The 119,427-nt window shown below is 34.1% G+C and overlaps 12 protein-coding genes and 1 pseudogene across 32 annotated transcripts; 5 read left to right on the forward strand and 8 right to left on the reverse strand.

Moving 5' to 3' along the window:
* Positions 1-883: 883 nt before the first annotated feature.
* On the reverse strand, positions 884-24,060 carry DEX1 (defective in exine formation protein (DEX1)). The gene is made up of 13 exons (XM_022041648.2): positions 23,674-24,060; positions 23,330-23,440; positions 22,998-23,080; positions 22,602-22,719; positions 22,320-22,483; positions 20,669-21,243; positions 20,480-20,550; positions 6,301-6,557; positions 5,023-5,204; positions 2,145-2,428; positions 1,916-2,033; positions 1,638-1,820; positions 884-1,552 (listed from the first exon to the last, which is right to left on the reverse strand). The coding sequence occupies exons 1-13, from the start codon at positions 23,811-23,813 to the stop codon at positions 1,235-1,237; spliced, it is 2,604 nt and encodes an 867-aa protein (XP_021897340.2). The 5' UTR covers positions 23,814-24,060; the 3' UTR covers positions 884-1,234.
* Positions 24,061-25,005: 945 nt separating this feature from the next.
* LOC110814241 (mRNA capping enzyme family protein) lies at positions 25,006-43,776 on the reverse strand. Of its 6 annotated transcripts, none has more exons than XM_022041643.2 (19): positions 43,639-43,776; positions 43,345-43,557; positions 42,642-42,802; positions 41,689-41,815; positions 41,349-41,500; positions 40,917-41,000; positions 40,759-40,821; positions 40,479-40,610; positions 40,199-40,405; positions 39,575-39,694; positions 38,994-39,043; positions 32,729-32,891; positions 32,482-32,619; positions 28,779-28,901; positions 28,574-28,672; positions 28,264-28,353; positions 28,069-28,153; positions 25,752-25,882; positions 25,006-25,667 (listed from the first exon to the last, which is right to left on the reverse strand). In XM_022041643.2, the coding sequence occupies exons 3-19, from the start codon at positions 42,768-42,770 to the stop codon at positions 25,485-25,487; spliced, it is 2,076 nt and encodes a 691-aa protein (XP_021897335.1). In that variant the 5' UTR covers positions 42,771-42,802; positions 43,345-43,557; positions 43,639-43,776; the 3' UTR covers positions 25,006-25,484. The 6 variants fall into 6 exon arrangements, with proteins under 6 accessions (XP_021897335.1, XP_088066299.1, XP_021897337.1 ...); XM_088210173.1 differs by adding an exon at positions 43,163-43,249 and having other exon boundaries at positions 43,345-43,740; XM_022041645.2 differs by lacking the exon at positions 43,345-43,557 and having other exon boundaries at positions 43,639-43,761.
* A 3,430-nt stretch (positions 43,777-47,206) lies between these two features.
* On the forward strand, positions 47,207-48,321 carry DET2 (3-oxo-5-alpha-steroid 4-dehydrogenase family protein). The gene has a single exon (XM_022041681.2). The coding sequence runs from the start codon at positions 47,332-47,334 to the stop codon at positions 48,115-48,117; it is 786 nt and encodes a 261-aa protein (XP_021897373.1). The 5' UTR covers positions 47,207-47,331; the 3' UTR covers positions 48,118-48,321.
* Positions 48,322-49,069: 748 nt separating this feature from the next.
* On the reverse strand, positions 49,070-55,281 carry CAC3 (acetyl Co-enzyme a carboxylase carboxyltransferase alpha subunit). Of its 4 annotated transcripts, none has more exons than XM_022041639.2 (12): positions 54,982-55,280; positions 54,113-54,471; positions 53,951-54,025; positions 52,949-53,056; positions 52,617-52,777; positions 52,385-52,499; positions 52,093-52,247; positions 51,868-51,919; positions 51,716-51,784; positions 51,176-51,253; positions 49,907-51,096; positions 49,070-49,471 (listed from the first exon to the last, which is right to left on the reverse strand). In XM_022041639.2, the coding sequence occupies exons 2-11, from the start codon at positions 54,437-54,439 to the stop codon at positions 49,933-49,935; spliced, it is 2,304 nt and encodes a 767-aa protein (XP_021897331.2). In that variant the 5' UTR covers positions 54,440-54,471; positions 54,982-55,280; the 3' UTR covers positions 49,070-49,471; positions 49,907-49,932. The 4 variants fall into 4 exon arrangements, with proteins under 4 accessions (XP_021897331.2, XP_088065515.1, XP_088065516.1 ...); XM_088209389.1 differs by having other exon boundaries at positions 49,070-49,503; XM_088209390.1 differs by lacking the exons at positions 52,093-52,247; positions 52,385-52,499 and having other exon boundaries at positions 54,982-55,281.
* Positions 55,282-57,577: 2,296 nt separating this feature from the next.
* LOC110814295 (Cysteine proteinases superfamily protein) lies at positions 57,578-60,991 on the forward strand. 4 transcript variants are annotated; one of them, XM_088209825.1, is made up of 9 exons: positions 57,578-57,737; positions 57,866-58,019; positions 58,266-58,353; positions 58,680-58,743; positions 59,055-59,117; positions 59,399-59,504; positions 59,589-59,654; positions 60,333-60,386; positions 60,644-60,991. In XM_088209825.1, exons 1-9 carry the CDS (start codon positions 57,728-57,730, stop codon positions 60,711-60,713), a joined length of 675 nt encoding a protein of 224 aa, XP_088065951.1. In that variant the 5' UTR covers positions 57,578-57,727; the 3' UTR covers positions 60,714-60,991. The 4 variants fall into 4 exon arrangements, with proteins under 4 accessions (XP_088065951.1, XP_088065950.1, XP_088065952.1 ...); XM_088209824.1 differs by having other exon boundaries at positions 59,600-59,654; XM_088209826.1 differs by lacking the exon at positions 59,055-59,117.
* Positions 60,992-61,418: 427 nt separating this feature from the next.
* Positions 61,419-72,477, forward strand: LOC110814247 (Josephin family protein). Of its 6 annotated transcripts, none has more exons than XR_015813896.1 (4): positions 61,706-61,845; positions 61,945-62,015; positions 70,413-70,934; positions 71,733-71,870. XR_015813896.1 is itself a non-coding variant. In XM_022041654.2 (3 exons), the coding sequence occupies exons 1-3, from the start codon at positions 61,585-61,587 to the stop codon at positions 72,300-72,302; spliced, it is 846 nt and encodes a 281-aa protein (XP_021897346.1). In that variant the 5' UTR covers positions 61,423-61,584; the 3' UTR covers positions 72,303-72,477. The 6 variants fall into 6 exon arrangements, 2 of the variants coding, with proteins under 2 accessions (XP_021897347.1, XP_021897346.1); XR_015813898.1 differs by lacking the exon at positions 61,945-62,015 and adding an exon at positions 67,553-67,696 and having other exon boundaries at positions 61,709-61,845; XM_022041654.2 differs by lacking the exon at positions 70,413-70,934 and having other exon boundaries at positions 61,423-61,845; positions 62,001-62,015; positions 71,733-72,477.
* Positions 72,478-81,244: 8,767 nt separating this feature from the next.
* Positions 81,245-83,879, forward strand: LOC110814296 (Reticulon family protein). Its single transcript, XM_022041718.2, has 4 exons — positions 81,245-81,789; positions 82,076-82,256; positions 83,026-83,237; positions 83,362-83,879. Exons 1-4 carry the CDS (start codon positions 81,723-81,725, stop codon positions 83,529-83,531), a joined length of 630 nt encoding a protein of 209 aa, XP_021897410.1. The 5' UTR covers positions 81,245-81,722; the 3' UTR covers positions 83,532-83,879.
* Positions 83,880-84,861: 982 nt separating this feature from the next.
* Positions 84,862-89,057, reverse strand: PUMP1 (plant uncoupling mitochondrial protein 1). 3 transcript variants are annotated; one of them, XM_022041714.2, is made up of 10 exons: positions 88,901-89,057; positions 88,612-88,710; positions 87,553-87,771; positions 87,377-87,455; positions 87,027-87,160; positions 86,839-86,937; positions 86,646-86,750; positions 86,396-86,470; positions 85,748-85,834; positions 84,862-85,366 (listed from the first exon to the last, which is right to left on the reverse strand). In XM_022041714.2, exons 2-10 carry the CDS (start codon positions 88,693-88,695, stop codon positions 85,331-85,333), a joined length of 918 nt encoding a protein of 305 aa, XP_021897406.1. In that variant the 5' UTR covers positions 88,696-88,710; positions 88,901-89,057; the 3' UTR covers positions 84,862-85,330. The 3 variants fall into 3 exon arrangements, 2 of the variants coding, with proteins under 2 accessions (XP_021897406.1, XP_021897407.1); XM_022041715.2 differs by having other exon boundaries at positions 88,612-88,748; positions 88,901-89,010; XR_015814110.1 differs by lacking the exon at positions 84,862-85,366 and having other exon boundaries at positions 85,747-85,834; positions 86,560-86,750.
* A 1,329-nt stretch (positions 89,058-90,386) lies between these two features.
* Positions 90,387-93,748, reverse strand: LOC110814203 (putative sugar phosphate/phosphate translocator At3g11320; annotated as a pseudogene). The gene is made up of 6 exons (XR_015814111.1): positions 93,156-93,748; positions 92,284-92,340; positions 92,144-92,193; positions 91,701-91,804; positions 91,352-91,567; positions 90,387-90,839 (listed from the first exon to the last, which is right to left on the reverse strand). The product of XR_015814111.1 is annotated as a putative sugar phosphate/phosphate translocator At3g11320 (transcript).
* A 287-nt stretch (positions 93,749-94,035) lies between these two features.
* Positions 94,036-99,320, reverse strand: LOC110814202 (Neutral/alkaline non-lysosomal ceramidase). 2 transcript variants are annotated; one of them, XM_088209918.1, is made up of 11 exons: positions 98,976-99,320; positions 98,706-98,774; positions 98,397-98,603; positions 97,953-98,161; positions 97,192-97,542; positions 96,561-96,825; positions 96,195-96,465; positions 95,964-96,089; positions 95,293-95,356; positions 94,889-95,058; positions 94,036-94,732 (listed from the first exon to the last, which is right to left on the reverse strand). In XM_088209918.1, the coding sequence occupies exons 2-11, from the start codon at positions 98,729-98,731 to the stop codon at positions 94,184-94,186; spliced, it is 2,238 nt and encodes a 745-aa protein (XP_088066044.1). In that variant the 5' UTR covers positions 98,732-98,774; positions 98,976-99,320; the 3' UTR covers positions 94,036-94,183. The 2 variants fall into 2 exon arrangements, with proteins under 2 accessions (XP_088066044.1, XP_021897287.1); XM_022041595.2 differs by having other exon boundaries at positions 98,397-98,774.
* Positions 99,321-102,933: 3,613 nt separating this feature from the next.
* Positions 102,934-105,196, reverse strand: LOC110814204 (large ribosomal subunit protein eL33w). Its single transcript, XM_022041596.2, has 6 exons — positions 105,178-105,196; positions 104,581-104,661; positions 104,430-104,465; positions 104,119-104,347; positions 103,981-104,023; positions 102,934-103,244 (listed from the first exon to the last, which is right to left on the reverse strand). Exons 1-5 carry the CDS (start codon positions 105,180-105,182, stop codon positions 103,982-103,984), a joined length of 393 nt encoding a protein of 130 aa, XP_021897288.1. The 5' UTR covers positions 105,183-105,196; the 3' UTR covers positions 102,934-103,244; position 103,981.
* An 817-nt stretch (positions 105,197-106,013) lies between these two features.
* Positions 106,014-107,052, reverse strand: LOC110814233 (glucan endo-1,3-beta-glucosidase-like). The gene has a single exon (XM_022041632.2). The coding sequence runs from the start codon at positions 106,875-106,877 to the stop codon at positions 106,014-106,016; it is 864 nt and encodes a 287-aa protein (XP_021897324.2). The 5' UTR covers positions 106,878-107,052.
* A 7,153-nt stretch (positions 107,053-114,205) lies between these two features.
* Positions 114,206-119,166, forward strand: LOC110814281 (chaperone protein dnaJ-like protein). Its single transcript, XM_088209666.1, has 7 exons — positions 114,206-114,361; positions 114,476-114,679; positions 115,648-115,714; positions 116,746-117,077; positions 117,221-117,362; positions 117,768-117,893; positions 118,512-119,166. Exons 1-7 carry the CDS (start codon positions 114,334-114,336, stop codon positions 118,894-118,896), a joined length of 1,284 nt encoding a protein of 427 aa, XP_088065792.1. The 5' UTR covers positions 114,206-114,333; the 3' UTR covers positions 118,897-119,166.
* Positions 119,167-119,427: the final 261 nt, after the last annotated feature.

A 119,427-nucleotide genomic window follows, 5' to 3' on the forward strand; every position in this document is an offset into this window, starting at 1 on the left:
TATTTAATAAATTTATTTTCACCTCTAAAAATTTGATTGTTCTTTATAGTTTTTAAATCATGCACAAATTTTGGGCATTTGGGGGTAAAATTAATGAAGCGAAATAATATGTACTTGAAAAAGTTTGTGCGGTGTGAGAAAATTTGTTAAAACATCTTGCTAATCTGGAAATAACTTTTTAACATAAAAGAGAAATTGGATCTGTCTTTTAACATTTCACAAAAAATGTGATTTTTCATATAAATATTGCAAAAGATTTTATTTCACAAAAATTACATCTTGCATAATTAGTAAATTAATAATTGTTTTTAAATTATTAGTATTTAATTGTATTAGTTAATGATCTGATCGGTGAGTTTTTTTCTTGCGTGATCGAAAAAAATCTGATATGATAATTGTTTGAACTAAAGCAAATGGAATCTTGGTGTTCAAAACAAATAAATCTCTAAGCTTACATATAATTTAGGCTTAAAACGTCAATGAAAAATATAAGCTTACAAATAATTTTACATTCTTCGTTAAATTTATTTATTTTAAGCTTATATTAGACCACTCCTTCACCGTTGCTTGGTTTGTCATTCCCTCCTTCCAAAAGGAGTTCGTTACTTACAAGTCATCGAGCCACATGCTTATTTATAATGATCTTGGATCGAAGAAATAAATTATTGGAAGAAAAAGTTAATATACTATTTAGCACAAGTCAATGTAAAGATAATTGGGGCAGCACGCTGAATGTTCAATGGAGAAATGTGCAAACTTGGTGGATGACATGAGTAGAGATATCTATGACCAAAATTCTGCTGAATCAACCATGAATTGAGAGTAATGTTTGGTTGTTGAAATTTGCTGCATGACAAGTCCGTACGAATGCTCAACAACCTGCTCAACACACACAACAGCAGTCCGTATTATGATGATTAATAATCTCGATGGTTGTAAATACAATTCACACTTGCAGTTAGCATGTGCAGATGCCTCTGCTGGTGTTGGAGAATCAGGTCAGTTCATTTTCACTATCATTTGAACAGGACCAAGTCCAACCATGTTACAAAGTAACCCAAATCTGAAATTTCAGTTCAATCAGATGGCCTTCTAAATGGCTGGAAATCCACCCAGCGCCAGAGCATCAAAACTTTTTCTGTGATGATCTAATTTCCAAACCACTAACATTTTCGAGGGACAATTGAGGTTGTGTTATGACAAGGACAACATATATAGCCTAACAAAGAAGATCTCATAGTTCAGTGTTCCGTGAATATGATGGCAAAGGCATTGCCTCTTGTGGACGAAGGATGACAAGCACACCAAACATCCCGAGCATTGGGAGGACAAGAAGCCACTTTAGCAGTTTATAGTAATACATGTGGAATGTCAACGAGAACTCATCTGAGAAATAGAGTCCATTCTTGTCAACCATTTCCACCAAAACAGTCCCAGTGGTCCTCACTCCAACAGTCGGGAGTTTTATTTTATATTTCCCAGTACGTTCAAAGATCTGATTTTGCTTTATTCTCCTCTCTCCCTGGTAGTTGCCCGGAACTAATAAGGTTGTCTGTTCACATTGAAGAAACAACAAAGTTGATTTAATGGCAGGTCCAAGTAGCTAATTAGAATCTGTGCAGAGACAACCAACTTACAGTAACATTATAAGGTGCTTGGGACCCAGATGGGTATCTGTACTTATCAACAATCTCAATCTCCACCCAGAAGTTTCTGCCTTCCTCATCCCGGAATCCTCTTGTTGAATGTGTAACATAAATACCTTCGTGATTGTAGCGATTTGCCATATTGTTTCGTCCTTGATTAGTTGATCTCCATGCCTGATTCATATAAATTACATGCAAATATAATTTTTAAATACAGGAAGGTACATATACAAAAATCTATTCATAAATTTTGTTCGATTCTATCCTACCTTAAGCGGGTGATGTGGAGAGGGAGTTGAGAAGCAAAAGACATTTCCATTCATGGTTGTCACAATAAGATCAAGATCATCTCCACCATCAACATTGTCTGCGAGGACCATGCTATATCTGTCAAGGAGATATCCAAATTTTAGATAAAAGGTAGGGAGATATCCGAATTTTAGATAAAAGGTAGAGGTAAACTGAACAAGATAAATAATTTAGCATCCAAGGACTCACGAGGTTTCACCAATATCAACAACATCAGCACATGATGTAGGTCCATCTATAAGATACAAATAACCATCAAATGATGTTGTGACAATAGTCAGGCCTGTACTTTTCTCTCCCCTTTTGCTTAAATCAGCAAGAAGGACCTGGTTCATCACTCTCCCATGAGTTCTATATGGATAGGGGCGAACCATAGAACCATCTTTGCCACTAAGCACATATATGTTTCCTGATACCGTGGGAACCACAACATCAGTGTGACCATCTCCGTCAACATCACCAATAGCAGGACCCTGACAAAAAAGAGAATTTGTATCAGGTTATCTATTACCAAGGAAATGAAACCACTCTTGTGCATTAGGATTAGCCAATTAGAGAACAAAAAAATTTATTATCAGACAATATCTCTTACAGCCCTTTGGCTTTGATTCTCACTCCATTATTAGCTTTTTTTTACACTTCAAATCTTTAAAATCGTCTTAATGTCTAGAACTACAATATGATATTTATTGTTAAACTGTAATCATACTTTGAATTACTTGGGGATGAAAATTTCAGTTCTCACTTCTCTAAGTATGAACTAGAAATCTCATTCTCAAGAAATTCAAAGTGACAGAAGAAGGAGCTCAAACATAAAATTTATGTTTTAACTCTGCCTATCAAGACTAACATGAAAAAAATATTTGCACCAAACAGGACTATTTTGTGTCAAAATCTATAAAATTGGTTCTTAAAGACTCTTGAAAGAATGAAAATCATACTTTTTGGGAATGATGAACTAACATGCATGATGATGTTCCCAGAGGCAGTAAACATTTCCAGGTGAAGGAGGAATAACTACACCAAAAACTTTTCTACTCATGTCAGACAGTTCAATTATCTATAAGGTTTTTCAATGACATAAACTCTTGCAACAAACAAAAAGTAATGATATTTGTTGCAATATGAGTTGATCATAAGCCTGTCAAGTTTTCGTACATCCCAAAAAGACTTGTACAAATGTCATGAATGTCTCTGACAATGTGTAACAAAGACATTGACATAACACTAGCAAGCATTATCAATGAAACAATAACTTCAGAATTAGCATGTTGTAGGAAAAGTATAGCCCTGATACCAACTTATGCATGATAAGATAGTCTTGATGGAGATCATAGAAGATAAAAATTATAGCAGAGATAAAAGTGGGGGAAATAGGAAAAGAAAATAAGTTAGCGACAGCAAGTGGAAATATTCAGGGGGAGCATAATAAAGAAAAACAGAGCAAACATAAGAAAATATCAAGAGAGGAAAAACAATGTTATTTTTTCTCTCAAACTCAAGAGGAGAGAAAACTAGGGAGCATTTAGATCGTTAAATAGAATAAACGTGAAATGAAAAAGCTATCTAGTAGCCTCTGGAACTTGGTCCTGCTGCTGTAGTCCTAAGAGCTGACCGAGTTTCTTCAAAACTAGATTTTCAAAGTAAAAATTTTGTCCCGAAAAGACATGACCCAGAGAAAAACATGATTACTATTTCTCGCAAAATCAAACTGGGCGGAAATAGAAATAAGGTTAAAATGAAATAGAATAAGGGTAAAACTATGGGGAAACAGAATAAGGGTAAAATGAAAGCTCAGGTCCTACCGCACGAGACATGTATCTGTATAAAAAGCAAACAAGGCAGTGTATATATGCATTGAACTCAAACATAGATGAAACAAATTTTTTAAAATTATTAAAATAATATTATTTTTGATATTTTCAAACACGTCACATGTTCAATATAATTTTCTAAATATTGGCCTCATTTTCATTTGTGACACTTTTTATATAAATATATGACTTAAGAAAATCAAAACTGAAATATGTGCTTATATACCAAAAGATTTTGTTTGGTACATGAAAATGTTTTCGACTTTTTATTTTCTAGACTGACGTATTTCATTCAGAAAAACATACTAGTTACTTAACAAAAAGAAAACATAGTGAAACTGATGATTGAATTAGAATATTTTTTTGAGTACTTTCTAACAGACTATTTTATTTATACTTTTGATTATTCTACAAATATGCAACTTTTACATACTTTCATGATAAATACATGCATAAACACATATGAACCTAGAAAATGGAAAAAAAAATATGTAATAAGCAGGGTTCTAATTTTTTCGTCAAAACAGATCCGGACAATTAAGACTGCCCCTCGAATTGCCTTCTTTCCCTAGGAGGCAGTTCATGGAAGCATCTTAACATTGGAGAATCTAATAAGAAGGGAAAGGACCTTGGTTTATCGCTGTTTATTATACCTCAGCAAGTATTAATCGAACCCAATCTCCTTAGATGTTAATCCAAGGGGTTCTGGCATTTGACTTTTAGCATGCTCAATCTTACCTGGGTCATGTTTGGCCTTCTTAGTGAAGTATGGGCTATGACTCATTTCCCTCATCCCACTATATATTTGGGTCACTTAGACGAAGAGGAGAACTAGGAAAACTAACTTTTCTTTTGCTTCCGATAAGGATCATTGGTTTAGAAACCTTTCCATTTTTGTTTTACACCTTAATTCACAATGGAATTTATAGCTGATCTAGTCGATTCCTGACGTTTAGAGATATCTAATCATATAACTTACATGATTAACACTTCCTCGGAGCCCTTCTATTACATTGTCGTTATTTTTGTCTAAATAAAAGGTTAAAAGAGATACAAAGCTTGTGCATCAGCCACAGAACCTCTAAGACACTAGCATCCATGGCAAAATAAGGCTGATGCGCCAGTACCTGCGCCCCTTTGCATTACAACACAACTTGCACATAAGCCTTCTATTTTTCCCCTGTTTGTACGGCCAGGGTGAGGGAGGAGAGATTGTTCTTGTAAGTTTATATAAGAAGTCAGTTGCTGCTTACCTGGGGAACAAGACTCTTAACATGTGCTTCCCAAATTTCATCTCCTTTTGCAGTCCATGCAGCAACATTTCCATGTGTATCAGTAGTTACTAGTTCAATCTTGCCATCATCATTGATATCAGCTGCAACTACGGCTCCTTGAATTTCAGCCATTTCAAGAGGAAATTTTTCTCTGATTTTCCCTGAAAAAGAAAGAACAGAGAATTAAATAACATTCACAAGTGAAAGGAAGCTGGTCTGATGTTTAGAAATGGTTGGCTCTAATGAAGAAAAATAGCATTGGGAGGTCTTCATGGAAAGCCAACTTTATGGTGCTAAATCAATTTGTTCTCCTGAGACAGATCTTAAAAATTATTAATAAGCCCACTTCACACATTTTTTAAGAGTAATTATTATATATTTTATAGAGCTAAAGTATCCATATTTTTGGCATTGTTTTTGATATTTTTGGATTTTCACAGATTTTCCTGCAGAATCTGGAGGGTTTGCTTTCTTCTGCATCAATGGGATGAAGATGACTAGGGAGAATAAATCTCTTTGGCGTGAGGCTTTCTTTGCTGCCATGTGAATTTTTACAGTTCACCTTTTCTGATTCTTTGGAATAAAATTTGTTTTGTTTGGCTTCCATTTTTGTTAAAGCCAATGGATACAGTAAGGACACTTCTTTATCAGTTTCATACAGAGATTGGCTTGTTGCTCTTTCAAATGATTAGTTAGTCTTTCTTGTTTGTGACTATCTCTTTCTTTCGTGCGCAGAGGCTATGGAGCTATGGGATTTATCTTTGTCCTTCCCCAACCTCTCCTTGATGGCCAGTGACTCGATTGAGGATAAATTATGGGCCTGGGATAGTATTAGAGTGTGTCCCAGAAGAAACTTCTTCTCTCATTCCATTTCTTTTTCTCTTATTCCGTAGGTCATTCTTAGGGTTATCTGGAAAGAAAGGAACAAGAAGGCTTTCAAGACATTATGTCCCCTTTTGCTAGCATTAGAGATCATTAGATCCGGAATATGAATTTTTTGTTTAATGGTCAACCTCTTATTTTTAAAGAGGACTTGGAGAACATATACATATTTTACTTTCTCGTCACAATCTGTAAAACTTCTTATATGTATGGTTGGCACCTCCTTAGTGCTCCCTTAATACTATTTCCCTCAGATTATTTTGTTGACACTTACTGATTAAAAGATTATTACTTGATCGAGTTTTCACAGAAAAAAAATGCTTCAGTCACAAATTCATTATTAAAGAAAAAATAGATTTCTATTTTAAGTATTACCTTGGTGATCCATGACATAGAACAAGCCAAAAGAAGTTCCAACAAGAATGTCCAAGTTCCCATCACCATCCAAATCAACAACAGTTGGAGACGAATAAATATATGCCCGGAAAGTTGAAGTATCTGTACTTAAGTCTAGATCTCTGGTCCACTTAACTTGCTTGGTATCCAAATTGAAAACAACAATTGAACTAGCAACATATTTTCCAATGTCAATGTCACCCAATTCCTTCAAATGCTCTGGCTTGTCATAATACCTGTCAAATAGATTGTTGTTAATTATTATCACATCAGTTAAATCTGCATAGGTATAGGGAAACTCAACCTGATATCATGTACTCTTATATGCATCAGAAACAAGCTAATTGAGATCAATAATGACATAGAAAATAGAGGTCATTGTATATTCAACAGATATTAGAATTCTTCACAATCCAACAATTCTATCCAAAAGAAACTCAACTTGGGCCAAGAACCTTCAACCTTGGCATCTCCAGTAGGTTGGCAACAGCCATTTTGAAAGTCCTGCTACTAGGTACCCCAGGCTTCTGCAGCGGGTGAGGTACGTTTGTTTCGATTAAATTCATAAAACATTTTGTTGTTTACAGCTATAGCTTTTTTATACTGTAGCATGACATGGTAGAATTAGTAACGTTTTATTTTTTAAAAATAAAAAGTGTTAACATTAGTATTGCAGCACACCAAGAGGGTGCAACTCATGTACAAAATTATTTACACTCTAGTAATACTATCTATGACATGTCTCAAATCCTCCTCCTTATACATGTTGTACCCCAAAAAGTCTAAACCAAAATAATGTAACCACTGGTCCTTAATCTTTACAAAATCACTCTCCACCCTGTCAAAAGCCCTCCTATTCCTCTCTTTCCAGAGAATCCAAATAATAGTTAGCGGAATAAGGTTAAAGAAAAAATTAGTAAAGTTTTATTATTAAGTTTACAAAAGCTTTTTTAAAGGAAAAAAAATATAGAATTAAAAACCATTAAGGGGGAAAAACCTGTATACAAAAACATTTTTATGTATCTGTCAAAATATCAATCAGCTCCTCAAAATCCTCACAAGTGTAGAGAAGATGACTTTTAATAAACAACAAAGAGTCCAGAGCCAAATGTCTTTAATCCTATTAAAAGACAAATCTATGCTCTTAAGAGCTCTTCTATTTCTTATTTATAATGACCTATAAGGTAGCCAAAAGGATAAAGCCTAACTTCTTATTATCATGTTTATTCCAATGGATGCCTCTCCAAGCCTGTATCTCCTCGTTGACCAAGTCAGGAACAACCCATTTCCCAAAAGACAATAAGCCATAGCCCAAAGCTGATAGAAAAAAGGATACCACAGAAGGAAGTGATTTCTGGACTCTGTAGATCTCTTGCATAAGTAATATCTATTTACAATGAGCTTTCCCTGTTGAATTTTTTTTTTTTTAAATAAAAGTGTGAGGACTTTTCCCCGTTGAATTAGGTTGTCTATAGTTAAGATACGATCTCTTGCTGCTTCCCAAGGAAAAAAAGGCCACTTTGGGTGATGCATTGATCTCCTAAATCATTTTCTATAGGAAAAACTTTAATTAATCTTTTAAAAAAGAATGAAAAACTTTAATTGGTTTTTCAATCGATTTGACTCCCAATTTTGGAAACCAAAACCAAACCAACTAAGACATTAGTTTTTTGGTTCTTTACTATTTTAACCAGAAAACCAAATGAATCGAACCGGTCTCCTTGATCGATTTGATTGGTTCAATCTTTTCCATTTTGATTGCTTTTTGCTCACCCCTATTTGCTATCGAAACTCAATTCTATTTAACATATAGAATAAGAACCTCCGTGACACGTGATCATACATCGCCTCCATGTCTATCTTACAAATAATCACTTCTGCATTATTTCTCAATAAACCCTCTGCCAATGGATTTGCAATCATTACAGCGACTAGAATTTACCTGCCCTGTGTTGACAGTCTCCTAGAGCCCTTCCACAACTCCATCAAATCTTCTTGCCAGGACCTTTGTAATAAGTTTGTAAATGCAGCCCACAAAGATGATAGGTTCAAATTCCCTTATGTTTGAGGCCTTGACAACTTTTGGATTGAGAAATGGAAAAGGTGGAACTGAGGCTAGATAAAAAGGAATCATTTTCCTGGAATTCCTTGATTAGCAACACAAAGTCACCTTTCAGCACAGTCCAATTTTGTTGGATGAAACTCATGCTGAAACCATTTGGCCAAGGAGCCTCATCCCCTCTACAACTCATGAGGGCTTCGTGGACCTATTCATCAGTTAAAGGAGACTCCAACCATGTTCGTTTTTGATCCTCCAACATACTAAACTAAAACCTGTCCAAAATGGGTCACCAAGATGCATCATCTGAATGTAGCTCCTTAAAGTAGCCCTTGACTTTCTCCCACAACAATTTAAAAGTTAAGAGTATTAATTTAAGCAGATACGTTAAATGGAAGCCTAGTACAACAAAAAAGTTCCTATAACAAAATTTTGAAGAGAGAAAAAGAAATGAGATTAAAAAGTATCAAGAAAGTACCACCTGTATACAAAATTACAACGAGAAAAGATAAACAAGTTCGATAATATCTAAAATATTCACCGAGATGTCTTCTTTATATAAAAGACTAAGAGTTCTAAACCACTAAGAGTTCTAAACCAATTATCTCTTATGAATGCAAAAGAGGTCATAAGAGTGCAAAAAACCTCTTTGATTCTTCTTTTTCCAAGTGCTCAAAAGGTAAAAATTGGGATGAGTGAGAGAAATTTTTCTGATGCTTGGTAGAAGGGTACCACTCCATGCCTGTACTCCATCCTTGATTGAGGCATTGACGGTCCTTGAAAAGTTAAGGATGCTAAGAGCTTATTCCCAAAGCTTTCTAACTTCTGAATATCAAAGAAGGTAGTGTGGTAACGCACACTAACAGTAAGAAAGCACCAATTCACCCGGATTTACTCTTCTCCATAATGTTGTCAATGATTAAAATCTCGCCCCAACCAGCCTCCCATGAGAAATCCTAAGAGTGGCCTTTATTTTCCATATGTGCTTCTATAAGAAATTGCCTATTGAGCACCCAAATAATTTTGTAACACAATTTAGCTGGGAAAAAAATTTGTAAGTCTCCACATGGAGCTCTCACCCTACTCAAATGTGAAAGTAGATTCCAAAATAGAAAGGAGATTATGTCAGATGCTTTAGACATGGAACCTGATCTGAAGAAGAAAAGGAGAAGAAGAAAGGGGGAAAAGACGAGAAGAAGACCGAAGTCGAAGAAAATAGGAGATAAATTTTATTTCTTTTTTCGGATGATTACAGAATACAAAAATAGAACCTTTTATAGAATTTAAGCAAATAATTCAAGCAGCCTTAATGCCTGGAATTCCGCGGCCATTATGTGTGCAGCGGCAGCCGTGGAAAGGCAATGATCTCGGCCTCTCTTCTGGTTAGGGTTTAATGAGGTGAAACTGTAACCCTAAATGATACACCAAAAATACTAATTTGCCCTCTTTCTATTATTTTCCCTCTTTACCCCTAATATCCTAATAGATTCACCTATTCATCAATCTCCTAATCATTTAGATAGGAAAAGTCGGGAATATTCTATTGGGTTCCATCCCTGTACACCTTAAACAATCCCGGTCCCTTAGCCTCCTTGAATCTGGCAACTGAAAAATGAAGGGACAAGCATCTTTCTATAGATTTTGAAAGCACCAAATGTCATGCTACATTTTGATACTAGAGCCATTCCAACTTTTAACTAAATTGCACCAAGGACCAAATCCCAACTCTACCAATCTGCCTCAACAATCTGTAATCTAAAGCACCTCTATCCACCTTGCGATGCCAACTATCAACCTACATCCTGAACTTGGCATTCAAAAACTTCCACCAAAAAGTGCCTCTACCATAAAGAAATCCCCACTGCCAATTGGTGAGAAGAGCTCTATTAAATGAACCAAACACTCAATCCCCAAACTGCCACATCGTTGTGGTTGTTTCACACAACACTAAGTGGCCAAATGGAATTTTCTCTGCTCATCTGAGTCAGCACATAAGAGCCCATGAAAAATTGCTGTAATCCTTTTAGCAACAGTAGCAAATAAGGGGAATAGATAAAGGAAATAAATAAGGCAAGCCAAAAAACTTTTGATGAGCATAAGCCTGCCCCCTTTGACAATAATTTCTCTTCCATCTGACCAACCTTTTCTATTTCGCCAAAATAGGTCCCATATCAAACACATCTCGGGTAGCACCCAAATGGAACCAAAAGTATTAATAGGAAATCCACTAGATTTGCAAGCCAAACAAAACATTTCAACACCACCAATCCCATGGCCAACTGGAACAATCTCAACTTCACCTCAACTAACCTTTAGACCCATACATAACCTTTAAGCCCAACACTACCTGAAAACCCAATAGCAAGCACCTCATATTTCCCTACTCGCCATTAAAAACAACTAATGTGTCATCCGCAAACCTAAAATGAGTTGTTCTTCATTCCTCATGCACAATCCCTTAAGAGTTCAGCTCTTCAGCTTAAAGGAAGTCAATTTAAAGGTTCTATCACTAGAAGAAAGAGGAAGAAGAAAGACTTTTGCCTGAAGACAATATAAGATCTAGAAAGAAGAAGCGACACCATTTTTAAAAAAATAAAAACTGTAAAATGTATATTGATATAGGCACCAAGAGAGTGTCGTCCACATATAAAATTTATAAGCCAATCAAAGTATCAATAAGGTCCACTGACTCTTCCATAGGACAAAGATGATGACCCTGTAACAAAAAATCAAGGGTCTGAAACCTTCTATTCTTAAAGATATCAAAACCATCAACATCTTCAACCCCATCAAAGGACATTTTATTCCATTCCTCCTACACCACCCAAAAGATAGTTAGTAGAATAATCTTCATTGGTTTCCTTCAACCACTTATACTCTTCTAAGCCAAATTCCGTCCCTCACCCAACCTACCATCACCCAATTGATTCCAAGCAGCACATAAACTATAATCTATAGCTTGTAAACCACAGTACATGAAAGAAAAATATGGTTACAAGTCTCTGCCACCCTCTTACAAAGATAACAAGCATTGACCAGTATTCGGGCAACATTCCCTGCTGGCCTTTCAACCAAAAAAGCAGGTGGCACACCATTAATAGTGGCAGGGAAAGAAGGTGCGAAAATACAGTGGAATATCCACTAAACTAGTCTTTAATAAGAAAAATATCATTAAAGAAAGAGGGGAGAAATACAAAGACAGAGGATAACATAACTCCTAAAGCCTCCTAACTCCAAAGGCCAAAACACGAAAAAATATTCAATAGGGTGCCACCCTCAACTTCTATGTAACACAGAAACAGGAAACTATGTAAACCATGAGCCTCAGCCTAAAGGGGGGATAGAAAAGGCATCCTTCCCCACAACTGAAAAAGGAAGAATCAGTCATCTAAAATCCTATGATTCCTCTTCAACCACAGCACCCACAAACAATGCTTCTGTCTAGAGGATTTTAGCATCCTTTTGCACCCCACCCCCATATGATTTGACCTCATGAAGCACTCCAGTGAAAATGGAGCAACCCATATCAAGTAGCATATCGAGAACTTCCAAGTGAGATCACAAATACGAAAGAGGTAACCATGAGTATTCCCTTTACTGAAACATATAACATAAATATCTGGTCAGAGAGCACAATTAGCCCTACACATTTGCAACACAGATATCCATTTATACCATTTGCCACTACATCCCATTCTTTTAAGGATGTAGAGAAGAAAAGACCAAAAGACATTATCATTGGCTTTCTCAATGTCAAGTCTACACAATACATTGTTCATCCTTCCTCATGGCTGAAGCCACCATTATTGATAATCAAAGAAGCACCAAGGACCTACCTACGCCCAAAAAGATCTTGTTGAGTCTTCACAAATATGGACCTTGCTATTTTTCTTAGTTTCTTGGCTAATGCTTTAGCATGCAATTTACAGATACACCCCACAAATCCTCACTCAATGCTATGTTCCCTGTTTAAAGATTGAGTCATCAGGCGATTAACAACAAAGTCGTATTCTAATAAAGGGTTAACACATTTATTCTTATTGCGCGAGCGACCTATTTTGTGAAAATAAATTACAGTTCTTCAAAGGGAACTGTTACCTTAGATTTCATTAAATAAAGCTCCAATCTTATAGTTTAAAATAATATTCTAACTTATTTTTATTAATATCAAGCATACTCCTTTATATACAGATTACAATTCTTATTTAAGAATGTTATCTAATTTAAAATACTCCACTAAAATATTGAAAATCCTACACTATTTAAGAATCAAGTACTAATAGAAAATATATATATTATTTAGAAATCTAATACTAATTAAAATTCCAACTATTTAGAAATCTAATATTAATTAGGACTTCAACTATTTAGAAATCTAATACTAATTAGGATTCCAACTTTTTAGAAATAATACTAATTAGAATTTCACATTTAATTGAACGTCAATTTCCTATTCTTGTTGCACCTTCCACACTTGCATCCATGACATTACCTACCTTTGGTTTTCAAGCTTGTTCTCAAACTTGAATTGTGAATATAACTGCCTTATTGGTCTTTTTTTATTACTCAGGACAAGTGTCACGTTCAATCTCGAGCCAGAACAGTCATTTACATTAGTGACTCGAAACAAAAGACTCATCGCAATTATAACACAACCCCTTCAGTCTCTTTCTGTCATCTCTGCCTTTATTAGTTTCTTTATAAATGGAGAGTTAGCATTACCAGATTGTGTCGTGGCGTTGCTGCCCTATGGTGTTTTCTGAACTGAATTGTTAGCCTTCATAATAGACTGAAAATGGTCACTATAATTGTGTTCGGTCATATCCCACAACTGTTATTTCTTTTCAAAAATTCTGACCATTCTCATTGCGTGCATAAGAGTGGTGGGTGTCGTGTCTCGACTTCCAACCTGATTGCATCCACTAGATCCACAATAAACATGTCAACTTGTTAGTCTTGCCCGCACTTTATGGGTACGATACAAGAGTATCCGAAATTGCCGTATATAGTCCTCCACTGTGACTATTTGTTTTAGGTTGATTAGTTCTCCTAATAAATTATTCTGCAGGGGTGAACCAAACCGCAATGTGCAGAGTTCAACAAACTGGCCCCATGACATCCATATCTCCTCCTATTGCAGCTTGTAGTACCAAAGTTGAGCATCGCCTAACAAGTTCAAAGCTGTTCTTTAATTAATTAAAAATTGTTCGCAACAATGGAGCCAAGCCAACAGGTCATCTAATCCATCATAGGTGGAAAAATCAAGCTTTGTATAACGAGAAATCCATCCGTTATTATGGGAACTGATGTTTTGCACCCTGGTTTAGTGTGTCGGCTTTCCCCTCCCTGGTTCTAATTTGAACCGCCATTATCAGTTTCTACGTTATCAATTTCCTCTTTTTCTTGGATTTGGGCAGTTCGGTTGAGAAGAAGTTCTAATTGATTGTGATTTGGCGCAAACTCTTTTTTGTTGCAACTTCAGAAGCCATCATCCGAGATTCTAAATTCCGCAACTCTTCGCGTAAACTTTGGTCACTCATGGTGCCTTGCTTTGATACCAAATTGTTATATTCCATATTTAAGAATCGAGTCACCGATCGGTTAACAATAAAGTCATCTTGTAGTAAAGGATTAACACCCTTATTCTTAATGCGAGAGCAATCTGTTTTGTGAAAATAAATTATAATTCATCAAAGGGAGCTGCTACCTTGAATCTCGTTAAAAAGAGTTTCAATCTTATAATTTAAAATAATATTATGATTTATTTTTATTAATATCAAGCATATCCCTTTATATATAGATTACAATTCTTATTTATAAATGTTAATTTAATTTGAAATCTAAATTTAATTAGAAATACTCTACTAAAATATTGAAAATTCTACACTATTTAGAAATCAAAAACTACTGTAAAATATATATTATTTAGGAACCTAATACTAACTAAAATTTCAACTATTTAGCAATCTAATACTAATTAAAATTCAACTATTTAGAAATCTAATACTAATTATGATTGCATACTTAATTGAACGTCAATTTCCTATTCTTGTTGCGTCTTCCATACTTGCATTCATAACACTCAACCTTTAAGATCTCATTATTCTTTCTTTCTAGAACGATGAAGCTTAAGATGGTCGTGCGACTATGGATGACTTAATCATGATGAAAAGAATAAGCGAAAAAAGGAGGAAGGGTGAATAATATGGTGCAATATATGGTTAAGGGTAAGAATGAGGTTGTGCATGATTGTAACAGAGGAGAAGGCAAAGACTCTAAGGAGAAGAAAATTTATGCTAAATGGTTCTTTTTTTCTTTTTTTCTTTTCTAAGAAATAGGAATATGCATCCTGGAAGAGACTTATGGTTCCATACTTCTTTTTTCTTTTGTTGAAGTATTTTCTTTTTAGTTTTGTTGAAGACTTAAAGGACCTTTTTTAAAAAAATACAAGATGTAAAGTGCAATATTAATATCGGCACCAATGGGGTATCAACCCATGTACAAAAAAATTTACATGTCTAAGTACAAATAAGATCCCCTAAACCCTCCATTAAATAAACAAGATGACTCAATACAAAAATTCAATGGTCTAAAACCATCTATTCTTAAGTAAATCAAAATCATTCACGTTGTCAACCCAATCAAAAACTTTTTCATTCCTCGCCTTCTAGACTGTCCAAGAAATGGTTAGCAGTATTAAGTTTGCTTGTTTCCTCTATCCTCTAATACACTTCCACGCCCAAATGTCGTCTCTCACTGATCCTGCCACTACATAATTGATGCCTTAAAACCCACAAACTACAACTCAAAGTTTATACACCATCGGACACCAAAGCAGTAAGTGGTTAGAAGTCCCCTCTGTCCTCTACAAGCATTCATCAAAATCTTGCCCCATCTCCTCAGTTTGTCCATTGTCAAAATGAACTCTCTGTTATTTTCCTATGCATTAGAACTCTAACCTTCCAAATTTGTCTGACCAGGAATCCAGAACCATTGCTTTCATGCTTTATAGACTTGACAGTGAAAGACTTGTTCTTTGTAAGGCACCACTGAGAGTTGTCATCACTCCCATCCAAAGTCACAAGGGATGGAGTGCTTAACAATTTCTCATATTCGCCAACCTCCCAGTCATTAAGATTTCTCAATAGAAAAACTTCTCATTCCTTCTCGCTCCCACCCACTTCCACAAAAGAGTCACAAATCTTAATAGTTTTCTGTTGGGCAACTGCGAAAATCTGAGGTTACCGCCTTCCAGCCATTGATCCTCGTATAGTTTGACTCTATACCCCTTGCCAACCTTCCACCTAATGCATGCCTGGAACTTATGTCGGCCTAGGCCGAACTTTTTCCACAAGTCTTTCTCATGTGGTCTTGACTCCACTCTGGTGAACCACCCTCTCTTATCATTATCAAATTTTGTTGTTATCACCTTTCTCGAAAGCATACCTTCTTGTTTCATAAACTTCTACAACCACTTACCATGTAAAGCCTCATTCATCTCCACCAAGAACCGCAATCCCAAACTACCAAGGGATAGTGGCTTTGTTAACTTGTTCCATGCCACCAAATGAGACTTTTTCTACCCTCCGCATCATCTCATAAGAACCTGTTTTGAATAACTTTCAATTTCTTAATCACACTCACCGAGATTGTAAAAAGGGACATATATTAAATAGGTAAGTTACCCTGAGTGCTTTCAATGAGCATGAGCCAAAGGAGGGCTCTCTTTCACCCTACCAACGTCTATTCAAACCTATCCACAAAGGATCTTACGTCTTCACTTCTTTAAAATTAGCATCCAAAGATCACCCCAAATATTTGATTGACAAATTGATAGTCCTACAACCTAGCGGCCTTGCCAAACCAACCGAATCTGTCTCTGGACTTGGGGGACCTAATTAATGTTTAGACGTATCAGTAAAGGTTTTGGTAATTAAGTGATACCTCTTTCATGCATCATTAATAAGATAGATATATATAGGCCAAAAGCCTATATCAGCCCCTATACCTTTCAGAATTATGCAATTAAGCCCCTAAAAGTTTTTTGTGTTCAAATAAGTCATGAAATTTTGAGTTTGGTTCAAATAAATCGTTTCCATGAAAGAAACACAAACACACATTTATTCAGTGTTTAATTTGTCATGTATTTCTCTAAAATGCTAGATTACATGACATTTTTGCACCCATGACAGTGGCATGCCATGTTCATGTAATAATTATTTTTAAATAATCGTTCAATCCATCTTTTTTTTGCTAACATGCTAGATTATGTAACAACTTTTGCACCCATGACGGTGATGTTCCATTTGCATGTAATAATTATTTTTAATTTTTGACAAAAATGTTTTATATTAATAAAAATTCTATGTGCTAATCATTCAAATCCGCCAAACAAAAACTAAAAAAAAAAATAAACTTGGACTTTTGTCTTCAAAGTTATTAAAACCCGTCATTCAAAATCACTAACCCGATGAAAAACCAAAAAACAAGGAGGATAAAGTGAGAGTGTATGTTGAGTCTCCACTGTCTATTTTCAGATTTCTACTTGAAGGCATAGTTTGTTGGGGAAAAACCAAGAGCCCCTAAGGTTAAGTGGTTGCTTCCCCATCATAACAAATTGCATAATCTTGTCCTTGCTAAATTGTTGTTGATCACCCAAGAGGTAGACAGTAAGGATACCCTAAGATACACGTGATGGCACAGTTCATTTGCTTCAAATCCATTAATCCCACCTCCAACTTGGACAAACCCACCCCTTCTTCCATTGTGAAGTTCTGAATCTAGCAATATGGGTTTCAGCATGGAAGAGAGAGAATCAATAGGTGTTATGGAGGAATCACCAGTGACAGGAAGAAAGGACAATCGAGAAGCTTAGGCCATTTTGGCGAAACAAAAGGGATGAAGTACTGTACAAAGAAGATCAAGAGAAAAACATAAAGAGATTGTGTTGAAATAAGAATTGCGAAGATGATCAATTTGTTTTCTTTTTCTTTTTGTTTGTTCTATTTGTTATTGGAAAATGAACAAAAATTGTGCTAAATAAGATATATGATGAAAAGAGAGGGACTTAAGTAGAAGAAGAAGATTGGAGAAAGAGAGTATGATGAAAGGAGAATTTTTTCAGATGACGAACTTGTTTTTCTTCTTTTTCTTTTGATTCTTTTTGTTTGGTTAGTGGGGAAGTAAAAGTAAAGAAGGCATTAAATAAGTGTTTGAAATTTAAGTTAAAGTTTAAGATTCTTAGAGACAGTGTAAGCATATCTTTTTATTTTTTAATATTTTTAATATTAGACTTTTTGTCAAGACAACATCCATGTGAGTGCATGGGGGAGGCAAATTCTGAAAAAAAGTGGCCACACCAGATGCCATGTAGGCATAAGATAATGGATGTTGGGAAGGGTCAAACAGCCGTCCGATTTCCTTTTCTTTTTTGAGATAAAAGAGAGTAGTGGTATTAAAAAAGAAGCCAATGGCATGTAGCCCATTTACAAGAATGAAGGATTTACAGCTCTGTGAGAATATCTACAATAGAACCTAAATCCTCAAAAGAGTCAAGGTTGTGACCAAGTACAATAGTACCAAAAAAATGAAGCCACCTATCCTTGATAATGGTAAAGTTTGTGTCTTTACCATCAAAAATCCTACAATTTCTTTCTTTCCAAACAATCCATAAAATAGTTAGAGGAATTACTCTATGCCATCTATTCCTCGTCTTGAGTCCTTCCCAAGCAAGCAATTCGCCTTTAACAGACCTGGAAATGACCCAGGAAACGCCAAACAGCTTGTAAATCATTGACCAAAGTTCATAGGCAACAGAGCACCATAGGAGAAGGTGGTTGCAAGACTCTAAGTTCTTCCTGCACATTGTACACCAGTTAACCAAAACAGAACCTCTTTTCATGAGGTTATCTAAAGTAAGAATACAGCCCATAGTAGCTTCCCAATCAAACAGCTGTCTGATTTCCTGCCAACTGAAGGACTAATCTAAACAAATTTCAAACTACAGGACCTAACTAAAGACAAAATTCATGCTGGGGATTAATTGAATAATTCAAAACACATGGGTTTTTAGGACTTTTTCCTGTCATTGTGTGCAACTACTTTTTTCTCTGAAAAAAAAATGTCTTGGTAAGTCAAAAACTTGGTAACACTGTGACAAGAAGTGAAAGGACGTGAAGCTAGGAGAGGTATAGATGTGGATTTGGTGGTGCCAGAGAGGAGAGGATGAGAAGGAAAAGGAAGAAAGAAAAGAGTCAGTGTTGAGGCTTGGAAAAGAGTGTGATGAAGTGGTGACTGCATTATACAAGAGGCTGTTACGCTCTATGGTATTTCATCATTTTCTAATGGCGGATCAGCCTAGACAGTTTTCACTTGTGGCCTCATAGTGATCGTTTCAAGTTAGCTCAAACACAATAATTAGATGTATTTCTGCTACTCAAAATTAGTTTTACCTATGTCACTATCAAGTGAGATTTCCATCAGTGAGTTAATTTGTACAGTAATAGAAGGAGCGAATCAAGGAAAAAAAAAAGAAGTCAAGACCTAAAATTTAAGTTTAAAGGTCATAAACCATGTTAAAGAAAAATGAGTAAAATTCATTGACCAAATTTAAAAATAATCCATTCATTTGTCTGAACATGGATATTGGTATCACATCAATAAATGACATGGATCCCAAGTGACAGCCACACTGGATTTCCCTCAGAATTTAACAAAATGGACAGTACGAGAAACAGATTGCGAGAAGAAGTTGAGAGCTTAATTTTGAAGTTTTAAAGATCAAGGACCAGTTCAGTAAACATTTTAGAGAAATGTCAAAAGTTAGGACCAAAATTGTAAATAACCAAAAAAAAAGGTCATAGAATTCAGTTGACATGGGGCCATCTACTCCAGCAATCCAACTAAGAGTTCTCTTTTTATTTAAAAAAAGGTCCAAGAGTTCTTTTAGAATAATACATGCATACGCATTCTCATCAGTCGATGCATATGAGTGATTGGGAAAGGGGATAAGATCCGCTTCTAGCAGGACACTTGGTGTGGTCAAACAAGTTTTCAAAACCAATTTCCCCATATTTTTGCATTGCTAGAGAGAAAACTATGCTCATTGAAAATGCCTATGAGGTTACTACTTCTCGGACTTGGGATGTGGCTGTTATCAGAAACTTGAAAGATTGGGAAGTGGTGGAATATGAAAATCTACTTTGTCTACTGCCTACTGTAAAAATTGGCACCGGGTCTGATAAATTAACCTGGAATTTATGCAACAAAGGCTCCTTTTCTGTTAAATCTCTATACAGGAATTTGACAGACAGCAATGCTTCTACATCCATTTTCCCCCATAAAATTATTTGGACCTCTGTCGTTCCACCTAGGATTTCTGTTTTTGCTTGGGAAGCTGCTATGGGTGCTATTCTTACACTTGATAACCTCATGAAAAGAGGAATTGTTCTGGCTAACTGGTGAATTATGTGCAAACAGAATGCTGAATCGTGTAACCATCTTCTCCTTTGGACTATGATTTGCAAGTTGTTTGACATTTCCTGAGTTATTTCTGGTTCTGTTATAGTGAGCTGCTTGCTTGGGCAGGCATCAAATTGAACAAAAGATGGCATAGAGTTATTCCCCTTACAATTCTCTAGATTATTTGGAAAGAAAGAAACTATAAGATTTTTGAAAGTAAAGAAACTAATCTTGCTTCTATCAAGGATAAGTGGCTGCACTTTTTTGGCTCCATTGTTCTTGGCCACAATCTTGATTCTTTTGACGATTTTGGTTCTATTGTACATATTCTCACATATCTGTAAATCCTTTTATTGTATATGGGTTACACCCCCTTGGCGTCTCTCTTATATTGTTACTTACTTTTATCTCAAAAAAAAAACCAGTTGATGCATATACACATGCATGATCAGCCAATAATACTTGCTTAGGTATATCAAGAGCTTGAGTATAAAACACATGATTACCTTCTACTTGAGATACCACGGCAATCATCAAAGCTATGTCGAAAAACTAATTGCACCTGTCATAACCTAATTTTAAATCTTAAAATGGTGGCAAAACAAACAAGATATTTTTAGGAAATGTCGAGGAACTCACTCATGGTCAAAGAAATAGGAAACGGCAACAATCATCTCTGACACCCCATCATTATCAATATCTGCTATAACCTGACAAAATCAAGATAACCATATGCCATTTAGCTTTCACAAAAGCATCTCACCCGCATCAATTGAAAAGCTCAACAATTTAAAAAATGGCATTTAAATAATTGAAATTGAGACTCACAGGAGTGCACAAGATGTGTGAGTCAATATTCACATAATCCTCAATTTTCTCATGCTGTCCTTCACTCCACTCCTCATCTCCCCACATGGAATCATCAACATAGTCATCATAATCATAGCTATACTCATCAGCCAATTCATCACTATCACGGAACAGCTCAAAGGATGAATCTGCATCAGCTTCTAATGTTTCATCATTTTCAACAGTTGCCACATGAACATCCTCATGACCTTTATCCTTGGTCTTAGATTCACTTTCTTCAGAATCTTTTAAGTTCTTATCTTCCAAAAGTCGTCTCGCAGAACTTGTTCTGTTCTCTGCATTATTGGTAATAACTGATCCACCATCTACAGAAGTATTATTATCCATGTTCGAATTTGTTCCTTTCTCTGGATTAGTGATTCCAACTGTTCCAGCATTTGTTGAAAAGTTACCCATAGTTGTCGTGTTGGCTTGCACTTGACTCTGATTGCTTTTCCTTTCACCCCCTTGATTAGATTCATTTGTAATGCCAGGATGGTGTTCTTTTAATGTAGAAAATGAACTGTTTGATTCCGCAGTAGTTCTATTTGGTTCTAGAAACAAAACCAGTAATTGATGACAAAATCAGTTCTCACAAGTAGAGAAAACTATAGTTAGTGTTCAGTGTAAAATTAGAATAGAAAAACATAGAACAACATGGATGGGAATTGGATAAAACAAAAACTGCACATTTGGTATGCATAGGATTACACCACATAAACTTGTGCCATTGCACGTTTGCTAACCACTGAACAGAACAAGATATACTATACAATTATGCAAACATATTCGTGATGTATTTTGTTTAATTGTTACACTTTTCAAAGTTAAATAAAAAATTATATATTTTTAAATTGTAAAAGTAATTTAGATTAAACATTGTATGTGTTCAATAGTTAGCATAATAAATTTAAATTTAAAGCAAAAAAAGAATGACATAATAGATGCTAAACCATCCAAAAGAGGAAGTGGTAAAAAATTTTAAAAAATCAATTTGGGAGATTTATATTTATGTAAGGGGAGATTTAATTAAAAATTAATGTAAATTTGTCAGGGTAAACTTGGGTGGTTAAAAGATATGGTTTCTCAAAAGTTCAAGAACAACCAATCCTATGGTATTGGAAGAAACTAAATTGCTCCTCAAATACAAAGTTTTGTTCTGTCCTAATTTACTTTTGATGCCACCAAACATACAACTAGACTTTTTGTATTGTCTACCACCTCAATTAGATAGCACAAAATGTTCCCTTAGGAGTAAATAAATAGAGAAAACCTTGTAATCCCAGAGTATACAAATTATTTTGAGTTTTTTTTTTTTTGCAGGAGGAACAAATTATTTTGAATCAGAAGACAATACACAACATACAAAAGCATAAATAGAAATACAAGTTTCTCTAAAGATAATTAATGTTTCCCATCAAGATATGCAGTGGATATTCTTCCAATTTACATGGTTCTAAACCATTAGCATGCCATATTATACATGTAGCCAGAGAAAATAAGACAGCTGAGAATTTTTAATAAAAAAATTTATGCCAATAATGATACTGGAGTTCTTCAATGGAAAAATTAGATATTAAACACAAAAAGTGAGGTCAGAAGCAGCAGTAACAGTGCTGGCACCACCTACCAGTCAATGATGACCTCATATCAGCCGCCTCCTGGACAAGTTCATCATCATGAACATCAGGACGAGAACGATCAACAGGATCGGGATTCAAGCCCACATACCAATCTTTACGAACTTTCCTACGAGGCACCTCCAGTTTATCTGTCATCAAGTAGCCTGACACCCTGAAAATTTATTGTTGACTGGATTAGTAAGTCAGGACATGTATGCATACTAGTACCTAAGGGATGAGGACTGACAAGAACTCAAGGAACATGCAGTCTGATTATATTGAACAAATACCTGAAGAAAAGTACTTCACCATTGTATGTAGCTAAAGCAATCTCTCTCACACCATCTTTATCAATATCATATAGAAGGGGACTTGCATGCACATTTGACTGGTGAAAAGCAGGCCAACCTGATAAATTATTGAACAAATATGTTAAGGGTTTACTACACCAGACACATCTCCTTTAAGTCAAATGATTAAGACATATATGAGTACATCAAAGGTGTATTTTTTAATGTTCTTAATAGCTCAACTATTACGTATTATCCCCTTCCCTTTTCTTCTACTTTATCAGCGTATCATGGGAAACCAATCTATTTAATAACTATTTTTTAACATCATGGTACGCCCAGAAAATATGTGAATCAATAACTAGCATCTCTAGCAGAGGATAAAGCAGTCTGTACCCGGCATTTTGTCTCCATCAGAACCTTCAAGGACTTCAAGGTAGTGAACAAAAGAGGGAACCACTATATCAAGCTTCCCATCACTAAAGAACAACAAACACTAACATTGCAGTTAGGTAAGTTCAATCAACAAAACTCAATATGGATAGGGACAACTAATTAAAATCAAATCTTTGTGCTACTTCATGATTTGACTTCTGGAAGAAACTAATTGAAAGGAAAAAGAACTCAGATACAAACTGAAGCAATTTGGATAAAACGGTGAAAGCTAGGAGGAGATTGAAAAACATGAGAACATATATGGATGGCACCGAGGGGGATTAAAATTTTACCTGTTGATATCAGCGATTAAGGGGGTAGCATATATGCTAGAGCTGACTTCTGCTTGCCATCTGAGCTCCAAATTTTTAGGACACTGTGTGTTCAATAAAGCATCCTCGTCTCTGTACAACTCATACAGAAACCAAAATCACGTTTATTCAAATCAAATAAAACAAATTTCTACAACTCCTTAAAAGACCTTCGACGTGAAACAAGATAGTAAATCAATCTAACCACTCCTAACCCGATAGGAAAAATGAAAAAAAAAACCCGGCCAATTGAGACCAGATTGGAAGAATTAACATTCAATTGCTTGAACTGAAGGAACAGCGATGAGCATAAGAGAGGAACTCACACTTCGGCATAAGCAATCTCATCATCAGTAGCTTGTCGCTGCCGAAACTTGTTGCTTTTCGGTTCATCTCCATGAGAGCGATTTAAGCAAATGTCCAGAAGCAAACAAATTAACAGAACCGTAATCGCAGAGGATTTCATATGATCGTCTCCGTTTTTGCCGAAACGATAGAAAGAGGAAATGGTCGATCAGCTTAGCTTTATAAATTGAAGAAAATAAATGGGTTGTGAATTTGAGTAGGATGACTAAACCCCAGGTAGGGTTCCGAGGATCTGCTAGCGTTGTAAGAAGCGAACAAGCAGTACCCAGAGCCGAAGCGAGTCCGGAATACTGTTGTGATGTGGCCTCCAAAAACAGTCGTGAGAAGAAATTGGCTTTTCTGTGATATTTTTTCTTCAACTCTATTTTAAATAAATAAATTTGTGTGTAAAAAATGCATAAATAAATTTGCAAAAGTTTTCTACTAAGCATATAAGTCGCTGTCGAAATATTGATTAAAACTAAAAAATTTATATATTTTATTAATTAAATAATATGTACAAACTAATTTTAAGATAATATTATAATAAAAAAATAATTATGTTTAAATCTATAATTGCTGGTAAATTTAAAAAATAATAATGATTCAACTAAATAATAATTAATGTAGTAGAATTGTTAATTTAGTCTTAATTTATTTCTAAAATCAAGATGTATTAGATTTATCTATCACAGAACTTATTTCATATATACAGTTATTAAATTGTTTTTTTAGATACATTTTTAATTAAATAGTTAATACAATTTTGAACAAGTTTTAGGTTCAACATAATTTTTAGAAACAGTGATTAGTATAATTTTTACTTGAAGATTTTAATTTCAATTTGATTTTGGTGAAATCTGTAGTTAATGGAATTGCTACTTTTTATATACTTTAATAAAACTGTGACTTATGTTACTAATTCTATTAGGAAACCTCATGTTATGCTTAATGCTTTTGATAAATTTACTACAACACATACTTTATGGTTAAATATTAAAATTATCGTCCTCAAAAACATAAAGTTATTCTAAATGCTAATTTTCATTTGGAGATCAATTTATATAATTAATCGAGTGCATAAATTTATCAAATTAAATGCAATTATTATTTTAAAATTTGTTAATATGGTAATAATTCCATTAAATTTCTTAAAAAAATATTTCAAGTCATTAAAAGATACAAGTATATTTTAATTTATAAAGCGATAACATGAAACCACCATTAATCGAAGAGCTGGCGGAGCTGCAAAGCTAAGATTTGAAATGTTAATTCATTTCTGCAAATACGTTCGAACAATGCAAAGCCAATCATATCCTAAAACAAGGAGCATGTAATTCAGATGGTCCACCACTGCCATCTCAAAAGAGAAAAAAAATCTCAAAGCCATATTCACATGAAAGAGCATATAACAATCCTAATTGTGAAACAAGGTTTTGTACTAAAAAATAACTACCTTGTAATCAACTTAGCAATTACTACATTAAAAGGGACAAAATACTAATATACATTCTAACCTACTTCTCTCCATCTGAAAAAACTACCAGAAAAATCCTTTTTAACCTGATATCGATAACTATTAAGTGTACCAACTGGACCATACAGCTGACCAGAATAGCACATGCTATAGAAAGGGATAGCTAATTACACAAATATCTCTCTGTGAAGCCCTTCCGGTAATTTACCCTAAGTACAACCCACTTCTGCCAAGTAAAACCAGCAATGACCTGTGTGCAGATATTTTAAGGTACAACCTGTATCAGATTCGAACACATTGAATACCAGACACCTCTCATCTGCGTCGTGCTGAATTCACTTGCTGGTGAGATTTGCTATCATGGCGTGCTGAATTTACATGCTGGTGAGCTTTGCTATCATTGGATATCCTATCGGCATACATTGGCAGGCGAATAATCTCAAAAATCTCATTCAACAACACATCCTCTGTGATATTGTCTCTTATGCTCCGCATCACCTGTTCCCCTCATCAGCAAAGTAGATTTTGTTCAGTCCACAAGTTAACACAAAAATTAATATAATCGTATGTTATGAAACCAACCTTCTTATAGGTATTGAAATCATTTGGAGTTGACTTATCTGTCCGAATTCGCATGCATACCCACACCTGTTCATCTGAATCCCAAGAACACTCTATAATCTTCCCCGAGTATGAGGCAGGATCTGAACCATCTGCCAGTTTACATGTCTTAGGGGTGTCAATGTTCAGAATAAAAAATTATGAGACTCTTTACCCAGAAGAGAACAGTGGATCTCTCTCAAATAGCAGGAAGCCAGAAAGGAACCAAGACAAAGAATGCAAAATGCACTAAACATCAAAGAAGAAAAGATTCAGCTCAAAGCAGGAAGCAAACACATTCTCAAAAATTCAACTGCTAGCCTAATGGGGATGTGAGAAGCAATAATCTTAAAAATCTACAAAATAAAAGAATTTGAGAGAAGCACTTACCACTGAATTCTTGAAGGAAACCTAAAGAAGAAAAGTCCTAGGACAAAGGAGAAGCTAATTCCAGGCAGTCAGCCAAATAACAAAGAATTCAGGGGTGAAGAGAGAAGCACTGGGATAGTTACCATGATTTGACATACTTCACAAGTTTCTCCTCTCTGCTAGTTCCCATGTATTGTTAATTCAATATTTTTTTCGAACATTAAAAGGTTCGAAAATTCACAAGTTTCTCCTCTCTGCTAGTTCCCATGTATTTTTAATTCAATATTTTTGTCAAACATTAAAAGGTTCAAAAATTAAACATATCATCATTATAGTAGAAACTCCTAATCACACCTATTTCAGATCTTCCAAAGCTTAGTTCTACTGAACAATATTCCGAGCCTTAACCTTTCACAAGCAGATGTGGAACAGTTGAGAACACGTTTATGCATATGCATGCAAGTCCAAATATTTGCAAACTACAAAGATATTTCCTCACAATAAATGGCAAAACACCAGCATAAATTAAATTGCAGGAAACTGAAATAACAAGACTGTAACCAGATAATCCTGTTAGTCTCCACTTAATTCCGATGGGTAGTTTAATTCAAAAAAAAATTTCCAATGGGTAGAAAAGATCAGTTCCAGCAATAGCTGGAAGATTGTTTGTCTGAGACCTATCTGCAACAGCGAATCTTTTTTAAAAAAAATAAAAAGAATGAATAGTATTAAGTAAAGACACCAACGGGGTGCTACCTCTGTACAAAAGATTTACAAATCAAGTAGTATATCAATAACACTCCCAAAATCCTCGAACCTATAGATATCATGCCCAAAATAATAGATCCAAATATGTGCAACCACCAATCCCTAACCTTTGACATCAACTCCTCTCTGCCCTCAAAAACCTCTAGCATTTCTTTCCTTCCACGCCACCCAAAAAATAGTCAAAAGTATAATATTAAGGTACTTTTTCTTTTTACAAATCCTCCCCCCCATCTGCCACAGCCAATCTTTTGAGCACTATATTAATGCATTTATTGAATAGAAATATTATTCACCAGTAACTAGTATGCCCAAAAAGATTCTTTCATACAGAAACATTTTTTTGAAAGTATTTCTTTCATACAGAAATATTAGGGCCCTGTTTAGTTGTGAGGAACTGTTTTGAGTTTTCGTTTTGTGCCTTCATTTTGTCATGTATATTTGTACATAAACAAGAGATATAGTTGAAAAATGAAAACAAGGCTTGGGGAATGGTAGTGAAAATATAGAATGAGATTTTGTTTAATTGCGATTTTATTCTTACTACCATTTTTTAAAATTGGAAATACGTACGTTTTTGTTTAAAATAGCTTTCCAAATTAAGAAGGGCTTAGAACTGTTACTTTGGGAACAACTATAGACTTTGTACATAAATAGAAAAGCTAAGCTAAATAAAACATTTTCTAATTTTCATTTTTTAAATCATATCTGTTTGTGCATATTTTAATTTTATCATAAAAACATGTTAGAGTTGCCCATTTTTGAAGTAACCAAGGCACAAACAAAATAGTTTTCTTGAAAAAATCACAAAAAAGGTTTTAAAATTTCTAATTTCGCCATCGTTTTCACTATTGTTCTTTTCATTGTTAAAAACTAATTGGGCTTTGTAGATGAAATACTTATAAGTTTTGAGATTAAAAACAAGAAAACATTTTTATATACCACATGAAGCCTTAAATCTTCAACAAAGTATACATATTTCACCAGATTTTTCAAATTCTTTCCCGTGCAAACTTTACAAGCAGTCAGATACCATTGATTTACATGTCACGACAAGGTATTCACAAATTTTGCATATTCAAATTTGAGATCAAATTCAAGAAATGCATTAGCTAAGATATCAACAAACAACAAGAAGAAACTCCGGGAGAAAAATAATTCCAACCTCTGAACACAACAGTATTCCCTTCCATAAGTTTCCTCTTCCCTCGTTCATGAAGAATAAGCATCTGGCGGTCATCAGCATCCATCTGTCAAGACATGGAACTTTTTGCATTACAACAAAAAAGTATACAAATTTGGAAAGAAGCAACAGATAAATGAAGCCAACAATTAATCTGACAAATGTTTATAATATAACCTCAAAAAGAAAGTCAACTGAGTTCATTTCAGGATATTTCCACTTTAAGAGACCTTCATGTGTACGAGGAACATAAGGATCATCCCAACCCTGGAAAATAAGAATATCAGCAATTACTTTGTCCCAGCTTATATAAAGCATGATTCTATTTATGGTATTGCATGTGCGTGTACACATGGAAATAAAGAAATGCTAGAATACCAACAGGACAATGATGCAGTAGAGCATGATTCATGTAAAAAGTTTCTAGGTCACATTATCTTAAAAATGAAAAGAATTTCATATTCCAATTTGCTTTCTCCTTTATTACCTGAAAAATTAAGCCATCAGCATCATGTGAGAGCTTAGGAATAAACTCCCTTAGAAGTTTGATAACAGTTGAAAGAGGCCAAAAGTCCTTCCTTCGCACCTGATAATCAAGTTCAGTAAGTCAAAATTCAATCCCTCTAAAAATACAGGAAAAAGGACGAAGACACAAACAGTTGAAATCCCACAGCAAAGTTCTACACATATACCCTGAAAGGCTCAAGGTCATATCTGTAGTGAGGATTTCTGCTCTGAAAAATGTGATGGCGCTCATAATTCCGAGGTTCAATCACTTCCTTCTCAAGCATCTTCCATCGTTCGCAGAAAGGCCGCTGACCCATTTAGAATCATCAAGGCTTATGTGAGTAGATGCATCAAATTACATGAACGAAGATGATATTATATACAGTTACATGAATCCAGGAGCTCTGTTGATTGTAATTGCATTATTGACATTAAAGAACTGGCAACAAAAGTTAGAACATGTCCAATAAATAACAATTAGGGCAATCTACAGGTTTATCTTCTGTTGTTTGGCCTTATTACAATTCAAACATGCTGCTCCTGACAATTAGCCATTTGATATAAAATGGCAAAAAATAAACCATATGGATTGAACTATAACCAAAAAAGGAAAAAACCACAGGTATGAATTAGACTATGGCAGTAAAACTGCACTTTTCCTAATAATAAAACAAAGATGCTGGAAATGAGAGATTCAATAACTAAAGCAGAAGATTCAAACAATGAATTTCTTTCATAGCAGATGCACGACTATTAGAGTCCAGTCCACCATACTCGAAATATTAGTTCTTCTAGGAATTTCCACTTTCCTACACCGTTTTTTAAAAGACTTCTTTCCACAATTTGATAGAAAGCTGCCTTGACATCTGAAGCTCTAATCTCTTACAGTCTATTATTCCCTAGAATGAATCATCAAACTTTCCACAATCATTGATACAGTTGTGTAATATTTTTCAACACCAGGTTAAGAACCCAAGTAATTTTGTCCTTACATTCAGTTTCCAAACCTTCCAGAGAATGAAGTAAACTATTTCTTTACAGCATCAGTACACTACTTCTTTACTAACACAATTTAAAAAGAAGATATGCTTGAGGTAAAAAATAGGCAGGAAGATAAAAGAGAAAAATGATTCTCTATTATAATTTAATTTAATAGATTATTACAATGCTAATGCCCACCATTTACTACACTTGTCATAAACCAAATAGTATTAAAGCTAGAAGCTTCCAAACAACAATTTTTTATTTTTGAAATAAATAGTGTTCGAACAACAATACAACTATATAATACTACAAGCATAAGTTACACACCAATCCCTTGTGACTCTGTTCAAATCAAAGTCTTGTATTTGTTTTGTTATAGTTTACTATCTTGAGGTTCTCTATTAAACAAAAATGGTAACTCTGTTACTCTACAGAACATGATTCCACATGGTTCAATTATCACTCTTTGTTGAAAAGATAGTGTTACAATCATTGATAGATCAATAAAGTTCAAGCATAAGTTATGGAATTCAATATACTTCAAATGTTAATTTATGATTCAACCATGACACTGTAATAATGAATCATAATCTTTTAGGAAACTTCTACTTAGTCAAGCATCAATGGAGTTTGCATGAGTATGATTGTTGTGTGCCACATTTGATGGATTACCAAATAACTACTTTACACCCTTGCTCTCCTTTCCACTTCATATCTATCAAAAGATTACCAAGTTGCACATAGAAACTTCTCAATCATTTAAAAAATGTAAGGTAAGAACATCACAATAAGCATTCAGGTACAATCAATCTCATCTCTTCTCCGGCACCTCTCAGCATCAGACTGCAGACATTTTCACAATGTTGTTTGTCTTATGAATTTTGTGAACTTGTTACAATATAAGCAAACAAACCACAAATCACCAAACTCTAATGAGAAAATATACAACAAAAAGCAATTTATTCATAGCTTAGAGGGTTAGCCTGGTCAGCGATGGTTCAGTCAAAACATAAAGAACATTACTGTTAGAACTTTCTTACCAGGGTCAATTGTCAATAGGGGAAGCAGGCAAACCAAAACCTACATGCAGGTGGCGATGCATTTTTTGGTATTTAGGTGGATTTGATGTCTCTGCCAATGTAACACATCACTATGTGAACTTTCGGCTTTATTTCTGTTGTCAAAGGATCTTCTGCATGTGATTATATTCTATATTTTCTACAATATGAGCTACCTTAGCTTGTTTAAAGTTTGCATAAGATACTTGATAAGCATCTTTTCCCATGAATGTCTTCATAAAGCACTTGACAACCATATAATTCTAAATGAGTATAATTTTTAAAAGTCATCATATATTGGTGGTAAGTTCCTTATTTACATAAAAATTATCAAAACCTTCATCACTTCAAAACCTCCTTGCAAGTTCTCACGGGGTCAGTTAGTTTCTTGTACCAGTACTCAAGTTTCCAGTTTTGTACGTTCATGCAGCCACATGGTCTCAACAAGGTCTGTACATCTTTCAGATGTTGTTCCATCAATCCTTGCATATCCACCATCTCTTGGACTTCATTCAATTTCTAACTGCCATGACAACACTAAAATCGTTCTTCTGTTCTGAAGCAATTGATGCAGTAGTAGAAAAGAAATGTTTGAGAGAGAAATTTTTGAGAAAGGTGGCTAGAATAATCAAGCCAGGGCTTCCTTCATCTGGCAGGACAACCAGGAAGACAAGTTCTGCAGTGTATATTTTATTAATTCTAAAATACCGAACCATATATTATGAATGTTTTCCTTTTGACATATAGGCTAGCGCTAAGAATGGTACAAGTGCTAGAAAATCAAACATAACTAAAAAGAGAATAGAATCTTAAAAAGACCTAAACTTAAGTGGTTTCATAGTTAACAATGTATACTAGAATCAATAAATCTATACACATATTTACTTCAAAAAAAAATCTATACACATATCCAGATTATAAAGGAAACAAAATACTAGATAAATGTAAAATAAGGGCTCCTAGATCTTTAGGAAACTTTACATTGTCTTGCATCATTTACTCAAGTAAGAACGGATGCTTTCACTATAAAATATAAATCGCATTTTTACTACTTATAAAGGCATCAAATTCGGCCTGTAACAATTTTTTTTTTTTTTGAAATAAAAAGTATGAACTATATTATCATGGTACCATAAAACCGGGGGTACCGCCCCGATACATGAAGGTGGGAATTTTTAAGTCCAATAGAATTTCTCATTGTATATTCTTTCAATATACTTTAAACTTTCATCGGATTCTACTATTCAATTCAATTAGACAACTTAACACACTTTCCAAAGAAATTGTCAAAGAAAATCTACTTTTGAGTTTATTAGAGCATCTATTTGTCTGCAGGTCTTAGGCACGTAAATAGGTAGTAGGGATAAAAACAAGAAATAATTCAAACTGTAAACTTTTTTTCTGAAGGGAAAACTCACAGAATTACCTAATTGAAGTCAACAACTAATAGAACTTCAGAAAAGAAGTGCATCTTAGCTGTCAAAGATCACATCTGCCATAGGTTTGACATTAGATGCAGCCTTATATATTGCTAAGACGCTAACAAGGATTTGTACAAATTTCGTCGGGCAAAGATGACATGGGCATAAATATTGCAACATGTTTGCATGGACAACAACCAACCTAAAAATGAAGATGATCTCAAAGCAAAAACTATTCAGGACTAACTCCATAAAGCATTTTTTTATAGAAAACCAACTCTAGAAAACATGTAGTTAGAATACAAGCCATCACCTAAAAGTTCTTTAAAAGAAATCACCCCAAAAAATATTGCAAGAACATGCAATATAAAAATTAAAAGAATATCAAGAATGAAGAGGTTGGAAGATGTTAGTGCAAATCCAACCTCTATGACAGATACTTGGTTAATTGCCATCAGATCATAGATTAGGTATCTCCTCTCCTGCTTCTGGGAGTCTGGCAAAGTATCAATAATCATCTCCCCATCAAGCAACGTAAAATGGTGAGTTCTTTCACCTAAACCCTTGCATCCAAAAGCAATATTTTTGTTAAACTCGTAATCATCACATCTGTAAATAAGGAACCACATCCAAAGAATTCTTTTTAGAAGCAAGACGTGGAATACCACATACTTCAGAAGTCTGTCTACAAGGAAATCTCATCTGAACCCTTCTAAAATTAAAACTCCTGTCAATTAAATAACAGCCATCCATAGTTATTAGCATCATATATCTTGTTCCATCAGCTTTCCACGTGGCGTAATAATATCGCTGTCTTAAAAGCTGTAGATTGTCCCTGCAAGCCATAGATTCAAAGATTCAATGTTCAAAAATGGCAACCAGAAAAGGTAACATTTAATAGAAAATAGATCATGCAGTTCTGCAGTAAAAACTATATCATTATCAATATATCACAAAAGAGAATGCAAGGACTATATTAAAATTATCAAAGCTCCTTGTATCAGGAGCAAAATTTGTCTTAAGGCTTAGGTCTGTTGAAATGATAGGAACTGCAGAAGCTGTTAACAGCAATACTGCTTCACTTCTTCCAAAGAATAAGCTGGTTGAACATAACTTTCTCAATAAAAGATAGTAACTTCTCTCAGTGTCCCCTGGAAATACAATTGGCTGGTCTTCCACCGTAACCAAATATCCAATTTTAAATTCCCACTCTAATGAGAAGTGAATACTAGATAAAATAGCCTTCACCAAACTTCATATAATTTAGATGAAGAAAATCCTGGTGTTTAGTTTTCTACTCCTCTATTTCACACAAAACAATTCAAAGAAGTAGCATACATGTGCGCACGCCAAGGGTGATTTTTCACCCAACTGGAAGCAACAAGGTGACCAAAAGAGCATAGGGAAAATTTGAAGTGCCCGTCCATCTGCCACCAGTTCCAGGAAACCAGAGTATATTCCACAACTAATAATATCAAGAAAAGAGTAGATCTACTGACAAACAAATCCAAATTGTATCTCTCTCTTGGGTTGGGCAAATTCAAAAACATAGAAAATCCAATTTATCCCCCATCCCAAAAAATATATGCCATCCAAGCAAATAACTTTTAACGGTTCTGATATGCCATCCAGACGGATACGAGGCCGATGGGTGGTGACGTATCATGAAATCCATTTTCAAACTTGCAGAGATTTCTCTGGTAAACCCATTCAAGCAAAATGGAGAAATCATGAAGATCACAACCCCCCACAGTCGTCAAACGAAAAACCTGCCTTTGTTATTTTCTGCTGTCCAAAATGCAACTACTGCACACATGTTCCCCTCTTAACTTCAGAGAAAACATATGTTGTAGTGCTTGCTTCACCCACAGAGAACCCTACACAGGTGAAGATGAATCGGCCCGACTTCTGGGGAGAATGCTGGCAATGCTAAAAGAGATCCGACCAGGTTGAAGATCCAAAAACCCTTTATTAGGGAGACTATGGGGCAGACTAAAAAGCCCAGATACACTTGGGCTGAGAAAGGAAAATGGACAAATAATGCTGGGCTGAGCAAGGATACAAGCAAATGAACCAGCCCGAAGATTCAATGGGTCTGGAGAATAAAGAAAAAGCAGCAAACCCAACAAAGGGACATAATAAAGATGAAACAAAAATCACTGAACTGTGCTTTTGCCCTAGTCCAGATCACAAACCCGCTGCGGATGAGTTCAACGACATGGCTGCTTCAGCTTTCTGCTCCAACACATGGATTTCTTCTTCACTTCCAAACAGACCAGTCATGAACCTGGAAGAGGAACAATGATCAATCACAGGAGCTGAGATTGTGATACACCAATCTGACCTGGAACCACAAACTGGATAGTAATCTAAAACCCACAAGCGAAAGAACCCTAGCTGAGATACTACAAGCATTAGACAGCCTCATCCGAGATAATCCAAGGTCTGATTCTCAACTTTTCTCTGACTGGTTTCTCAATAACGTTTTCTGTATCAGTCAGTATCTCGGAGCTACTTTCCCAAATCAAGAAATGGACACAAAGTCGTTTTTTGTTGAACTGGAAAATGGAAAAGGAAACACCAGCACTGAGACATTGCTACTGGAACCCAATAAGAAGAAGCAGCATAATGGTGGCTCCCGAGAGCTCAAAAGACTTCATTCTTCTATTAATTACAAAGGGCATAGCAAGAGGAACAAGGAGGGAGGGGTTGATATCCAGATTTCCAAATAATAGACAAAATTCTATCTTGGAACGTACGGGGCATAAATGATCAAAGCAAACAAAGCAATCATTAAAGGCTGTCTCAACCGATGGAAACCATCTATCATTTGTTTGCAAGAAACCAAAATGGAAGCAATCAACAAGAAAGTTATTGGCAGTCTTTGGAGAATGGACGATGTTGTCTGGAATTTTCTGCCAGCCAAGGGCTCTGCTGGTGGCATCCTGATAATGTGGAGGAAATACCATGTCAACTGCCACGATGTAATATCAGGTGAGACCACACTGTCTCGTCTTTTCTCTAATTTACCTAATGGAGAATATTGCTATTTTTCTGAAGTTTATTGCGGAGGAAACAATGAAGAATGCAACCTGTTGGGAAATGAGATATCGAACATTAAAGAGCTCCTGGGGTGACAGAGGTATTGTAGGGAGAGACTTCAAAATGGTTCTAAAAAGTTCTGAATGATCAAGTGGTTATACAAACTCAAAAGACATTGAGGAATTCAGTACACTCATTGACAGCCTTGACCTCGATGATCTTCCTTTCATGGGGGAAAAATGGACCTGGAGCAACTTAAGGGAACACTCTTCTTCTTCAAGAATCGATAGATTCCTTATCACTACCAATGTTCTCTCAGTGCTCCACAATTTAAACCAGAAACTTCTCTCTAGGCCGACTTCTGATCACTTCCCCATTCTTGTATCGTCAGACGGGATCCAATGGGGCCCCATCCCCTTCCAGATCGACAACAAATGGCTAGTGCTGGACAGCTTCAGGAAGTTAGTTGCTGACCCTTGGTGTAATTCGGCTATTAAGGGTACTATTACAGAATCGCCACAAAATTTAAATTACTCAAAGTTGAAATCAAATCTTGGGCCAAGGAGACTGGCAGAAAAGAAGAAGAGTGAATTAATGACATCCTCGTGGAAATAGATGACGTGGCCAGAAAAGAAGTAAACTTGCTGCTATCCACAAAAGACAGAAAAAAAAAAAGAAAGAACTTGAAACTCATGCTGGCCAACAAACTTCACATGGCAGCCATATCACGGAAACAAAAAGCTAGTGAAAAATGAATTAAAGAGGGGGACAAGAACTCAAAATATTTTCATATGCTTGCTAATCACAGAACAAGAATCAACTTTGTGGAAGAGCTTACCATTGGGAACAATTGTATTAAAGGTAATGAAGCTCTCTAGGAAGGAGCAAGAATCATTTGCAGAACTTGTACACCGAACAGCATGTTCACAGGCCAAAATTGGATAATTTATCTTTTAACAGTAATACTGAGAGGAATAGGGAGCAATTAGCGGATAAATTCACAGAAAAAGAAATTTTGGATTGCCTTCGGGAAAGTGATGGTGATAAAGCCCCCGGTCCAGACGGTTTCAACTTCAAATTCCTTCAAACTTTTTGGGATTTAATCAAAGGTAATGTCACTGAAATTTTTAACGACTTTCACAGCCACAACACTTTTGTGAGATCTCTAAACTTTACATTTCTGGTTATGATTCCGAAAAGAGACAACCCAAAGAGCATTAATGATTTTCGGCCAATTAGCCTCATTGGGTGTATCTACAAATTGCTTTACAAAGTTCTTGCTAGGCGGTTCTCTAAAGTACTTGACAAAATTATTAGTCACTTTTGTTTTAGGGCGACAAATTTCCAATGTCATTTTGATTGCAAATGAAATAGTTAATGAAGCCACAAGACACAATAAGAAGGGAGTTCTATGTAAGCTTGACATGGAAAAAGCATTTGATCATGTAAATTAGGACTTTATAGATTATATGCTTCAGAGAATGGGTTTTGGCCTAAAACGGAGAAGCTGGATCAGATTTTGCATCGCAACTTCTAGTTTTGCGATTATGGTTAACGGTGGACCTTCCTCTTTTTGACCTACTTCCAGAGGCTTGAGATAGGGGGACCCACTCTCCCCTCTTCTATTTATCATTGTAATGGAAGCTCTTCACAAGCTTATTGAGAAAGCAAAGGAGCTACAAATGCTTAATGGTATCTCTGTTGGTAACAGAAACAGAATGATTGAGATCTCTCACTTATTCTTCACCGATGATACCCTTATCTTTTGCCAACTGGATACTCGTTGCCTTACACTTTTGAGATGCATTTTATCTTGTCTCCAAGCTGTCTCTGGTTTAAAAATCAACCTCCATAAGTCTGAGCTTCTTGTTTTGGGTGCTGGTGATGCTGATGTTGGTTCCCTAAATATTGCTCTGGGTTGCAGAAATTCACAACTGCCTATCACCTACCTTGGTGTACCGTTGGGAGCTAAACACAATGACTGCAAGAATTGGGACCCTGTTGTAGATGTGGTACAAAACAGATTGCCCACTTGGAAGAAGAAATTTTTATCTGAAAGGGGAAGGCTTACTCTCATCAAGAGCACACTCTCCAACTTGATAATTTATTATCTTCCCGTGTTCAATATCCTGGCCTATCACCTACCTTGGTGTACCGTTGGGAGCTAAACACAATGACTGCAAGAATTGGGACCCTGTTGTAGATGTGGTACAAAACAGATTGCCCGCTTGGAAGAAGAAATTTTTATCTGAAAGGGGAAGGCTTACTCTCATCAAGAGCACACTCTCCAACTTGCCAATTTATTATCTTCCCGTGTTCAATATCCTGGCCAAGGTTGCGAAAAAATTAGAAAACATTCAGTGCAACTTCTTATAGGGAGATGTTGATAATGAAAGGAAAAATATCACCTTGCTAGACTGAAGTTAAAAAACCAGTGAGGAGTGCCGGTTTGGGTTTGAGAACTCTTGTCAAATTAAACAAAGCACTCCTTGGGAAATGGATTTGGAGATACTGGAACGAAAAAGAATGTCTATGGAAAAGGGTCATTTGCAAATGGTTTGATGGTGATTAAAAGAATTTTTCACATATTAGAAATTACAGCTATGGCATAAGTCTCTGGAGGAACATCATGAATATCAGCGCGGCTATTATTAATTGCTCTGAATGGATAATTGGGAATAGTAGCAAAGTCCAATTTTGGAAAGATATTTGGTGCCGAACAGCTTCTCTCAAGGATAGATTTCCACGAATATACACCATCTCTAGCTTCAAATGTGCCTTTGTTAAAGATGTTGTCGATCCTGGTAATCTTGACAACACGAATATTACTGTAATGAGAAATCTACAAGATTGGGAAATTGAAGAATATGAATCCTTGCTTCTCACTCTGTCTCACATTAAGCTTAAGCATCATGAAGATGAGCTTCGCTGGAAACATAAGAAAAATGGCCATTTCACTGTCAGCTCGATTTATGACTCTCTGGATGGCCGGATTAACTGCAACCACACGAAATTCCCAGCTAAAATCATCTAGAAATCTGGAGCTCCTCCTCCCAGAATATCTTTTTTCGCATAGAAAGCTGCCAAAGAAAAATTCTCACCCGGATAATCTTATGAAAAGAGGACTAACCATTGCAAACAGATGCTACCTTTGTAAAATGGGACCGGAATCATGCAATCATCTTCTTCTGTGGTACCCAATCTTTCACAATCTTTGGGCAATGGTGCTTGGCTTATTGGGGTTATCTTGGGTCATGACCAACACAATCTTTGGTGAATTATTTGCTTGGAAAGGTCTTAGCAAAAGAAATAAGCCTTTCAAACTCATTCCTCATATTATATTTTGGGTCATTTGGAAGGAAAGAAACAAGTGTGCTTTTGATGGAAAAGAATTAGACTTCAATACCTTAAAAGACAATTCGTTTCACTGTTTTGGCTCTACTACACTAGGGCATGACATTGATAGTAACGTAGATTTTACTTCCATTGTAGATATACTTACTGACATGTAAATTCCATTGTAGATTTTGCTTCCATTTGTATATGGGCAGTGCCCCCTTGGCACCTACCTTCAATACACTTCTATAATTTTCTTTCAAAAATAAAAATAACAAAAAAGGTTCTGATATCTTTTTTTGAGATAATTAATGGTTCTGATATCAGGAACATCAACTTAACAGTTAAATGCTCTCAGCCAACAGGATTTCTGAATCACGGCAAGAAAATTCCAGTCTGCAAGAATGGTACTTCATGACTTTCTATACATCCTGAGATGCTATCAGCCTAGTACAGCAAAGTATAGAACCAAAGCTCCATCCTTAAGATATGTTTCAGCCACTTAACTAACAAAAATTATGCCATCATTATCATAAAAAGTATGCAGGGAACATCATACCTGTTTAGAGAAACTGGGTGTGAACCTGGAAATTGCGAGTATCCTCTTCCCTGAATTGAAAGAAAAACTCAACATATTAAAGTTTCTGTTAAATCAATGAACAAGAAAATACATATTAGTCAATGTCTTTTGGCTCATTGATACTTTTCTATGTCTCCATTACTTGGAGGTCAGAGTTCTGGAGTCCCCAGGCTGTGTGCCCTTTGTTTGATGGGCTATGAAGCAAAAAGGAAAACATACATATCAAGCAAAAGAACATGACAGAACACAATTAGGTGTTAAAACCATTTTTTCTCACTTCCATTGCATATAGGTAAATCAAAAAAACAGCAAAAGATGAGGAAAATCAGCTTAACTACCTGCCAAAATAATCACAACAAAAGGGACTCCAACAACATCCGTGTACTTACACCAAAATGAAACTAGGGCCGAATAAGTATAAGATCAGACTAGGCTAACTGCCAAGAAAATAAACATGAGTTCCACTGTATACACCCTCTAAACTAAGATTCACTTAGTTAGAAGTAGAAAACATATAAAAAAAAAAAAAAAAAAAAAACAGGAATTTTCAAATTGCCTACCCCAACATTCAACTTAAGAGTTTGGTAGCAGAATTGTCGCAGTGCATCCAGCTGGTCATTAGGTATTTCATCACCCAAGATGTCATCATTTGTCATTATTACATCCATCTGATGATTATCCTGGAAATGAAAGAGGGTAGTAAAAATTAGTAGGAAAGATAAAAGTATTCATGTATTCTGTCCAAATATTCAAACTAAACCAGAAATATCAGAACTTCTACTTCTTAAGGCGTTTAACAAACATGGATTAAAGACAATCACGTGGAGATATAACTATAAGGATATTGAATAGCAGATATCAACAAAAGAATCAAAGAAGATAAATGAATGTACATCCCCCATTAAGAAGCACATGCCTGACTTATCAGCATAGAATTTAACAGACAGTAATGGTTTAGAGGCCAATGACCAAACTAAAAGGAATTGAAACAGAAAGAGGTTGCTCTCCAGAAAAACTGATAGTTGTAAGACCAATTGTCATGTATAAAGGTAACATCAACGTGTCATATATAAAGTAATCAAACACACAGAGACTACTTTTGTCATCAACTCCTCATCCCTGTATGTCTATAAAATAACGACAAAAACAAAGAACTAAAACCATACTTCAAAAACTACACATACATGCAAAGGAGCAGCTGAGCCTCTTTCATCATCATCCTCTGGTACTGCTTCACCATTAAGATCAAGTTCAGAAGACCTTTTCCACTCTGGGGTTGACGGGCAAGTGACCATTTCTGGCTTTCTTTCATGATAAAATGTATACAGAGCGTCAATATAGTCTTTTTTGTATATTCCCGGGGGACGCGCTTCAGCAAATATTTTTATTGCCTATCAAAGAAGAAACCAGTAAATAACTGGTTTTTTACAGTATGCACATGAAACAAGATAATGAATGACTAACCTGAGTGACAGACATCGACAAAGAGCGCATAAGATGGTGAACAATCATGAATCCCGTGCGATTATGGCCATGCGTACAATGGACAAGAATATACTTCTTTGAGTGTTTCTGACGGGAAAGGAACTGAGTGACCTGAATGGAGTAAATCAACAAACAAAACCAGACACCATATCTGAGTTTTTTATACAAGTATTAAAACAGTATATTTCCACCATCTAAAAAATTCAGAAGTAGAGCGAATAAGGAACATATTCCATAAAAATTCTCAAAACGAGAATACCTCATAAACGAAGTTATTTACAGATGCATTATCAGGCACAGCATCACGCCCCCTGCACGCAATCTAGAGCAAAAGCCAATTTTTTCAATATTTTAAGAACTTACACGGTAAATGAAGCAGCACGAATCAGAAAACTAAAATATTAAGCTAGTATTCACCTTAACATGCTTAATGCCATCTTTCTTCAACTCCAATGCTGAATAGTACCGACTAGTATTCGTCAAATCAATCACGAGACCAAGCTTGAATGACAGAATGGGGGAAATAAACAACAATCAATACTAATTCAAATGAAAAACCTGACCTACTAGAATCAAAATGAAAAGAATGCATCTGCATTTTTCTCTATCTTGATAAAATTTATATACAAATTACTTTTATTGAGAGAATTTATACACAAATGCACGTCTCCAAATATGCTGAAAGTCAAATTTTGACTCTTGCTAAGATGGCAAGGACTCTAGCACGTTCTCACATGCTAGAAGCCCTCATCTTCCTTCTTAGCAGTAAGACCTAGCTGCTTTACATTTTATAGAAGAAAATTCTTATGGTCCACAAAAGTAAGTAAAAATAATATACTTTATACTTACTTTTCTTCCTAACACTCTCTGTTGATGAATGACTTGTTTAAAAGAGTATCTTTTACCAGGAGGAACATTGTCATTGTAGTATTCCCCAAGTGGAACCTTAGAAGGAATAATACATCCTATTTCCTGACCAAACGAAGGGCAATCCAACCAACCTGCAAGATAAACAATTGGTAAGAAAATAAGCAGATCCATTCACGTTGACACATTAATTATAAGAAAATAATCTGGGATTTCAGTTATTCAGCTCATCATTTTCCAGTCTTGCACTTTTACTTAAGCTCTGAAACACAATTCAATTACATGAAAAGGAGCAAGAACACTTTTTGGCAAAAATTATTACCTGAGGGTATCTTACTTTTGTCATGAACCTTAGCGTTTTTATTTTGATAAAATCGATCTTGCACAGGTGGCTGAGATAGTTGTGCTGGTCTGTCACTTCTCAAACGCTTCTTTCTTTCTTCACGCTCCTAAAATAAGCAACAAACTTATATATGAAGACCAAGATATGAAGAAAAAAAATATTTCTCTCTACAGCTAGAGAAAGAAATTTCAGCATGATACACAAATTAATACTCAAATCCATCAAAGTATTAATGTTTATAGGAGGCACAATGAACTAAACAACTTATCTCTCATGCTGTTTAGAGGCTCCACAAAGATCATCATAGAATTGTTCTTTACAAAATTATGGAGTGTTGTTTTTAGTGCTAGTCAAACAACATGCTTCCACCACCACATCCAATATTTGATGGCCTAGAGGTCCAGACCTTCCTCAACGACAATAAGCTATGTAGAACATTTGATTTAGTTTTTTGAGGAAAAAATTCATTTTGTTGGTCAAGGGAGAAGTGAGCAAGAAGAAAATCATTCACTTTGCAAAAGATATTGAACCAAATTCTACACAATACAGAGCACAAAACTGGAACTCAGTTGCAAAGTAGATATAGTTTGTATTATGGAATTGCGGATCAGAGATGGCAATGTTCAATCGAATGCTTCAAATGGCAATAAAGGCCACTCAGCTCTAGCGATGATGCAGTCCACATGCTTATTAACCACATCAATACAAAACTATCTCGCGTTGACAAATAGAGAAAATGTCAATTAGTTTGAGCCATGTCAAACCTCATTAAGGTGATTTCTTTAAAATGAAAAAATTTACCCTAAGGAGGTTTGACATGTCAGTGTCATTGGATGACTTCAGTTTATTGAAGGCTCCACTTCTAAAATACACACTGCCTGACATACTAGGAAAAAGCATGAAACAAATCAAAGTATGAAGTTCAATAGTACCCGGCGAGAAATTTCAACCGCGGACTCTGTTCGGTCTTCTTGCGCTGCGTATTCTTCTATATGCCCTTCAAATGTCTCTTCATCTTCTTCTGGCAAAGGAGATGCATTCAAGTCCATGTTAACAACCATTCAATTCCGGATGAGCAACATGGACCCTGTCCCTGCCCAGATAAATAACAAGTGAATGAACAGGCATTACGAATCATGACGGAGCAAAAATTAGCACTGTAAAATCCAGACTTCCAAATTGTTGGATAACAATCCCTTATTACTTATTCAACGGCAGTAGAAAGTGAAAGAAATGAGAGACAGAAACAAACAGCACATTGCAACTGTAATTATAATGGCTAAAAGATTTTACACCCTCACGCTCACAAGACAGGACATGGAAGAATAGTTTATCAGGCATAAAAGGAATGTCAAGCTTCTAGTATCTAATTTCCTCTGCGACGAGATAGAGGCAGGCTCTTTTTGCGGGTTTAAGGGAGTATGCGTTTGCGAATCGTACTTAAGTCGCTGACCTTTCCCCAAAAGAAAAAGCAAAATTCAACCCAAATATTGTAACAATGGTGTTCAGAATTCGACGACTTCAACCCTAAACAGTAAAACTGCAAAGAAATATCTAAATTGGAGATCAGGTTTGCTCGAACCCGCAGAAGGGAATCATTGAAAGCAATCGAACACGAAAGAGCGCAAAACTCACCAAAGACATGCAATCAACGAATACACTAATCGCTAAAAACACCGTCTCCGCGAAGAGCCGAGAGAAGCCGGCTCTTGCTTGGCAGAGAAATTGAAGCTCTCGCGATTCAAAAACCCTAACAGAGTTCTCCTGTCAGGAAAAGAAGCTCAAAAAAACTCTCTGATTATAGTTACCGGCTCTCTGTTCTCGCCACTGTTAAGTTGTGTTGAAACCCTAGAGAGAAAAAAAGAGAGAGACGGGGAAGTAAGCAGCTATTTTGGAGGGAGTAATACGAGTTTTTCTAGTAATCCATACCGAAGGAAAGAGAGAGAAGAGAAGACGGAGGAGGAGACGAGGAATTCACGACTTGAGAAATTTGGAGAGGAAATAAATATGAGAGAGAGAATTAAAATTATAGGCCTGAGAAAATAAAGTTCTTTCTGAATTCTAAGAACTCATCACAAATGTATTTAATTTTGCAAAAAAAAAATATATATATATATATATTATAGATGAGGTTAAAATAAATTTGTAATTAATTATAAATAATTAAAATATTTTCTATTTATTTAATTCTAATTATATTTTAATGTAATTTTAAAATTATAATTAATAAATAATAAACACACACATTAAAATTTTCTACTATTACATAAAATTTTAAATAATTTCGATACAAAATTAAACTTGTTTTAAATATAATGTGAAATTTAATCTTAACAAATTATCAATTTTCAGTTCCTAATATATAAAATTTATAGATATTAAAATTGTAGTACATATTTTAAAATGTGTGTGTGTGTATACACATAGTATTAGTTTCCTATGTTTTGTCATTTGGTAAGATAGATATACATTAGATATCAAGTAATATAAATTGATAATATAATTGACTAAAGAGATAATAGTTTAAAAGATGTTGTATTTCTTATTTATTACATATAAACATCAATCACAATTATAATTCTATTAAAATTACAATTAAATACAAAAAATATGGACATGGCAATACAAGTGTCCAATTTTTACATAAATACCTTTAAATATTAGATACTCAAAATTTTCAAAGTTATATATAATTAATTACTTTACTTAATAATTTAAAATTAAATACTAGTTATATCACATGAGCATGTAAATAAAATTTTAAATATATATTATTTTTTCACTTAGTTAACAACATAATTATGAACAAAGAAAATAATTAAAGTATTCATCACTCAAATTTAAAACAAACAACGTGTATTTTAAAGTTTACAATTACTAAATGATAAAGAAAAACCAATAAATTTACAATTGTCATTTTCTTTGAATAAAAAATCTTCAATTAAATATTTTGTCATATGTGTATCGTGCAAATTTTATAATATGTTTTGAAAATTTAGAATTACCACTCAATAAAAAGATAAATAGTTTTGCAATTGTATCATTTTCTTTATATAGTCCATGTCCTCAATCGAATCTTTTATCTCTCAATGTTTTTTATGATGTCATTTTGTTGTAGACTCGTTTTGTTTTTGAGAGGCTTGTGAATATATTTTTTACATTTTAAATTACCAGTTGATGAAGAAAAATTAATAAATTTGATTCTTACACAATGTTTTCTATAAAACATTTATTTCATATTATTTCTTATAGTTTTATTTCATTGCAAACACTTATTCTTTTGTCTCAAATAACCCCATATATATACATATATATATATCTGTCTATCTTTCTCTCTCTATATATGTATATATCTATCTATTCATCTATTTATATTTTTTTCCCTTTACCTCGTGTTCTCTTTTTTTTTTTCTCTCTCTCTCTCTCTCTTTTCTCTATATACATCTATCCCTCCTTATCTCTATTTATCACACTCACTCTATCTCTATGTTTCTTTCAATAATTTCTAACTGATTTAATGAGACTCTAACGATTATCTCTCTCCCTCATATTGAAGAATGTCTAATAGATGTTAGTTATTTCTCTCTAATGTGCGATACTAATATAAGTCGAACTTATTACAATCTTACTTAAACTAAATGTTTTAACTTATAAGTTCTTTAAGCCAAAAACCTCAAACAATAATAGTTATTGAAGTTAAAATTCAACTATTTTTCTATAGACCTCTTCTTCAATTAAAATTTAAGTTGTTCAAACCGTAATTGAACCCACTTAGCCTAGGCAAAACCGAACCTAAATCTAGTTTATTTTTAGGCTCATGACTTTTTCACTTTGTTGAACATGAACAAATGGCCAACGATTTATTATTTGCTTCTATTTTAAAAAATAAAAAAAGAGGCAGGGTGGAGGTACACATTAGATAATAAGATAAATAGATCATATGTATTTTATATAAAAAATGGGGATGCATAGGATGGGGAAAAAAAAGATGATGGTGAACATGTTGCAAGAGGAAAGTTTGTGCGAAAGCTCTATAATATTTAAGTTAAATTTTGAGAATACAACAAAAGGGATACTTGTATATGCTCAAGTCGATGAAGGTACAAATGCTATTATTAGCTGACTATCTAACATACAAAAAGTGTTATCTACGATATCTTACATGAAAAACTTACATAAAAAATAATATTTACTAATTTTTTAGGTTAAAAGAGAGAGATTATGAATGCAAAACTCATGTGTAATAAGACTAAGCATTGCTGCGTAAGAAAAATGTTACTATAGATAATTAATCTCTTATTGAAACTTGAACATGATTCTCAAATTTCTATTTAAGACTTTAGATTAAAGCACCATAGCTTTTGTAGTAGTATTTCAATTCGACAAGCTTTGTCTCTAACCTCCTAATATAATATTCTTCACAAGCTCCTTCAATTTTACCTTTTATATATATCTCCTTATGTTAGTAGAACTTTATAACTCGTAAATAAGTTTGACTAGCCAGTATAACTGAGCTCATAATGTCTAACATTCATGTTTAGTAGCTTAAAAGCTTGTAAACTTCTATCTCACCTAACAAATTCATCATATTAGGTAGTAAACTTGTAGGCCGTCAAACCATCAATAGTATTTACAGTTTTGCATATGGTTCCAACAATTAGCTTATAGTTGATGTTATGAATAAAATTTTCATGAGGAAATATATTTTAACAATTTCAACTTATATTATTTATTATGAATATTCTCTTATAGCTTATATCAATAATTATTTTATCAATCATTAAATTAAAATTTTAACAATATTTTATTATGTCGAATTGATCACTATACCACTTATAGTTTGGGATCTCAAAATACTTTCGAGCACACCTCTCGACTATTATTTTCATATTATGATCAAGTGCTCAAAATTAGGAGCCAATTGTGGCTGTACAAATTTTTATTTTGGACTATGCTAACAGAAGTGACTTTGAGCATTCTTTCTTAACAACAAGATGCACAAGCTAACTGTGATTTACTCTTTGTAGTTAATAATGATTTGATTCATGTATCTTTATTTATTTTTAATACAAATATTTGTTTTAAATTATTATTATTAATATGTACACTAAATATACTATTTTTATTTATTCTATATTGTAATATTACTATTTAATTTTGATAAGATAAAAAATTGTATCACTTAATTATAACAATAGGAATATGATTATTAAATATGATTCATATTCAAGACACGTAATTATTAATTTTTATTGAATTTTTTTCAACATAATCTATTTTGGAACTAAAACAATATAATTTAAGTTATATTTCAACCAGTCAGAAAAAAACACGTAATGCTAACGGCGAAAAGCTAGTTACTTATATAGTCGTGACGTGACGTGTAATAATTATTTTTAAGTTTTACTAAAACTTTCATCAAAACGCAGAAGTTAGAAGAGAAAAGAAGTGTTAAAAGAAGTGATCATCATTATTAATTTATAAACTAACCAAAAAAAAAAAAAAACAAAAAAAGAAGAAGAAGCGAACGCACAAATTCCGAAAACAAATTTAAGGATCCCTTCTGTCAAAATAATAGTTGATCCCTTCGCCCTTGGGCTTTTTCCATTACCCTCCATCTCCATGACGGAAAACTCAGATCAGACCTTCTTCCGTTACTGCCTTCTTGCCCTTTACCTTATAGCCCCACCAACCGTTATTGCTCTGAAATTCCTTCAAGCTCCCTACGGCAAGCACAACCGCCCTGGGTGGGGCCCCACCATTTACGCTCCTTTATCCTGGTTTTTCATGGAGAGTCCCACCCTCTGGCTTACCTTCCTTCTATTCCCCTACGGTCGCCACCACTCCAACCCGAAAGCCCTCCTCCTCATTTCCCCCTTTCTCCTCCATTACTTCAACAGGACCTGCCTCTACCCTCTTCGCCTCCACCGGAGTATTACCCAGCGGAAGCCCGCCAGTGGTTTCCCGGTGAGCGTGGCCATGACGGCGTTTTCTTTCAATCTCTTGAACACTTACTTGCAGGCTAGATGGGTTTCGCATTACAAGGACGATTACGAGGGAGATGGGTGGTTTTTGTGGCGATTCTTGGGTGGTCTGGTGTTGTTTTTGGTAGGTATGTGGGTGAATCTTTGGGCTGATAGGGTTCTGGTTGGGCTAAAGAGGGAAGGTGGTGGCTACAAGGTGCCAAGAGGAGGATTGTTCGAGATGGTGAGCTGTCCGAACTATTTTGGCGAGGTTGTGGAATGGCTGGGCTGGGCCGTCATGACGTGGTCTTGGGTAGGCTTTGGATTTTTTCTCTACACGTGTGCCAACTTGGTTCCTAGGGCACGTGCCAGCCACAAGTGGTATCTACGCAAGTTTGACGATTATCCAAAGGGCAGAAAAGCTGTCGTTCCTTTCCTGTATTGAGTTTCAGAGATTAAACATGATGGTGTTAGAAGGTTGTACTTCAAAAGAAGGTTACTTTTGTTATGTAATTGAGTTTTTTGATTTTTAAGGAATGATGAAAGAGATTGAAGAGAGAAGACTTTTTCTCTACCAATGTTTGTAATTTTGTTCTTTTGAGGTGTTCAAAAGTTTTGATTAATGGACTACATCAAATATTACAGTCAATGTCTTTAGTTAAGTGAGTAAAATATTCTGACTAATTTTAATTTCAATATCATAATTATAATTGATTTTTAGTAGAAATTAAAAAATGAATGTAAAATGGAATAATATAACAATTTACAAGAGAATAATCCACGAGGCTCGTATGTTTAATTGTCATTATCTCATACAGTAACTTCCCGATGAGAAATATCACCTAAAAGAATTTAAAGTAGTATCTAATAATAGTTCTCTGTACATATTCAAATGAATGGTGAGCTTTGATGACACTACCAATCACTCATATGGTAATTTTTTTTAAAAAAAAAACCACTCTCATCTAACACTGTTAAAAATACCATTAAACCAGCACCACGTGTTCAAACCCATGAAGTTGACCTACCACTAGTTGATCACATGGAAACTTTTTCCACGTTATCAGAGAGAAGCTTGAGGCTTGAGGAAACTAGATGAAGGGATTCTACCATAGCAGACCCTCCTCTGCGTTGTACGAAGGACAGAGAAAAGAGACCGTAGAGGGTTTGCTATCTTCTTCCTCTCACTTTCTCTCTATCTTTCATTAATGCAAAACAATTTCTCCTGTTTTTGATGCTTTCTTAGCCCGGAGTCACTCAACTGTCTAGTTAAAAGCATAAATTCTGCTCCTAACCTTTCAACATTTGACTTTCGCAATGCAACGCATATTTGCGATTAAAAGTAAATTATTAAAAGAATTATATGCTTGGAGCAAAACAAGGGCATGAATCAAATATCAGCCAAAATTATAAGTGTTATTTCTGATTATTGCAAGCACAAATAGGTCTCGCCTGCACCTGCCGTAGTCCACCTGCACTCCCATAATCTATACAAACTGTTTCCTGTCTATCAATAAATAACAAAGAGAAATATATTCTACCGAGAAAGGTGAAAGGAAACAAAACAATATCGCAAATGACAAGTTAACAAAACCTAGTTCAAAACAGAAAAGTTCCAGCTACAAATGGAAATGCAATAAGCGTTGCCTTGGGTTTCCATGGATGCAAAACTTGTCCTAGTCTGCCAACTGCTACTACCAATGGATGCTTGGTAGCAGTATAATTGACGTCCAAAGCTGAAGTATGATGTCTAGAAACTTTGTTTCCATCTCTAGTTCTTTCACTCGAACATCAGTCTTCTGTGGAAACCACATTGATAAAATCATTAATACTGCAAGGTACCAGAAGAAAAACAGGATCAATAGAGCCAACTTGGGGAAAGTTTTCCAGTCAAAAAAGCAAGAAAAACAAAATAACCTGAAGGAAAATTAATAGTATCCAGTGCCCTGATTGCTAACTAAAAACAGCAAGTCTTTTATGATAAGATTCAAGGACAGGTGAAATGCCAAAACCCAAACCATACAATGGGCCAATTGGAAATGTTACGACAGAAAAAGGAGGGGGGACGCACAAGTCTAAATTTTATAATAATCTAGACTGACAGAAGAATAAAAGAGTTGTTTTCTGCAATGAAATAATCCTAAACACAAGCAGCAAGGACAGAATTAATCTTCCAAAATAAATTTTAAAACTAGGGTTCTATCCAAAGGAGAAAAAGTTATCAAGTCGCTTACTTTAGATGGGAACTGATGAACTGAGACTAAGCAAAGCTGCGGTTTGCACCCAAATTAATCTCCACCCTTGGCTGCTCATTCTTGGAACCATCTTCTTCCCTTTTCAAACTTCCATCTGATCCAACTAATGACGCTAGATCTTCAGAAACCACGGCCTGCAGCTCTTCATGTTTGTCCTTCAAGTCCGATGAACTTATGGCTTCCAAAAGTCTTTGTTTAATTTGTTGTTCCAGAGCTTCGATCTTGTTCTTTGATGTTGTATCAGGTGTCTTTCCAGCCTTTGCTATCTCCAACTTAAGTAGCTCAACCATATTTTTCAGATCTGATGAACTGACTACATCTTGAATTTTCTGGCTGATCTCTTCATTTAAATGTTCCATCTTGACCCTTAATCCTGATGATGGACTTTGCTCAACAAGATCACTCAACTTAGATTTTACACCCTCAACCTCCAAACCCATTGAACGAAGGACATTGGTCATTTCTGCCTCTACCTCCCACTTCGTCCTCAAGATTTTATCCTTCAGCTCTTCTTCCAAATCCCCAAAGTTCGATTCTCCAGAATCCCGAATTTCAGCCTTCAATGCTTCCATCTTTTCCTTTAAATCAGATCTATCCACGACTTCTTTGAACTTCTTGTTGATTTCCTGCTTCAATTTGATAGCCTTACTGTCATTTTCTGAGAGTCTCTTGGCCTTAGATAACTCCTTTAACATGTCAAGCTTATGTGCCAGGTTTTCATAATTAGGAGCTGCTGTCAGGCCTCTGTTGAACTCATCTTTAAGCTTCTCAATCTTGTCCATTAGAACTGGATGCATAAGATGGTTCTCAGAAGTGACCTTTGCAAACTCATCTCGTAACATAGTCAGCCTGTCCTTCAAACCCATAGCTTTAATTGCCTCAGAGTACTCGTGATCAACCTCCTTTTTCAGTTTTTCTATCATCTCATCTACAGCTAAGACAGGAGGTCTTACAGATGATTCCTTGGCTTTCAAAATTTGCTTTTTCAGTTTTTCAACCTCACCCTCCAATTCCAGTTTTGTAGACTTACCAACAATGAGTTCATCTTTCTTTTTCATGTTGACTTTCTTTTTAGGATCTACTGGCACTCCTTCCTGAAATCCACCTAATTTTCGGAACTTGAGCATTCGATGCCTTAGTAACTCCTCAGTCTTCATTTTTGTTAGCTCCTGCGCAAACAAAATCAAAATAAGGATATAACTGGTTGTATATGGTCCTTGCGGATGAATGACTCTGAGCAGCACTCACATCCATGAATTCATTGATAGCAATCTTTATCTGCTGCGAGGTCCAAGAAGGATCTGCATGCGCACCACCAAGTGGTTCCTGTCAAATGTGGACAAAGCCAGCTCTGATTTAGATGCCAAATTAACATGAAGCCCTGGCTAACAACAAAAGCAGAAAGTATCCACAGAGGCAAGACCAAAGAACTAAAATAGGAGGTAGTTCATTACTACTGCACAAAAAAACTGAGTGCATAATTCACACTTCTGCCTCAATAGGGAATTTCTTGACAAAAGAATTAAGTGCAGTGAAAAGGTAATATTTTGCTGCAGAGGGTAATTAGGGTGTTTCGTATGTCTGAAAAATTGCAACAGAAATTGTTTGTACTCTTGAGTCAGAAGAACAATAACACCCATAAATGGTATAATGAATTCGATCGTGGTTCTAGAGCTAGAAGGGCTCATGTTTAATCCATTTTTTGGGGTGGCAGAGCGACGAGAGCATGGGACATGAAAGGAAAGAAAACAAATCCCTCAAGATATAAGAGAGAAGAGATCAATTTACCGGAATGACTCCATCAGCAATTTGCAATTTACATAACTCTGATGCCGTAATTCTCAGCTTTTCGGCAGCCTGCACAGATGAAAACTTTAAATATTCCCATAATTATAAACATATATAGCACTGAAAAATACTAATAATAAATATGAACAAACCTTCGGAGAGGCCTTGGCAGTTTTCCACAAGATTGCTGCACATGCCTCAGGGCTGTAGCATAACAAAGAACAAACATGATTAATACAACCATCTAAAAGATGAGAAAAATAAGGAAATCACAAAATAAAGTTAACCTTTTTGTTAGATTAGGGGAAACGAAATGCTACATGGCCATCAATTTAACCACAAAAAAAAAACATTCAAAGCAGAAAAGCTCAAATCACCTGGCAACATAAAAAACTGCATTTTCAAGCATTAACAATTTGTTGGCACAACCAATGGCAAGGGCACCACCAGAACCACCTTCCCCAATAACAATAGAAATGATGGGCACCTTCAAACCAAACATTGTCCTCAAATTGTGAGCAATAGCTTCACCCTATATGAATGTACAGCAGATCAATTAGTTGAGTGAGAACTGGAAGAGAAAGATTTAAGCATTTTTTTCCACAGAATGTGTAATCTTAAATTATAATTGTTTTTTTCCCTCTAAAAAAAATATGCTTGCTCTCGTACTTGGCCTAATTCCTCTGATTTGAGATCTGCATATGCCCCAGGCGTGTCAATGAAAGTAACTATAGGAAAACCATGGTGATCTGCATAATACATCATGCGAAGAGCCTTCCTATAGCTGTTTAGAAACAAAATATATCAATTTTCTATATATTTAACTGCATAATATCATTCTCATACCAGATGTAACTAAATTTCTGGTTACACCACAAATACGAAACCCTGTGGTACATACCCATGAGGAGTAGGCATGCCAAAGTTCCGCTGAATGTTTTCTTTTGTATTTCTACCCTTTTGGTGACCCATAAACATGTATCTTCTACCATCTATGGTCCCTATACCAGTAACAATAGCAGGATCATCATACCCTGCACGATCCCCATGGAGCTCCACAAACTGAACATTTAAAGGGACAGAAATACAAAAATTAAGGCAAAACTTCAGTATTCAATAAAACTGATCAAGGAAAATTTTTAGCACTCAAGAATCAAAAGCAAATTGTTATGATAAAGAGACCAGAAATAAGATAAGAAACTTGAAGCTTTTTAGAGTGAATGGGGACTATACCTTCTCAGTAATGCTAAATACGTGATCAAGGAAAGTGGGTCTGTTAGGATGGCGTGCAATGTTCACACGTTGTATGGGAGTAAGATGTGTATATAAATCTTTTAGTGCCTGACATCAATCATGGGAAGTAGTGATTAACATTCAAATTAGAAACAATCCAAAAAATCATATTCCAAATCTGTAACTAAACATCATTGCTTTCCAGTATGCAAAAAGAAATAGACAATTAAACATTCAACTCAGGCCTAGGAGTTTAGACAACAGAAACAATAGTCAACTGGAAATGATGTTTCCCTCAAGCTCCAATAAATGAGATGATATATGCATGACAAGTCACATTTGCAATAGATACTGAGATGAATACCATTATCCACTGAACAACATGTTGGTTGGAAAAAAGAAACACATTGCTTGGCACCAGTCCTTGAAACAAAGTTCACTGTGTAAAGAAATAAACAGACAGCAATAAGATGGTTTTTTGCATTTTGATAATTTGAATGCGTAGAACAGCATGTACATTTCTAATTAAGTTTGAAACTTTAATACAGTTCTTCCCAAATTTGCCAACCTTTGTAGGTGAACAATGTCCAGACTCACACCTTATCAAAAACTGAATGTTTTGTAGCTTTAAAAATCATTACTAATTAGTGAACAAGCAATGAAAAGCATGAAAAGAGAGTTTTCAACAAGGTGCAGTAACGATCACACCAATGTGGGCTTGACAACATGATATAAAAATAATGCAGTCAAGAAGAAGACCAAATAGAATTGACAGGAATTGTAATGCAACTTTTGACACAAGCAAACTGCAAAATCAAAGCCTGATATCGTCTGGAAGGTGTTGCACACTCTTTTCTACTCTGAATAACATGCCAAGAGCATAAGACTTTAGATAACTATATAGACTATTACTGTTAAACCTAAGCTTTTGAAAGAATTTTTACAATCGTTTTAAGCTCAAGAAATTCATTTCACCGAGAGTCATTTGTTTATTCAATGAACCTGTTGATACTTATTCTCTAATGAGACGATCTGATCACTGAAGTCCAGACCAGTTTCATTCGCCATCTTCCGCACCTGCACTCAAAAAACACAATACTTTGAACAAATTGTGACATACTCTCAAACTAAGAACCAACAAAATAAAAAATAAATAGAAATTACATCAACAATCTTCTTCTCTAAATCAACAAGTGGCTTCTCAAAGTCTAAAGTAACAGGCTTCTGCTTCTCTTTCAAAGGCTTGAAAGGTGAAAGGTGAGAGAGCACTCCTCCTTTCACATTGGGATCCGCATCCTCGGGCCAGGGATACTCATGCTTCTTCACCTTCCTAAGCTTTGCTGAGATTGCCAAATCCCTTCTTTTGGGGCTGAATCGCGCTCTTCCAAGGGCTCTCAGCGGGATACCACTAACACCATTACTCGAGCTCTGTAAAAGATCCGAAGCTGAAATTCCACTTAATGCAACCGAAGAATGAGATATTGAAGCCATCCTCGAACCTCAACGATGATTATTTGAAATTCCTAACCAAATGGATCAAACAGATCTTAGATTTCTAGAAAATAGGCCAAGAAAATGAATCAGTAAAATAAAATAAAATCAGAACAGTATAAACAGTAAAGCAACCGGTTAGTAAAAGCAATGCTCCAATTGGACGCCAGGCATAATTTAATTTTACAAATTGGGAAATGATATATCGAAATAGATTTTCCGATAAAGTTTCAACCAGGTGCTCCCTTACTCTACTCCAATTAGCTTATAACTGAGTTTCCGCATTTTTTAGAAGCAAAAACATACATCTAGGCGGAGGTTCCAATTTCTGCCGGTAACCGAAAATAAATATTTCCTCAAAGAAAATAAATAGAGAGAGAGAGAGAGGAAAAGAGTATCTAACGATCCCGATAACAAATCTAACATGCATCAAAATCAAGTTCAATTACTGTAAAGAAAGGAAACCTAAAAAGCAAATCAAGACCTCCATCAAAACAAAAAAAAAGCTGCACAGAATCAGCTAGAGCTTCTAAAAAATTTACCAGAAAAGGACTCCAGAAATCGAGAGAAGTTGAGATCCGTGGAAGAAGACGTTGATTGAAAGATCTGTAACACAGAAAGGGTGGATGCAGAAAGTGAAGAAGCAAAGAGGAGAAATGGAGATAATTAAGCAATGAGAGGGACAAGGAGCATCGTGGAGATCGTCAGAGAAGGCGTAGTTTGGTTTTACTTTAGGAGGGAGTAGTTGTGTTGTCGATACTTCTTATGCAAATGGAAGAGAGGGACCTGCGTTTGTGATGAGCCAGCCTTTTTCGGTTTGGCCGTTAAAAGGGAGGATTTTTGAGTTCAGTCATTAGGAAAAAAAACTCTCTTGCCCTTGCTCCCTGGCACGTGTGCTTTGCTCGAGGGCTTCGGTGGTTTCGTGCTTTCCCCCTAGGGCTTGACTCCCACGGCCCCGTGGTTTTTGTTTTATACTTTTATTTTTTTTTTCTTAAAGTACTAAAGAGAAATTATTCAGCATTTCCACTTTATTTCCCTAAAAAAATTAATCTACGGTTATTAGAAAAAATAATCTATTGTCTTTCCTTTTTTAGATAGTTTTTCCTTTTTAGAAAGTGAAATAACTAGATTGAAAGGAACATTTATATAACTATATTGTATATTATTAATATTTTTTTTTCTCTTAAATATAAATTAAATAATATTTAAAAAATATTTTATATTATCCACAACCATGCATTAAAAAATGACTATCTATACTTAAATATTTAAAAAATATTTCGTATAAATGATGTCAATTAATTTACTATATCAGTAAAATTTTATTGTAGTAAATTATTTAGTTATAAATTAAAAAATATAAAGATTAATTTATTACATAAATAAAATTTTATTAGATGAAAAAAATGTTTATTAGATAAAAGAACTACCATTTTGAAAAAAATTAGTTTTGGTTACAATAGTAATAATATAAAAGTTTATATAATATTTTTAAACCTAGACAATAATGATACTTAAAGAAAAACAATTATTCAACAATGTATTTAAAAAGCTTTATATGTAAAATATATATTGAGATTCAGTTTAATATCTATTAGAATAAAATTTAACACTCAAATGAAACGTATTGTCTTTATTCATTATAGAAAGTGCAAATATTGTATACAAATACAATAATGTGAGAAATTAATTGTTAACTAATTTTTGTATGTAGATAGAAACAACGATGATTGATATTGTAATATTTAGATAAATTTTTAGCATATTCTAAAATTTTAAATTCTCTATGTATCAACTTGAATTGAAGTTTTAAAAAAATCTAAATAGTTTAGAAGTATTTAAAATTATTAAACTTCTGTTAAGTGAATAATGAATTTTATTATGAGATTAAAATTAAGGGTTATTTCTTGTTTAACAAAAATCATTCCAGACATGACTTCTCATTGTTTTTAAAATTATAATATATGACAACTAAATTAATGATGTACGATAACTAAATTAAGAATATATCACAACTAAGTTAACACTTGACAACAATAAAAATGACCAAAGTTTGTCAATAATAATTAACTTAATCTCAAATACGAAAACTAAAACTTATATTACCATGTCATAATGTTCATCAACACCACATATTATGAAGCAAGTTATATATAAGTAGCAAAGATAAAGTTTGGAAAGAAGTAACACTCACTACTTACATTTATTATTTATTCTAAAAGTTTTCACTCTTTATATTCATTAATTGTTATGTATATTGATTTTAGTATTAAAATACCTGACATAAGATAAATATGATATATTATCATTAATTCATTTTACAGATAAGAGTACGTGGTCCAAATTAACTCTCATATATTAATATTAACTCTTATCTATTTACTTCTTTCCTCTTTCATGTATCAATCTTTATCTAGTTATATCACTATTAAATTCTCCTCATTCTTATTAAATGGTAAAAGGTGAAATTATAATAGTTTTATATAATTTTTATTGAAATAACTTGGTCTACATATTTTCAAACTTGTTCAATGACTACTTAATGATTTCAATACATGTCAAAAATAATAACATTTACAAATTTTATTGAAGGTGAATGCTGGATTAATTTTTTCTCAAAAAGATCCAAAATGTAATATTATTATTGTTGTTTTTGTAACTGTAGTAAATAAAAGATATTATTTTATATTTTCTATATACAAATATTTAATTTGTTTTAAAATTTGTATTTAATTTTTTGAAGTAATTCTATTTATATATTATAAATTGTAAAAAAACCCATATCAATTGTAACATTTACTGAAATAATTTTAAGAATATAAAATAAAAATTATTTTAATCAAAACGTAGTATAAATATTAAATAAAAACTTTTAATTACAATTTAATTATTTATTTTAAACATTTAATTTTTTTTATTTTGATAAAAAATAAAATAGTTATAATAGATTTAGATGTTTTAAGACATGATTTTAATTATAAATTATTATTTTTAATTAATTAATTAAAATTATTTTTTTAAAATTTTTTAAAATTATTTAATTGTTTAATTTTTTAATAAAAAATAAAAATTAAATATATAAAATAAATAAAAATATTAACAATCAAATTATAATATATAAAATAGTAAGAACTAAATCATTATAAGTTTTTGGTGATTAATTTTGTAATGTTAAGCGGTAGGGAGTAAGGGAGTAGAGGTTCGCTTTCTATTTCTCAGTTACCATATCCATTTGCTTTTGAATGTTGCTATTGTTTCCCTCGCCATTTCTTCTGTCTAGCGGACATCATGGCAACCGGTGATGATTCTAGGCCTTGCTGCATGACCTTTAGTTTTGTCTCTTTTAGTTTTTACTAAATTTATTCAAGTCTCGACGTGGTTTGACAAGAAATCTTTTCATGGAATTGCTATGTTGATAATACGCAGATAATATTCTTGACCAACTGCGACATGGGATTGCTAGATTCGAGCTTGTTTCTTCACCTGTTTCTTCTATTTCCAATGCGAACACCCTTGCTTGTACCAGTTCATTATTCGGAGACAACAGCCATCGATTCTTCGCGAGAATTGGACTAGCACCGTGAGTTTAGTTTTTTTTTTTTTGCTTTTCAAGAGCTTTTATATTACCATTGCTAAACCCTAAACCCTGAATTAACCGCTTTTAGTTTTAGTACTTCAAGTCTCAACTCAATTGCCAGTTGCTTTTTTCAATATTTTAACCATATGAAGATAAATTATACGTCCTTGCTTTCAGTCTTAATGTATTCATTTCAAGGTGCATTTAAATTTGTGATGGTTTTGTTTCCGTTCGTGTTTTCTTTGTCAGAATCAGGGAATCACCGGCAACGAAAAAAGTTGAGCGTTATTCGGTGCATAAAATTACTGGAGATGGCCGCTGTCTGTTTCGTGCCCTGGTATTATTTCTCTCTTTTTTTGTCCTTTTGTTTTGCTTCGATATAATACTGCTTGTCGTCGTCGTGACTTTCAAATAACTTGCAACGTTTTCTTCTCTGCAGTCTTAAATATTGACTTTAGTTGCTAGGGTTATGTTATCCGTACAACATAAATTGTGGCAACAACTGTACATGCTTTTCCCCTTTCTATTTTGAGGACCATTTCTGTTAACTTCTTATTAAGATCTTGAATTCAGTAGCTTAAGGAGAGTAACGTCTGTTAAAAATGACCATCTTCAAAAGAGATCTTTGTTAAATCTGTGTCTGAACCTGATTGATGAAATTAGGTCAAAGGGATGGCTTTGAACAAGGGTATCACTCTAAGTCCACGGGAAGAGAGGGATGATGCAGGTAGGTTTGACGTTGATTTTCACTTACTCTTACATGGAATTTTGGCTTATGCATTTACTTGGGTACTGGAAAATCCTTCCTGATGATGCTATTCTAGATTTTGTATGCTAAAATTGCTGAATATTCAGACTGACGGGGATTCATGTAGATTCTCTAACAAGGACCAGATTCCTTTTCTTTGTCCTGTTTCATATTGAACTTGAAACAATTGAAAATTTGCTGATCTTGTGCAGCATATGTTGGCAAATTTATCAAGAGATGCTTTTAGATTTTAATTTTACTCAAGACTGCTATACGTCATTATTTGACAGGCATTTGGGATTTCACTAGATTAAAATTGACAACTGGCTTAATCAAATGGGCTACTCTTGTATGTAAGAGCGACTGAACTATTCTTCTGTTCTTCTTCCATTGATAACGTGGAAACCAACATGAGATATTTTTTATTATTGTCTGTAAGTCTTATCAAAAGTAGAAAGACCAAGGATTTCATTATTGGTTTAAAATCTTCTGTTTTTCTGTTGGAGATTTCTGTGTTAAGGAGAAGTCTGATCTGGCAAAACGGTTGTATCTTTCATTTATTTGTAGAGGTTGGTAAGCTTATGTTGCTTTAAATTCTAGATACATTGCTATATTGTGGTTTGTGAAAATGCAGACGAATTGCGTATGGCTGTGAAAGAGATTATATGTGACAATGGTAGAGAAAGAGAGAAGTACGAAGAGGCCTTGGTTGCAATTACAGTGGAGGAGTCTTTGAAACGGTACATCTCAAATCCTCTCATTTTTTTTTTTCTGGAATTTGTTAGTTCTTGGTTCTTGATTTTTCTATTTGACATTTTTGCAAGTATCTCTCCAGTTATTGCCAACGTGTGGGAAGACCTGATTTTTGGGGAGGAGAGTCAGAGCTACTGGTTAGTATTTACTAATGTAGATTTGCTCAAACAAGTTCCTTTTTCCTATCTTTTCTGTTTTTGTTAATTTTTCTAACGATTGCGTTAGCAGCGACAGTCGTTGTTGGTCCAGGAAATTGGTTATTGAGTTATAGGATTGGATTTGCAGAGATGATGCATGTGTTTGGCTGGCTATAGGTAAAGGTTATTTCATTCGCAAGTCACTGCCATGTGGAGCAGTAAACTGAATGAAGCTGGTTTTATGAGTTGTGTGCTGAGGATTCTACAAAATGTGTGCAACTCATGCGAATTTACATTTTTTATGTTTAGAATTGCAAACAAGTTCTATACTCTTCTTTTTATGGAATTTGTTCAAAACAAAGCCGCATTGAAAATCATCTTCAAACTTAAATTGGCAGGGATCCGTTGAGTGCATTTATCATTCTTGAGAATGAAGGGTATATGATGCTATATGTCTGTTTATTCCTCTCTTTTTCATTTGGATTTGAGAGGTAACTGCCTCTATTTTCTTTAATTAATGCCTCAATCAAGGTATTGTTTCTGAATTACCGCAACTGTTCAGTTGCTGCTCTCTCCAAGGTTGCATGTATGAGCATGCATTTATAGTGGCGTAGATTTTTATATTGATTGCATTTATGGAGAACCTCATGCTTACTAAAAGCATTTATTCAACTACAGGTGCTGTCAAAATTATGTAGTCAACCAGTCATTGTTTATATTCCAGAGCATGAGGTATGTTTTTCTCTTAAAAACAGATTACAGAACTGGTAATTGATGCTGAAATTTGTGATGAGTGGCCTTATTCTTTTCAAGCGTGCAGAAGTAGGCAGTCAAATTAGGGAATGGTTTGTGCATCTAAACTGACAACAAAGTGAAAACTGATAATGCTTTTCCATGCTTTTTTGGTTATTCTTGTTTATTTTGGATGGCGGGAAGGAGGTTGGTTTTTAATATACCGTCATTAACTGTGATTTGCCAAAAAAATGCAGCACAAACACGGACTGGGATCTGGTTATATTCCGATTGCCGAGTATGGAGCAGAGTATTGCAAGGGCCTAAGAAAAGGAAAACCCAGGAAGGTCGTGAAGCTGCTCTACAGTGGTAGAAACCATTATGACCTGCTTGTCTAAAACCTTGGCATGAGAGAGGTCTTAAAATCTCCTGCCCTCTGCCCCCAACATCAAGGAACTGAGAGGGTTTAGGAACTGAGAGGTTTAAGTGCTGCTGGTTTTTTGTATTCAGGTTGAGAATGATTCAAATTTGAATTATATGTAATGGAGAATTCAATATAAACAATATAAAAAATCAAATGAAAGTAATGTTCTAATTCCAAATTAGTTTCATGTTTAATTTAAGTTTTTTGTTATTATTTTTTGAAAATATGAGAATATGAATGTATAAATGAGAAATTACAAATCCTAGTAAAGTCAATTTAAGTAGTCATTAAATATTTAAATAATGATTAATTTTTATATATTAAGTAATTAATATTTATAATTTAAATGAGAATAAAATAGATTGGGATGTGATAGAGCCATAGATTTTTTTCTAAAAAAATTATTCTTAATTTATTACAGAATTTCGTGTCTCACATTGCAGTACTTTCCACAGCAAGCCAAACTTCGGTGTAAGACACTACTAGTTATACCAAAAGAAAACGACAAAAGAAAACCAGGAATGGAAAAAGAAACGAACTTCATTAACACGTGGGAGACGGTTTCTTCGCACGTGCCTATTAACTCTTAAAACATCCAGGCCGAGCCCAAAAGACCCATCCATTCAGCCAAAGCAGATAAAATTAAGAAGTCGATACCTTCCCTTCATCATTCCTTCGTTGCTTCTTTCTCCCGAAACTGAAAGCTTAATGCCACCGCAAAGCAAGCAGGTTACACCATACATATAGGATATAGATTCTAGGGTTTTTGCTCTCATGGACGGAGCCAGCAATGGAGGGATGTTGTACCATGAGGTACAAGAGTCCAAGCTCTGCGCAGTGCATTGCGTCAACACCGTGTTGCAAGGACCGTTTTTCTCCGAAGTCGATTTGGCGGCACTGGCGTCGGATCTCGACTCTAAGGAGCGCCAGGTGATGCTCCAAGGTGGAGCTACCACCGCTGCTGCTTCCTCTCCCGGCGGTTTCCTCTCAGAGGATTCCCATAATGTCTCCCTCGGTGGCGATTTCAGTATACAGGTTCCTTTCCGTTTGACTCACTTTAATTTATGCTCCTGTTTTTAATTGTGTGCTTTTGTTTGCTTTCTGATTTTTTCACTTGCTGAAAAAACAAAGCAGGAGAGGAACTGAGTAGTTTGCTTTCTTTTTTCCCCCCCTCCGTGATAATGGCTTAGGAAAAAGCTTCTTCGGTACGTAGTACGTGCTGCTACTTACAGTAGCTTTTCTTGTTTGGTTTCTCTTGGTCATTCTACCTGCGTATTGCTATGAATTTGGAGCAGTAAGGAGCTAATAATTGGATTTTTGAATTTTGTATTTTCTATTAAGATATCCGAAGTTTTTTGGGAGAAGGTTTTATTTATCTTCGCTGGTTACTTCTATCCAGCTGAATGGGAGTATTTTCTTTCTTCATACTTGAATCGAAAGGGAACTCTTGGACTCTTTATGACTGTGATATTGTTTCCTCTGTCCGTTTTGTTTATTTGAATAAAGGAAGTTTGTACTTTGCTTTTGGGAAAATTTCTTACAAGCAAGTTTTCATTTAATTTGAACTTGCGGCAATATTTCCTCAACTTTCCATTACCATGTTACTCGTATTCCAACAGGCATAAGAAAGAAAAGGCATCAATATTTGACATTATTGTATCCCCTCGTAGAGCTGTATATTTGATTAAATGAGCACTTTAAAAGAAGATGAACAACTTCCTCGTTTATTTGTCTGGATATTTAGCATTAACGAATTTTGGTGATGGAGAAGCCATTCATTTAATGTGAAAGTTGGTTGACGGAAGGAGGGAGGGAGGGGTATTTTTCCTGTGAATTTGTGGTAATTTGAAGTTGTTGTGTTGGCTGATTGACGCATGCAAGTCCAAATATGGGAAGCTATCTTTGCATTTAGGAGCCCTTCACTTAATGAACTTGTTCTTGAGACTGCTGTCTGATTTGCTTACATGCTAGTGATATTAAAGCAAGTTATCAATAACTGCTGCGGCAATGCTATTAAATGCAAGTATCAGTAACCTCTCTTTTTATAGTTTAGTTTTAAGTGATGTAGGACAAGTTAGCTTGGGTACCAACTGGTATATGACAATAAAACAAGAGAAAGAAAGAGAAGAGATTAGGGATAGGACTAAGGAAGCCAGCTAGTCAATTGGAGAGTTGAGGGACAGAAAAGCAATTCGGGATAGGACTAAGGAAGCCAGCTAGTGAATAGGAGAGTTGAGGGAGAGAAAAGCAATTCAGGATAGAACTAAGGACATCTTATATCTCAAACTCAATAATCTTTGTGCTCAAACGTCACGACACATGTACATCTTAAATAGGAGCAAATCTATTTTAATAGAAAGCTTAAAGAAAAGTCTAAATTGTGATACGGAAATTTCATATGGGGTAAATTACATAAACCTTGCCAAGTTTTGACAAAATATACAAAGACCATCCCACTTTTAAACATAAATATAAAGCATCCTTTTTTCTTTTTTTCTTTTTTTGAAATAAATAAAGCATCCTACACAAAAACCTTCATACTTTTTGCATTGTTAGCTATTCCATTCATTTTGACTTACCATTTCACTGCTTAGCACTAAAATTACTATTGTATCCTGTTAATAAAAAATCACCATAATTATTTGCAATTTACCTCTACATTTTTTTTTCTTTTTCATTTTTTTTATCTTTATTGTCCTCACACTTCTCTGGTCCGTATACATAAACGATTTGTTTTATTATTAGAAACCTCCACTCTCTTCATGTTTTCTTTCCCTAAAGCGAATTCTTTTTTATAGAGAAAGTAAGCTAACATGTACAGCCTCAAAATAAATCATTCTGTATATAGATGATCCTAAGTTTGGTATTTTTGCAACTGAAAATTTCACAATTGCTCATCATCTTTTCTTATATTTAACCATCGTTAGCATTTTATATTCAAATCTTTAATTAAAATTCATTTCTTTATTTGGATAAAAACATATGTTTCTTTATTTTTTTGGTTCATTGCTTTTTTCCCCTTCATTTTCTTGAGTTTTTCACTAGCCAAACAAACCCACACTCAAAGTTTTGTTATTTAAAGAAATTGGTAGAGAATGGTGGAGGAGAAAAGACATACAGAGAGAAAAAAAGAAATGAAGAAGATGGGATTAGAGAGAGAGGTGCACGGATTGGAGAGAGAGAAATAAATAATTTGTTTTCGAAATAAAAAGTATATATTCACTGGCACTAAGAAAGTGGAAGCTGTATACAATATTTACAAATCAAACAAAATATCTATGATGTCCCCAAAGTCCTTGATAAAATACAGCGAATGACCCCTTAACAAAAATTTGATAGTGTGGATCCAATTATCCTTGAATTTGTCAAAGTTGGATTCAATTCTCTTGAATGCCTTTCTATTCATCTCTTTCCAAATCATCCAGAAAGTAGCTAGCAGAATGAGCCTCACTCACCTGTCCCCATGAATGCCACTCCAAGCACATAACTTCTCCTTTACAGAATCAGCTATGGCCCAGTCCAATCCCAAAAAAACATAAGTCAAACTCACTCACCTATACTTAATGTTCCTTACGATGATACACATGAAAAAAGGGTTTTTGAGCTAATTGTTTCTACATTTAAATTATTAAGTGATTGGACAAGACAGTAACATGCTAACGAATTTTAATTCTTGCGATACTTGCAAGGACTAAGTTATATCTGGTAATATTGGATCTTGAGTGTGAATAATTAATCATAGAATGTTCAAGCACTTTCTGAAGTCTATCTGACAACAAAGGAAGAATGTTCCCATATGGAAGAGATCATGATCACGTTTTTACAGAAAAAAGTGGTTGTATCTCAATAGAATTATTAGCTCCACTTTTGCACAATGTTCGAATAGATAAGGAAAGAATTTCACTATTTGCTCATGGGTCAGTAAGGAGCGTTCTTGAGAGCTGTTCTACTAAAGTTACGCCGTCTTTGCTGCAGGTAATAAAATCTTCAGGAACTTCCCTGCAATATGATAGTGAAGCAGAAACCACTATATATCACTACTTATCTCTTTCTATGGAGCGAAATGATCTCACTGTCATTGATGATAATGATGTAGTAACCACTAGATACCATGACTTATCTCTTTTTATAAAGCAAGATGATCTCACTAACATTGATGATCTAACTCGTGAGAGCAAGTTAATAAATGAGGCAACTGAGGAGGTCACTATTGATCATCTGACTAATAAAGTAAGTCAGTGGATAAGATAATCGAGGAGATTGTGAAAGATGCTGCAATTTCTATCATACAAATGAGTCACTTGGTGATGAGTCTCTCAATTCAATTGCAAGCAATGATGTTGTTACTGTTGAAAATGATGATATTCTTGAGAAGGCGGCCCTACCTGAAGATATTGAAAAAATTTCTTTCCTCCTAAGAGCAATGTGAAAAGTTTGGTTATTCTTCCTTTTATGGATTTTGTCGTTCCTATTCTTTACGTCTTCAAAATCCTTGATCTTGGAAGCATTCATGCTTTCTCATTACAATTTGAAGTCCCACAAGCTTCATTATTAAGAAGACAAGTTCTAAGTTCAATATTTTTTATGTTTCAACATTTCAAAACTTGAAGCTGAGTTTTTGCCAAGTGGGGGGAGAATGACACCGAACAGGAAGCTCCAAAATTGATCATATTCTAATAATAGGACATATGCAGCAGAACCAATGAAGGAACACAAACATTTTGGCAACTTAGCTAAAAGGAACAGGAAGATTTGATTTGATTTATATTTTTTGGAAATATTTGCAATAAAGGAAAGTAGGAAAAATTACTTTCCTATTTTCTAGATTTCCAATTTCCTATTTTTTGATATTTATCTTTTTTACTATTTATTAGGTTTTCTAAATTTTCTATTTTGATGTATTTGGCACCTACATATAAGGTTACATAATTTAGTTACTATTTTGTATCCAATTGAATTTCGTAAATATCATAGTTTTCTTCATGAATTTTAGGAACCAACCTCTTGGATTTGTAGTTTCTATAATTTTAAGTTTGTAGTCTCAAACCAATGAGGACAAGAGCCCCATACCCACAGGAATTTGAGGAATTTTATATTAAGATGGTACAATGGTTATACGTTGATAAGCAAGAAAAAAAGAAGAAAGAAATTATCTAGTACTTTATTTTGATACTAATTAAAGTTGTGTTGCTGTGTGAGAAGAAGATAGCTATAACTGATTCATTATATTCTAAAAATACCCTTGACACAATATTGACGATCTCACAAAAATCCAATTTCAGTGAACTTCCATTTACTAGTCTCATCTTTTATAGTATTGATCCCCTAAATAATATATGGAGCTCAGCATGTCTAGAAGAATAGGAAAAAGTTTTGTTGCTGATGTTATTACCAATATTCGATATTGGGTTATTCATAGCATTACTATATCTTCCCTATTTATTGCTGGTTCATTATTTGTCAACATTGGTTTAGCTTACAATGTATTAGAAGCCTTCATCCACACGAGTATTTTACAGGGAACAGAAGTAGACTATTCATGATAATTATTCAAATATTGAGACACTACTTTGATTGTTGAGATTCGCAATCTCCAAGTTTTTGTTTTTAATAAAATTCTCTAGGTTTTGTCTTGAAGCACTTTTTCTCCTATGTTAGCTGGTAAAGTTCTTTTAGTCATACATCAGAAAGTTTAATACTCTTAGACTGTTTTGGATGATTTTATTAGTGAATTAGCGTAACCTACAATCCAAACCTAGACCATTTATACTGCTCACGTCCATGGCCTCCTAACAACTAACTTTTTGGAAATAAATCTGGAAAATGCATCCCTGGATGGCTTTTGCTTGACAAGCTGTGTGGTGAAGAATCCTCACTATTGTTAATCTAATGAAGAGAGGCTGTCTTGGTTAATGCTGCTTTCTGTTTATTTCAAAAAAAAAAAATGCTGCTTTCTGTGCACGAGAGAGTGTGGATCCCCCAGTCATCTGTTCATTTGCTGCCCCAAGGTAGCTAGTTTCAGGATTCTGCTTTTTGATTGGCTGAACCTTAATCCGGTGGTTGGAGTTTCAATTGCTAATGAATTGAAGTTGCTGGATGGTATTAGAGTGGGCAAAGGCAGGAAAAACTCTTTATTCCCCGTTCTATTTTTGGATCATTTGGAAAAAGAGAAGCAAAAAAGCTTTTAAGCCCATTTGCTCTCCTTGCTAGAATAAGAGACCGCTGGCTCTAGATTTTATGTTCTGTTTCAAGGTCATCCTCTCCTTCATGGAATTGATGGGGGACCTGTTAGATATTTTAGTTTGACCTCTTCTATATATATATATACATATTTTTTCCTTGTACTTAGATGGTAGGTACTTGGTGCCTTATGAATGCCATTCACTTTCCTTATTCAAAAAAATGATTCCTATTCTTGGGGTTTCTGTAGGTGTTATCATTACATATTTATGCATGTCACATACTTTCACTTTGAAAATTAGTAGTTTCAAACAAACAAACCCAAATATCCAAGACATCTAACTTTTACTTAGTCTCAGAAATTAAAAATTAAAAAGACAACTATTACAGAATCTAAAACTTTCTGCTGCTCTAGTCATTTTCCTTTCCCTTTGCTAATATTGGGCTAATTCCGAAATTAGAGAAAAATCTCGGTAAATCTTATTTGCTAATACTGATTTCTGTCTCTATTTTGCCATTTTGTCTGATCTGGATTATGAACAAACTGGATTTCGAATAACAGGATCCAGATTGTAGTTCTTGTTGGGGAGAGGGAAGGGGGTCTGCTGTGACTCTTTCATTGGTTATTGTGAGAGTCCAAATATTCTTCATTTGTCATCTTCACAAGGGAATACAGAGAGGTTAGAAGATTTATGAGACCAAGTAGGTAATAAGAAATCGAATCTTGACAAATTTACATATATGCTTTAATCTATTGAAAAGGATTGCACACGTTACTTAATATCAATTGATATTATATGTTTATCCATCCTTAAACTATGTTGAACATGAAAATCTTATTTGTCATGATTTTGATAAAAAAAATGTTCAAAATAATAGAATAAATGCTTCAATTTCTGAACTAGCTCTTTGTCTTGGGGGAGGTGAAGTGTAAGATTGAAGTTTCACCTCTTCTGAGGAGATACATTACTAAGATTGGCTTCATGCATTCTAGCCAAATTTTGTACTTCTGCTCATCTATTTTGGAGTAGTAATTACTTCCTATCTGGAAGAATCATGGATGAATTGACTTTGTACAGTCTTTAGCACAAATCGCACCCTTGAAGCAATTGATACTGAATACAAGCTTGCAAAATCAAATGATTGCTTTATTTTCTCCAGTAACTCATAGCACTCAGAAACATGATATAATACATCCTTGTGATATGATAAATCAAATGATGGATTGTGACCGAGAGAGGTCTATTGAATTCAAAATGTTCATCTCTCCTTTTAGTTTGCCAAATAGAAAAGAATAGAAGTTGCTTCATGAGTCAAGGTTGATGTCTCATACTATTTACACAGCTTTGATAATAGTTGATGCAGGAGAAGTAAGACAAGGGAGAGAACAGGAGAAATCAGGGCCAATTTGGTTTGGATTATATAATAATACAACAAGCATTATCAGGAATCCAGACTTTAGGAAAATGATCACGGGAATATATTATTTGTGTATTTGGTTAAATTGCTGAGGTTATTTGGAAATATTTCGTGATGTTAATGGGAAATTTTATTGTTTTGTTTGGATTGCCAAAAAATATTGCAGAAATAAAAACTTTTGGAGTCCTTTAGCACTTGTTTCATTCGAGAATATTAATTTGTTATCTAAATTCTCAACTACCCTCCACTAGAGGTAACTCTCTCCAATATTTAAGGTTAGTCTTAACTACGCAATTTTTTACTCCAACATCCACAAGAGAGATCACTGATCCACCCACATTACTCAGAATATTTCATAGAGGAGTTCAACCAAACACTGTCTTAAGGATGAGAATGAGGAAACCAAACAGTAAATAGAAGAATTTAAGGAGAGAAAATGGAAGAAAAGGGGAGAAACACAGAGGAAATATCAAGAAGAGGAGAGTACTAAAAGATCTAATATCCAAACTCAACAAACTTTGTCTTGACCTATCTAGAAACCTTAACAGTTGCTTTTGTATAAATGTGAAACTAAATCTATTAAATGTAAGAGATTAACTAAAAGTAAACCAAATCAGGATAAGGAAAGCAAATAAATATCCAAATAGAGAACTAAATAAAAACCCAAAACTGTATTTTAATTTCCAAAAACTACTGTAGTTGTTAAATACCCTAAGAAGTCCTGTACATGTAAAATTTTAAAATGCTGAAAACATCTTTTAATTTTAAAATGCTATTGATTAGCTTCTTATTGTGGTGGTGGTTGACTGCCTTACCAAATATGGACACTTTTTGGACTTGAGACACAGTCACAGCAGCTAAGGTGGCCGAGCTTTTTCTTGACAGTATCCAAACTACATGAAACACCCAAGGTTTTCTCTAGCTTGTTTTGGGAGGAACTCATGAGGTTGTTAGGTACCACATTGCATTTAAACTCTGCATACCATCCTCAAACAGATGGACAAACAGAAAAGCTAAACTAGTGTCTGAAACCTGCCTTTGCTGCATGGCTCATGATAAACTCGGTCTTGGTTTAGGTCGTTAAGATTAGCAGAATGGTGGTACAATACTACCTTCTACACCAGCATTATGATGACACCCTTTCAGGCATTATACGACTAATTACCACCTCATTTTGCTGACACTGTTGAAATTGAAACTCTCTTAGATAGCTAGAAGTGTTCCTGGAAGAGAGGCAACAGATGTGCAGAATACTCAAATAGAAATTGCTGGAGGCTCAAAATCGTATGATGCAATTTGCTGACCTCCACAGGACTGAAAGACAGTTCGAAGAGAAGGATTTAGTCCTTCTCAAATTCCACCCTTACCGGCAGCAATCGCTGGCCAAGGAAGGGAGTTCCAAGTTGTCTCCTCGGTTTTATGGCTGTATCAAGCCCCATAGAATGTCAGCCCTGTAGCTTATCGCCTCAAACTATTAGACCATGCAAGAATAAACCCCACATTCCATGTGTTTCTGCTAAAAAAGTATATACCAGGAAGGTAAGATTATACGGAAGAGTTACCACACATTGATTTCGAGGAAAATGCCACCTTCCAGCCTGTTAGCTTGCTGCAGAAAAGGGTGGTCTCTAAGAAACAAAAAATGGTGGAACAAGTCTTGGTACAATTGGACGGATTGGGAGATGAAGAAACCACTTGCGAGGATGTTAAACACTTGAGACAGAATTTTCCTCACATAAACCTTGAGGACAAGGTTTTTTCCCTAAGGGAAGCAATTGTCACAACCCATGAGAAAAAGGGAGTAGATGATAACAGGAGCAAGAGATCCAAGCCCCTTTTGGTCTACAAGCGCCAAGCAAAGGGAATATTGCTGGTGGTTGTCCAGGTTTGGCAGAGAATGAACGAAAATAATGATTATTGTACTATAAATTAGTTACTCCATTTCCATTCTATTATAGTTGTTTTGTTAAGATTTCATTAGATTTTCTGTTTGAAAATTTCAGGTGGAAGTATATATTGGAATTGTAGCCTGGTCCTCAAGCAGATGAAATTTATTAAATTCAAATCTACGTAATTCAGAGATCCTGGTGAAGTTGCAGAATTTTATCTCTAACCTTTTTTGTCTTCCTTATCTCCCTCTTCTCTACCTCTTTTTCTTTCTCTCTGTCTTTATTCCTGGATTATCTTCTTTCAACCATCTCGTCCATCTTACCTATTCCTTACTGGAATACATGTCAAAGGCTCCTGATACAGACCCCTAAGAGAAATGATCTGGCATTTGGATACAGGAGCTAACCTTGTGCCTATGTGCTGCTAATCCCAGTCCGAATTACATAATGCTTTCTTCATGTGTCATGAATTATTTTGCTCTTTGCAACTTGGCCCTTCGTGCATTAGCCTGTAGAACTTCTTGGTGCTGGAAACCAGACGAGGAACTGCATAAATACTAGGTTTCAGCTTTGCTTATTAGGTGCTTATAATATTTGTATTATATACCAATAAGCACCTTTACACAGCAAAAAAAGGTGTCTTCCCCTTAACTTCTTCTGCATTTACTCAAAAGTACATATTTTCTTATTTTTACACAAGTTTAATAATTTACTGACAATTTTTACTATTTTTATATAATAGAATAAACATTTTGATGATAAATATTTTACCTGAACCTATATTTCAAATCAGCACATAAGTGCTCCAAACAACTTAAAAGCACCTAGTGCATACTACAGGTAGCTCTCTTTAAAAGTACTTCGTCCCCCGCATATTAGAAATCAGGGAATGTGAGATATAAACTGATATTGGTAGCTTTTGAACTGCATAACGTATATTAATTTCTGTTATGCATTTGATTCCTTTACTTTATTGGACCTTAGACCTTGAAAATAGATTCTGTTTTTAGACACATCTTGAATCTATTTCCTTGTTGTTTAGCAGTTAGATATACAATGATCCGGTGATCCATCTTCATGCTTCTTTTTAAAGAAAATTTCTTTGGATGTAACTATTGGTTTGGACATGGTTATCTATATGTTGCTTCGTATATCCTCTAACTAAATGTTGAATAATTATGTCCAACATTACGTTTGTATTTCAATTCACAACCAGAAACATGGTCAATTTAACCAAAATCTGCTTACATAGGAATTCCTTTAAGTGCAAGAGTGGAAAATTAATTATGATTTCTATAGCATTGAACAAATGATGCTCTGTTTATTGTTGGGTATCAAACTGCCTAAGCACATATTTTCTACTCTACAGGCAACTGCTCTTATTAACATATAAGAATTTGGTAATGATCTGGTTGTAAAAATTCCTGGTTGCAGGTTTTACAGAAGGCACTAGAGGTTTGGGATTTGCAAGTCATTTCTGTTGATAGCCCAGTTGCTGAGCCTGCTCAGATTGACCCTGAGCTAGAAAATGCATTCATATGTCATTTGCATGACCACTGGTTTTGTATCAGGAAAGTGAATGGTGAATGGTATAATTTTGATAGTCTCTATGCAGCTCCACAGCATTTTTCGAAGTTTTACCTCTCAGCCTATCTGGACTCTCTAAAAGGCTCTGGCTGGAGTATCTTCCTTGTGAGGGGAAACTTCCCCAAAGAATGCCCCATCTCATCTTCAGAATCTTCTAATGGTTATGGACAGTGGCTTTCCCCCGAAGATGCTGAGAGAATAACTAAATCATGCAACTCGGTACAGGCTTCTCCACAGAGAGTCAATTGGGGTGAGCAGCATTCTGATCAGCCATTGTCATTGCTTTCAGAAATGGAAGACGAGGACCTGAAAGCTGCAATAGCTGCCAGCTTGATGGATTCTTCCTTAGCCACGGCCAAAGTCGAAGGTAGCACTACAGAAAGTGAAGATCAAGATAACACGGAAAAGAGTGCATAAAAAAGTAAATTTATTTTTTGTTTTGTTTTTATTGGCTGAGAGACAATGATACTACTTCATGTTAGATGGAGTTGGGCACACAGTCTTTTGTTGTGAATTATAAACTTTTGTTATACTTTCTCAAGCCGAAATTGAGGTAGTAAAAGGAAAGAAAAAAAGGAGAATTTCTATTTAATTTTGTAGCATTTCTTCTTTACAATATTATCGGCTTTGTGTATTAGCTTGTAGACTTGCATACTTCTGTCCATTATACTCTTTGTTCTCGTTCGGTAGGAAGTAGATTATGTTTAGGATCTGGTTATTAAGTTTAGGTTATATTTAGTACTTACTTCAGCACTTCTGATATAGATGGTAAGAGCTGATGTTTTTTTTTTTTTTCTAAAATACTTGATTTTTCAATACTTAAAAGTTATATCTTTTAAATTTTGAAACTATAAATTCATTGCTTTGTTTGGAACTGGTGTAGGATGGGAGATTCCTAGCAGTGCCTTCAACCAATATGCTCTTTAACACACTGACCATACATAATGTAGAAATCACAATTGATAAAAATGAAAAATTATTAGCAAGAGTGGAAAGTGTTTGAACAAACTCGTGGCAAAAAGTTAATTTGATATCTAAAAACTGCTTCGCAACAATTGGACAAATATTGAGTGGTATTACCCGAGAAAGTTGGGTAAATGCATATTTAAAATTTGGATATATAAGCATAATATGGTAAGAGGAGTTGTTACGAGTTCTCTAGGCCATTCCCGTGGCTTTAATTAGTAAATAAAAAAAAGTTTGCAATCCTTGGGATTATCCAAGGCAAGACTAAAAACGAGAGGTGTAAGAGTTGCTACAACATCTCTCTTCAATTATATTCCACTTAATTTTGTTTTAGTCACTTGTTTTTTTTTGTATTTTTTTTTTCGTTTTCTTTTTCCTTAAATATGTCTATTTTCAGCACTTTGGTAAATAAAATTTGTAACTTATGTGATGTAAATAAAAATCATGGACTGCCATTTGCTACAACATCTCTCTTTAATTATATTCCACTTAGTTTTGTTATAGTTTCTTTTTCTTAAATTTCGACAAAGTTGTTGAAATTTTTTTAAACTATTCGTTGCTCGCTCTACACGCATGGAAGAGTTCCTTGCTCCCAAGTCTGTGTAAATCATCTTAGTAGCACCAATGATTGTTAACTCCACGTACTCTTTAATATGATGGCTTAGTTGATTGTAAATAGTGCTATCCCACTGAAACATGGTTCACTTCGCTACGTCACACATTCCTCCCATTTAAAACAGTTGTATACCTCATCAACTATAGGGCACTACCAACCTTCAATATGTTAGTTTATTCTAAAAACTATTTATCTACTTCATATTAAATCAAATTCGTTGATCTTTCTAAATTAAATATATATTTTCGTACTGAATTAAAAAAATATAAATAGAAACGTACCTGAATCCATCGTAAAAGATTTGTTCGCGTTCCACAGTAAGATCTTTTGAATCAACATAACGCATTAAAACTATCTTTTTTTGGTGACAGGATTTTAAAAAAATAAAATAACAATCTTATGATTCGGGGACCATAACCGCCTTTTATATCGACTAATTTTTGCAATTCTTATTTCACCTATCATAAAATAAGAATATTACAAAAATAGTATCTGTACATTAAAAATCATACTTAAACTTGATGCATTAAGATCCAATATTGTTTAACTATATTTGATCACTTTTAAACGAGCCCATTAAATTTATAGCCTGATACGTACATTAAGCCCACACGTTAGAAAAAAGAAATTTAACAATCTCCCACTTAAACTTTGTGACATCTTAATTATGCGTTAAATAGTCGTAGGAGTATTCAAAACTGTGCTATCAATACTTGAATGCATCACCAAATAATCCCGTCCATCGATCATAAAAATATAGGATCAAAGCGGCTTTCACTACAACTAACGTAGCTAAACCCATCAATGGTCACATATATCAGTATAACCGAATGACAAGTATTTGTTTAGCACTATTCCAGGAAATAGCTCCCCCATCAAGAAAGTAAATATAGTCTGATGTAGATTTTCTGCTATCTTGATATCCCGCGAAATCAGAATAAGAATAATTAATGATCTCCAACTGATCTGACCTCTTGTATGTGAACATATAACTTTTTGTTCTCTATAGATACTGCATGACACGTTTGACTACTTTTGAATGATCTATACCTGGATTACTTAAATATCTGTCTAACATCCCAACAATCTACGCAATATCTGGACACGTACAAACTTGTACATATATAAGACTCCCTACAGCAGAAGCATAATGAATCTTTTACATCTCCATAGTCTCTAAATCATTCTTGGGATATTGACTTAGAGTAAAGTTGTCTCCTTTAGACACAAGGGGAGTCACACGGTTTACAATTCTGCATACCAAACCTTTTAAGAACCTTTTCAATATATCTCTTTTGTGATAATCCATGAATACTCCGAGAAAAAATCCTGGTGTATCTGAATCCCTAATACAAAAAAGGCATCTCCAAGATCTTTCATATCAATTTTTTTTGTCAGAAATCTCTTGGTTTCATGCAATAAGTCCATATCACTGCTGGCAAATAATATGTCATCGACATATAAAATTAGAAAAATATACTTACTCCCACTAAACTTGTGGTATACATAATCTTTCACTAAATTTATCTCAAAACCAAACGAGATGATCACTTAATGAAATTTGTGATAGCATTCATGGAAATCCAGTTTAAATCTATAGATGGATTTTTTAAGTTTGCAGACTATTTGCTGTGCATCTCCAGATATAAAATTTTCTGGTTGCACCATATAAATTGTCTCATCAATATCACTGTTGAGAAATACTGTTTTAATATCCATTTGATGTAACTCAAAATCAAAATGTGTTACTAAAAGTATTATAGTCTTGAAAGAGTCTTTTGATGAAATCGGAGATAAAGTCTTTTTATAAATGTCTTTTTTTGTGTAAAATCCTTAGCGATAAGACGGACTTTGTACCTCTCCATATTACCTTTCGAATCCCTATTGATCTTAAATATCTATTGCAACAAATAGATTTCGCATCCTTAGGCAATGAGACAAGATCCCAAACGTCATTGTCCTTCATGGATTTTATCTTTTCATTCATGACATCAATCCACTTGTGAAAATTAGAACTTTTCATGATTTGACGGAAGTTGATAAGATCATCTTCCACCGTGCCAATATCAAACTCATGTTCTTAAAAATAATCATCTGATATTGCACTTCTCCTCTCTCTTGTGAATCTCCTTAATGGCATAAATTCTTAAGGGTGTGAAGTTTGTGTTTCAGAAAGAGTTTCTTGAACAGGAATGTGAGATACTATGACATTGTTTTGATTTGGAGTTGCTTCTTGAACAATGCTAGGTATAAAAACCTGATCTTGATCATTGTCAAGAGCAACTGAGAGAATATGAATATTGACCAATTCCTCTTCAAAAACAAGGTCGCGAACTCTTTCTCCCCTCGCAAACTCAACATCTTCAAAGAACTTAGTATTTTTCGTCTAAAAAATTATCTTAGTAGTGATCATAAAACTTGTAACCCTTGAATCGCTCAGAATAACCAATAAAATAGCAACTAACAGTCATAGAATCCAGTTTCTTTTTCTGTGGCTTATAAGGCCTAGCCTCAGTTGAACATTCTCAAATGTGCAAATATCTCAAATTAGACTTCTTGCCCATCCAAAGCTCATAAGATCTTTTTAGTTGCTTTAATTGAAACTCTGTTGAGTAAATATGTTGCAGTCTTTAATACTTCTCCCCAAAGTGATTCAGATAAGATAGAATGACTAATCATACTCCTTACCATATCCTTAAATATTATGTTTAACATTTTAGCAACACTATTCATGCTAGGAGAACCTGACAAGGTATACTGTGGGATGATACCGCATTCCTCTAGGAATTAAACAAACGACCCTGGACGATTTACTTAATCCATCAGATCTATTATAGTATTCACCACCACAGTCATATTTAACAGTTTTAATCATTTGGTGAGTTGATTCTCAACTTTTGGTTTAAAAATTTTGAACACATCTAGGGACTGAGACTTCTCATGAATTAGATATAGGTAGTCATACATTAAATAATCATCTATGAACATTATGAAATATTATTGACCATTCTAAGAAGGCGTAGAGAATGATCAATAAATATCTGTATGAATGAGTTCTAATACGTTCATAGCTTTGTTGACACCTAGTCTTTTAATGTTTATCTATTTTTCTTTGATAAAATGAACACATATATCAAAATCTGAAAAATTAAGGGGATCTAGAATTTCATATGACACAAATCTCTCAATTCTCCTTTGAGAGATGTGACCTAATCTCTTGTGTCATAAAGAAGTAGAATTCTTCTTAGTTAATTTTCTCTTTGTATCTCTTATACCAACATGCAAGAATTTATTATAAGAAGCAATTGTATTAAACAAATAAAGATTATTATGTACTGATAAAGAACTAGAATCAACCATATTTGAATTAAGAAAGACTAAATTTTTTATTTCTAAATGAACATGGATAACAAAATCTATCCAATATAAAAACAGAAATCACATTCCGTCTAACTAATGGTACAATAAAAGTCTTTTCTAAATCCAAATAAAATTCAGTTCTTAACAACAATCTAAATTTGTCAATTGCTTCAATCTCGACTAATTTGTCATCACCCATATAAATGAATTTGAACACCATCACTTGGATTGCGACAATGGAGGCAACCTTACATAAACACACTACTATGAGTTGTGGCACTAGAATCTATCCATCAGGTGTGTGTAGGTACAAAAGTTAAATTGACATCAGAACAAACAAAATTAAGAAACATCAATTTCTTTGCGTGCCACGTATGATAGTTAGCGCATTGCTTATTATGGTGTCCTTCGAAGCTCTACAGAAGAAACAAACATTTTCAGTATGAACCTTTTGTTGCTTCTTCTGTTGTACTAGAACTACAATATATTTACATATTTTCTTTTTCTTGTTCTTTTCATCATTTGAGATTACTGCGAAATGAGCACTCTCTATCTTCTCAGACTTGAACATTTTCTCATCTTGAACACAATGTGAAATAAGCTCATTCATATTTTAGGATTCTTTCTGACAATTATATGTCACCTTAAAATAATTAAACTATAGTGAAAGAGAAATCAAAACAAAGTACACAAGTATTTCTTTTGACAATTCCACTCTAAGTGCTTTGAGCTTTGCATGTACATGTGACATCGTCATCATGTGCTCTCTAATGTTTCGATTTTTTTTATACCTTATGGAAACAAGAGTCGACAGAAGTGTACATGCCTCGACCTTTTGACTTCTGGCGAAATATTATTCTAGAGAATGACGGAAATCTTTAGCTGTGGTGATCTTATCGGACATAATATCCCGAAAAACCTCTGAAATGTCCTATTCTATAACCAACATACTCATACAGTTTGACTAATCCCATCTTTCAAACTCTTTTTTTCCTCAGGGGGTGCTGTTAGGAGTAATCGGATCGAGTTAATCAACTCGTAAAGCCCAATCCAGATCCATAAGTCCAAGCACAAGTCGAACATTGTTCTTCCATTGCTTGAAATTTGTGATGTTCAACATTGTGATGAAATTAATATTTGCGGTGATACTTCTAGTAGAAAAGAAAACTAAAGAGAAAACATATAAAAATAAATTAATTAATATTCGCATAAAATTGTAAATTATAAAATTTAATAACATTTTAAATAAAAGTATATTCTTATATCAAAATATTGAGCACTCCATTAACACTCTATTTTTGAACATAATATTAATTTGTAAGTGGTACCCTATAACATTAATTAAATACAGACAGTAGAAACACGTCAAACAATAAATCTTCATTTGGACCAATTTAAAGTTAACATTTTATACTGAATAATTGTCACATATTCATTACTTCAAAAATAGAATGTAATAATGTTGAATTTAACCTTCATTTGAGCTGATTAACATTTACTTAAATTATACTCATACAGTTATTTATATTATGAAATAAATAAATTATCTACGAGAAAGGTCACTTTGGTAACATGTTGTATAAATTAAATTATTTCAATATATATATGCACATACCAATATTAAAATTTAAAATTAAAACTAAGTTTAAACTGAATTAAGAAAAAAATTAACCATAAAATGACCAAAAATACCTTTAAATTTTTTTTGGGTCAAAAGTTGGCCATTGACTAGTCAAAGTTGATCGTTAACCGGGTTGGGTTAACACCCATCGGGTTCGGGTCAAGTTGGGTTCAGATCGGGTTGGCCCAGCTCAAACAGGCCTGGGTTTTGGGCCAATCGAATGGACCTTTTCTTTTTTCCTTATTTTCTTCATTTTTTTTTTCCTTGTGGACCAAACCCACTTAATTTAATTTTAAAACATAAACTTAAGACAACCCATTAAGCTCAAAACCCTTTTTTTTTTTTTTTTTTCTCTCATTCTTCCTCATGTAGCCTATAATGACTGCTTTCTTTTGTTTTAATTGCTATAGTAACGGCTGAAAATTTCTAGCTATTACGCACGAAATTCGGCAGCCAAAACTGGCTGCTTTACCGCCAGATTTTCTTCCTCATGTAGTGGCGGTTAGCTGCTGCTCTTCTTTTTTGCTTTTCTACTTCATATATATCTATATATATACATATATAATATTTAACTTCTTGATATATATATATATATATATTAATTTTCTGCATATATATATATATTCAACTAAACAAAAATAGAATCTAAAATCTAAAATTTTGAATATAAAATTTAAAATTAGATAATAAATTTTTTTTTTTAGAAATTTAATACGAGAAATGACTCCGATACTAATTGTTAGAATAAATTTTTTTTTAAAATTTATTGATCTGTAAAAATTAAACATACATTATTGTATCGAATCTATCGCAAAAGATTTGTTTACGTTCAACGGTAGGATCTTCCGAATTAACACAACGAATTGAAACTAATTTTTTCTAGTGATGAGATTTCAAAAAAATAAAATGAAAACATTATGATTCGAAGACCATAAACATCTTTTATGTCGACTAACTTTTGTAATTTTTATTTTACCCATCATAAAATAAGAATATTACAAAAATGATATATGTATATTATAAGTCCATACTTAAATCCGATGCATTAAAACTCAATATTATTTAACCATATTGGATCAGTTTTAAACGAGATCATTAAATTGATAACATGATATGCATACCAAAATCTACATTAAGCCCACACGTTAGGAAAAAAAAATCCGACACTTCACTTATATATGATAAATCTTAAGTCTTAATGTATCGTTGTTTATTCATGGTTGTCACCCTACAAACAATATAACTTAATCTCAAGTTTCGTGATTGTATCTTCACAAGATATTCCTTAAATTAAAGTGTCTATTTTTGCTTCATATATATATATATATATATATCAATTATCTATAAATCTTTTATCATGTCAGTAAAATGTTATTGTATAATTTAGAAAACATGTCAATTTCACTCAATTTTAACTTTAGCATCTATAAAGAAAATAATCAAACTTCTCAGTTATTAAAAAACAATCGATGGTAATGAAATCACTAACTAAAATCAAATACAAAGATGTTGCTAGATTAACTATGAAACTTTTTTAGATTCGATTATTATTTCGAAATATGGTTTAACACTAAAAAAAAAGGATATATATATTGACTATAACTTTCTAAGTTAAAAGATTCAAACTCGTCTTCTCCATGTTCAACATAGTTCTAGTAAAGATTAATAAGTTGATTCACCAACAAAGAAAGTCGCCTTAATGATGCTCCCAGATTCTTAGGTACAAGATTGACATGTTGACTACATCTTATGGGAGCATGATAAAAATTAAAAAAACAAAGACCATATTTTCAAGGTTTAAAATGTAGGCTATTAAGATAATATCTAGCATGGTTTGGTCCAATATTTTATACAATATTTACATTGTATTAGTTTGGTAGAGACTTATGATCGAAACTTTTTATCTTTTTTATACTAGAAGATGATCAATTTAGTATTTTTTTTTTAATTCCAAAATTAATAGCATTGAGATGTATGAGTCATGGTTCGTTGACTTATTCAAGTTAATTTTAAATAATAATTTTTATAAAGTCATGAGAGATGACAGTTGATAAAATAATTATTATAAATAGTAAAAATGTTCATGGTTCGTTATAGACAAAAAAAATGAGAGTTGTGGTTTATTCTGAACCCAAAAATGAGAATTAATAAAATTAGTTCAGACGTAGTCTAGTACAATTCTTGATTTATAAAATGTAAGGTCAATAATATTTTTCGCTTGGGTTGATTTTTAATTTAATTGGACCAACAATCATAAATATAAAAATATAGTAATTTATTTTATTTTAAAATTAATTTAACGTTTAAGATTTAGTGACAAATTAACAATTAACATTTTAGAAAAAAATTTCCAAGATTTAATATTTAACATTTAATTTAACAAGAAATTAATAATTAACATTAATAAAAAAGTAACCGTTTATTTAACATTTAATATTTAATAATATATTAAAAACTAATAGTTAATAAAAAAATTAACAATTAATATTTAGTACGAACTGCATTATTTATGTTGGATCTTTGGTCTGTATGTATTAGAATTTTTAGTACCTATTCAATTTCGTCAAGTCCACTCGTAATTAGTATTGTGTTTTTGAGTGTTTGTAGCAACTATAACGGATAAGATGATATTATATTATAGAGATATTTTAGTAATTAAGTTAATAAATATTTTGAAATTATTTTTTAATGGTTAAATTAACTTGAAATTAAAATAAAATAAAATAAAAGAGATTAATTTTCAAGTTAAAATAGAAGAGGGTTAATTTTCTTCTTCACACGATAGATAAAAATATAAGCTCACCCAAGACTTTGTCTTGGAAAGAGGTTTGAAAGTTGGGGAGAAGTTTGATAATGGAGGACACGAAGGGTGACCGTAAAGCAGCAATCGCAGGCCTAGCAGTTCAGCAGTCAATTCCATTTTAATTTTCAGACACATGTACACGCTCTCCTTATCCCCCATTGTACATACTGATCAACATGTATTGCGAGCAATAGTTTTATATTTGGAAGAAGGAGAAAATAAAGAAAAAGACGAAAAGCTTGAAAAAGTTATTAGTGGTGTGATGCTTTTAGGCTGGAATCTGAGGCCATCAACCATACTTTTCAACAGTCATTCTCCTGTAATATATTAGTTAGTGGCAGATGGTGGTAAAAGCCCATAGATCCCCCTTTGTTTTTCTTTTTCTCTGATGATTTTCTCAAAGCTTCTCAATTTTTTGGGGTAGAGATCTGAACTGAATACAGGGTTATCTTCTTAAAGTTCATTTTACTAATGGGTTCTCCCGATAGATTGTTTAACAGACAGAGAACAGTCCATGAGATTCTTGGAGGAGGCCTTGGTAAGTTCATTTGATCATCTTAGCGATCTTCTTTTTGTTCTGTCCCTCCCAAAAGAAAAATTGATCCACCGGTGGATTTCACTTCTGCATTTTACTTTTTCGATGCCAGATTTAATTTGGAAAGTAATTGTCGTCCACATGTTTTACCTGATTCTTCATTTCTTATTCATAGTTTTCTTAGTGATTTCTGGTGTTACACAGCTTTTATTGATTTCTTTGATCTGATATCAATTGCTTTACGATTGATTTGTTTGAGAAACTGTTGGTTGTTTTTCCCTATAAACAGCTGCAGATGTTATGTTGTGGAGGCGGAAGAATTTAACTGTGGGGATATTGTTAGTCACTCTAGCAGCTTGGATGGTTTTTGAGAAATCTGGTTATACCCTCCTCTCACTTGTCTCCAGCGTTTTACTCCTCCTAATTGTCATCCTGTTTCTTTGGGCCAAATCTGCAGCTATTCTTAACAGGTAATTTACAGATATTTTACTCAAGAGGAATAATTAGGTCAGACTGTTTAGTGTATGTACGAAAGCTATGCAAGTCAAGGTGATCAGTTAGAATTTGCATGATGCACAAGTCCAATCTTGACATGCTGATTTTTGTTGTCTGTGATGGTTTTTACATTAATTACCCTTGTTGCAGATCACCCAAATTGCTTATTTGTGCTAAGAAAATAACTTGTTTTGACATTGAAAGAGATTCTTATTATAGATTTTCAGTTTTTGTTGGTCATTTAAAATTATGAGAAGTATTGGATATCTAGGGTTTTGGAGAGCAGTTTTGTACTATGATCAATCTGGGATTAGCCTCAAGTTCTGTGTTGGCATCTCTGGAATTAGCAGAATTTTTCCTAAATTTAATTTTATCGAGTAGAAACAACTAATACGAGTAAGAAGTGATTGATGAATAAATGAATGGGAGTGTCGTACTACATGAAGTGGCCGCTTATTGCAGTCTTACTCTTAGGTCCATTGACAGGGTAAGTTTAGATTTTTCTTTCTATTCTCTTACTGCCATCCCTTCTGTAAACTGACTATTGAAGAAACAAAAAGAAAACATTAGGGAAAGGGTTCTGATATTGATCTTTGATTAGCCTAGCTTCTGTCACCTGTCAAGTGTGAAGATCATGTTAGAAAACAATAACTGATATGGAGGCAAAAATGATGTGAGCACCTAATTTTTCTTCCATTAGTAACTTGCAATTGAATCAATTAGATATTTCATTGTTCTGAACAGGCCTGCTCCACCTCTGCCAGAATTGCATCTATCAGAAGAAATAGTAAATGAAGTGTCAGCTTTTATCCGCACTCATTTAAACAATTTGCTCTCAGTTTCCCAGGATATTGCGCTGGGTAAGAACCCACGGATGTTCTTCAGAGTGGCTGCATATCTATGGTTGATTTCTTTTGTTGGTGGCTTGACTGATTTCCTTACTTTAGCCTACACCAGTAAGTTTCAATTTCATTCTCTTTTCTTCATTGCTCTTAAAAAAATGTTCGTGAAAGTTGATTATCCCCATTATCAGACACACGACTGGTAAAATATTTACTTATTTTATTTTGCTCTCTGCAGGCCTTGTTATTATCCTTACAATTCCAGCACTCTATGACAGATACGAGGATTATATTGACAGATATGTCATGGTCGGATACAGGAAAGTACACCATTTGTTTTCGAAATTTAATGTAGAATGTATTGGTAGAGTCCGGAAATGGGTATTGGAGAAGAAGAAACTAAGCTGATTTCTTTCTCCTTCGGCTTTGATTTCATTCTTGAGCCACTACTGGGGTGTGTATGGTTTGGGCATGATGAGTTTTTATTAAGCTGTGATTTTCCCTAGGGTGATCTCTACGTTTTTGTATCTTCACTTTGGCAGCCAGTATTTTGGGTTTAAGGGGAAAATGGTCTGCCATCTGAATCATTGTAAGGGAGATGGAACATAAAAAAGTGCTTCTGGTGCCAATTGATTCTGTGATCTAGTCTGAGAAGAAACTTGTAAGAGGATATATATAGCTTTGGCTTTTCAATTTACATTAACAAGATGTAATTCCCAGTTACTGAGTATTTTAATTTTCACCAAGTTCAACTGACTCGTGTTTTATTTTTTAACCAAGAACTAGCCTAGAATATATTTCAGTTCTTCATTTTCTGTTCGGCTTGAAAAATTATTGAACTTATACAAGCAAAATGACAGAAAGGAACTGTGGTAATTGAGGAATTATGCAGAAGATTGGTGTAAGAGAACTAAGTTTATATATTCAAATTCTCTGTAAATTGAGGAATTATGAAGTTTTTAGTGTCTATAAAATTATCTCTTGTCTTTAACCCAAAAATTAATTGAGGAACTAAATTTGGAACAAATTAAAAGGATGAGTCATTAATTTTAAGATTGTAAGGACAGATATCAACATGATTTGTGATTTAGCCGATAAGAATGCGTTGCATTCTCAGGGCACATGCAGATAAAAAACATATGAACATGTTTGAATTGATTATTTTCTCAGAGTTGCATTACTTTTGTTTTTAATTTAGTATTACAGTAACTATTGAGTGTTTTAAGAAAACATGTTAGCAGACCGCATAAATATAATTGAATTGTTTTAAAGTTTTTATTAGATTATGAAAATAACAATTTACAAGATCTGTTAATCGTACCTAATTTGTTTTATACTAAAGATAGTTTTTCTTCACTTTACTACATAAAATATTAATGGCATGCAATAATTATAAGAGACAACAAATTTCCCATTTCCGTAAACTTTCTATTTAAAAAACTCCAAGTTCGTAAATGTTTTTTTTTTCTCATATAATTGTACGAACATATTTGACATTTGGGTGCAATCACAATTTAATATATTATTTTTAAAAAACCCAACAAATTTTTTTTACACAATAAGTATATCTATCAATTTAAGTTTTAAGCTTTAATAAAACGTTAAATGATAATTAAACATATATTTTGTACAAATTTAGATGGTTGTCAAATAGTTGAAAATAATAACATAATAAACAGCTCTTTTTGAAAAAACAAAAAGAAAATAATTTTAGTTATATGATAAAGAAGAGGCAATATTATGCGAGCACTAATCAATATTATGTGAGCACTAATGCCTCTGCGGCAGTTGTTCAACAATTTGTAATAATAATTGATTATTACAGAGTACAGCGCCCAATATTATTTCACTACACGAAACTATTAACTGTGTGCACTTGAGCGCACTTGCTTGCTTGCTGCAAATAATATTTTGGACAGGTAGCATCGAGCAAAAGGCCATTACGAGCCTTAAAAGCCTAATTGACAATTAAATGGACGCAAGAAAGCAGCATGAATCCCAAAAATGACACAGAAATTGTTTGAAGTTCCGAGTTCCTATAATCTTTTCAAATATTTTTCTTGATGTTTCTCCAAAAAGAAAAGTTTATCTTTGTGATTTCACAAGCAGAATGAGAACTATGACAGAAAGGGATACTTATTTTCTCAACAGCTTTGACCGCATTCCTTGCAAAATCCTTAGTCGGAGGCTTGAACTCACCTTTGAGCTCAAGATGATTCAATACTTTTGACAACTTTTTTGGCCTGTCATGGAGAGGTTAAGAAAAAGGCAAAAAATGACGAATAATGAGCACACCATTCTTCAAATATACGCATGCATTAGCACATAGCAAATACACAACACATGCATGCAAAGCTTTAGACGCTATAAAAGAACTATTCTTATCAACTTTGTGTGACAATAGCAGGAAAATGGCCACAAATAAGTTTCCTCCATAGCTTGAATGACACGGAGGGCATAGAAGATAAGTCAATACATCAAGCACTAGATTCTTTTCCAATTATATAATGCAATGAATGATTCAAAAACTCATTTCCCACCTTTGGGAAGGAGGAAGTTAATAAAGTAAGGCCAAACTTAAGAAAAACAAACAACAAACAATAAAATTTTTTTGTAACTTGTACCTGTTCTAAAGTTAAAAACATGATCACATTCCAAGATCCAAGCCGTCCAAAATTGGGGATAAATCCCTTATAGAATGCAAGAGGTCCCTGCAAGAGCATCAGATTGTTTTAAGTGAAACAATTGTCAAACTGGGCTCTCTGCCAGATTAGTCTACTGAGTAATAATGAACTTCACAGTTTATAGGTAGACTAACTTAACATATGGGATATAATATAATAGTTCAAACTTGAACCCATTAGACATAATATGATAGTCAAACCTGAAGAAAGAGTATACCAGATGAGAACAAAAAACAATCGTATAAACAAACACAGCTCACTCTCTCTCTTATTTCCCACTCTCAGTTTTAGCAAACAAACAGATTTTCCTCAAATTGGGAAAATTTTCTTTGAATAAACGCAGAAGATAATGATTGTTAGACCTTTATGCCATGAGAAATCTGGCAAAAATTAGTTGTTTAAACAGACTGATAAGTTAACAACTGCTATGAAAAAATTTGGCAATGGGTGGGTGTAGTATATTTCAAAACAAAATAGTTGGTTATTGTTTCAATTTAAAACTCTAATTATATTAATCTCTTGGACATTAGAGAGCACAATTACGGGAAATAGATTAAAAAATTCAGAGCTGATAGAATACAAGCATACATCATTCTTCAGTGTTTTGACAAAACAATCAAGGGTGCTTTTGTAGCTGGAATCTCCCATCATCCTCGACTTAACCTGCCAAAAGCAGTAAAACAATTAGCCTTCAGAAGAAAGCACGGGAAATGACCTTTCTAGACATGCATATTTTGCTGGCAACTAATTACCTGACAAGCAGCAAGCAACACTACATCAGAAAGCAATCAAACCATAAACCAATTTCAAGGGCTCCAAGGCATATGAAAATGCTCACCACATCAACTGGGGAACCAATACAAACAGCAAAAAATCCTGCTCCAAGACCAGCAATAAGATGAGTGACAACATTGTCTGTGAACCCTGGAATTTTTAGAATTGTCTGCACAAAAATACAAGTCATTATAAACAACATTACTTCAGATTCCATAAGAGCAAAAAAAGTGCCAATTCTTATAGATTGAGCAAACCTGCTTCACTTGATCATAGCTGGCTAGTTCAGCAGCATTTATAATAGCATTTCGTGCTATGTTAGGTCCCAACCCAGTCCACAGAGCCCCAACCCCTTCCTAGGAATCAGATAATGAAGAAGTGGAATGAATAACAAACACAATGTCAAGGAACTTTTATATGTCTCTCCCACTATGAGATGAACAACCTGTCTCATGATTGTCGAATATGCATTTAGCGCTCCAGAATAGCGCCTTGGGACACCAGCTGGTAATTTTCCTTCAGCCTGAAGCCTAACTTTCACAAGATCAGTTGGATTTGCAACTGCAATCGCCAGAGCACCTATTTGAAAAGATAGTCACGTAGTTAATGAATCGAAACGAAAAGGAACCAGCAATTGTCTTGCTGTATTTATCTAGGTAACAAGGAAATCTCCTCCAAGTAAATGACTAAGCTTGATAAAGTAAGAGACAAGGATCCATTTATGTTGTTTAACAAGATTCTCCTAAAGTTTCCATAAAGATAATTAATTCCTAAAGCAACCAGCATTTTACTCACCAGTTGTTAGTGCAGCAAGTATTTTCTTGCTTAATGGAACATCGCCAACAAAGTCACTGCCTGTGTAAAAGGTCTTAACCTGCCAAGTAAATGATGTGTACAGATGTTATTCAGGAAGCAGACAAAAAATGTATATTATGTAAGTTTCATGTAAGAGTAGATTTGTTGTAACTCACGGGCTCATAAAGTCCAATCCTTAAGCCTCCGTAAAGGCATTGGCGATGTAACCCTGGTATAATGCCTTTCCATAGTGCTGCTAGGCCTTCTTCCCTACCAATTGTAGCAACAGTGCCCAACAATCCCCTGTATTTTGGTAAGCTTGCTGCATCTCCAGCAACCACATTCTTTTGGAGCTGTAGCCTAACCTTAGCAGTGTCCAGAGGAATGGTACAAATCTGCATTGGATTTAAATCTATGCTTATAAACAAATGCACCTGTAACAATTAACACTCAGCTGCACCATAATCTATATAATTCAAAGCTTCTCATATGAGATCAGATTTTTTTCTCTTTCCTTTTTGTTTTCAGGCAAACATTCGAATACAAAGAACTTGAAAACCTAACTGCACAAATTGGTTCATAGTGGCACAGAAAATTGATCCCAATCTATTTTGGACTAATGGACAATAAGATAGTCCAGTTCACTAATATGGCATAAACCAGAGTAGAGGTCTAATATCAAATATGAGCCTATACAATCTGCAATTTCTCCAAAAGTAGATGTCTACCAACATAGCCATTACGTATATATGAACTCAAGCATAAAACACACAGTAATAAGAAAAGCACCAATTCAACACATTAAAAATTAAAATGAAACTCCCCATTTTGAAGTAAAATCATGCATCTACTATCTAATGCTTTAAAAAATTATCAACGGTACATAAGCAATTCTACCTAAAAATGATATAAAGCAGAGGTCTACATGTTTGACTACTAACATCACTGCACATCAAGACCCACAGGTTCTTCTTTCTCCGTCAGAAATCATAAATAAAGCCGCTTATTACATGACGATAAAAATTAATCCATGAGACACAAGTTAACATTCACCGCTCAATCCTGAACGAAGTAGAACTACTTCGAATTACACTCACGACTAATTTTAAAATTTAAACACAAATGTATCAATAGCCGATCCATATCAAGCTAGATATCGCGATATTGGGACAGAAAAATATGCGATCAAATCAACAAAGCAGTAAAGTAATAAGGAGAAAATGGCGGTAATGTACTTCAGCGAAACAGGCAGCGAACGCACTGGCAGCGAAAGTTCCAGCGAAGGAGATGTCGGATTTTCCCTTGCTATCGGCCACCATGTTTAATCTAGGGAACTAATCACAGAGAAAAGGAGAACTAAGCTTTGATGGATCTGATTAAACAATAGCAAAGAAAGAGGAAAGCCACAGCAAAAAGTAAATAAACTGAAGACTGGAGAAGCAGCGAGCAGAAATGGCGGAAAAAATAGATATCTCCTAATTTATCTAGATTTATTTTGAACATATATGAGGAAATTTGTATAACCTGGAACGAGAATCTTGGGAAAAGTGTAAAATGGTGGCCAAGTTGATCTGCTGCGCGTCAATCGTCGTCACCACCTCGCTATGGCATTACAGTTTGGACCTTTTAAGCTTGCCTTTGAATGCGTCCTTTAAAACGTTGGTATCCTCTACTTCCGTTTCTAACTTTTACATTTGCAATCATTTTCTAGTCCAATCAAAATCCACCACGTGTAAAATCCCGAAATTTAGAGGCGGAGTCGTGTTTCAACTGGCAAGCTAGGCGGCCGATAGCGTTGATGACTGTGGAACGAGTAAGGTCAGGTTCTTTTTAGAAAACAGGTAATGGCAATATCAGATTTTTACCAATGACGGCCAAAAATAAAAAATAAAAAATACTATTCTTACAATATTAGATAGATTATGTTATTTGTAGCTTATTTTATAATTAATATATCATTGTTACTATTAAATGAGTAAGCAAATTACTTGAAATGAACAAGAGAGTTTATTTGAAGTACTTAATTATATTTATTCTATTGGTGTTAGATAAAATTGTTATTCTAATATTCACTTTATGTTTAATATTTTAAGATATGATAATACTTTACAAATTTTTTTATTATAATTTAATATAAACTACATAAAGTAAATATTTTTAATAATAACAAAAACGATCGTAATTCAAAATTATTTGGACAAATATCAGATATCTTAATAATTTTAAAACGACTTTATTTTTATTATTGAAGTAGTGCATCAAGATTTAGAGATGACCCTAAAAATCAAAATCGTTATAGAATTTTATAAAATATTTTAAAAAAATTAGGATGTAATTTTAAGAAAAAATTAATCTTAAGATTCGAACAGTGTCTAGAGTCATACTTTAACATTAATGAATAGTTTATGAGCCTCCTAATTTATAAACAATGCAGTTTTTAGGCTAACCTAAATATATATATATATTTTTATACTGTGTTTGGAATAATGAATTTCAGAAAATTTTGTGAAATTCATTTATAATTCTAAATTTTGAAACATAAAATTAAGTCCAAATTTCATTAAAAAAAATTAATGGAAGTTAGAAATGAATTAATAAATAAAAATAAATAAATTATAAGAGAGATAAGATAGGAATAACTTGGTCTCAGCAGTTGAAACTTGAATTCTGGTGTGTAACATGATGCTCCCCAAGTGGCCCATCTGGAAAACATATTCTCAGAAATCTAATGCGCCTTCCTTTAAGGTTGCCACTCACAAAGAATTCTTCTAGTACAAAGAAGTCCCATCAGTTTCACAAAGGTATGTATGTATGTGTATATGTATGTATATATAGAGGTGTTCTTTTAATAAAAGATAGAAATTTATTCATCAAACAGAATTAACCAATACAAAAATTCATGGGTTTGTAATGTTGATGAACATTATATAAATCTTTCATAATATGGTTTCTTAACAATGATTTAACTGAAAATATTGAGCAAAATTTACCCATACAATGAACACATATGTTAATCAAGTTCTCAGGAGAGAATTAAAGATCATATATCAACAGAGATGAAGAAGTTTTCTTCTCACTCAATAAGTTATAGTATAAAAGATAAATCAGTGTCTTTTCTGAATTCCAGTTCAGTCTGCTAATGTTTTGATGTTGGTTTGTATGAACTCTGTATTTAAATTCCTCAGAGAAGAAATCCTAGAAAGAAAAAGCTATGTCATCTACCATCCCAAGCAGTTGCCTAAACTATTAAAACCAATTACTTGTAGACTAAGATAACAAACAATGTGCTTGTGTAATGATTTTTCATGTTGGAGTTTCATTTGCTCCTCTTCTTTGATTCACCGTGAAGAATAACTCCAACTACTGTGAGCGAATAACCCAAGCAATTTCATTGCGGATATGGGACTTTAAATACCAGAATCTAGATAATCACGGTAATGGCCTGTTTTGCATTCCCCAGAACCTGTAAGATTTTGCAAACCATTACCTTCGAACTGGATAATAAATTCTTCCAGCAAGGAATTAAAACTCATGATGCTATCAAACTGCAATGTGTATTGCATAACAGTTGATACATACATGTAAGTAATAAAAACACAAACAGTAATCTAGCTTGGGTATTAATGATCACAGCAGGAGTAGCTCCGATGTGTGACATTCTTACCAAGTGTTCCATCTATTTTTTCTTAGATGTGTAAGGTTTCGTAATGTTTTCTAAAATATAACAGCGAATGAAATTCATTATTACTTTATTCGGTACTCTGGATCACAGTAGCAATACGTACAAGTTTAATGCATTGTTCTTAAATGTGTTACATTGGCAAAAAGAGAAGAAATCAGGTAAGAAATTTTACACGCAAAAAGCAGGAAGATATGCTTAGTTGTTGGTAAAAATCTAGTATAACAGAAACATGGCTAAAGATAGACTAGAATTGTTAAGTACGCTTCTAATATAACCAAAATATTTGGCTATACCTGGATAGTCAATGCGCTTGTTGGGTCACCAAGAAATTAGTCAAGTCGAAAAATGCCAGAGATGAATTGAAAAGCAGATACAGACTACGTTAATCTTTTTTTCGGGCAAGCTTCAGTGTGATCTGAAGTACATTTCCCTCCATCAACAATGTTGTAGGAAGTAAGAATGCTAACAGTGCCATATGCATCAGAAAATTCATCGAGTTAAGCTTTTCCCTGGAAAAGATCAAATTTGGTGCAAACTAATATACTAGGGGGCAAAATAAAGCACCAGATTTAGATGATTGATTCAGTTTAACTCCACTGGTTTATCAAGGAACCCAGAGAAACAGGAAAAGAGATTCATTACCCATTTGAATACAGCCAAATAGCCTGAAGCACTACCTTAAATGCCCTTACAGCCGTAGCTGAAACACACACGATAATTTCAAAGAGATGGAAATTCGGTTTGCCCTGCAACCAAATAGTTGTGCATAACAATGAACAGAAGCTCTCAAAAAGGAAAGAAAACAAATATAGTAAATGTTGCAAAAAGGCCAGGATCTTAAAATTATCTATAGATAACTGCAGCTACTTTATGGCTGGCATGATTAAACTATCTTGTTTTTGATCTTTATCAGCTATAGACTACTTCAGCAACTCATTTTCATCATTATCTCTAGAGCCTGAAAGGCTAAAAGAAATGTGAAGAGAAATCAGGAGGAATAATCATCTCGATCCAAAAGAGGAACCAAGAAATTAAGGTGGTTCCAGTACATTGTTTCCAACAAGATTGTAGAGAGCTCTACTAACCAAGGCATGAGCCCCCAAGTTCCAATCACCAGGAATCGAAGAAAATCCATCTGAATAAAACCATTATGAGCAGAAAAGAAATCATCAACGAAAAATTCCAACACAGATAAAGAAGATATAGGCGCTGCAATATGGCTCACCACCCATTTGCAATCACTTCCGACAATCACATTCAAGAATCCATTCCACATGGCAACCTGCAAATTGAATAACGTGGCATGTGCTTCAGCAATAAACACAGGCAGGGTGTCGGGATCCTATGCATAGCTGCTCATACAATTAACCTATTAGCATCCTTAAACACAATCCTAAGCCCAATAGAACTAGTCTTCGCAATTGTAGCATCACAATTTAAACCGATACATGTATTGCTGAATATGTATAAACTGATATTGAATGAGCCCAGTACTTATATACTGAACATGGATAAACTGATACATGAACAAGAAACACACAGAGATTAAGTTATAACCAATTAACATTAATGGTAGTTCTATGAAAAATAAAGGGATCAGACTTCTGACAAAACTTTTTTCTAGTAATTGTTATGAGAAGAAGAGGTTCACTGACAGATGGAATGACAGAGAGATTGCTGAAATAAACCCAGATGCTAGCTTCAATAGTAAGTCTGCAGCAGCAAAAGGACAACAATATTTTGCATGTTGATGCTAAGAATTAGATGTCATAGGGATATCTTTCACTAAATCCATCAATAACTAATCATCAGTCAACCAAGTCTTTTGCTTTTTGTAGGAGATCTGAATTCTCTTTATTCAAAATGAACATAAAATCAAAAACTAAACTCTTCAGCAGGAATGCAAATCAGAATTTCACAGAAACAGAAGTTGAGTGGTAGATGAAAACAATAATGATGAAATTAGTTTACTAGCAATGATAATCCCTGAAACAACAGGTAGCAGAGTGGCATAGGAAAGCCAGGTCTCTCTTTTGCTGGTCAGTGTAGCCCAAACTGGCAGTGGAGAAAGCTGCCTTAAATGACATCGAAAGGTACCTTAAGGACACATTCCAAGACGACAGAGCAGCAGAAAACCAGACTGAGTCCAGTTATCTTCAACAACTGGGTTCTATACTCTGCATAGGCACCAGTGCGATTGCTATGTAGCTTTGCAATGAACAAGCTGCCATGTGGCCAATGGTCAAGTACTTGCTAAACTGTACCACGAAATCACAAGCCAAGTTGTGGCCCATAGTACTTGAATCTTCATTGGTTCGGAGCATTTCAAGAATTTGAAGCTCCTGTAAGCTGCAGAATATTTGGAGAAGAAGATGACAAGAATAGCAGGTCATGCTACCTACATGGAGAATGAAGGGGGCTCCCATCTAAAATCTTTGCTCTCGTGCGAGACAATGCAATTACTGGCCGTTTGACGTTGATTTTATGATTCAATACTGATTAAATCCATAAATTTCACATGGACAACAATGGTGTTAAAATGGCACGTGTTCAATATGATCCGGTGGCACATAAAGGTGCTTATCTGAGGTATATTTCAGAAAACTTTCAACAAATAGTTGACAGTTGACGAACAGAAAAGCTGTATGTATGTTTAATGTTTTAAAACTCAATTAAGGAATATAAGTTCAATCCAAAACAGTCATGTAACTTGCACGAGCAAACCATGACTCTAATCTGGACAAGCCACCAGAATTATTGATGCTCACCCATGAATTTTCCCTGGCAAGATTAAAACATTTCTTCTAAAAACAATGTAAAGATTGGAATATCAGATTTCCCATGAGTAAGCTATCTATTTTCTTTTCATGGCATAAATTGTCAGTAATGTTCAAGTAAGATATCTATAGGTGTTTGCCCTCTTCTTTTTGCCAGAGATCTTCAGGACTCACCATGAAAATGTGCTCATGAAGAAGGATTAAGTACAATTTTTCAAACTGATTGTATATCATATCCTGATAAACTACAAACAGATCTTGGATATCGAAACGTAGTCAAGTAAGATATTGAATATCATAGTATACCGTTAACAATTTTTCACCGAGATTTCTGCTCATATCACCACTTCATTCTACTACAAAGGCACTAGAAGAACCTGTGAAATGACTGATTGACCCAAAAAGTGCCTTCGAAGCACCAAAATGCCTGATTCTGTACACACCTGAAACAGCAGATTCTGGTATCTGCCATTCTATGGTTCCATAACTCCATGGGCTGAGTTTTGAAGGCCTTGACCACTTAAAACGTAGGCAGAAGTCATCATCATCATAAGCAGGGAACCATGTCTTCTGCCCCTGAAGTCCTTCAACTAGTGCAAATGTGCCCTCAGTCATAAGATCATTTCTGGGGCAAGCAGACCAGAAGGTGACTGTGACTATATCACCCTTTCTGAAGGTGGAATTAGGCGGGATATCAGTTTTAACATCCCCAAAGCTCACACCAGGAGGGGTTGCATCCACAATGACTGGCGTGAGTAAGCTGATTTGTTTGTCTAGGAGATCGGGGGGCTGTGGCCCTGGTCCAAGAGCTTGGCCACTGATAAGAGCAGCTGCTAATTTCTCGAACTCCTGAGTGTATGCACTAAGTGTGTGTGGACCATAGAGAGTGGAGGCTCCCTGAAAATCAGCATGTGATACCAGTTAACAGATACTCATCATAATTGCCAAACATTTTGCCACTCAATGTAACTGAGATGACAAAATAGCAAACAGCAACAACACACTGAGAGATTGTTAACCAACAAAATTGATGAAGGCAACAAGCACACTAACCTCGTATCTTTGCACCTGGTATTCCTCATAGGTAGTCACATACTGAGAATATGTATTTGTCAGCCCTGCAATGACAATATGGACATTGTTGCCAAGTTCGTTATTACGTCCAGAAGTAAGCACCATCCTCACAGCATTCCTGAGACGCCTTCCAGCCATTGTTGTGAATTCTGCAAAGACCACTAGCAATATCAATAAACACAAGACAGCCAAAGATGAACCCCGTGATCAAATAACAGAACATATGACAGTAGTCCATGCTTGTATCATCCAGAGATAACACCAAATGAGGTATCTAAGATTCTGTTTTCAAGCTCGAAAGAGCTTCAAATTTACCAGGGTCTTAAAATAGTAGAAGCCAAACAGAAAAAAATTATTGGAAGAAAGCAAAAGGTTTTCTCTACCTCCAGGTACACTGAGAATTATGAGTTGCCCAATTTGTAAAATTTGAACTGGAAGTATTGAGGGCTGCATGGGTTGTTAAACACAAAATCAATAAGCATGATCGCTCAAGGTATCTGTTGAAATCTAATATTGACCATTGTATTCACAAATAGCCATTATAGAAATGACTCAAAAAACTCTATCATTCATCCAAAGCATCAGTTGAAATGTTTCTTTAGTGATAGATTGAAACGAAGTATTCCTCATGCACCATAGACATGCAACAATGACATCAATATATTTGGAAGAAAAAACAAGTGACCAGGCTAAGCATCAGCTGATGTATGTATCTACTATCTAGAATGAATTATATGTTTGCCATAAAGCTTATAATGTGTATCCTCAACAAGAAAAGGAAAGGAGTATATATGGAAAAGGAATTTCAATGTTCCTGTGACCTGATATTTATGACACTTCTACCATATGCTTCTGAGCAACTCACTTAGGATATTTTTTGGGTGCATCAGTGGCCTAGCTGTCTATCCCATGTGAGGGACTCAGGATTGTTTCCAGGTGCATCAGTGGCCTCACAGCCTATGCCATGTAAGGCACTCAATATGCCCAATCATTGACTTTACTTTCAGACACTTTTCACCATTTTTACAAGGTGCAAAATAATCTAAGCACTCACCGCCCAGTCATATGGTTCCTTCATTTCACCGGTATCAAGCAGAATGGGCTTAGGATGCTGGCACTTGATCTGTTCTTGATTTGGGGACTTCAGAAGATCCCTCACTAACCTCCAGAAGATATTACCCTGAGGAAAGCATCAACGAGCAGAAACTTAGTGCAGTTTAGGTTCTCACCATTAAAGCATACTCTAAAGCATGGAACAGACATGCACTAAAAATTTCCAAATTACCTTATCATCTCCTTGCTTAAAGTCAAAAGCTCCAGGCCCATCAGTGGTTCCAGCAGCAAAAGCAAATCCCACTGCAGCTGGGCATGTTTTCACCACTTCATTGCCACCTTGTGCTTTAGGAAGTGAAACCTCAACATTGGAGAAATCCACATAAGCATGTTGATATCCGATATTTCCTTTCAGCTTCTCGGTGGCTTTATTGAAGAGTTCCACAGCTTTTCTGAATTGCCTTTCTCCAATAATACGTGTGCTCTCAAATTCATCAGGATAGCTGCCAATAACATATATTCATCTCACTATTTTTACAAGTAGCCAAAGTCTGAATGTTAAAACAAAACAGTAATAAAGATCAAGAGAGATGCATACCCTGGGCCTCGCCCATAACACAACTCATTTTTCCCATTACAGGTACTGTGATTGAAATCACAGGGCAGCTCAGTGTCTATGCAGAACGCCCCAAGAATATTTGGACTTACATCACCACAATTTGATTGGCAGAATGCAGAAACAAATTGAGGCCTATCAGCATGCCTGAAAGCATTCCTTACCCGCTTTGCAACACTCAAGAATTTTGTTGTAGGTTTTCCTTGAGGAGACTTAAAGGAGGAAGCAATTTCCAGCAGCTCCTTACCTGTTTCAGATGGACTGCATATTACTACACTGGAACCACTTGCTGTTATTTATTGGATGAAGGACATTATGCTGCAATATTCACCTTGTCGATCCACTAATCGGAAATCACCCGGACTGGCATCCTACTCTTTTCCTTATGTATATGTAAGTTTTTCTATATATTTATTTATTAGCTCATAGCATTGGGAGGTCAACTTCTAATTAAAGATTTACAATTGGATAAGTATCATTGCATATAAGTTGGTTTTCCAATCTATGTATATGTTGACATACTAAAATCAGATTTCAGCTACAAACATAACCAGTTGATTCATGGATTTTCTATATGTATATACCAGGGTCAATTAAAGAAGAGTTCACATACTGTTTTTTTGACGCTTAGAAACAATGCTTGAAACTCTTCGAGGGATTTTGTCAGTTTGAGAATTATTTGTCAAAAGATTACCAAAAGCATCCAAATTCTGTGCAAACCAGTCCTCCATAAATCTGGCTGCAGCTCCTTTGTTGTCACCACTAATCAGTGAGTTCGTACGACTCATAGAAGTTCCATGAGTTGCAAACCAGTTAAAGCTTCCGATTGGACCCCACTCATCATCAACGAATTTTATGAGTGTCATTTCTTTATCAACATTGTACTTATATTTACTCCTTTCAGCAGTGGGATTGTTGAGATATGCACTAGGGCTACGATTTACACCAGCATCCAGGAGCTCTCCTGTGTCCCCACGATGAAAAAGTTCATATAGCTTTTAAATATGATATTCTTATATAGCTGGAGAGACATTTAAATGAAATAAATAGTCCGTAAAGGATAAAGAGCTAATGGAGATAAAATTCGCCAACTGAAGAGAATCTTTGCCTCACAAGGAAATTTGCAACTGGCTAGAAAAAGAAGTGCATAAGTACATTCTAAAAGCAAGTACTATATCTCCATCAGAGGCCCTCAGTTACCTATCTAAGTGGCTATATACACTTATATGTCCATATGGAATCATGGATGCCCAATAAACAAATACAATGGCGAGTCAGTTACGAAATGGCTCAAATACATTCAGAACAAGGAGCAGTTAACAAGCATGCTGCTACATAGTCCAGTCAAACAGGATCACGAGTAATCTCCATTACCTGTATTAATAAAGATAGAACCTGGTCTAAGATTCTCATGAGCTTGTATGATACTTTTCTCAATGCCATCAACAATGACATCAAATGACTGGCGCACGAATCCAAGAGATGTCACAATGTATACAACATATTGGAGATAGCCCCCAGGTCCTGCATGAGTGTGAATACCACTTATAGCAACATTCTTCTCTGTGTAAAGGTCCCCATATCTGGACAAAGGAAGATACACCGTAACAATTTTAAAAGCTGGTATAGTAGGACCAAAAAGCATCTTTTAGAATACTACTTAAAATGCTGACTCAGGAATTAGACATAGTAAGTTTTCCATCTTAAGATGATATGCAAATTCAACTAAAGTTATCTGGATACTATTTTTAACTTAGAGGACAGCCAGAGTCCCAGATTAAAATTAACCCAAGAGGGCAAGCTCAGAGTAGGACGTACCTTGCTTTTAATCTCTCAAGCACCTTAAGCGTAACAATTTGAGAAGCCATGCATGCGTCAAGATTTACGAACACAACACGGTTTCCCTGAGGTTCGGCCACTATGAATGCACGAGATCGCAGCCTGAAATGAACTCCGGAAGTAACCTGTTCAACATTGGCATACCCCATCATGTTGACATCAGCAGCAGGTCCCGTTATGTCATAGCTTCCAAGGCCAATCAAGTATGAAGAATCAGATAGACATTCTCCAAAATTGTGTAGTAAGTAAAATAATAACAATGAAAACCAAATAACAGTAGATGGCCACCCCATTCGAATGGGTAAAGTTTCCATTTTCCTACAAAACGCGGACACTCCACCCTAAATTCTTTTCCCCCTTCAAAGGAAAAACAGAGGAAAACAATCAGAAAGCAGACAAGCAGTAAAATGTCAATAATAATTATAAGTTCCTATTCAAACAAAACAGAATCAGAAGAATTAAACTGACAAGCATAGCAGCAGCAACAGTTAGAATCGGAAACTATAAAAATTACTGACAAATGAAAATAAAATGGAAGGAATGATAGAGTTGAGTTACCAGTCAGGTGAAGGAACTTCAATTTTGGGAAGAAGTCAGCAAAGAAGAGTAGGGAAAGAGAGAGGAAAATGGGAATTCTGAAGAAAGCAGAAAGCCGTGGTGTGCTTTAAAAGCAACTAACAGGAAAATGCAGTGAAAGTGATGAAGGGCACTTGAGGTTGAAGAAGAACGTGGGTGGGACCTGAGAGAAGATAGCTGTAAATCCGTTTACACCTGGTTTTTCAAAGGAATGAAACCTGCAAGGCAAAGCGCATTCAATGCGGACACCTTCAAGTGCCAGAGTTGCTATTGAGTCTCATCCTCCACAAAGCAAAACGCACCGTTTAAAGTCCAGCGGCATGAGAATGAGTTTCTTTTGGAAAAAAAAGAATTCATGTAATTAATTCTTTAAGGCTGCTGCCAAAATATTTTATTTCAATTTCAATTTCAATTTCAATTGAAAACTCTTATCTTCTAAAGTTATATTCAGAACAAATGAATTTATTTATTGAGAAATTTATGTATAGGAAGTGTTTGACACAACTTTTGAATTTGGATTTTACACTTTAAAAATACTTTAGCAAACAAATACATTATACAAAGTACTTTTACTAAGAGCCAAAATTCATATTTGCTTTTTAGGTTTAAATCAAAAGCCACAATGTGTAGCTTCTATAAAATTATTTTAATTTTTACACCTAGAATTTTAAAAATTGATTTTACCAAATACAACTTCTACTTTTTTTGAAGTAAAAATATTTTTTACAACTATTTAACAAATATTTAATTAAAAATATTTTTAGTGAATAATTATTTTAATAATATTTTTAAAATTTAAAACGTAAACTTAAATCACATAAAACTATACACCTAAATTCGTTTGACAAATAACCAAGTAAGATAAAATAATTTTAGCAACCGTCAAAATTAAGATATACTTTTTATAGCTTTAAATTTAAAAATTATAATATATATTTTTTACTTTAACTTTAAATTTATACTTAAAATTTTAAAAATCAAATTTATATATTTTTAAAAGTGATAGTATTTCTTATAATTATTTTTTGTCTAAGTGTCAATTATTTTTTTATTAATAACAGTTTAAAACTCATAACACAATCTTTTGGTACGACTGGTGTAATTTTTTGTTGCAGTTTTTGCGTTTTAAAAATATTTTTACTATTTATATATTGTATTTTTAACCATAATCAGAGTAAAAAAATCTGCTTTAAATAAATTTAAAATAAAAAAATACAATATCTAACTTATAAAAAATAATTTTATCTTTTACTAAAAGTCTATAATTTAAAATCTCACACCTATATAGAAGATCCTCAAATCCTCCTCCTTCCATATTTTCTCAAACTAGCCACCCACCTCCTCTGCCTCCCTGCAGGCAAGCAGCCACCTGCAAGTACCAGCCTCTGCGATTTACCGCCGGTGCGACACCTGCTACCAGTCGCCGGTCTCGAAAAAAACCAAGCGGATGGGGCAGAAATGGATCCGGTTTCGGGTTAGACAAACGGGTCCATACACGGATTTCTCACCAGACACGACGGTCAGCGCCGAGCTTCGAATGTGAGATAGTGTTGCCATCAACCTTGAGAGCAAACGGGAAGCGGGCATCCGAGTCGGACACGGTGCGGTGAGCAAAAACCACAGTACCCATGGCGCCTTCGTCAAGAATTTCAAGAGGTCTGATGTCATCCAGCTCCATCTCCAGTAATAATCGTGATGGTGGAAGTGGTGATGACGGTGTCTCCATTTTTAGAAAGAGAAACAAGAAAAAGCAACTCGGGAAGGAGAAAGAGAAACAGAGAGAGATGGGTTTCTGCGTTGCGTTTTGGCTTATATAGTTGGTTTTTTTTTTCCTCTTGAAATGTTGTTTACCGCAAGTGTACAAATATTTGATTGTTGTACAAGAGGAATGTTTTTTTTTGGTTAATGACTTTTCAGTTGTTACTTAGGGGTAAATAATTATTTTACATTTTTATAAGTTAATTTAAATATTTGCTATAATTAAATATATATATATACTATATTTGTATATGTAATATACATATAAATAACTGTACTATTACATATTTACATAAAGTATAAAATATAGTATATAAATAATAATACGTACAATTAATAATTTAAATTATATGTTTTATTTATTAATATTGATCTACATCTAATAATTTAATAAACTATTAATTTTGAAAAAAAATTTGGGTCTTTACAGCTATTTTAACTAAACAGACAATTTCTATTTTTATATTGTTTTATTTTTTATTTTTACTCTTTTGGTAATTTTTATCGCACACATAGTTTTAACTTTTAAAAAATTATGCAACTTTTTACTAACACCAAATAACTTTTAATTAAATGCATTTGCTCGAACATAAATTGTCACAATATGGAAAAAAAAAAAAAAAAAAAAATCTTTATCATAATATCTCAAGTATACATTTTCACCTTTTCTTTTTCTTTTGGTCTAAAGACCTTTTTACCTTTATTTTTTAAAACTATTTCTCCTTAAACAACAAACAAGATAGGTAGTCATGTTTACATTAACTAATATTATTTTCTTAATTATGTAATCTATAATTTTTTTTAAAAAAGTAATTATAATTAATTAAACGATTTTATTTCCTTATATTTCACCTAATATTCAATTGTAAATAAACCTTAAGAATTGTATTCAAATACTCAAATTCAAAATAATAAAATTAAAGAGAAAAATAGTTTTCAACAAATGAGATGTTCTTCAAAGTAATAAAATAAATAATTTTATTTCAGTAATAATAAAATAAGGCTCTAGAATTGTATTCAAGTATTCAAGGTCAAAATAATAAAATATTTTTTCTTTAACTTTCAATAAGTGAAACGTTCTTCATCATTTTCGTTGAGTGAAGAATTATATTAACTTATCAAAATAATCTTATATTTTTTCAATTATCTTAGTTTCTATCACTTATTGATATCAGATTGAATAATGAATGTTTACTTAGAGACTATGTTTTTGATGCTAATTGAACTTGTGTAAACTTTAGATTGTATTTTTTATCGAGCATCACAACTATTTAACAACACTTTTAAAACTTATAAAACAAACTACAACACCCCAAACACCCACTTAGTTAAATAAAACTATTATTTTGAAGAAATAAATTTTATAAACTACTTCCAAAATAAAATTAGAAATACATTGTATTAACACATCTACGAGAACACAGAGTGCCACAATAAGGGGAAAAAATTAATATTCAATCTTTATCACAACATCTCATGCATACCTTTTCACATTCTCTTTTTGCTTTTGGTCTAAAGACCTTTTCACCTTCATTTTATGTAGTCAACTCTCTCAAACACCAAACAAAAATTTCACTAAAAGTATTTTTAATTAACAACTACTTTAATAGTACTTTTAGAATTCATAAAACAAATTACAACTATCCCAAACACCATAGTTTAATAAGATTATGTTTTGAAGAGATAAATTTACAACCTATTTTCATAATAAAATTATCAATGCATTATATCGATGTCTATTTGAACAAGAGGTGCCACAATAGGGAGAAATTTGATATTTAACCTTTTATCACAATAACTCTGCCACATCTTTTCACCTTCTCTTTTTTCCTTTCGTCTAAACATCTTTTCACTTTCACATTTTACACTTATTTCCTCAAACACCAAAACAACTTTTTACTAAAAGTAATTTTAGTTAACAACAGTTTTAAAATTCACAAACCGACCTGTATAACTACCCCAAACACCTACTTAGTTCAGTAAGACTATGTTTTGAAGAGAAATTTCATAAATTATTTTCAGGAGAAGATCATAAATGCATTGCATTGATGTATCTGTTTGAACATAAAATGTCATAATAAGGGAACAAAATAATCTTTAATCTTTATCACAACATCTCACACATACTTTTTCACCTTAACCTTTTCCTTTTTGGTCTAAAGACGCTCGCATGATCATATAATGAAGTTCAAAAAAGAAGATTAAATAGACCAAATCCGATCATGCTAAACCTACCTCTTTTACAAGTTTGGAATAAATGAAATTTTTCTATAGAATCTATTTAAAAATTCAAACATAATTTGCGAGGGAATTCCAGAAAATAATGTGTAAAAAAGTCCATGCTAACTAAGTGGATACAGGCAAACAAAGAGGTAAAAGTAGGGAGCTCCCTTATCCAGAATCATTCTTGAACTAAGGTATACACAAACAACCTCCCATCACCAGCTAAATCTAGCATCTATGCAGACTGTACCACCACATACCAAAAAAAAGCTGCAAAATTATAGACAGGAGATTAAATACTAAGAATCATTTGAAAACCCTTAAAGGAATGATAAAGAATGACTTAATTGATTGCATCAATTGAATAAACGAAGATAAGTGATAACTATAGTTTATATTGCACCAAAAGATTGCTAATCAGTTCTAACATGATCTCATTATAGAAGCATCCAGCATTGCAGCTATAACTTTTGGCCCACCACAATGCTTGCTTATTAATTGATTTGGACATGATCTCATCATTCTTGAACCCAGAATCAAATGAAAACCGTATCAAGAAAAATCAAAACTTATTTGATTGCATCAATTATATACAACCATCGTTCATACCACAATTCATATTCAACCAAAAGTTCCTTTTTACCACTCCAGACATTACATCATCAAGGAATCATCCAACATTGTAAACCCAAAATAATATAAGACAAACATAAGAAAAATAAACTAATTCTTCTGTATACCGAATATTTAAGCAACAGAAGCTGAAATGTACCCACCATTTTATTTGAGATAAGTATATCAAAGAGAGAAATATATAAGAATTCATCAGAATATTTTATTTCAAATAAAAATGAACCTTAGTTCTCAAGCTAAATTCAGGAAACACAATACTTCACCTAACTACAACATCAAGACCATGGCATCTCTTAAAAATGAGTTAAAAGATGTCATAGCTTCATTTAGATCTGTACTGAAATCACAAGAGAGAAGAAAACGAAGACGGTACCTCATATATTGCTGGGGTACATGAAAACCCTAACTCTGTCTCCCTGTTCAACAAAATAACAAATGTGATATACCATCACACCCTAACAAATTAAGCGAAGACCTAAACAGGAAATCCACAATTGATTAAATTTGTTACCATGGATTTAGGGGGAAGATTAGACTTGAACTTGGCGCGAACAACGCCACTGTTACCATGAGGCCTAGTCACTTTGCCCCATATACAACGGTAGTGAGTCCCGTTCTTCTTCACCTTGGCCTTGTAAATGTAAGCCAAGCGCTTGCCTTGATACCATGTCACCTCCTCTGTCGTGTTCACTCCCTCGATCTGGATCAACGACGTGTTCGGATACTGGTTCGACTTCGACCTGAAAGCGAAGGATGAAAATCAATCCAAACAGTCTTTAGCTTCTAAATTGTGGACAAAAGCGGCTGCGCAGTGATTGATACCTTTTGTACCCAAGAATCGTTCCTCGAACATAGAGCCTGCGGATGAAAAAATGAGATAAAATAAATTAACGGGGAAACTGAATAACGGTAGAGAGGAAGCACTAGGATATAGAGCCAAATGGGGAGATTGAATGGGAAGAAAAATAGGAACCTGACACGCTCTCCTTGGCGACCCTTAACCATTTTTACTTGAACAAGTTCTGCTGCCTGGGTGGAGTAGAGAAAGAAAACCCTAGACGAGAGATCAGAGGCTACATAAATAGGGAAGAAATTGCATATATTTCAATTAAAAAATAATTTAAAAATGCATAATTATAAATCAACAGTAAACTAATAAAAACCAAAAGTGTAAATGAAAGACATGACTCATGGGCTAAGCCGAGTCCAATCTAAATGACAACTCGGGCTTAGCTCAAGTTGGGCCTTGGCTTAAGTAGTATAATTTTTATTAGCTTTTAGTTTGACTTGATTTAAGTATGAAGTGAAGACTGAAAGTAATGACGGGGAGGAACAAAACTGAATCTGATAATGGGTGAAAGTTGTCTAAACTCAAAACTGGACCGTTCTGTAGTCGAAGAATTCCAGTATAGTTCGCTCCAAACCAAAATACACTGTTTTGCTTTTTTTATATTTATACTAATTTTTTAGAGGAAAAAGCTAATTCCAACTCTCATGTTCATCCACTCTCAGTGCAAATCAATTTTGCTTGATTCTCTTAGGCATTTTATCAAACATGTAATATACATACCTCATATGGCTATTTTACCACGTCCATTTACCGAGATGCAACCCATCCTATATTTTTTCATGCGTAAAATCATCATTTAAGCAGCATCGCAGATTTTATAAATGCTTACCTAAACGAAAATAAAAGAAAAAGAAGAAGAGCGAAAATGGATTAAAACGAAATCAGCTCTTCAATAGAGAATAAAGATGGATTAGGAGGTGAGAGGAAGTTGGCGATAATAATGGGGACGAGGGCTGGTACGTTAATGTAGCCAATCTACGGGAGGTGTATGCGTGTGTTTGGGACAACCGCAGAGGAGTTACATGTTGCTTTTTGTTGTTTTAATTATACTATTTAATTATATCAATTTAATTATCGTAGAAATTTTAATTATTCTCTAATATATTTTTAATTTCAGTATAGTTAATTCAATTACGGCATATATTATTTTTACTTATATCATTTACATTATATTAGATTTAATTAGACAGTTAATAACTTTTTACAGTGTAATTTTTTAATTAAATAGTTCAGTCTCAGCAAAATTTTCAATTCAGTCAGTTATGACATTACTCTCTTTAATTATATCATTCTAATAAACAAAAAATTTAATTAGTATATATATTACTTAGATAATTTAAATAGTAAAAAGTAACTAATAACACAGAGACAAGAAAGAGTAGCAAAAATGTCACTTGTTTTACTTATTACTCTCGTAAAGATAACCATATTACAACCAACTACCAAATAGGCCTCCATGTTAATTATCGCACTCAATAATATCATGTTATTATTCTCTCTCTCTCTCTCTCTCTCTCTCTCTATATATATATATATGTAAAAGAACTGAAAGTAATTTAATTAAAAATAATATTCTCGTACTTGGCCTGCTTATCCGGGGAGAAGAGACCAAAATGTTGCTCAGTCTCTGCAGGTCCCTTTTGATTTTCATCAAATAAGGCAAACAAGTAAGTCTCAATCGCTTTTCCTGGCCTCTTTGGAGTCCCTTTATCTACATGTTCAATCAAATTCTTATAGTAAGTACCAGCATTACTAACTGTAGCAGCAAACCCACCAGCAGACGGCCAACCGCTCTCCGACACAACAATTTCCACTGAAGATCCTCCAACCTTGTCAAGAGCAGAGTAAAAAGCATCTAACATTGCATCAAACATGTTATAATAAGATAATGAACCATCTTTAACCACACTTTCGCCATCTGGTACAGTAAATAAGGTGTAGTCGAGTCTGATGTTTACTGGGTCACCGACGTAACTAAAGTAAGGATAAACATTGGCCAGAAATGGAGCTTTAACATTTGCTAGGAATTGGACAATTGGGGTTATATATGAGCTAGAACTTTCACTAAATGCACCACTTGATGGAGGAAAAGATGACCCTAAAAGTGTTGCATCAACTGCTGTTGAGACCTTAATCTGGGTTTGTAAATTAGCTGATACTAATGCATTGTATATATTTTGCATTGCCGGCAAGACAAACTGGGCATTTGCATCAAGAGGCTTCACTTCGTTTCCAACAGCAATGTACTTGAACTTAACCTGGGGTGAAAAAGCTATTACATTTTGGCTTATCCAACAACTTGCAGCCAAAGGGTCAACAAGGGATGCAAGGTCTTCATTGGGCACACCAAGGATGAGTTGTATATTTGTTCCCATGAGGGCGTGAAGGGTTGCTTCATTTGGATCGTATATGCGCATCATCTTTATGCCCTTTAAGTTATAGAATTGCACAACTTCTTCTTCAGATGGTAGATTATTAGCAACTCGTCCATTGCAAACGCCTATTAGTTTTGCACCTGCATCACATATCACAACTAAAACTTAATTTTTACCAGTGTAAATGATCTTCTTTTTAAAATTCGATGCATATGCTATTGTTATGTCAATTTTCATGTTCGAAGCTAAATTATTCAATAGTCTCAAAAAAACAAATCATTTATTCAACTTGAAGGAATAAAGACTTGGATTTAGTTTACAAGACAATGCTTTTTTTAAGTAATGTCATTCAAGGGAATTCCTTTTCTTTTTCTCTTTTTAGTTTTACTACGTTCTTGCATATGATAATATGAACATAATATTACAAAATAGAGAACTTAATTGCTTGGCCAATTGCCATGCTCTTTAATCGTCAGTTTATATCTATATATATATATATACACACACACGTATGTAAATTACACTATTCAGAAAGGGGGAGAGAGAGAGAGAGAGAGAGAGAGAGAGAGAGAGAGACCTGTTAGTTGAGGTTGATTCATGACAGATCCCAGTAGCAGTAGTGTAACAGCCACGAACAGTTTCTCTCTTCTTGCCGCCATGGAGAAGCTGAAGGAATTGAAACCAGAATATTTGGGTGCTTAATTAATTTGCTCTATAACATCTATATATACACACATGAATATATATTAGTAAGAAATATGTATATGCATACGTACACTTTGTACATATTAACATATCTCCTATATTAAATCCTAATAAAGACTAAATCAATTGCACTCAATTACTAACATGTATTATTTCCTTTTCTGAAAAACAAAAAATGCAATTAATATATTTTGTCTGATACTGTAATTAATAGAAATATTCTATAGCTCTTTTCCTGTATTAGATTCACATATTTTCATTCTTTTTTGGGTTAATCACACTAGTTAATTAAAATATAATAATTCTTTAAATTACACTATTTAGTGGGTAATATTTATTGCGCTCGTATTTTTGTTAATTACTATTTTTAGTTCTAATACATTAATCCCCAAATAATTACTTTGTTAAACTTAATACAGAATAGTTTAAATCTTAAATCATGGAATCCTGAAAAAGAAATCAAATATATTTTAAAATTTTATTCTTCTTTTAAAACTATTTTTTAATTAGAAATCCTACTGAAATTTAATGTGGTATGACTAAAAAGTTTAAACAAAATTTATTGTAGTTGACACGATGTAAATAAAAATAGCACGTGTCTCAATGGTGTTAATTATACTAAAATCAAAATTATTCTTTAGTTAAAATTTCAGTGACCGGGACTAATTAAAATTTTTATTTTAACACTAAAATTGTGTAACTAAAATTTTTAACAAATTTTACATTAAATTTACCTTGCTTCTTAAATTTCTTTACTAGTTATCAATATTTGTTCTATAACTCATATTCAAACTAAACACTTCAAAAATTATGAGATCTAATGTCTTGTTTGTTTGGTGGTAAATTATAGTTAATTCATGTATGATATTCTACGGACATAATAAAATTCTATTTGTTTTCATTTCTATCATGATGAGATGGTATCATATTGTAAAAGTCCGAATCCTAATGTCGGTGGGTACGGACGTTAGCACAACATTTTTAACTAACAGAACATATAAATATTAAATATGCAGTGGAACTACACTTTAATATATATATATATTGTGACAGAATAATTATTTATTTACAATAATTGAAACATTTAAATTAATTTATAATATTAAAATAAAAACTAATAAAGTTTTCTTTGTTATCTTTCATTGATCTTGGACTTGTTTCTCATCTCTTCTTACTTGGATGAGGGTGAATTGGGGTGAGTTTCACGACCTTAGTAAGAAAAAAAATTCTATAATGTAGACTTACGTAATATATTTACGCAATATGTAAAATATAATAATATTTATAGTCAAGAAAATGTCAAACAAAATATTACAATCAAACTACACAACAAAATAAATTATCACATAAACATATTGTAATCTTCACTATTTTAACCTAATTTTTGTTCTCATTTTAAATCACACTAACATTCGAAATATCACATATAAACTTTCATCGCGCGATACCGTTTATATCGTCATTGAGAAGAGGTGAAATGGATCCTCTCATCACATGGATAACACACATATAAAATCTCACATTAGGCACAACAGTTATGTTTGCTAGCTGACCCACGCTCACAAATATCTATCCACGTCTAGACTAGGTTTTAAACTTTATCCATGTACAAGTTCACCATACTCGTTGAACTTCAGCTGCACACGCACACTCTCCTCCTCGATTCAAACTAAACGAGTAGATATTTAGGGTCTTTACACTCTATCCAAATCTCTCTCATTTTTAACTGACTTATTTCATACTTAAGATCTTAATTTTTACGCATAATAAAACACAAACACACACAAAAATACACGATACCATCATACACATAAGAGCCATACATTTCAAATTATTTTCTTAATTATCTTGTACAAGATCAAACAACAAGTACAAGATCAAACAACAAGCACATGATACTCAGATTTCTCGCGTAACTGTATTAGATCACACAACAAGTACAGTGCGTCGTACCTCTGTACTAAATCACACAGCAAGTGTAATATATCCAAATTCATACGTACACACATTGGTTATCATTTCACACGCATAATATTTGTACACACATATTAATATACACACATATTATAATACAAATATGTATCGTCACTATATGTCTCAAACAAAATATATATTTATATTCACATACACACACACACACAATCTTACCGATACATACACACACGTTCATACTTAAATACGTATACACAATCGCACACGATATATAATGTACATAGTTATTCACACATTTATTTTTATCAGTTCTAATCTTATCAATTTTGTTATCATCTATCATATGTTTATATATATATACACACATATGCATAACAACGTAGATATATATACACTATATAAATACACACCAAATTAGACATACTAATTCACCAAATTAGACATACTAATTATATTCATATTACAGTACATATATATTTAAACATTCGCACAATGAACTATAGATGTACACATTTACATAAATATATAATTTACGTATCCACACGGAATACACATAATTATTACCTATAGTGTGATCGAGAAAGTTTTGGGAATCTTTTTTAGCTTGGTCTATGGTACTATCAGAAATTCGAATATTATTTGGATAGATTTTCTTGTTTATAATAAAAAACATACATTAATTTAGAAATAATTTTAGAAACTATACACGCAAAATGATGAATATATTTTACCTTCGGACACGCAGTCCTGGTTGCCACATCACCATGCACCATCACACTCGTGTCACCGTAAACACCATGTCCTAATGATGGAATCAGCGCGCATTGCCACATGTGGGGCACTAGCATCAGATTTGGTCGCCACACTTCCATTTTTCTTCATTCTCTTTTTTTTCTTCTTTTTCTCTTTTTTTTTTCCTTTTCTTTCTTTTTTTATTCTTTTTTTCTTTTCATTCCTTTTTTTCTATTTATTTTCTTTCTTTCTTTTCTTTTTCTTATTTTTTTTCTTCTTATTCCTCCTTTCTCGTAGCTCTTTTTTTTATTTTTTATTTTTCCTTTCTTCTTCTTTTTTTTTTTGGTACAAGGAGAAACAAAAGCTAAAAAAAAAATTAAGAAATCGTTATGCACATCCGGAGCCAAAAGACACCCATGATATCGTAAGTGAGGAGCTGTTGGAGATCATTCAGCACCTGAACATGAGAATGGAGGCCCATCAGTAAAGAAAAGTCGACATTTGCCAACTAATCAGTGCATCTATTTCTGTCGCGATGCACATATTAGATCATGACTTGTCAGTTCTATAATAGCAAATGTTTGATCTCATGAACGAGGGCAACATGCGCATTAGTGTCGTAATCCTCCTTAATAAGTAACTGTACCGCGAAAGTGCTATCCATTTTTAGGATAATACTACAGAACCCAACATGCCAAATGAGTTGAAGGTCATCGAGAGCACCCCAATGTTCAGTTTGAAGCACAGAACATTTGCCAATATTCCCGCTGAAGCTTCTCAGGCAGGCACCATCTTCATCCCTAATAACTCCGCCACAACGGGCAAGATTGGTAGTTGCATGATAAGCACCATCAGTGTCCACCTTCCACCAATCCTTGGGAGATTTCTGTCAAGCTACAAGTTCTTGTGACCTGTTCGCCATACCTAAAAAAAGTAAAGATTTATATTATTAGCATAAAAGTATAATCAGTCATGAGGGACACATCCTTATCAAGCTCATCGATGCTACTCTTACTCTCTCAGAAAATAAATTTATTCCTCTCCAGCAAGTAAGATCAAATGTCACTCTCTAATCTTGAACTGTCTTGCACTAGGGCCAGTTGTTTTTGAGGTTTAGCACGAACCACTCGTCAACAATACTACAGAAGAAAGTTGAATGGGCTTCAGCAGCTATGATTTTTAACCATAGCAGTTTAGCCACACTGCAATTGTGGAGGACATGATCCACATCTTCAGTAGGGTCTCCACACCTACTGCACTCCACAGTAGAGGACATGTGACATCGTTATCTCTCCCAATTCATCAAGATCTTCCCTTAGCAGCCAACCAGAGGAACGTACGCACCTATTGAGCACCTGGCCAACGTTAAATGTCTCTCCAATTCCTATCATTCGAGTGCCAATGATCACTCTCCAGGAGGCCATAAGCTGAGTTAACTGAGAAACACCCAGAGCTCGTCATACCCTAAAAATAGGAGTCCGGAATAATGTCATCTCTAGGGGTCGGTATCGCAGCCATCTGGAGCAACGTGTCTATCAGCAACACCCGGTGTAGGACCTTCTAGTTCTATTAGTCAGATGACACCACGTAATTCCTGTCACATCTATGAAGATCGTGCTCAGCAACAAGTGCGAAAGCAAAAAGCTTAAGCGGCCCCAGGTCCCCTAATTAGCAATTTTCCCAAAACCTAACATTTCTCCTCTATCTAATTGATCATTTGATGCCCATACGAATGTTCGTCCAAAGACGGTTAAGGTTGCGCCAAAGATGGGAGATTGGTCCTGTCGGCTTGTAACTCTGCGATAAGCCAAACCATCTGTACTTGTGGGTGAGGACCTGGACCCATAGTAGATCGGGCTTCGCGACCATAGAAAAACTCAATTTCATCAGAAAAGTTTGGTTTTGCTTGTGTATAGACCGAAGTCTGCTCCCCCTAGCATCGTAAGACATGCACATATCAGTCCAACTGATAAGACTGATTTTCCGGTTATCACTCCCCTGACCCCAGATAAACTTCCTGACCACCGCTTCAATCTGATTGCATAAGGATTTAGGTAAGGTTGTAGTCTACATAGCATAAGCGGAGATAGTCATGAGGACGGACTTGGCCAAAGTTAAATGCCCAAGTTTCTTTCTTCTTCTTTTTTTCATCTCTCTCTCTCTCTCTACCGACTGCGTCTTTCTCTCTCTCTTCTTTTTTCTCTTTCTAACTAATGACAATTGCTCTTGTCTTTCTTCTTTTTTGGTTGCGGCGTCGTGCAACATCATGCGACCCTTCTCTCTCTCCCATCGATGTCACTCGACCCTCTCTCTTCTCTATTTATTTTTTTCTTATTTCTTTATTATTTTATTACTTAATTATATATATAAATATTATACGGCCACGTGTTTTCTTCTTTTGCTCCTAGAGTTCACTTTGGGTTCCTCTTTTCCTTATTTCTTTAATTTTTTTTCTTTTGTTTAATTATATATATACATATGCATATATATATTCCACATGTTTTGTTTTTGTGTTTTTTTTTTTTGTTGTACCCAGGACACCGAGTATTACAAATAACAAACAATTATCCTATTATAAGAATGTGTATTAAAATATAATTCTGCTACATATTTAATATTTATTTATTCTGCTAGTTGAAAATATTGTGTTAACGTTCGTACTCACCGATATTAGAATTCGGACTGTTACACATATGGTATCTGAATGACAAATTCGAGATAAATTTTAAAAACTTTCAAATTAATGGTATTTGACGAGCAAATAATTTTTTTTCTGTTATATCCTCATAAAATATATTTAATTCCTATTATATACTCCTAAACAAAAGTCCTATATATGTGTGTATATATAGATACTGTACATTTATGTTAAAAAATAAGTTGAAAAGTTTGAAACTAATAAAAAAAATATGATTGCATAAAATAAACTCTAACAATGATTAATTTTTTAAACAAAATTAACTAATAAATTAACTCATACTAATGATTATTTCAAACACATTTTAATTTTTTATTTCTTAAAATAATTTTAGATTTAATATAATAATATATAATTACAACTATTTAATATATAAATAATTTTATTTTTATTAAAATTAAATTAATGTGATAAAATAAATAATAATTATTTATTTTATCAAATATAAAAATTTAATTTGATTATGTATAATAATTATTTATTTAAATATAAATTTAATTATATTTTTGTATAATTTTTTTTATTACATACTTTTTATATATTATTTACTATTACACATAATAAATTAGGGGTAAATTAGTTTTTTGAATGAAAATACAACCATATAATTTCATAATCCAAACAAAACAGGTATCATTAACTTATATTAATACATAATCATCCAAACATAAAAAAAAAAATTTGTCATTTACAACTTATGTCATTCTCATTTAATTACTATCATTACTATACATTAATTATCCATCACTAAAATTTATTCAAAGAGATCATAAAACTCCCAAATGTAATGGTTTTACCGATTCATTTGAATAATTCAACTCAAACGATAATTATTTCTCATAAACCATCTATACCGCAGTCTTAACTTTTTCTATGCTCACACTTCAAGATTCAATTAGGTTCTCATTATCTGATCCCTACTAGACTATTTATTCGCATCAGCAACAATCACCATAAAAACCTGGGCCGTGGGCTTAGGCCAATCATGGGCCAGAAAAACCAGAGCCGAGCCAGCCCAGGCATAAACCACTTGGGTCTTACTTCGAGGCTCAAGCCCAACACGAACATTGATAATATTACAGCCCATACGGGGAGCTTACGGTCAACTTCCACAGATGGTCTTATCTGTTGGTCGCGTTCTAACCGCGCCTAGCTGGAGTTTACCGCTTTCAGGAAGAAGAAGAAGAAGGCACAAATATATTGTATGGAAGTGAGCTCGTGGAGCCCATGTCCAGCTACCAAGCTTAGTAGATTTGAAGATAAAATGAATTTTTTTGTCGTTTCTGAGAATGTCTAATTTTGTTTATATTGCATTTTTATAACAAATATTGACTTGATTTTCTTCCTTACTCCCTAAGGAAATCTGCATAATCTCAGTATTTATTAATTCGTCTTCACCGTCTTCAATTCCTCACACGAAGAGAGGAAAAAACAATGGAGGAATCTCTACTTTCAGCGTCAGGTATATGCATTCACTGCGCTTCCGTTTAAGCGCTTAACTTATCTTATTAAAGTCTAGAATTGTGGTTTTGATTTTTTTTTCTTTTTTTTTTTCCCTTGAATTATATGATAAAAGAGAAAAGGAGTGAATATGGAGACAAAGAGAGCCAGAGATGGAGCCCTTATCAATATGTAGAGAGAACAGGGTCCGTGATCCCCACTGCTTCGTTGGCGGGAAAGGAGGTTAGCGTCGAAGAAATTCGGTCTGCCGCTGCGTCTTCTGGCCATCATCCACCTTCTCTCTATCCCGTGATCAGCTCGCCGGAGCCGGATCCCAATGGTATCGAATATCATATATCTCGAACAAACTTTTTTTTCGATTAATTTGGCTTTTAGTTTTTTTTTTTTTTTTGAATTCTTACGTTCTACTTATCGTTGATCCCCTAACAATGGTTATTAAGAACTAGGAATTGGGTTTGGCGTTCTGTTTTGTCCAGAATTTCTGTTACTGAATTTGTGAGTGTGTTTTTCTTTTCTTTTCAATGCTTGCTTAGTTCATCAGGGCATTCGTTCAAAAACAATTAATATGGATATCAATACTTCATTATCGTTCTTATTTTGTTATTGGAACAATAGGACTTGTTTAGTTGTACAAAATTGTATTGAGTTTCATTTTCCAAATTCCATTAAGCATGTTTGGATGTTGAAAACAAAATCAGGGTTTGAAAGTTGATTATAAAATTATGAGATGAGTTTGAAAAGAATAGCATATTGTTTCCAATCTCATGCCAATTTTTGCTATTGTTTTCTACAGTTTGTTTGTATTTTCAATTATTAGGTATGCTTTTTTGTTTAAACAAATATAAATTTAGAAAAATAAAAACTTAAAATAGCTTTCTACAACCAAACATGACCTAAATATTTAGATTTGCTATCGGTAATAAGTATTTCCTGTCATTCTTTTCACAGTTAACATAGTGTCTTTGTTGTGTGCATTGCTGTTTTTAACTTGTTTAGCCATTTCCACTTTAGTTTTTAACTTGTTTAGCCATTTCCACTTTAGCTTATCACTGTCTAATTCCTGCGGTTGGATTTGAAAAAGTTTTTTTCTCATCTAAAAGTTTTTCTTTTCCTTTTCACTTTCTGAATGAGCCAACAACACACTTTTCTTCCTTTGTAAAAAAATTTTCAGCATAGGGGTACATTGCCACTCCAGAGGATGGTCATGGTTTTTTTTCCTTCTCCCTATTATCTTCCTTTACATGCAAATTTCCGCATATGTTTTAACTATTTTATAACTTGTTGCAGAGCAAGCCATTTTTTATCAAGGTGTTTATGGGGCTGATTATGGTGGAAGGACCAGTGAATTTCAAAGGTAAGACAGGATCAACTCAATACGTATGATACTTTCGACTTTTTGGGATCTATTATGCAGCTTGATTGACTTGTGAACTCGATAGAGGTCCTTGTCTCTTAGATTGGCTTTGCTTTGGTGGAAGTCTAGATCTAGGAATAGACTATTTAGTAGATTAAGGTTATTATAGTAACTCTGGCATATGTAGAATGCCAAGGTTGATGCAAGCCTTTGTATGAGATATATGTCCGATAGGTTATATATTATATTATTTTACTGATTGCCTTTATACCAAGAACAAAAAAACGAAGGTCTTTAAAAGGAAAAAGAGCTTTTTATGAAATATAATAAATTACCTGTAGGAAACTAGATTTTTATGAAATGGAGTGCTGATGAACTTGTATAGTTTACCATTTTCTTAAATAGAGTGCTGCTTATGCTAAAGAATGTTTTAGCCGAGGTTTTTGTGAATGTTACATCCGATGTTGTTTGCTGCTGTTTTGTACATTGAATTGACCTAAGGAATCTCTGTTACCTGCAAACAAGATTTTGTATATCATCAAGCTATAATGAATTCCAAGTTCCTTTAAGGTGTTCATATTAAACTGGTAAAGGAGCGAGTAGTATTTTATTCAAATATCTTCATTTGATCCTTGTTATAAATAGCTTTTCTTTTTTTGAACCCCAACCCACCTCTGGCCAAAAGAGGCGACTTCCGAGATTTCCTTTTCATTTTGTTCAGGATGCTTGATGTGACCAAGCTATTATCTGCTTTCCTGTTTCAAATGAAAAAACATTTCTTTTCAATCTCAAGAACATTTTAACCATGAACATCCCAGGGAATCCTGCCAAAAAAGTGTGCTTATGAAATCAGTTATAGAACTTGAGGAGAAGTTTATGTGTGTACTATCAACAATTTAGTTTTTAGCACTTCTTGTTGCACCTCTTGTTTCCATGATTTCTGGAGGTGATTGTGATAATCATGATACTGACTACTTCAAAATTACAGAATCATGTTAATTACCTTCTTATAATGAATTATCTGTGTGTAGGCAAATATTGGATGAGGTAGAGATGCGAGAGTTATTGATTGATCATGTTGGTCACCGTTGCTGTTGGGGAAGTCGGCCTGCCCGGACATGGAAGATTCATGCGATTGAGGACTGCAATGTTTATGTGGGAACTCTAGAAACTTTTGTAGAGGAAAGGGAAACTATCAAAGAAACAGAACCTCACCTTGGTGGAGATATTGATGGAAAGGATCGAGGACCTGAATGTGGCATTTGGGAACTGGACTTGAAGTCACAGGCCCCTGTTCTATTCGTACCTCATAAAGAAATCCGAGTAAAGATCCCTCATTCTGAAATACTTGAAAAATGCGGAGGTAATGACCCTAAGATTTGAGACTGTTTCACTTTTTATTAATTTTGTCAGTATCAATGATTATATTACTCTTAGGCATCATAGCTTTTTATGTTAATAATAGTGTTCATAATCCCCTAATGCGGCCTTGCCAAACATCTGCAGGCTGTGCAGGAAGAGGAAGCACTATCTGCCCCACATGCAATGCAGATCAAGAACCGGGATATTACAAGGAAAATCAAATGATTCCATGCTCTGCTTGCTATGGAAGAGGTTTGATTGCACATAGAGATGGATCAGACACAATGTAAGTTATTGCTTCATTGACTTATTTAGCTTAAGGAAATCAAGCTTCACTTGGATCTTGCTAGATAACTGATTCCGCATTATGTCAGTCATGCACTTACATAGCTCACCTAAATAACATTGACTAAAATCCCCTATGTCTTCTCCGGTGGTAGCATAAATGATTTTCCAAGAATGAAAAATCTGTGATTTGCTGTACTAAGGGGGTGCTACCAATTAACCAAAATATCAATAACGTCCCGTAAATCCTGTTCTCAAAATTAAGAGGATGAACCTTAAAGTTGTTGATTGTTGCTGCTGAAACTGGCTAGTTATAAATTGAATAACTGTTCCTCCAGTGTTATCCCTGCTTCTGAGCTACGTGTTTTATTATCTTATTTTTTCTGTCCTCTATCTATCTTTGCAGATGCTCTAAATGTGGTGGAAAAGGGAAGATTCCTTGTGCAACATGTGGATCTCGTGGGTTGATGAAATGTGAAGCATGCCATGAAAGTGGTTCTGTTTTGACACGCAGTGTTGCTGTTGTTAGATGGTAATCTTGTTCAAAAAATTCTACCGTGCTTATGATTCTAATTGCTCATGTGCTGTGACTCAAAATCCTACTAAATGCTATCATTTTATAGTCTCCTCCATCAGTTAATCTCTCCAACTTGGAAACTGTATTTGTATGTCTAATTTTGATGAGTTGCAGCATATTATTTAAATAATTATCCCCTAGCTATATTATAGCTAAATTTTTTAAAGATTTCTGCTGCTAGAAGCATCCTTTTCTATGAGAATTAGAATCACATCTCTGCATTTGACTTAAGGAAACATATAATTGACCCATATGCTACGGCTACTGTAAATGATTATTTGGTTAATGAAGCCTAACTCAAGTTTTGAAAGGAAACTCTGCTAACCAAGTACTGGCATCGTACAGGGAAGGAGGAGTTTGACAATCACATATACTAAATAGACAGATCTCGGTCTTTGTTTCCCAGATTTTCATCATTTATAAATTTCGGGTTGCCAGCATGCGATGGATCTGGATTCTGTTACTGTATGCATTATGACTTGCATACTTACAGCCATTTGTTCATGCTTGTATTCATCTGCACAGAATTATCTTGGTGCATATCCGAAGGCTAATAATCTTTTCCATCAACAGGAGAACACTTTCAACTCGAAAAGTAAGTGCTACCAGTGGAGCAGCATCGGTTCCAGATGAGGTTTTCCATAGAGCCAAAGGAGTCCAATTGTGCAACACTCAGGCATATCAATGCACACCAGCCTTTTTTGCAGATTCGTTCTTCCTGAACAAATTTTCTTCAGAAGTTATTGCAGATAGGGCCAATGTACCTTCCACTGCCAGGGTCATATGTGAGAGACACATCATCTCTGTTGTGCCGGTTACACGCGTCACTATGGCTCATCGTGATCGATCCTTCAGTTTCTATATCATTGGTTTCAGCCGGGAGGTTTACTTAAAAGACTACTACCCTTCACGGTTTTGTTGGGGTTTATGCCCTTGCCTCGAATGGTTGAAGCTGTAGCAGGCAAGTTTTGGCCTTTTAAGGATTGGGTGCATAATTAATTTGCCAGTCAGATTTGGAAGACAGTTTCACTTGCTTTGTTTTTGCTTTTTTCTTCATTCCTTTCTTTTCTGTTAGTCGATCGGGTTTATCAATTACTTGTGAATGAATGCATTAGATCAAAGAGTAAATTAGATGATTCTCAAGTGATTGGAAAGTGTTGCATTGCATATGGATTTTTGGCCCAGTTGGATTAGAGAATGTCAAATGCCCATCAAAATCCTTTGTGAAGGTTGTGCGCTATTTAACCTTTTGTTGTGTCTGCTATTTTATTCAGCAGTGGAATAATTCATGTAGCACATGTTGTAATATGTTACAATATAAGTACAGGAAAATACAGCTTCCTGTTTGAGGATCAAAATATATTAATCCCAAAGATATACAAATTGGAATAATGTAATATTTTCTTTCTTACTAAAAAAACTTGGGAGAAAGCCATTAACTTTATTTTTCCAGTATGGTCAACATCTCTCTCCTATCTTGTCATGGAAT

Source organism: Carica papaya, chromosome 8 (assembly GCF_054855325.1).
Source record: "Carica papaya isolate Zhongbai chromosome 8, ASM5485532v1, whole genome shotgun sequence".
NCBI lineage: Eukaryota > Viridiplantae > Streptophyta > Magnoliopsida > Brassicales > Caricaceae > Carica > Carica papaya.

What these genes read in the sequence shown, in the direction of transcription:
- DEX1 (XM_022041648.2), bottom strand. Translation starts at nt 23,813, where the DNA reads ATGAAATCCTCTGCGATTACGGTTCTGTTAATTTGTTTGCTTCTGGAC. An exon ending in GAGATTGCTTATGCCGAAGT is followed by an intron (nt 23,441 to 23,673) that starts GTGAGTTCCTCT and finishes TGAGTTGTACAG; the next exon opens with AGACGAGGATGCTTTATTGA. An exon ending in TTAATCGCTGATATCAACAG is followed by an intron (nt 23,081 to 23,329) that starts GTAAAATTTTAA and finishes GTTGTTCTTTAG; the next exon opens with TGATGGGAAGCTTGATATAG.
- LOC110814241 (XM_022041643.2), bottom strand. Translation starts at nt 42,770, where the DNA reads ATGGTTGTTAACATGGACTTGAATGCATCTCCTTTGCCAGAAGAAGAT. An exon ending in GCTCAGCTGCTCCTTTGCAT is followed by an intron (nt 39,695 to 40,198) that starts GTATGTGTAGTT and finishes TTTCATTTCCAG; the next exon opens with GATAATCATCAGATGGATGT. An exon ending in CACCCAGTTTCTCTAAACAG is followed by an intron (nt 32,892 to 38,993) that starts GTATGATGTTCC and finishes TATGGCTTGCAG; the next exon opens with GGACAATCTACAGCTTTTAA.
- DET2 (XM_022041681.2), top strand. Translation starts at nt 47,332, where the DNA reads ATGACGGAAAACTCAGATCAGACCTTCTTCCGTTACTGCCTTCTTGCC.
- CAC3 (XM_022041639.2), bottom strand. Translation starts at nt 54,439, where the DNA reads ATGGCTTCAATATCTCATTCTTCGGTTGCATTAAGTGGAATTTCAGCT. An exon ending in TATTTAGCATTACTGAGAAG is followed by an intron (nt 52,778 to 52,948) that starts GTATAGTCCCCA and finishes TTAAATGTTCAG; the next exon opens with TTTGTGGAGCTCCATGGGGA. An exon ending in GGCATGCCTACTCCTCATGG is followed by an intron (nt 52,500 to 52,616) that starts GTATGTACCACA and finishes GTTTCTAAACAG; the next exon opens with CTATAGGAAGGCTCTTCGCA.
- LOC110814295 (XM_088209824.1), top strand. An exon ending in GGAAGAGAGGGATGATGCAG is followed by an intron (nt 58,744 to 59,054) that starts GTAGGTTTGACG and finishes ATTATTTGACAG; the next exon opens with GCATTTGGGATTTCACTAGA. An exon ending in GTGGAGGAGTCTTTGAAACG is followed by an intron (nt 59,505 to 59,599) that starts GTACATCTCAAA and finishes GTATCTCTCCAG; the next exon opens with TTATTGCCAACGTGTGGGAA.
- LOC110814247 (XM_022041654.2), top strand. Translation starts at nt 61,585, where the DNA reads ATGGACGGAGCCAGCAATGGAGGGATGTTGTACCATGAGGTACAAGAG.
- LOC110814296 (XM_022041718.2), top strand. Translation starts at nt 81,723, where the DNA reads ATGGGTTCTCCCGATAGATTGTTTAACAGACAGAGAACAGTCCATGAG. An exon ending in GATTCTTGGAGGAGGCCTTG is followed by an intron (nt 81,790 to 82,075) that starts GTAAGTTCATTT and finishes CCCTATAAACAG; the next exon opens with CTGCAGATGTTATGTTGTGG. An exon ending in CCTTACTTTAGCCTACACCA is followed by an intron (nt 83,238 to 83,361) that starts GTAAGTTTCAAT and finishes TGCTCTCTGCAG; the next exon opens with GCCTTGTTATTATCCTTACA.
- PUMP1 (XM_022041714.2), bottom strand. Translation starts at nt 88,695, where the DNA reads ATGGTGGCCGATAGCAAGGGAAAATCCGACATCTCCTTCGCTGGAACT. An exon ending in GGATTGGACTTTATGAGCCC is followed by an intron (nt 87,456 to 87,552) that starts GTGAGTTACAAC and finishes TTTACTTGGCAG; the next exon opens with GTTAAGACCTTTTACACAGG. An exon ending in ATTCGACAATCATGAGACAG is followed by an intron (nt 86,938 to 87,026) that starts GTTGTTCATCTC and finishes TCTGATTCCTAG; the next exon opens with GAAGGGGTTGGGGCTCTGTG.
- LOC110814202 (XM_022041595.2), bottom strand. Translation starts at nt 98,731, where the DNA reads ATGGAAACTTTACCCATTCGAATGGGGTGGCCATCTACTGTTATTTGG. An exon ending in TTCTATCTTTATTAATACAG is followed by an intron (nt 97,543 to 97,952) that starts GTAATGGAGATT and finishes GTGGGGACACAG; the next exon opens with GAGAGCTCCTGGATGCTGGT. An exon ending in AGGAACCATATGACTGGGCG is followed by an intron (nt 95,357 to 95,963) that starts GTGAGTGCTTAG and finishes CAACCCATGCAG; the next exon opens with CCCTCAATACTTCCAGTTCA.
- LOC110814204 (XM_022041596.2), bottom strand. An exon ending in CGCCAAGGAGAGCGTGTCAG is followed by an intron (nt 104,466 to 104,580) that starts GTTCCTATTTTT and finishes TTTCATCCGCAG; the next exon opens with GCTCTATGTTCGAGGAACGA. An exon ending in ATCTTCCCCCTAAATCCATG is followed by an intron (nt 104,024 to 104,118) that starts GTAACAAATTTA and finishes TTTGTTGAACAG; the next exon opens with GGAGACAGAGTTAGGGTTTT.
- LOC110814233 (XM_022041632.2), bottom strand. Translation starts at nt 106,877, where the DNA reads ATGATGCGCATATACGATCCAAATGAAGCAACCCTTCACGCCCTCATG.
- LOC110814281 (XM_088209666.1), top strand. Translation starts at nt 114,334, where the DNA reads ATGGAGGAATCTCTACTTTCAGCGTCAG. An exon ending in ATCTCTACTTTCAGCGTCAG is followed by an intron (nt 114,362 to 114,475) that starts GTATATGCATTC and finishes ATATGATAAAAG; the next exon opens with AGAAAAGGAGTGAATATGGA. An exon ending in AGGACCAGTGAATTTCAAAG is followed by an intron (nt 115,715 to 116,745) that starts GTAAGACAGGAT and finishes ATCTGTGTGTAG; the next exon opens with GCAAATATTGGATGAGGTAG.